This window comes from Sturnus vulgaris, chromosome 3 (assembly GCF_052056855.1).
Source record: "Sturnus vulgaris isolate bStuVul1 chromosome 3, bStuVul1.hap1, whole genome shotgun sequence".
Classification (NCBI taxonomy): Eukaryota; Metazoa; Chordata; class Aves; order Passeriformes; family Sturnidae; genus Sturnus; species Sturnus vulgaris.
The window spans coordinates 14,203,648-14,347,826 of record NC_142245.1 but is presented as its reverse complement, the minus strand read 5'-3'; the positions used below and the strand labels follow the sequence as shown (position 1 = coordinate 14,347,826).

General features: G+C 39.9%; 1 long non-coding RNA gene across 1 annotated transcript; it reads right to left on the bottom strand.

Moving 5' to 3' along the window:
• Window positions 1-45,007: 45,007 nt before the first annotated feature.
• LOC148224186 (uncharacterized) lies at window positions 45,008-143,931 on the bottom strand. The gene is made up of 6 exons (XR_015802152.1): window positions 143,807-143,931; window positions 60,986-61,071; window positions 60,036-60,090; window positions 54,010-54,117; window positions 52,125-52,200; window positions 45,008-52,035 (listed from the first exon to the last, which is right to left on the bottom strand). It is a non-coding gene; the product is annotated as an uncharacterized LOC148224186 (long non-coding RNA).
• Window positions 143,932-144,179: the final 248 nt, after the last annotated feature.

Sequence of the window (144,179 nt, the reverse complement as noted above, 5' to 3'; positions counted from 1 at the left end):
GGTGCTGGAGACAGTGGTGTCATGATATTAGAGAGCTCTGGAAGAGTTATTTTACCACAGTTCTCTAAACAGACAGAGCCTGCAGGATAAGATCAAGAGGCTGCAAGTCTATTCAAATGCCAAGCAAGCAGGTCCTTTTTATGAACTGGGAAATTATTAACATGCTTAATACATGCAGCTGACAAATATATTATTGTTTCCTTTACAGTGGCATCTAGAGAGGCCTTTGGCTGAGATAAGGACTCCCAGCTGTGCTAAACATTATGTAGGCACAGAGCAAAAGACAGGCTCCATTCAGAGGAGCCTGCATTGTACAAAGACACTGTGCAACTGTGGCTCGGTTCTGCCTGTCAGCAACACTGCAGTTTAAAGCCTGGATTTCTAATCTGCATCTTGGAACAACAACTTAAGGATTCCATGTAAAAACACTGGTTTGCCAACCTGATGCTCTATTATACCCACCAGACCCCTAATAAATGATTTGGATTAGTTAAATGCATGGAAAGTGTAAAATCTGTGTATTTCTTTATCACAGTATTAAATACTGTAACGCTAACTCAGGTGCTAGTTAGCCTATTCCACTTTACACAACTCTGTGTCAGTCTTCTATAATAAACTACGTGATGACTCATAAACATCTCAAACATTTCCCCAGGTGCTCAGTATTTTATTACATGGATGCCAATTATGTTTGAGCAGCAGACTGCACAGGCCTGAACAGTCATCTATTATATGAATGCTTCCATTGATTCCTTTACTACAGAGGGTTATGGTTTCATATATCATACTGAATAGGATTTTTTTCCATAGGCATTGGGGGTAAACTGTTGGTGAAAGTGCTTTCACAGGTTACAGGCACCACCACTGTGCTCGACCTTACTCAAAGATTTCTCAGGCTTGGAATAATACATCTTCCCCTCGCCCCAGCCCTCATCACCCTTTCCTTTCAAAGCAAGCTCTGCCATGAGGAAAAAAATAACCGATTTTACAGATATAAAGTGATAGTCATTGTGCTCAACACAATTTTACAGGATTGACTTAAAGAAAGGAGCTTAATAATAACAGCATGAACAGCAGGTTGTCCTCTAAAAATACCCAGTTCATGGGGCACTCAGTAATGAAAAGCATCCAGCTCATGCAGATGTATACAATACAGGGCCTTGAGGTACCGAACACACTGAAATCAGATAATGGTCTGGCTATTATAGTGCTCTGGTTTTAATGAGAAAATATTCAGAACTGCCTTCTTCACCAACAAGAACATTTCTGTTACATGTTAGTGCCACATGGTCAAGGTAACACAAAAATATTCAGACACCTATTCTTGAAACACTGACATTTATCACTCACAAAAAACACATGCCTGTTTTTAACAACTCAACAACTGTTGACTGCTTCCCTGGAAGAAGTAGGAATCCCCGCTGGAGCATCGAGCACCAGGCAGGAACTAAGCCCCATGAGGTAAGAGTGAGAACAGAGCACACACAGTCACAGCATTGCCACCATTAAAAACCCTGCAGATACCTCCAAGACATTATAGAAAGGCCCAGCACATCTTCTGAACCATGCCAAGCCAAGGGAGAGGTTTCTCTTCCTGGTCTGGATACTGAGTGAGTGACCAAAGTATTCCTTCCTCCTCCTCCTTTGAGCTGGGTCTCTAGCTGTCACTGTCACCTCAACATCTTTCTAAGATATATTACCAATGCTAAAATGGGTTCATGGACTACTCTTTTTAGGTCTTCAACCTGGCACAATGGATTGCTGCCTGAAATGTGCAGCAATTTTGGCTCCAGTAAAGTAAAGCTTTCCTGTCAAACAGATTAGAAGGTTAGACCTACCCATATTGCCCCTCCAAAGTGAGCTGCTAGGGAGAAAGAGCAGCATAAATACCACAAAGTTACTGGCAAATGGGGTCAGGAATTCGAAGACCATGAAGGCCCTTTTCCTCCTCTTATGGGGGGATAGTGGTGGTCAGTTCAGACTGGGCTAAATGAAAGTCAGAGAAAAGCACAAGATGGCAGATGGGAACTTCATTTTATATCTGGGAGACAGAAACAAAATTGATGCTTTATTAGCATGCATTTGTAGCCTGCAAGCCTGATGAAAGGCATACAATAAAAAAAATGTAATCACTGTACTGATCTGTCTGACTTCACTAGAATGACATGGTTTGTTTTAAAATGCCATTTTAAAGTGCAAAAAAACCCTTTTTTCCATAGGTCGCTTTGAATGAACTGAGGCTTTGGGGGTGAAGTCCACTACTAAATAATAATTATCATGTGTTGTCCAGTGTCTCCTGCACATCCATGCAGATTCTCTCTGTATTGCTGACACAATATCCAAAGTTCTTGGAACTATCACTCATCTATATGCCATAGCCACCTTCCTGCTGGTTTTTTAGGGTCTTAGTCTTCTTCCACAAAAAATTCCCAAATAATCTTGTGTCCACCCAGCTTCCTTTTCCATTTCGTAAAATCTACTTTTTTACCCTTCCTCCCCAGTCCCGCAGAGAACCAGTCTCAAGCACTAACAGGTGCTTCCCTGCTGTCTCTTTACAGTTTATCGCTTCATCTCCTGTAGCTGTCCTGCCACAAATTATTTTCTGTCTGCCTTTTCCATCTTTGCTTTATTCTGTCTCAGTCCATTGTACCATTAACTCTATTGACACTAGGATTTTTTTTTGTTTTTTGTTTTGTTTTGGTTTGGTTTGGTTTTGGTTTGGTTTGGTTTGGTTTGGTTTTTTGTATTTTTTTTCTTCTAGAAATACCTTTGAGCTTGGCTGGTGTCTGCAAGCCCAGCACTCACAGCAGAGAAAAATGTTCTGCCACTAGAGAGAGGCCACTATTGTTTAGCTTTGTCATGGCTTGTTTGGTCCATGCAAGTGGTAAAAACAACATATGGCCACTGTGCCTTTTTAGCATTTTGAAAGTAATACACAGAGGGCAAAAACTCATGAGATGGTTTTCATGAGAGATCATGAAAACTCAGGTTTTGTTGGTCATAAAGGCACTCCTAGAGGCCCCCCTGAGCCAAGGTTCTGCCTGTCACGTTCTCCCCTGCTCTGAGTTATGTGGCAGTCAGTTTTACTGAAAGACCCTGCACAGCCATCTGCAAATACTTTATAAGGCCATAAAAACCCATATTGGAAATTGCCAGATATACTTTACTCAGCTTCTTTCTTCCACCTGGTCAAGGCCAGACTCAGTTCTACATCCTCCAGACACAACAGAGATGGCTCTGACTGAAAGACACACGGAGGCCAGCAGTCCCACAGCACTACAGCAGAGCTGCAAAAGGGCTGGAAACAGGGAGAGCTGCCCAAAGCAGCACTTCAACAAATGAAGAGGTTGAAGATGCATCTCCTCACCACATCTCCACCACACATGGAAAACAAAGCATAGGACTGCAACAGTTAAAAGGAGAATCATTTGGGTGAGAGGTATGAAGTAAATGCTTCCCTAAGAGTCCAATTCTATGCATGTTTCTGCTATAGCATTAATACCAAGACCAAGCAAATCACTTAAAATTGATTGTTTGCTAAGGAGTCACTGAGATCTACAAAGTACCTGAATATCATTGTCTGCAGTGATTAAGTGTGTAAAGAATTGAGGAAAATATACTTAAACCTGTGTGTCCATTTCGTAAATAGTAATCTGAAAATCGTTGAATCTAATTGGCAGAAATGCTGAGTACCCACAGATCCAATAGACAACAACAAAACCATTATCTCACTGTTATAAACAGATTATGTTTCATATTGGTTGAAGGAACAACCAACAGCTGGTGGGCTCTTCTTGCCTTCAACCTTCTATCTGAATTGCCAGTCTGTAAAACAGAAACTTTGTTATGACTTTACCCCCCAGGTTAATTTGAAGATAAAATTGGCATCTATAAGGCATTCAGACTGCACTGTGGAGCATCATTCAAAAAGCTATCCATGGGATTATTAATAGTTTTTCCATGACTGGACATGTCCTCATAAATAAGTAATCAAACACTGTTCACCTTTTCTACCAGAACAGAAAGACGTCCTACAGGAGTTGTGATTAAAGGCTTGATGGGGGTTAGGTTTCTTTTTGTTTGCTCCTTCTTACCTATAGAATTTTTCCTATGAGTTGCTGGGAAATGTTGACTGCTGGTACTTATAGGTACTTGAGTGTACTTGGGGTTGGCTGGGCCCAGGTAGAAGGAGGGCAGGGAGGCAGGGGCTCTCTGAGAGGGTCTCGCTCTGCGGCTTCAGAAGGAGACGCTCAAAGCCACTGTGGCTTGGGGAAAGGAATTCACCATAACCTGTCCCAGAGTTGTTTCTTCTTGTTGTTCTTGTTCTTCTTCTTGTTCTTTTCTTGTTGTTGTTGTTGTTGTTGTTGTTGTTGTTGTTGTTGTTGTTGTTGTTCTTCTTCTTCTTCTTCTTCTTCTTCTTCTTCTTCTTCTTCTTCTTCTTCTTCTTCTTCTTTTTCTTCTTCTTGGTAAGCCTCTGCTCGTGAGAGCAGCCACTGGCCCAGGACCTTATTAACACCTACCTCAGTAAAAGAGGGACCTATCACCATCTGCTCGTGTTCCCGGGAATCCCGAGCCCCCTGTCCCTGCTCAGAGCCAGGCAGTGCTGCCCCAGCCCCCCCGCTGCTGCTCCCCTCTGGGTTTCTCTGCGCTGCAGCCCCACACCCCCTGCCCTGCTGGGACATCCACCACTTCCAACTACTGCCATGGAATTTCTGATACATCTCTTCCACCAGCCCGGGATCTTTTGCTCATTCCTGGTGCTCCAGCTCAGTACTCTTCAAAGTCCTGCAAGGGCACCAAAATTGACTGCCCCAAATCAACTGCACCAAAAGTTCAGGGCTTTGTGAAGCAAGGCCTCTCCTCCATCCTTCCCTGTCTCAGCCAAAAAAGATGTCACAGAGTCCCTAGTTTTATTTATTATTAATTCCATAGTTGTTGTTTTTGTTTGCCTTGTTATACATACTAATAAAAAACTGTTATTCCTATCCTCATATCTTTGCCTAAAAGCCCCTTAAATTCAAAATTATAATAATTTGGGGGGGAGAGAATTTACATTCTCCAATCCAAGGAAGGGTCCTGCCTTCTCTAGCAAGCATCTGTCTTTCAAACCAAGACAAGGCTGAATCATAATTCATACATACAAGAGAACCATATTGCAGCAGCCAGGGCAGCTTCTCCTTCACAGAAAATGGAGAAATTTGGATAAAACTGGGGGGGGGGGAATCACTTACAGGAAAACCAGATGTTTTAAACTGCAGCTGCAGACTTGCTCTAACTTGGGCCTCCTTCTTTCTACTTTCTATATATCTATATATAGATATATAGATGCCCACAGGGAAGCTGCTGGTAGCTTAGCTTGTTCTGAAGATATAGTGAAACGTGCAGAAAGTGTAGCAATTTTCTTGCCCTGTAATAGGTTGTGCTAACTAGTCCTTTTGTATCAGGAATTCTTTTAGGGTAGCATATAGTGTTGCTGTAAGATATAAAAAATATTTTCTTCCATGTCTTTAAAAATCTGCAAAAGTATTTATTCTGCAAGAGCATAGGGTGGGTGTGGAGGGAAGTTATCATGTGGCCAAATGTTCTAGGCAACATGGCTCACTGCTTATGAGTGAGGAAACTTCTGTCAAGCTTCTGTAATTTAATCAGACTTTGACAATGTGAGAATACTAATTTATGTTTTACAAATCCAGTAAAATGGCAAAGGGAGCAGAGAAAACAAAAATGAGCAACTCATCATGTCATGGAATGCAGTGTTACTGTGGGTGACTTGGTCATGCAGCTGAGCATATAATTTATAGGGGGTACAGGACTAGACTTTCTGAAATTCTCAACTGCAAAACATTGAATAAATCCAGGTGCTTCCTGAAAACTAAACTGTAGTAAAATGTTGGATGCAGAGAACGGGGAGTTTGAGGTATTTTTTCCAAGTATGGCTTACAAACCAGCACAAGTCCACACACGGCTTTTGAAAGCCAGCAACTCAACTTTTCTGTGACTAAAAATGCATCAAGAATGTTCTTCAGACATTAAAAGCCCATGAGCTCTCTCCCACTGCTTGTGAGTCAAATAAGCTGGCACAAAAAGGCAGGAGATGAACATCTGTAATTAGGACCTGACTTTCAATAAGAGGAATCCCAGGTGCATGGAAATAGCACTGTGTGATCCAGCCACTTTCATCAGTGCAGGTGCCTGGATGTGGGCACAGTCGGCACGCTGGCTCACACTGTGTACCTGGGTGGGATGTGCCATGGCAATTACACAGCAATCCCACACACACTCCGCAGAGTACTGTCATTCTGCTGACAACAATAGTAAAGTTATTGTTCGTTAACATAAAGAGACATTAGTGCTGATCTCAGTCCCTTGAGAGGAAGAGTACAACAAGGCAGAGTTCCTCAGCTACTGCTATCAGGAATGACCCCACTGGACGTGTCTAAAGAAAACAGAGTTGATGGGACAGACGTATTTTCACAGAATCACAGAATAAGCTGAGTTGGAAGGGATTCAGAGGGATCATCAAGTCTGACTACACAACACCACCCCCAAGAGTCACACCAAGTGGCTGAGAATATTGTCCTAACCCTTCTTGAATTCTGTCAGGCTTGGTGCTGTGACCACTGTCCTGGGGAGCCTGTTCCAGTGACCAACCACCCTCTTTTCCTAATCTGCAACCTAAATCTCCAGTGACACAACTTCAGGCCATTCCCTCAGGTCCTGTCACTGTCACCAGAGAGAAGAGATCAGCACCTGCTCCTCTGCTTTCCCTCACAGGAAGTTGTAACTGCAGTGAGGTCTCCCTTCAGTCTCCTCCAGGGTGGACAGACCAAGTGCCCTCAGCTGCTCCTCACATGGCTTCCCCTCAAGGCCCTTCACCATCCTCATTGCCTTCCTTTGGACACTCCCTAACAGTTTCGTATCTTTTTTTATATTACAGTGCCCAAAACTGCCCCCAGCACTCCAGGTGAGGCTGCCTCAGCTCAGAGCAGAGCAGGACAATCCCCTCCCTTACCTGGCTGGCCATGCTGTGCCTGATGCTCCCCCAGGACACAGGTGGCCCTCTTGGCTGCCAGGGCACTGCTGACTCATGTTCAACTTGCCATCGACCAGGATCCCCAGGTCCCTTTCCATGGCACTGCTTTCCAGCCTCTCATTCCCCAGTCTGTACATCCAGGGCTGCCCCATCCCAGGTGCAGAATCTGGCACTACACCTTGCTGAACTTCCTGTGGTTGGTGATTGCCCAGTCCTCTCGTTTGCTGAGGTCTCTCTGCAGGGCCTCCCTGCCTTTGATGCAGTTTTAAACATATTTTCAACCACTCAACAAGAGCTTACATTTTTCTTTAAGAGTCAACCACCAAACCTGGATGGTACAGTTCTCAAGACCAAGGTCTTTGGAAGAGAAAAGATCAAAAGGAGCTGCTCCTATTTCAGGTTTTTTAGGAATAATTTCTACCCATCCTTCCCAATCCGTACGTTTTATCTACTTACATACTGACTACAGACAGAAGGAATCTGCAAAGAGCAGATTGAAATTAGATGCCAAACCCAATAGGAAGGCACCACATGCATCTGGGGAAGGATGTGTATAGTAGAATATGCTTAAAGAAGAATGCTATAACATGTGAATTACATAAAGGACTAATATCTGCCTCTGAAGATTAATAAACTCATAGTCTGTGAATGACCTCTACTCTCTCAGCAGTAGCTACAATATATTCTTGCCTCTCAGCTGACATGCTCCTTTTTGGAGTGTCAGTCTTCCTGCACATGCTGATTTTCCATCCTCCTAACTAGTTCTGATGGCTTGTCCCTCCTTCTACAACTCACGGTTTGTTATTTTGAAGACCCTTGCTGTGAAGGGTCCTTGGCTAGGAAGAACACCATTGCTAAAATGACATTTTGCTTTTTAGTATCCTCACCTATAAAACAGAGACAGTTCAGCTCCGTGCTCTGTGGTTCTGTTTGCTGGGGTTAAAAAGGCACCTAGAGCATCCAAGATAGCAGATAGGTGCTGTGAATTAATATTTTTAGGTTTCAGTTTATATATATCTACACTCATTCCCTTTGCCACACAAAACTGTTTTGAAGAGAAACTGTTCTTTCCACGGGAGCAGTTTTCACTATCCACCACCTATTTCCTCCTACAGAGAAGCTGGTGAAGCTGGTGGAAGCAGACAAAATCACAGGTATCTTCCCGATAAAACATCAAGAACAAGGAGTCAAGAACAGTTCCCAAGAACCCACAGTTCAAAATGTATATGTATAAAATTTTCTAAACACTAAAAAGTGACTTTTTTTTTAAACAGAAGAGACAGGTCTCTTAGTTGGAGAAGATATTCACAGTGTATAGTTCAACTTCTGTTTCAAAAATGAGAAGCAACATAAACACATTTTTTTGCTGTTCAAAATCTGTCATAGACCCCACAGAAAACAAATCTTCGCAGTATCCAAGATCCAAACCTGGAAGAAGCCTTCATTCTCCATTAGTCAGAGAGATTGAATGTGGCAGTTTGTGCCTCACCTTTCAAACTCAGCTATTTATCTGTGCTGGCAAAAATAAAGAAGCTTGAATGCTGTCTCCTGCATCGAATAACCCTCTACACCTAACAGTATTACCATGACAAAAAAGAGTACTTATGATTCCTCCTACACAGGAGTAGAGGAAGAAAAACTTGTAAATTGGCAGTGACATCATCTGCTAGAAAGTGATTCACACTTCATGAAACAGCAGGGAAAATGAAATTTACTCCCAACCACCACAAAGCTCTTTCACTGAATCAATGTGTGGCAGAAATGATAGCAGGAGACATAAATCCTTTCTCTATTTTCAAAAGACAAGGATTGTGTAATGAGCTAGAGTGCATAGAGCAAAATTACCATATACTGTCACTGAAATATATTTCCCCTGTGGTTTTGCCAAAAAAAGGTATGAAGCCAGGATAGAAAATAAAGCAGGTGATGTTGGAGGCAGAAAGTGGATTAATACGCATCACCAGCGATATGTGACTGGCTTACAAAACAGTGCCTTGCATGACTGACAGCACTAGAAGATGAGCTGTTTAATATTCTCTCTGAAGTTGCCCTCTCCTCAGAACACAGCCACACCTGAATACACTGCAACCTCCACATCCCCTGCTCTGCTGACAACGTGCTGAGGGAAACAGAGAAAATTTTAACACGTGGAAGATAACGTTTCCCCACATCTCTCTGAACCCTGCTAGACCCTGGCAAAAAGGGAAATGAAATAATTGCCTAGTTTTCCTACAGAATTCCTCAGATGTAGCTGCAACTGCTACTTATGTTATAGCGGTGCCCATGGTGAGCAGATATTTGCACACAAACATGAAGGATCTTGCCTTGCCACAGAGCGTGGTTGATTGAGTTACATGACTTCCAGGCAGGTATCATTTTCTGTCCATGGGTCAAAGCTTTGCAATCTTCTAATAAATTAGGCATGAGCACCATGCAACAAGAGAGAACTCTAAAAAGTTGCCATTTATGAAGATAAAGTTGCCTCCACTCTTGCAAATCTACCTTCAGCAAAAACTACCACATGCTGAAAAGAGAAATATTTATCAAGCTCTGCAAGGAGACAAGTCTGAAACTCCATTTCTGTGTTGAAGAGAAGGAAACAAAAGATTAAAATAGCTTTAAATGAAGTAACCTACATTTTTCCTTTTAGCTCCCAATGCTCTGGTCCAACATGACAGAAGGACCCCAAACACAGAACATGAGACACTGCTTTGGGCCCAACCTCAGCAATCAAGTTCTGAAGGCTACCATACAGAGACAACCACAATTACAGCAATCTATTAACCCGGACATTAGCCAAAAAGTTTCCAGAACTTTGAGAACGAACCTGGTCACTGATTCAAGTAAGCAAGACCTTGAATACAGTTTTGCCAAACAACCACATGAACTTTATTGTTTCATGCAATTTTTATGGAAAAACCCAGCTGTACTGACAGCTTTTGTCATGATTCAGTGTCCTTTTTGGAGCACTATGTTGACAAGCTGGAAACAGGCCACAAGCACAAGAAGAAAATAAATGAAATGTACCTTCCTGCTTCCATCCACTTTTGGAAAAGCCACTTGCATGGTGGAAAGCGGTATGTCAGCCCACACCTGCTACAAGTTTCTTTCTTCTATTTTTTTAATCAACTACCAATGTTTATAATGTAAGGCTTATATAAATAATTGGTTCCATATAAACTCCTACACAATTATAGTCCTCCACAGAAAAAGTAATTCAAAGCACTACATAAAACACACATTTGTGTAAATGATATCTAGGAAATACAGAAATAATTCTGAGCTTATGATTTTAAACCAAGCTGTGCCTCTCTTGATGCTGGAAATAGAAAAGGAGTCATGTGAGCATGACTCTTCTCCTGGACTGGTCAGTCCTTGCAGGAAGGGTTCTCTGTTCATGCAACACCTTTCTGGGATATAAACTTCTTCTGTGGGATATAAACTTCCACTTGTTCAAGGAGCACTACCCAGCATCGAACTGATGCATTGTACTTCTGCAGGCTTTACTATGTTTAGACTCAGGCAAGAATCCCTTTATTTCAATAACAGCTTTATTCAGAGCAAAAGCTTATGTTTGTTTACATAGTTTTAGAAGTTACTGTAATAGATATTCTCTGCTATTTCATAACATTTTTTCAATAGTATTAAAAAAAAACCTAATAAATAATTATGAAAGAGTCCCATAATCTTCATTTTACTATTATGCAGCTGTAGAAGTGGAGTCTCATGGATCAATAAATGGATAAAAGGAGAGACAAACCAATTACTGCCTCTTTTGAAAAACAGCTTCTCCTTCCACCTACCTTTCCCTCCTCTCTGAGAGTGAAGTGGAAGTACTTGGTCTGTGTCACACTGCTGCTTGCCTTTAGTGACCCAGCAGAGGAAGGATCACCAGTGGCATTGGCGTCATTTTTACTGATGCTATCAAAATGCAGTAAACCACTAACCCTAGCTTTAGTTAACAGTCAGATTTTTGGGGTTTTTTCTTTTTTTTTTTTTTTTAATACCTTTTGCACCTCAGTATCAAAACCCACAGAAACCAAAACCCGTGCTAGAGTACTTAAGTGCAAGTACAGCAAGATAGTTCCAATGAAGTAATATTTTCCTATGGCTTGGAAAACACAATATGCCTATCAATCTAATATTTGCCACTGGTGAATCCTTAAATCTAAACTTCAATGTCAAGGTCAGCTTTTTTTGGATATGTCAGGCCCTACAAGGAAATAACATAGCTGGAAACAGAGGAATGTTTATCTAGAGATTCAAGTGGATGGCAAGTCATCCTTTAAACAAAGGGTTTATTTCAGGATTCTGGCTGAGGTCAAATTGTCACTAACAGAGATTTTATATCAATAATAATAAAGTAAAAATTAAAAACAAAAAAAACCCACAAGCAAACGAAAAACCAAACCAAACCAAACAAACAAAAAAAAAAACAACAAAACCAACCAACCAAACAAACAAAAAAACCTAAACAAACAAAAAAAAGCCAAACAGGCTGATCCTTCAAAGAATGGTTTAACAAACCTGAACAGCTTTCTTCTTTGCTGGTTGACCACCATGATGTAACATGGTCTGACCCTCCTGACCAAAAGGTCTCAGGGAACTGGGGGAGACCCACAAGACAGGATGTCCAAGGAAAGGACAATTTTCACAGCTGTAACATTTCTCTTATCCACTTGGCACAGAGTTGCAGCTTAACACATAGGCAAAGCCATTGCAGGTGCACAGAATATTTACATTGTCTCCCAAATAAGATGGATAAAATTAACTTGTCACAACGTGACTACCTTAATTTTTGACTAAAGGGTGGCTTTAACATCTATAGGATATTATGCTGGAAAAGAAGATATAAGTGTACATTATTTTCCTCTAAGGAGCAAAATATTTCACTGAGTCCATTCCAAATTTGAAGAAACTACAGCTCCTTCGAGCATGTGTACTTTTAATTGTTTATTTCCTTATACTTTGTGGGAGTGACATATTAAGAAGATAACAGCTGACATCACTGGTTATCAAAACACCACTCTAGGAGAAGCTCTCTTTTAAAAGCAGCCGTACCAATCAGCCTAGGGTGACACTTACAAGCAGACTGATCAAAAGAAAAATGTACAAAATCCAGTGCAGCAGATATCAAAGCAAAAAAAAAATAAAAAAAAAAAATACTACTTTTGCAAGAAGGAGGATTTACATTACTTCCCAGCACTCTCCCTGGCAACAGACACACCTGGAGACTCACATCAATAACACGTCCCAAACAAGGAGGAAACATCTTGGCCCATATAACATTTTCCTCTGACAGTGATAATACATCATTTTATATGCTATGGCGAACGTTCCTGCAGCACTTATGTTGCAGGGAGCAAAGGTAAGACAATTCACCTCTTTCAAAAATTTTCAAGCACAAGAGGCAAACTAGTTCCAAGACAAACGAATGTAAACAAATTGGAAAATCCCAACATGCAGTTTTGCCAAAAAATCTAAAAAGAGTATTTTTTAATTCTTCTGGAAAAAAGATACAAAATATTTCAGTATCCCTTTCTTCAGCTTCTTATTCATATTAAAAAAATGAGTGGGCAGATTCAGTATGTTCTTTGACAGTTTATTCTGTTCCCAATCTGCACACAGTTCCTGTCCATCTTTCAGAAAGATGGATGAGGCAAGAAAGAAAAAGAAAACAAAAAGAAAAATCCTCCAGATTTGCAAACATCTCCTTCCTATTTCAGCATTTGTTAAGACCTATTAACCAATTCCCTTTCCTAGTGATTAAAAACCCCTCTTATCTGCTAAAGATGCACTTCCACTACCAGTGTCATCCTTCCATCATGAGGGTAGGACCTTCCCTGGACTGGCAATGGCAGGGATCATGCCTCTGGAAAGGATCATCTAACTCAGCAGCAGAACAGATGGCTCCAGCCTCTGCTCTCTGAAGCTGCTGCACAATTATGATCTCCTTTTAGCATAATTACTTTGATAAGCTACATATTCATCTTTGGGAGGATTATCACTAATGATTTCTTAATCCTTCTGTTTCTTATTTCAAAACATGCGTTGCCATCCCATGTATTTACTCATTTTCTGATATTTCAAATGGCTTCTCCAAAGTTACTGTACGGTAGAAACCATAACAGGATTTCTCTACAAAATAGATGCTTTTTATATGCACAAATGACTAGTCAATGTAAAATATGCATTAATACATGACTTTAAAACACTAAGGAAGGCTTACAGGTTTTATAGGAACCAGTAAACATGGCTATGCAATGCTGGTATCTTTTTTTATGGGTCTTTTTACAGACACTCAAAAACCCCCATCCCTAAAACTCACACCAAAACAAACTCCACACACATATTCATATATATTTGTTCTTTGCCTTGTAAAAGGTCTTCCCCTATCCTATCTCTCCTTGCTCCTGAACAGTAGCCAGTAAAATATAGTTTCTTTACTGATTTGCAGGAGCTATTTTTCCCAGCTGGGTTCTTAAGCTGTGCACTGCACCCTGTAAAAAATATTTAGTCTGATTTACAAAATCTATTTCTCTCCTTGGGCCTTTAAGCTGCTGTTGCAAAAGTGATAAAGGTGTTCTCATTCAGACTTTTATTGTTCCTGGGCCCCTTGCCACCTGTTTTTATTTTATCCCTCTTCCACTTTCTCCCCAGCTGTTTTGCTCAGGCACCACACTTGTCCGTCAGAGCTGATTCTGAGTAACAGAATCAAACAAGCTCATTTCTGCTCAAAAGTGCAAATTGTTGCAACTGTGAGTGAAAGTGTTGTCCTAGAGACTAAAATCCTTGTTCAATCAAACTCAAGTTGTTTAAATATAATTCAATTTTGCTTTATGTACTAGCCAAACTTCTCTTCTGAAGCCATCATTGCTCTTTTGATGGTCTGATCTTTGAGTTGTCCCCTTGTCACTGGTCCCACTGCATCTCTGGCCTGGTGAGCAGGGCAAACATGCCAGCACCCCAGCAGAGCCCTCCAGCTCCTAAGGAAAGAAATGCAAGCAGTTTCTTTGTTTCAGTCACAGGCTGATTCACTGAGAAGTGAAAAAACAAAAAGAAAAAAGATGCCCAAACATTTTCACAAGGAGCCTTAGATGAAAAAGATTATAACTGCCTGTAAAATCCACAGGCTCCAAGAAGCATCCTTGCCCCAACTGAATGCATTTTGAATTTGTGCATGTGATGTTAATTATGCCTGTGGGTGTGTCCATAAAATTAATCTGTATTGCCAAGTATGTAATGCAAAAGCAGAAATAGAGATTAAAAAGGTTAAAAAATCGAAAACTAATACTAGAAAATTAGCTGTTTGACCACTTGTTTCAACTAAAAGTTTACTCAAAGTACACTCCATTTTTTGTCTGATAGACCTCCACTGTAACCTCAGATAAGATAATAAATGTGACTTGATATAAGGATCTTTTTTCTTAATGTCTGTCCTCATTAATCTATTCTACTTCAAAGGAATGAAGTAGTTCATACAGAGTTCAAATTAATATGGTTTGATTTTGCAAAAAGTATCCTTTTTTTGAGTGTTGCCACTTACTTCATCACTGCAGCGTGAATTAAACATGAATTCATGATAAAATCATCAAAATGCAAAACAAAGTGACGGTAGAGGGATCAAAGGCACCTTCTTAGTTGCCAGAGAAATCAAAACAGCAAATGAATTTGAAGTACACAGTGCTCGCACAATCTCCTAGGACAAGTGCACATGAAGTGTGCGAAAAAACTCTTCATCCTTGTGTTCCAGCAACAGAACTGAAATGAACACAGGATTAATTCATTACTATTATTATTATTATTATTATTATTATTATTATTATTATTATTATTATTACACTCAGATGGGGTAACAGTCATCAGATTAGCCAGTAGCACTTCTGAAAGAAGCTGTGGCAGGTCACTAAGAGTTTCTCACCGTCACTGTGCAAGTCAAGTGGGCACAAGAAATTCACATCCAAGTTTTTTAGTGTGCTCTTAATCAGAAACACACTAATTGCATCAGTTTTGAGAGTACAAAAGAAACTACATTAAAGAGTTCAGGTTCACAGGCTGAGCATTCAAAATGAGTATGAAATGCAGCTTTCCAGGCTAAGCATTCAGAAGGATCACTGCACAAAAAATATGTGGTGTAGGACTGAATTTTTCTCGAGGTCTCACTTTCCTCATGCTGCTCTCTGCTGTCTTCAGCTAGGGCACAGAGGCTCTGGAGATGTCGCTTGTAATATTATTTTATCAAATATGGAAGCTGTCCAGTCTGCTTACTCATTTCACAAAGACAACAGACAAAATAGCATATGGTAATGATTTGCAGTCACAGCTGCCCTTGCTGGGATTTGAAAGGGGAAAGACTCTGTATCCATTACTGCCTCCCTGAAAAGCTAATCCTCTGGGGTATAGGAATTGCCTCTTTTGTTCGTTATTATAATTCTCTGATTAATAATGATAGCGTTGATTTAAATATGGGCAAGAGAAGCAGCAAAGCACTATCAGATCAGCACTGAATAGGAGGCAACTGGAGATGTAGTGCTGCTCTGGGGGGGACCCAAGTCCCATTCCCTGCCATGAGCCACATGTCCCACCACCAGAGCCACTCTGCAGGTTTTATTAAGGTAGCTGCTGAGGTCGCTGGTGAGGGCAGAAAGAGGGGCATGTCCCCCTGTTCCCTCCTGTAGGCAGCCTTGGGGCTTGATTTCTCACCCAGGTGCAGCCCCCATATCCCTGGAAAACCCCTTCCCAATATTATGGTACAAGGCTGATGGACCCAGAGTACTTCAAGCAACAAGGAGAAAGTTAAAGACTTTGCATGCCCTGCTATCCCATAATTATCTATCATGGGTACATGATACTATAAATGGTTCAACCATGAATGTTATTTATTTAAATGCATGAAGGAAGAATGACATGCTAATGCTTTTCATATAATGTTTCAAGGAAGAGAAGAACCTAAGGCAAGCATTTCTAAAGTTCACCTTAATGTGAGAAGACTGTGTAATACCCTTGAAGGATTAAACAGTCCTGGCCTTGGCATATTCATCATTCTGCTCTTGTCACAGCACTTGATTGAATGTTTTTTCGGGAGGGAGAGATTAAATTGAACCAGAACTAATTGAAGGTATATTTAATAAAAGCATCATCATTGTAATGAGTATACAACTGCTATACTAATGCTGAATAATGTTTTAACTACTGAACAAGTCCATATTGTTTCACCTAATAGGATTCACTGATTATCAAATAATTAATTCTACCCTAATTTTGCAACACCATGTGAAAATGTGAAACCCTCTCATAAATTAATTAATTCTCAAGTCAATAAAAGAGACAAGTGTCTGGGACTTACAACTGCTTCTTCTGAAATCAATCAAGGTATTATCACTTACTTGAGTCATACAGGATTGGTTTTGGTTCCTCGAGCACTTAGTGTAGTTATTACATTGTAATCATGTGTAATACAAGTCTGGCAGACATGGGTGAACACTGAGCAGCCAAAGCTGCTCTGAACCTTTTACTTGTCTTCAATTACACTGATGTCCCTTTTCACAGCTTCAAACCTTTACTTGCATTCTTACCTTTTTTCCCACCCTGCTACCTGCTCTCTATGTAATGTCCTGCACATCTGGTCAGGACATTGAATTTGAAGATGATATTACTTCCTAATTTCCAGTTCAGTTTCACAAGCTATTGGCACACTGGTTGTGAACACTGCTCACAGAGTCAGGAAAGCAAATAGCATAACAGATCAGCTCTTAAAAATCAAGTATTCTTGAAAACAACAACAACCAAACAAACAAGCCCACAAACAAACAAAGGAAATGAATAAATAAATAATCTACAGCCACAAGTCACAGTAAACATTCTTGTTCCTGGAAATAAATTTCTTTTGTGCAGTCTGTGCTTGAATTACCATATACTAGATGTAATTTTAATTTCCTGTTCATTCTTTTTACTGCAAGGAATAGCAACATCTATTGGCCCCTACCATGCAGACCTGGCAAGTACAACCACAAAGATTTCTCCAGTCTTTCCAAAACCAACCCAAGTAACAAATGAGAAAAATCGGAAAGGAGCATCAATCTTTAAATGGGAGGGGGTAAAAACTTTTAGCTCTTTCACTTAGGCAAAGACATTCTCTGATTACCCTTGTTCTTGAGCATATGGAAAGGAACTGGCACCAGTCTTGACCTCAGCATTTATGATCAATAATTGGCCTTCTTCCATCACCTCATCACCCATCTATATATAAACTCTGGTTCTATATGCCATTTATGCTTATAGCTTTTAAACTGTTTAGTCAAATACCTTTGTAAGATACTTGCCAGTATTTACTTACTTTATAGTGTCTTAGATTGCAATGCAAGATGTAACCAGAAGTACTTATTCTATCACCATCTGTTTAAACCAGGTGGAGCAGTGTTCCTTATCTCTTCCATGACCCATCCCTCATAACTCCAGGGGGGATATCTTCTGTTAATGTCCCTTTGAGTCCCACTACATAAAATTACATCATCCCATTGTGAAATACCCACCCAGGGGGAGGAGCCAAACATTTCCTACCTAGGTAAAATCTGAGATTTGGAACATCATAGCAGCCTTTTTTCCACTGGATTCCCAGAGGAAGACCAGACTCATCTTCATCACCACTGAGCCTTCAGGGGAAAGCTGCACACTTCACCAGGGTCATTGCTTCAACTGAACCACATTTGTCATCCAGGAGGATGCAGCCAATTGGACTGCTACCAACACCCTGACTGACAGGGTGTCAGGTTGTATTCTGACTCTACCAGCTGGTTTTGGTTTTTTATATTAGTATATTTTTATTTTAATTTTCCTAGAAAAGAACTGTTATTCCTGTTCCCATATCTTTGCCCTAGAGCCTCTGATTTCAAAATTATAATAATTTGGAAGGAGGGGGTTTACATTTTCCATTTCAAGAGAGGCTCCTGCCTTCCTTAGCAGACACGTGTCTTTGAAACCAAGACATACAGGAAGCAAATACTCAGCAGGTTTCAAAAGTGATATGAAAATACTATTTCAAGGGCCAACCAAGAGTTTTATCATGACAAAGGGTGTTGCCAAATGATGCTACTATCATTTAGTTTCCCTAATCATGTAAACCAAAGAAGTTTTAAATCAAGCATTTCAACAAGCACTGGAATTCCTCATGTAATCCCACAATTCCTGTAAAAACTCATTTTAGGATCCCCAGCATTTAAAAAATTAATATAGGAAAGTATTTGGTGGTGCTCTTTATTTCTCCCTCCACAGCTTTTAAAGGAAATTCCAGAAAACCTTCAAGTTGTCTTGGAAATATTATGGATATCAGACCAACTTTAGAATCCTGCAAATTGCCCTCCTTCTGCCCTTCAACTAGTAAAAAGCCATTCAGCTCCTTCTACAAGGCTGACTTGCCTTAATTAAAGTAGGGAGCAGAAACCTGAGAAGTTAAATCTTGCTAAAAATGCCGGAGCCAAGGGAATGCAGCAATCAGAGCTACATGAACTAGACAACAGCTTCAACATCATGTATGAACACTGTAGAAACAATACAAGTACTTGTAAACTATAAAAAAAACCAAAAACAACCAACCAAAAGCACCAAGCCCCAGAAAAGTCTGCTATGAACAAGTCAAACCTTATTCAAGCGAATCGTAAAAGAAAAGTAAGGGAAGAGATATTTCCCAGAAGATGTAGAAAAACTACTCATATTTCTGGATGTCTCTCTCCTTCTCGTAGCTTGACACCTCTTTTTCATTTCTAACATCACATCAGTCATAAATCAAAAACAGAAAAGCAGCATAATAGGTGGCAAAAAAACATCTAGAAGGTGAAATAACACCAAAGGAGTGGAGCTGGCTATGGCAAATAGCTGTTAAATTGGCAAAAGGAAGTGAAAATGGAAATAGTCAACTCCTGCCTGGTCCAGAGAGCAGACAGAGAATAAGGGCACATCCAGCCTCTTTGACTGTCCTGTTCTGTACTGACACTACAACAAAGGAGGAGGAAAAGGCACTGGATGAATTGTTTCCCTTTTTTCTTTTAAACAAGAAACACTGTAAATTCACCTGATTCCTCCCTATTATACTGGCCATAGAAATTTTGAAACATCTGCAAGGTCGACTAAATACCTAGAGAAGAGGGAAATGAAAAAATCATCATGGGTTTCTTGCTGGGGTCCCAAAAGGGATTGCAATTGTCGTGGGTTTTACAGGCATTTGCCCAAGACAAATGTCACCTAAAACATTTATAATCCAAATACCTGGAACATAAAGATTGCTGTACCCACCTTAAAATGGGGTAATTCAGTAGTTATCTAGAGTCTCAGCAGCAGAGCAGGAGTGGAACAGAGATGCCTGTCCCCATTAAACCACCCTTCCTCACAAAATCATTCTTAATTCCATTATTTCCCGTTTTTTCTTCTGCTCCCTCCATACTCTTAATTGTACTAATAAATAGTAGGAGATAAGTGTATTAATTTACAGTATAATTAATTAAATGTTTAAATGTATCTGCAAAGAAATTGTCCTACAAGGCAAATGCTTATAATTATCCTGTAGAAGTGAGTGGCTCATGCTACCTAACAGAATTTTTATCTTCTGACCCAACCGCTTTCATAAACGGCTGTTTAATTCCCTCTCAGCCCATGAGATACAGAGCAGGGGTTTACAATGGCTAACGAACATAATATATGGAGCCCGATTCTGTACAGGAGGAGCAAAGTGAAATATCTAATACACAGGTCAGGGACATGTGAAATGGAGCCCAGACTCTTCATCATTGTGTCCATAATTCAGTTTAATCCCTACAGAGTCACTCTGAAGGCCTCTGGAAATCACAACCATAAAGTATTTATTGTAATACAGAGGCACCAAAAAGGTCAGAGGTGTGTGTTTGGTTTAGCAGCCTTCATAATTAATACTGGGGTTTTTTTTTGATAACTCGCCTATAACTTTGTTTGTTGAGGAAAAATGAGTTGTTGCATTTCCTATAACAGTTGTGTACAAATTAATTGAAGCCCTCTCTCTTTCACCTTTTCTTTCACGTCTCTTAACTTGCACACGTGCACACACACACGCTCGCTCTCCCTAAAGTATGCAGAAGGTTGGAATTATTTTGGGCAGAGAACAAGTTCCCCTTTTTGAGTTAAACCACACACGTGGGGCTTCCTCTTAACGATGCCTGGTAAGTGAGGTCCTATACAAAGTCAGGAGCCACCCCCTGTACTTTAATGAATTGCACAGGAAGAAGTCTACCTGTGCTTAAAGAGAGCAACATTCACTCCATATCAATTAGGTTACATACATTGGGCAGTATATCATGCCCATGCTGATATAAATTATAAAAGCATCATTAATTCCACAATATTCACAGCTATAATGGATAATAAAGTGTAAATAATTAAGGTAGGGAAGTAGCTTCGTTTTATTTTAATTAACAAACCACTGGAATCATGCTGATTTACATGAAATAGTTCTCAACTAACTCTTTCCTGAAAAAGAGAAAAAATATCTTTGCAAATGTTAAGAGTTTAGAACACTTCAGACCAGAGCTGATGAATTCTCATGCCAAAATTTGCATATTAAGAAGCAAAAGCAAGGACTGTATCTTTAGTGTGACGATGTGAAGGCACAAGCAAATGGATTTGAGGGCATCCTTTTGATTCATTAGCAACTAATGTATGGAACAGCCTCCATGAGACCTAAGGCACAGAACATTTTACCTCCATGATTGAAGTTTGGCAAAGGTTAAACAAGAAAGAGATTTATAATCTCTGCCATATAAATTTAGTGACAGATGTTTCTCTCACGCCACTAAAATATAAAGAAAACCTCTGGATTGTTTATTCTAAGTGAAAGAAAATAAGACAACCTTCCACATGCAGTTTGTCAATTTCAAAGGATAAAATTTCTTTTCTCTCTGTCATATGTGTCCTGCTGAATTACCCTTCAGAGAAATAGCATCTCACCAAATATTTTTCCCAAAAACATATTGTAAATTAAAATCACATGAGGGTTGGTAGAACAAATTATCTTACTTTGTTAGTTTATCCATCATACTGGTTCTATTTTGAAAACTAATTACTAGAGCAAATTATGATTCAATACCTAGATTTTCAATGTATGCAGCAATTAATTTTTCCTCTCTCACAAAAAATATTTTTCTGTAATGTAATGTTTACACTGGTTTGTGACCATTGCAAATAATCAAGGTAAAAATACCCTACTAGTGAAGCAATCTGGAAAACATGATTTAGGACTCTATGGATTGTTTAGATTGTTTCTGTAGAGAAAAAAATTCTTTTTTTCCTTTTAAATATACTTCAAAAAGATTACTTCTATTACTTCTTATTTATAATTGTCCTTCAGTAAAAAGGAAAGCAGCATCTGAAATACCACTATAAGGCAAAATGGAAAATTTAGGAAAGAGAAAACAATGCAAACGCTATTATGAAAATTCTTTCATGAAAAATACTTAGCAATCCTGTAGGAAAAAAATATTTCACTTATCCAGCAAAAGAAGAGTTAAGATAATGGAGAACAATTCTGTAAAATTTGGTGAGTTTTTTACATTTTTAGTAAAGTTAAAAACATTCACTTAGCAGAAATCAATAGAAACACAGATATATACAATCATGTGTAATAAAGCTGCAGCATTGATTGCATTAATAACTGCAGACATCTGAAGACTTCTGTATAAAAAGTGCTCCTTCTCAGTTTTGTATAGAACATGTGTTCTATATAGATAATTTGTGTTATCCACCTTCCTTCATTTCACAGATGAAAGTTAAATATTTTTTCATACCTTTGGTTAAGTTCCACCATTAAAAAATAATGAGTGAAAATACATTTATCACCTAGACCACAAAGTTTTGTTAATTTCATTTTTCTTTTGAACTTTTATGAATTTCTACACATTAAGCTAAATTATACTTGTAAATGAATTAAGGATATGATTATCAGTAAGATATAACAATACTTTGGGTACAGTATATCATTATCCTATTTCTGTGTATGCAGAAATGAAGATACAGACCTGCATATGTTCCTATCTGCAGTTGCATGCACATTCCAAAGCAACCAATGGAACCTCTTGTACATGTCGATTCAAACTTGTTTAGATAATCACTAAAACTTAGGGATCAGATATTTTGTGCTACTTCTCCAGTTTACCCAGGATGGATTTGATGACTCTAACACTAGAGTGAAACTTCTCTTTCTCCTTACCATTTTCTCCCTTTTACTCGGCATCTCAGCTCTGGATAAGTTATTTCTATATTTACAGAGAGATGTATCACTGAACACAAACTTTAGGTGTGGAAAATGTTATGGCTTTCAATTATTTTTTTTCTTTTAAAAAATATTTGTTCATTTAAACCAAAACCAGTTCTCTTTTCTGGGTCATCTTCAAATTGCACTGTATTTGATTTATTTTTCTTTGAGGTGTGACTCCTAGTCTAACTTTTCCTTTATATTTTCAAAGTTCATGCCTGTGTGACTCCAATCTAAATCAATATCTAAACCCTATGGAATTAAGTGCTTTTGCAAATGTAACCTTTGTGACAGAGTATCTGCGTATGCTCCGAAGTAGATTCTGCAAAAATAAAACGATCTTTGCAAAATCTGCAGTGGGATCCTTCTCACTTCCATTTAGTCACTTAACTGGCACCACGGCTTTCTGTGCATGGTCTAGATCATCTTGAGTCACAGATGTCACAGAGAGCAAGGTGGTAATTGAGGCACTGCCATTCCAGCTAGCAGAGAACAGCCATGCTCTTATCCAAGAACTCATGGAATCCTCATGGCTTGGGCGCAGGAGGCATCTCACAGGAGAAAACAGCTGCATGGGTTCCTTCCTGCTAATGCACACAGCCCAGAGATGTTCCTGTCACCTGCTTTTACAGACACATACATGGCTTTCATATTGGCTGATTGATGTCTCTCACCTCATGTTCCCAAAAATAAAACACAGTCAAAACCACCCTGTGTAGAGCATGTCAAGTCTATATGTTTTCTTGGATAGAAGGAGGTGAAATGATCTCTTAAATTGAAAGATGTAATTGGTACTAAAAGCCTTACTCGCCATGAGTCTCTACCCTACTCATAATGATCCTTACTGAAGCAATGGGTAGCTAGAGATAGAGCAGGGATCTAATATCGAGTATTGGCAAATTAATTCCTTAGAGAGGCACTTGTTACTCTTCAAAAGAATTCATTTCCAAAAAGAAGCCTGTGAAAGTGAGGTCAGCACCCTTTCTGATCCACCTATTGGAGGAAGACATTTAGGAGCAGCCTGTGTTTCACTGTAGCAAGCTGAGTGCCAGACACGACAGCAGCCTTTCCAGAAGGACAGGCACTTCCATCCAAAAAGCGCGAGAGACAACTGCGCTCTGCCCACACAGAGCCCGTGGCAGCACCTCGCCTGCTCCCCCTGGAAAGTGGCTCTTTCCCTGCCAGTGGCCCCATCCCTGCCCCCACAGTCCGATGGAAAAGGAGCACCTGATGCTCAAGCCTAGACAGTCTGTCACCTTTTCTGACCTCCAGATGGATGACTCTCCTCCTTCTCTAGCCTGGAAGACAAGGAAAACATTTATAAGATCTGCCTGTGACTTTAGGGACACTGCTTGCAAAAGCACACCAGCCAAGGCCTGAGCGTGGTCACGTCCTGTGGCAGCCCTAAACGGGGAAAAAGTGGGAACCTGACTCATGGCTTCCCGAAAAGAGTGAACTTTTTCTCCTGACAGCCAGCTCCCACATTCAGCTGGCAGGAAGGCAAGACAACCTTTCGTTATCACTTCTTCCAGCAAGGCAACAAGAAGGAAAAAGCTATTTCCTTCTCCCAGGAGGTCCATTGCCATCCTTTAATGGGGAGTAACAGGAGAGAAGGAGAACTCAATACATCCTGTGATCTGATTTTCTTTCCTCTCTCACAAAGAAAAGTGCAGATCATCACTGGCAAATAAACGGTTACAGCAAATGAAACAAAAACCAAACAAAACACTGTCTTGTTTTCTTAATTACATTTTAGATTTCACTGCTGCTTGGGCTTCCAAAAGAGCAGCCAGGTTCCTCTGGGGCGCAAAGAAGATCCAAGCCTGCTTCAGACCAGGTCTGGCAGCCACCTTTAACCCAACATGGCAACAGTTGTTTTCAGATGTACAAATGAGTTTAATAAGTGTCCCAGCAAGAGTCTGAAATCATGGTTGACTTGTCACACCTCCAGCCCCCCAGGCTCCATTCAGTTATTGATCTGTTTATTGCTTCCGCTGAGCAAACACTGTCAATCCACCTCTGTCAGAATCCAGCCTGCAGCATGCAGCGGGCACTGTTATTACTATTTAAGTGATAAATGAGACATGCATTTCATTCAGCATGTTTGTGAAGCAGAAAATATTTATTTTTCTAAAAGCACAAATACGTAGGAAAGCCAGCAAGTTGCTTCCTTTTTCATTTCTTGCTGCAAGCAGTAATCATATTTACTGAGCTCCAGGTGGAATTGCCCATATGAAACAAAATGTTGCTATTAAACTTTGGTGTTTTGGCTGAGCATCTTTGGGATAAATATTACAGAACTTTAAAAAAAAATAAAAATAAAAACAAAAAAGAAGGAAAGTAAGGACTCATTCCAAGACTCACTAAAGTCTGTGAGTGTCTTACTATGGACTTCAGTGAATAGTCTTTATACAAAAGCTCAGAAAAATGCAACTATTCAGCCCAGTTTTGGAGTTCATGAGTTGCTTGACAGTTCCCTCCTCACACATAGGAGAATTGCAGATTATATTCCTCTCCCTTGTGCATGGAGAGGGGGAGGCTTGCTCCTGCCTGGGGATGCCAGGTGATCCTACCCTTCCTGGGAGAAGACATTTCAGGCTTCAGAAGAGCTGGCATGCTGTCTGCATGGCTCATCCTGTAATTCTTCTCAAAACCTTTATGGTGAACACCTCAGTCCTCCAGGACCCAAAGCAGTGGGTCCCTGGCTGGTACACGTAGGCACACACAGGGTGCACACCTCAGTGAGACATCCACATGCCCAAAGCTGAATGCAGTATGAGCCTAGATGAAGCCACCTCGTTATGAGAGATGCACAGGGGGAGTGTATTTATTGTTTTTTCTCCAGTAGCCCAGCCCAGATCCTGCACATTCAGTGCCGGTTTGTGACCTTATTAGAGGTTTTTAAAAGCATTTGGTTATTTCATCTGTCTTGAAGCAGATGGAAGAGGAGACAAAGCTTGCTGGCATCCAAGGAAAGTTCTGTCTCATGATTACAGTCACAGCACATTTACATTCAACTTGTACTTTCTTGCTCCAAATCATTCTGAAAAATTTGGAGAGGATCCAGACCAACAGCAAAACCCCTTAGTAGCTTTTCCATTTTCCAAAGTGGATAAAGATGAAAGAGCCTGTGTTTCTTCCTGATTGTAACTTTCTTCCTTGTTCACTAAAGACTCTCTGCCCACTGAAAAAGGAATAATTTTCCAGGTTAATAATGTAAAAAAGCCTGCTTCCATTTGCATCCACTGCTCTCCTAAAACAACACCACCTGTACCCTGCAGTTTTTTTCTTTCTTGAGGACACAAGAGAACATTAAAGCCCTCGTGTCAACCAGGACTACATCCTGCAACAAGACAAGAGCTTGTGATTCTGCCCAGTTCCAGGCCTGATGTGCTGGAGAGAACGGGCTCAGAGCTGGGCTCTGGAGCAGGAGAATTTCTCCAGAGGAGGAAGAGAAGTTGGGATCTGACCTTTCTTGAAAGCCACAGTGCTTTCAAAAGCCACCTTCACACACTGAGGAACAGCTTATTGCTGGTTATTAGCCAGGCTCACCAAGGTCAAATATACTTGATCAGGGATTTAGAAATTCTGCTAGTTGCACCAGCTGGACAATTTATTCCATACCTGTTCATTCACTCTTAAATCATGACTGACTGGTGCTTCCCTCACATTTTATGCTGAAACTGTATAACAGGCTCTGTTTCTCCATCCCCTGGATACTCTTCCTGTTCCTGATAAAACATGATAAACAGACTCTTACCTAACCTTGAGTTGACAAGGCCTTTAAAGCTTCCAATATATCATTCTCCCTCGGACTGAAAATGTGGGGAGTCCTCACCTGCTTAAGCAAACAATCTAAAAACAAACTCAATCTGCAAATGTGTCTTCCACTTAAAATTTATTTACTACAATTATTGACAAGTCTGTTACACAATACATAAGTTATCTTGCTACATAAATGCAGAAACTATGAAGATTTAATGTTAAACATTATTAATATTCAATATACCCTGGATATATCTTACTTAACAGAAAATCAGATTTAGCATGGCACTATTCAATTTTTTTTTCCCTTTGAGGAGTCCTAGCCTAGTTTGGTTTTTTGGTTTTTTTTAAATACAAGATAGAAATCCCAAAGTCTTCTGCTTCAAATCGTGAGAGAATAGAACAAGAAAGGCTACACTGCATCTGCCCTCCAGCACCTCCATTACCTCCAGCAATCCTTTACAGGGAGGAAAAAGCAGATGGGGAAACTGCCTGGAGACAGTTCCAGCACAAGGGAAGGAGCCTCTCAGATGGAGATGGAAGGAAGTGGCTATTGGCTGGGAGAAGCTGTGATGAGTAAAAACTATGAGAGTGGGAAAGTCAATAAGATTTGAGAAACAAAACGAACATATCAATTTGGGAATGATTACCTTCAGGGATGGACAGGAGCAAGTGAGAATAAAGGCTGGATCCAGTCTTTGCACTTTCAAGGTTCATTTCCTGTACTCTGAATACGTTGGTCTACAGATCTGCTAAAATATGTTTCTGTCCTAAAATGTTCCAGACATACTGAAGCAAAGCAGCACTATGCACTGCAGTAACAAGGATATCTCTTTCTCACACACAGAATTCACTGCAAGGGATTTCACACAGCACACTCTAAAATTATATTTGTCATCTGTGATCTATTAAGCCTGCTATCTACAGCAAGCTAATGAGATTTTCTGAAAAGTTACCAGTTACCAGCTACAACCAGAACTACTATGGTCAGACAGGATTACACCCTAAGTTGCATTCACATGTATAGCACATGCTATTTTGATTAGAAAGCACAACAGGAACCATTTGTTGAAACATTGTGGTACCATGCCCAGATTATATCAGTTTCTAAGACAGAATCAGGGAAGGAATTATGCCATTCCCACAGACGTAAAAGGAAAACAATTAAGAAAAAAATAAGATTTGTTTCAGAAAGTTTGCAATATGGAGGACAAGAAAATCCCCTGGTTTGTGAACGAACTGGAATAGGTGTCAGTCAGTGGCCATAACAAGATCCAAATTAGACTTGAAAACGGGGATTTGCATCAGGGAAAGTAAAAAACGGAGAAATAGAGAAGGAAAGCCATAGACTCCCTACCAGCATCTGAAAGCAAGATGTGCATCTAATGAGGCTGGAGAAAATGGCCTTTTATCTGCCAAGTGCATGGGCACAGCAGCAAGAAACCTCTGAAGCAAACTCCCTTTAATTTTCCTGTGCTCCAAGGAAGGCTTGTTTCTCCACAGCTATGTGTCCGTGTGTGATGCACAGGGACAACATAGTAAGTCCAAGGCAAAATGCCAGCTAAAGCCAGGACCTGGATGTCTAGAAACAAAAATTGCTGCAGAGGGAGGCATACACCATGAGCAGGTTTGCCTGTGGAGCAGGCATGGGGCTCTACAGGAAGGGGATGCTAACATAGACCAAGCCCAGCACTCTCTTCTGAGACCACACATCCTTCTGTCACTACCACCACCAGACAGAGGGACAACACTCAGACACAGGAGTCACCAAGCCCAGGTACTGAGCAACACTTAATCCTATTTTCAGAGCAGGAACACCAACCCATGAAATTTTTCATTTTTTCTTCAATTCCTCTAAATTGCTTCATTCTTATAGTCTGAGGAGTTGGCAGTGCAGGAACCTGGCCACCAGGTTAAAATAGATATTTGAGTGACCTTTTCCCTCTTAGTAGAAAATAACTACTTCTGAGCTTGTTTTGGGTCCACTTATCAAAGATGTAGATTGCATCTGTTCTGCATAGCAAGCTCAGTTATCAATATTTCAGATGCATCTCTGTGGGGTATCAAGTAATACTTTGATCCTAAAGTAATTTAAAAATTTACTGTTCAATTTTATTCTTCCATTATGAATGATGTTATCTTTTAATTATGCATCTACCCAGTTCCAGCACCTTCTCATTTCCATTTGCAAAAAAAATAATTAAAAATTAAAATGTCTTCTCTTGGGTGTGGAAACCCCTCCCCCCAGTAGTCCACTGTCAGTCTTTGCCTGGAAACTTCCACACCTTTGCTCAAATGCAACCTTTCTGTGTCACTTCTTCTTGATTTACATTGAGAAATTTGTTTTTTATCCGTCTGTGCAGTATGAGCTTCTGAAATGTTTTATGTCCCTGTAAGGATGAAGCAGAAGTTGGTCTTCCCTGGTTTACATTTGGGGGAAAGGCAGCAAGAAATCTTTACCTTTCCAGCACATGGCATATAAAAAGCATGAGAAGATTTGCAGCCTGCTCCATACTGCTTAATTTTTCCTGTATTTCCACTTCTTTGCAAGGATGGACAGGGAAGCAGCGAGCTCTGACATAGCAGATGAATACAGTCTGGAACAGACTGAGGATTGGTCTATTGCCTCTGGAGGAAATAGATGGTCACAGGCCAGCCTGGCGTCTGCTGATGCCTCCCAGGAGATGAATATTGTTGAGGAAAGAGCACAGATCTTCAACAAATTTATGACTCAGTTCATCCACTTCTACTATTCATCAGGATATTGTAATAACTTAACTTATGTGTTACCATGTTCCTAGAAGTAGCACTTCCTTTTTTTGCCCAATCTGCAGTGCTATTTCAATAGTATTTTTCTTGGTATTTAGGCAATCTCAGCTAACACAGCTACTGTTATTAAAAATACCATCAAACCATGAAGCAGTTATGTAACAATAAGATATAACTTCCAATCTTGCAATGCAGCTTCACCCTCTAGCATCCATGGATCACAGGCATCCTAGAGCAGCCCAGATCATTTTACTCTGATAATTGTGGGCACAAAGGGCCTACACACAGAATATGTTTACTATGAATTTAAGCTACATCGAGAAATTCTGTGGATTTCAGTAAACATTTTCTTATGTCTACACTTTGAAGAGTCAGACCAAACTCTCACTGCTTCTGGCAGGAAGGGGCAGTTGAGAGGAAGGCTCCACATTGGAATTCCTTCATCTCATAAAAATATTCTACTGGAAACCTATAGGTTTTCCAAAGGAATAGGAAAGGAAGATCACAAGAAACGATTTATGAAAAGGGCAGAAAAGGACCTACAGAAAATACTGGTGGATGCCCACTACGAGCTGAACAGGCAACTTCATTGGCATCATCAAGTCCCCGTGTTCCTCTGGTATGAAAGATGGGAGCTTTCTACTTTTAGGATATTTTATTATGTTATTATTATATTTTTATTTTTAGTATATTTTATTAATATTTACCTAGATATTAATCTAAGAACAGCCACACAGATTGGAATCCCAACTTTTAAGCATTTTTTTATTCAAGATATTTTCCATGGGATCAGTAGTAGAAATTGCCACCTGAAATATGTTTACCCAATTTCAAAATCTCATTTCTGTTCGGGATCTGATCTTCACTCAACATACACCAAAAGAAAAAATGGGCTAATTTGACCATAAACACGTACCAGTTCAAATGGTTCTACATTCAATTTTGTAATACTCCTCATTGTCTTGGGGTGACTGTATGATGCCTATATCCCCAAATCGTCTGTTCTGTTGGTGTTGAATATTAAATTCTGCAACTTTAAGACTGGTTCCAGGAGTGAAAGGGCAGGGGGAGGAAAGAAGAAGTGCAGAGTTTGTTATCAGAGACTGCACTGGCTCCCCCGCATTCCTGCTCTCGAACTGTGTTGTCTGCAGTGGACAGGGAGAGAGAGCTCTCCTTTGCTCTTGGTTAGTTTTTTTGGCTAGCTGAGGCAGAGAAGCCCCCTGGATTGTTTTTTTTCCCCTTTTTTTCTGTTTTCCTGGAACTGTTTGAACCTGCTTTGGACTGAAAACCCAGAAGAGCACCGGGAGCTCACACCTGTGGCCCACCAGGCCTGGCCTGGGCTGCGGCATCCCCAGCACCAGAGGGACTGAGAGCAGACTGAGTGAGCCGGGCAGCCCATGGAAAGAACTCTTCTAAATCTGCCATCTCCTCAGAACAGCGAGAGGTTGTGCTGTTTGATATTGTTCATTGTTGCGCTGGGAGGTGTGTTGCCTTTTGAATAAACAGTTTTCTTTTTTTTCCACTTCTCTCCAATTTTTTTCCCTTTTTCCCGAGGGACCTCATTCAGAGGTTTCCTCCCAAATTTGCCCTAAACCAGGACACTCATGCACAACAACAGCTTTCTTGTAACCTCTGTCCCCAGGGGCTGGAATGTCTCAGAATATCTAAAAGAAGAAAAGATTTTCAGAAACAGCAATATTCAAAGGTGTGCAAAAATATTTACTATTTTATCTCTGTTTTTATGTATTTTTCTTGTTCCCCTAAACAAGCAGAAAATTTAAGCTACAGTTAAATAATTCATGAAATTGCAAAATAATAATTGTTATTATTATTAAATTTATTTTTATAAAAGTATAAAATTCTAGGACTGTAGAATCAGGCCCATTGTATAAACTTATATTAATAGCATATTACGGTTATAGTCATTATGATCATCAAACCCAGAAGAAGAAACTGCCCATGGAAAAACTGGGGTGTGTTGAAAAATCAACACAGTACAGCTCACAAGTGCATTTATAGGAGTACTGAAAAGAATATTGGTAGATTTCATCTGGATTTTAATTTGCACTTAAATTCATCTGAGAAGCCATTATAGCCATAAAGGGTAGTAAAGCAGGCTAATAATACTATTCAAAAATAAAAACTGAAAGCATTTTTAATAGCTGAGCTCTGGCTTGGCATTGAAATACCTTGGTGTGATGCATCAACAAAAAGCCTAACACTGCAGAAAATGAAGAGAGTAATAAGTATTATTCTGTTCCCTGACTTTTTCTAAGGTGGTTGCTTAAAATACATTAAAAAAATCACTGAATACCTAAGGAAGCAGTTCAGATTTGATGTTTGAAAACTCTCTTATTTCTTTTGGCTGGTACATATGAAATAAATTAGTGGGAAAGAAACTTACTAGACGATTTAAAAAACTGACTTTCAATGGTTACAGCACTGGAACCTGACTGAAGTCTCATTTTGAGCCATGATAAAATCGTCACCATCTTGGATAGGAAGTAGAGCTGATCAAAACTATTTCACAGAAAGGAAGTTCATCAAAAATCACAGGTTTGGAGAAAATGAAAGTGTGACTTGGGAGATATTGAACTGGTCATGTATTTGCTTGCAATTCAAATAGTTTAGAAAAAAAGAGAAAGGGATTTTAGAAAAGCATAAATGGGTTTTCATCTTTAAGAAGACAAAATGTTTCATGATTGTGCGTAAAAGGAATATTTCAACATATTATTTTAAAGCAGTCCTAGTTGTGGGACTATCTACAGTTTTAAAATATATAAAACTGGACTTAAAGAGGGAAAAAAAAATATTTTGTTTGAGTATATGCAAATATCAGTCTAAAACAAAAATAATATTTTCAGGTCTACCCAAATTATTTTAAATTATTTTAGTTTACAGCTGAGTCATAATGTCCATGTTCTTTGTGCTGTCAGATATTTTGGGGGGACATTTTTAAGAATACTTTTTTGTATTTATACTTTAAAAAAAGCTTCCTAATGATGGAACAGATTTCTTTCCTGTGGCATTATGCATTATATAAATGCCATAGAATGCACAAAATAACATTGAAAATAGGTATCACTGATGAATAGTACCTGAACATTAAAACCAGAAAAATTGATAATCAATACAAATGTCAAATTACCTCTTTGAAGGTTTAGTATTTCAGACAGAATGCTTGCTTTTATTTTGATCTTGATCAGTTAACAACATAGCACATATCCACTCAGAGAGACATAGCTGATTTTTTAGCTCTTAGCTTTTGCTCCCTAAGAGGTGAAAACACAAAGTTTGATACACACCCACTTGCCCAAAAGCAAATAATTTAACAAGGACCTAAGTTCATTTCTTCTAAATTTTCTGCCAGTTGACTACACGCTCTTTGTTCATAAATATCTGTGACTTCTCTTACCTTAAAATTTTTTAGAATCTACATAAGAAAAACACCCATTTCACCCAAGGCTTTAGAGCTTTTACACACAAAGCCTCTAAGTTAATGCATCTTTGTCAGCACACAAACATTCCCTGGGGTACATGAGGCAGTGACTCATACGTCAGGCTTCCTTGACAAATATCACTTCCTGTAGTGCCTTTCCCTATTCTGGAAATTTTAAAAGGAGCAGAGTTGTGCCATGCTCCAAAACCTAAAAGGTATAGAAAAAAATATTTCAAAGCAAAAAAATATATTTTTAAGATCACAACTTAAAACTCCATGAGAGTTTTGATTCACCAAATTATTCTTCTACCACTAGGAATCAGCTCAGCACCTCACCTGACAATAAGGACATAGAAAGAAAAAATAACAACTTTAAGTTTAAATTGAAAAACCGTCATTTTATGCTACACCTGACCATCAGGAATTCATCAAAGAACCAAGCAGCTCCAGCCAAGACAACTGGTTTTTGTTGCAATAAAAATAAAAAAAGGAAATAGCTTGAGAGGGAAGGTGAAAACTTTTAATCTGTCCTCGAGAGTCTCAGCTTTTGGCAAAGAAAATTAGTTTAGACTTGGGGAAACCTCCCCTGAGAAAACCAAACTGTTATCTGTGATGCTTTCAAGTCCCCAAAGACCTTGAAATTTTTATCTTCACAATAGGCTGCCCCATGCATCTTTGAAAACATTAACTGTTTATTCAAGGCATGAAATAAAGGAAAAGATGCATTATATCAAAGCTTTAGGCTTGAGAAAAGCTAGAGGAAAATGACACAGAGGGTTAGGCAAGTCAGGGGAAAAGATGTTATCAACATAAAGCAAGATTGGAAAGGAGCTCACAAAATAAACAACTCTTTTCAGTTAAGAAATTTGGAAAACATTTGCTATGTTGTGTACTCCAACATGTATGAGGAAGATGCTGTGTGTTGCCTGATGGTGCCAAGGACACTGAAGAAAATGCAAGTCTTTGGTGAAGGTTCTCCCCAAAGGTTGGTCTCTCTAATGACCAAACCTTATAGTAAAAATTACTAAATTTTTACTACATTTTAGACAAAGATGTACATTGAAGACAGTCTAGGGAAAAGCAGCGAAGTGAAGCTTGTTGCAAACTCTGGGCAGAGAGCAAGAAGCTCTGCTTTCCCTTTCAGGGAGTTTTGGCCTTTGCCTCAAAGCAGAGGCTTTAAGCAACAGCTGGAGTTTTATGCAGTGTGTGATGTGAACTACCATGGTTTCAAAGTAGGAGATCCCCATTGAGATTTTGAACAGGAAAAGGGAGAACTTCCTGAATTCCAGTCACTGCAGTGCTTCAGACAACTCGAGGAACGGGTTTCCAGCCTGTCCTTAGTCTACCATTACCAAGTTTACTGTGAAATATTTCCTATATATATATACACCACTGTAACTGGTAATTTTCTTCTGATGAAAACATTTCTTTTCTAGCATTTGTACTTTTACAACACTTTATACTTGCAAAAAAAAATTCTGATGGAGTTTTTTGCTCATCCCATAACACCGATGAAAGCTCTTTCCCTCTGTGACCCTCAGAGACTTTGAGTTTCTACACTCAGCTCTGATTCCTATCTTGCTTTTTCCTTTAATCCTACCTGGAGTCACTCAAAATGGTGCAGTGTTTACAATAATGTGCTTAAGCTTTTCAAGTCCATCTGATGAAATATTATTAATAATTCATACTAATATAATAAATCATTTATGTTTCTGCAGAAGAATTTATCACACTGTCTTGCCTGAAACTCTTCTCTTTTGAGGTCCTATTTGTCATACACAAATACCATTGGCAGAACTCAATCAGAAAACATGTTTCTGCCAGCCAGACCTTAGGAGGTAGGAGTGCTCCCTGATGACAGGATTGCTTTTGTAGGGTAAATTCTGCATGACTGCAAAACTTCTTGAGTGATACTTCTTAAAGTAAAAAACCTCAATGAAGATTGAAAGCTCGGTACCAGAAATGCATGGGAATAAAATTGTCTTCTAACTATGGAGGGAAGGGCACATGCAAGGGATTGTAACTGAGCATCAATAGCAATTTGAAAATTATACTCTTTTGAAAACATTGCAATTAGTTATAGAGAAGATTTCATTACTTCCTGTAAGTACTCAGGATGGACCCCATCCTTTTCAATGTCTTAGATGGAGAAGTGGTTTATTACTGAAGAACTTTTTAACCATTATTAGAATCAAATCATCTAGACCACCTCTTCAAGTACATTATATTCATTGTGTAAAACCCCTTTTTGTCAGACACCTTTGCGTCTTTACACAAGACCCAAGCAACTCCAGGCCTTACCTGCCTTTCACATGGAGTTGGGGCTCTCTGCATATGACAGCAAGACAATCAAGGATTTTGTTTAGGTTTTCCTATTAAACATAGTCCATAGAAAATGGGGTTCATGGTTAAGTAAGGGGTTTTCTCCTTTCCACCTTCTTAATATTTTTAATCAGTCCCCGGTTCTGCCGTAATGGTGACTGCTTAACCTTGACCTGCGTGCTCTTGTGAGCTCAATATAGATTCCCATTAAGTCAACAGCAGCTGCTTCACTGGCAGCAGCATTTGAGCCAATTACTTGAACTGTGAAAGGGGACAGAAAACTCCCGTGGCTGTTCAACTAAAACAGAAATACCAAAATTCTTCCACCAATCCTCCTCAGCTGAATGGGATTCAACAAAGCAAGACCTCAGTTCAAGTCACTGTTAACTTTAAGCTGATAGCCAGAACTCAGTTGTTATTGTTACTACGCTGCAAAGACCTTGATTGCTTCAAAAGAGTGTTTGTTATTTCACCTCAACTTTTGTAAACTCATATTCTTCAGTTTCCATTTGCCCCTGAGGCCTTGCTTTCCTATTGTGGGAAAAATCAATCATTGTCTGTGTTTTGCCAGGACACAGTGGCAATTTCCCTCCAGTAAATTCATAGTAAATTGAGTATTCCTGCCTTCCCTACAGAAGTGATTGCTAAACGTATGGGGAAAGTCCACTGGAATCTCCAGACTCAGTATTTTAAGGTTGAAGGTCTTTCTTGGTTATGGTCTGAACTAACATCTGAAGAAATATTTCTTTACTTTGTTCTCATACTAAGTAACCTTGTCTGACTCTTTGGTCCCACATCTTCCCTGTGAGTGCCTCCTTTCATTTAGCAGCGTGCTCACAGGAACTCAACTAACTCCACAAAAAGAGCTGAGCCCTGGAAGACAGTTCTGGCAGGTAAGAGAAATGAAGGACTGAAAATTTCAGCAAATCTCCAGGAGGTGCAATAACAATGCTCAGCACATTGTCATCCTTCCTGTCATTCCTAGGCCAGTAATAGAAATCAATTTCTATATGAAAGTAGCAGAACCTGGAGCTAGAATATTGCTGCAGGTGTTGGATATCCTTTTATCTGAAAGCCTTCTCATGCCAATTCTTAAAAATCACTGGAGTTCTCAGCTCTGCACATAAGGTATGACTTCTTTTTGTGCACAATATGAGAATTCAATTACGGTGGGACCTATTCAAAGAATAGAACTTGAAAGCTTCAGCATAAATTCAAGTGGTGTTCAAGATGGATAATACACTTCAGTTGGTAACATCTGCATATCCAAAATATTGCACTACCCAGCAGAGCAATCAAGCCCTCTCCACAAACTCAGCAAGGCAGCTCTCCAGTCTGCTGGCTAAAAGGTCAGATGTTAAACTGGTTTCACAATACTACAGGAAAGCTTAGAATCTAACAGAAGAAAATAAGCCCTTTGCAGACTGTGACAGGGGTTGGTTAGATTTGTACGTGATTTAAAAAGCAGTGACAACAGCTTTAGGGTAATAAAATACAGTAAACACTTTTGCTGTCTATTACACTATTGACAAGTAAAATTATACCAAGTCCATTATCTCAATTTATGGAATAAGCAAAAGTATGTTTGCATTTTAGCTAGTCCCTTAGCTTGGAAACAAAAATGGAAAGTGATGATTGTGATGGATTTTTTATTGCATATTTATTTCAATGAACTGAGAAATATAAGAAAACTACCATTTCTGGCTGATGCACAATCTTGTTTCCCCCTACCTCTAATGTAAAAATGAGAAAGCTGAAGCACCTAAATGCCTTAAGAACATATATTGAAATCCCAGAAGTACTTTGGCCATTCTGCACTGCTGCAGAGGTGAGCATCGAATTGCCTTTTGACTTTAAGCCAATTAAACCAACCATACATGAAGAATGAAGTTCCAGCAACATAATGTGGTCCATTTTAAACAGCTATAAAAACAGAACAGAGACCCTGAAACAGACTTAGCTACATCCTTGTGTGTATATCACAACAGCAGCTGAAATTCACTTTGTTCTGTCCTGTGAACATGTAAAACAAAATTAAGGGTAATTTAACCCCATCCCAAGAGTACTAAACCAAGCCCCAAACAAATCATAGCTCAATTTGTGTTTTCCAAACCTCATGTTTCAATGGGCCGTCTGTTTATGCGTCCACAGATACCACAGCATCTTAAATATCTTAAATATCACCTCCAAGACAGCAGATTAATGCCATCCTGTTGCCTCTCTTGAGGCAGGGAGACCCAGCTCGAGAAGGACACAATGACTCAATTACAGGTCGTTCAGGCCAATCACTCACAGACACCAATATGGTAGATGGCGAAATGGCCTTTATTTCCTCTTCACGCGCTCTTATATGACTACGGTCTGCTGACATCATCACTAATCTCTTATTGGCTAACTCGACTGGAGGGGCGGGGCCCTATCTTCCCGTACATCGCAACGATCTTCCGACCAAAGTTTCCTGTCTAACCACATTTCCCCCCGCCTCCATGGTTAAACAGAACTATAGAACGTGTTAGAGCAATACAAACATTAACTCTTAATCGTGTTAGTTACAAAAATACAAAAACAAAGGCTGTAGCAAATACGTTGCAATATTTCAAACAAGTGGTTAACAAAATTCTTAAAACTACTTAAGGTAACTGTTTCTGTTCTAACAGCATAATATCAATTTTGCTGAAGTGAGCCTTAACAAATTGTACTAGTTTGTTGAGAATACAAGGGCCAAAAAGCAATGCAAGCAAAATCATTATAATTGGTCCTGCTAAAGTGGATATTATAGTGGCAGCCAAGGAAAATGGTCGAAAAGTGATTCAAACCAGCTTTGTTTAGCCTCTCTGTCTCTCTTTCGTTGCCCAGAGTTCTGTCATTGACTCTATAATTATACCTGAATGATTGGCATAGAAACAGCACTGTTCCTTCAGGGCAGCACATAAACCCCCTTGGTGCATAAGTAAAAGGTCTAGTCCGCATCTATTTTGCAATACCACTTCAGAAAGCGAAGAGAGGGACTCTTCTAAGAAGGAAATGGACTTTTCAATTCTTTGTAGGTCCTCGTCGATGGTCATTTGGAGCTGCGTTAGGCCTTGTCCTTGGGATACTGGGGCTGATACGCCTGTTGCGGTGCCTGTTGCCCCCAAGCCAAGGAGTATCACAAGCGTGACGCCTGTTAGTAGTTCTCTCTTTTGTTGTTGGGCGTTTCCTTCCAGGTAACAACCTACCTCGTCATCTGTGTGGTATAGGACTTTAGGGAAAATAACAACCTGAATGCAAAAGTTGTTACTGACATTAAAGTCTTTGACTGATATGCAAGGGCTGACACCTGTCACCTATTGCAGGCCCACACTCCTGAAGCCGAGGGAACAATCCAGGAGTGTGTTGTATTAATGGCAGTAAAAGTTTTGCAAATATGTCTGTTCTGTTGAATTAATCGCTGACTGCCGATACAAATTCCTTGGCCAGTAATTAAAGATAAAGTAACCCCTTTCTGGGGGGTATTCCATCGGCATTGAGTCAGGTTGGAATCCTCAGAATAGGTAAACGGGATATCCAGGGCTACACCCTCATAAAACAGAGGATTGGTGTCATAACAAAGCAACAAGAGTTAGCAAGATTGGCTCAGATGTGTTCAGTGGCTGAAAGACAGCATCTAACATGCGGTAAAATAAATCACAGGGGGCTGCCTCATGTGTATTGTGGGGGTATGTCAAGTTGGTAAACTAAAGGCTTTGCAAGATAGGCTTGGGAGAAACGTTAGCAGGGTCTATTGCTTGGGGGTTAGATGCAACTTCTTCTAATTTCGTCTGGCCCAAAATTTTGTTGGGTCCAATGGCGGTGTATGATTTCGGGAGGACCCTGATAATTTGGACAACTGTACTCCAATCTGTGCCCCAACTATGGATAAATACCGACCACATTCTGCCTAAAGACCAACTCCTATCTTGTGGCCGCAGGACTATTACTTCTAGATGGGTACAGGTTCCACCCGCCTTTACCATACCATCTACATCAAAAGTGGGTGTCTTACAGTTGCCTGGCCAATATTTTACTTCCAAAAATTCATCCTTTTTGACTGGTTTCCATCTATTGCTAATTACAATGGTCTCGCAACCCCAGTATCCACAAAACCAATATCCTGGATAGGTACAATAACTTTTTCCTGGGTTTGAACTGGGGCACCAATAAGCTCCCCAATGTACGTGTTGACCAATGCCTTGTGGGCAAAATATGTCTTTAAGGTTGGCAACAAAGCTGGGGCATTGGCTACAATCTTTTTTGCTATCATTCTACCATCTGTAGGATTGCGGAAAATCCACGTATATGGCCGATAGGGATGGTACTCTGAGTTTGCCTGCCCTGGAGGAAGCAATAGCATGAACAGGAAAGTACAAAGACACAAGCATTGTTTAGGGTTTACCATCGCCGGCTTCTCAGGCACCATGGGAGTGCTTCTCATCTTGTTTTCACTTTTCATTATTGGAATGTAGAGATGGTAAGGAGAGTCACAACTCCAGACCTGTTAAGAGAAACTCAGAATTTTCATTAGTTTTGTTACGCAACATCGGTTTTATTGATTTTAGTGGACACCATTTGATGTTACTATCTTTTTTTACTGCTGCGTAACCCCGGCCTGCCAGAACTAATTTCCACCCTGATTCCCACTCTCCCAGTTCATTTTTGATACTAACTGGCGGGCCTTCTTCTAGTGCCTGAGTGGCCCAGTGCCTTTTAATGGGACAATGTGTTGCATCTCCCCTGGGAAATTGGTTTAACGCCAACAGAGTGGTGGCTAGCAGGCGTGGTTGCTCCTTTGGGGGAATGTTTTTGGTGAGTCCTTCTGCCTGGGCTAGAGTCTCCAGTTTAGATTTCAGGGTCTGGTTTGCTCTTTCGACGATGGCTTTCCCGGTGCTGTTGTATGGAATGCCGTGTGTCAGAGAGATGTTCCACTTGGTAGCAAAATATTGAACTGACTTGGAAGTAAAGTTTGGTCCATTGTCTGTCTTAATTTGTTTCAGGATGCCAAGCCATGCCATGGCTGTTAACCAATGCTGAACAGTTGCCTTAGAATTTATCTTTGCATGTTGGGTTACTACAATCATGCCACTCTACGTGTCCACTGTTACTGCAAGCCAGGCTCTGGACTTTAATATTTGACAGAGAGTAAAGTTTGTTTGCCAGATTTCTGAGGCCTTAAGGCCTCTAGGATTAACTCCACCGGACCACAAGGGTGCTTTCTGGCAATGAGGGTAAGTGGTGACTATATGTCTGGTGTCTGTGATTGGAATGCTGCACCTTTTTGCAAGTGCCTTGGCTCAAATGTGGAGTGATTCATGTAACTGTTGTGCATCTTGTAGAGTCCGAAGTCCTTTTGCTGCAGCGCCTGCTTTGTCATTGCCAATCTGGAAAAATCCTTTGACAGGATTATGACTATTGATATGGATGACCGATATGGTACCTTGCCATGAAGAGAGTGCTTCTTCGATCATAATGGCTGCAGAAGATGTCAAAACACCTGGTCTGGACATTGCTTGGCACAGCTTCGCAGCGAACATAGTCTGTCACAATGTTAAGGTGCTCAGATTGAAACAGTCCACACGCTAATACTATAGCAGATGCTTCCAACAGTTGGACTGACAGTGACTTGTCAGTCATCTTGACGCACTGCCACTGTTCTCCTGTCTGCCACACCACGGCTGCGGTAGAGGTAGTTGAAGATGCATCTGTAAAGACAGTCTGTCCCTGCAAAGAGCGGTCCATGACTTTCTGTGGAAGGTCGAGGTCTACCATTGCCAACAGCTGAGTCCACGGTGGTTTTGTGGCATAGCATAGCTCTCCTGCAAATCCTAAGAGGGCCAGAGCCAGATGCTCTGAGATTGTCACAGATGAGGCTGAAATCTGTTTACGAAAGGGTAAGTATATCTTGGCGGGCTCGAAGCCCAAGTGATTCAAGACGAGCTTCCTGCCTTTCATAACAAGATTTCCAAGGCATTCAGCTCCCGGGGTGAAAGCACGTGATGCTTTCCCAAGGACCACCCATTGTATTGGTTTAGCCATGTCAGGAGGCCCTTGCGCCAATGCCCCTACTCCCCCCTCTTTGGTAAAATGCACGTACAAGTCCAACGGTAAACTTGGGTTCCATCTGGAGAGGACACCAGTAGACATTTGATGTTCTATAAGGTCAAGTGAACGTGCAACTTCTTCGGTGAGAGCCTTTTGCTCCCATGGGTGTTTCCCTTTGAGGAGCTCATACAAGGGGGACATGGTTTCTGGTGGGATTAGGACAACATTGCACAGCCATTGCAAGGATCCTACTAATTGTTGCGCATCATGGAGTGTTTTGATATCACGACGGACTTTTACTACTGGAGGTGACACATAAGAGTTAGCAACTTTTACACCCAAAAATGTAACTGAGGTTCCTTTCTTAATTTTTGCATCCGCTATTTCAAAGTCACTGGTTTTCTTTGATATTGATATCTGATATTGACCTTTGATATTGTTGACACGAGATGGTCTACTTGATCTGGTGTTGGTGCGGCAACAAGGATATCGTCCATGTATTGTACTAAGGTGGCATTTGGGTTCACGGATCGGATTGGCCCTAGTGCTTGGGCCACAGTGACTTGGAAAATGGTGGGAGAATTGACCATTCCCTGGGGAAGAACTTTCCATTGAAACCGTAGGCTTGGTCGCTGGCTGTTGGGGAACACCACGGAAAAGGCGAATTGCTCTTTATCTTGTTCGTGCAGAGGTTGGTTTTCTGGGATCATGGAATTAGCAGGTAACACTGTCTGCATATGACCCAGCGGTTGAATTTTCTTATTTACGGCATGCAAGTCACGGAGGAGACGAAAGCCTTCGCTGCCACGTTTTGGTATGACAAAGACTGGTGTGTTCCATGGGCTGGTGGATGGTTCAATATGTCCCTTTTTTTTTAGTTCTCACTCAAGCAACTGAAGAAGACCTGACATTCGAGGCTCAGGGATGGGCCACTGCTCGACCCACACTGGCTCAGACGACTTCCAGGTCAATTTGATTGGGGATGGTGGGTACACCGCAGTGGCCCTTAGGGTAAATTTGTCACCCTGCATCTTAACTGAGATAGAGCATCTCGCCCTAGTAAAGGTGGGACATTTGATAAGACATAAACATAAAGGTCAACAGTCTTTTCAGACCCTTTTTCTGAGTACAGGTTATTGCTATTAATTCTAGACCCTTTCTGGTGACTGACACTCCTCCAACTCCTCCTACAGTTGGAGCTTCCTCTAACTTCCAACTTGGAGGCCAATACGTTTGTGGGATGACGGTTACGTCAGCGCCTGTGTCTATTAAGAAGGGCACGCTGATAGTGATGCCGTCTGGTTGTGGACGGTGCAAGGAGTTTTTCCAGGGGCCTATCGTGGAATTGTAAATGTACTGTCGGCAGATTCCCCATACTACTGGGGGTTTGTTGCATTCCACTGCCAGGGCCACCCAAGGGCTTCGTTCCCCACGTTGTCTTGTTGCATCATGGGCATGGTTGATTCTTGCAGGGGCATTGGCTGGGCCATAAAGTTGGTTACTTCTAGGGGGGGCAACAGGTTCGGGAGCTGTTCACCCCATTTGGGGTGCGCATAGGTGGGCCGCCGGATATCCCAACCAGGACGGGGCCGCATGCGGCCCGTCTGCCCCCTCCCTTGCCCGTTTCCCTGCTTCTTTGATCTGCATTCTCGGACAATGTGTCCTTTCTTGCCACAAGCCCAACATGGCCCTCTGGGACGACTTTGAGATGGAGAAGCAGATGGCACTGGGTCGTTTATGTTAGGACGCTTTTGCACAGCCATAACATTGGCAATAGCAGTGCAGACTACAGCTTGGATTGGGGTTAAGTGTTCTTCCCTTGTAACATGTTTAATCATCGCTGCAATGCTGGAACCAGGTGGCAAAGAATGCAGGATTTCTTTGGTGGCGAGATTGCACTGTTGGCACAAGCACTCAGTAACAACTGGGCCCTTGGCCTCTGCTGGCAAGTTTGAGGAATCTACTGCTGCCTGGAGGCGGTCCACAAACTGAGTGAAGCTTTCGCTTTCACTTTGCTTTATGGGAGACCATGGGGCTGGTTTAGCAACCATTCTGCATACCGTACAAATGGCTTCCCTGGCTGCACGGGTGGTAGCAGCAACTTCTGGGGCTCTTAAATTTTGAGCTTGCGCCTGAGGGGTAATCATTGTCAGGTCTGTGCCCATCAGTTGTTGCCAGCTGGATCCCTGTAAAGGGTGGTTTTCTCCTGCAACCTGGGCCAGTGTCTTCACACAATTATCCTCCCATTCCTGTTTAAAAACTATCATCCCTGCCCCATCAAAAGTCATCCTGCATGTTTGTTTAATATCAAAGGGAAGCATATCATCATTCCCAAAACCGCTATCAATTAAGATGGAAACCATGGCAAAGTTAATTCCTTTGTTGGCGATTGCTTTGACAATTGCCTGTACATCTTTTGGATTTATGGGAGAGTAAGTTTTTGTCCGTTCACTTCCCGAACCGGGAATGCTAACACTGCAGGTGGAACCCAATCGGCACACTCAATTTGAATCTTTTTCCAGTCTGTGAGAGGTATATCTTTTTCTTGACCTTTCTCAGCCGCGTGCAAAGGGGCTTGGCTTTTGATAGCACTAAGGCTTGCCCTCACGTCTTCATCCTCCAAATCCGAGTCTGAGTCAACCGCAGCCCAGCCGGGCGACCAATCGTCCCAGATGTGATCTGAGTCAGAGGTGGAAGTCGACTGGTGGGACGATTCCAGACTACGGTATCTTTTTGTTGGGCTCCGCCCTCTCCCTCTCCTTTTCCTGTAGGCAGGTTTCTCCCTCCCCTTTTTGTCCCCCCACCTCCCGGCTGGGGAGGTTCTTTCCTTATATGGGAATGTTTTGGGGCGTACTCCCTGATTGGACCTTATGTCTTTGGGGGTGCCCTCCTCCCCCTTTCTTTCCTGCTCGCGTGAGTCTGCGGCTGGCCAAGACTCTACGCCCCGCCCTTCTTCATTCCGACTGGCACCGTTTTGTGGAGCATAGGGTGGGGGTCTGCCTAAAGCCTCCCCAGGGTGTAGTCTGTCAGCAGAGTTCCCAGTCTTACTAACAATCTCGTTGTTTAGCCACTGCCCCTGTTCCGTGGGTAAATCGTGGGCAGGACTGGGGGACCGCGAAGAAAAAGGGGGCTGCTCTTTATCTTTGTGTGGTGAGTCAGAAAGCTCAACGGAACAACCATCAGACATGGTCTGTGTGGTCGCTCCGATTCCCAACTTAGGAGTGACATGTAGGCAATTCTGAGCCTCCTTCCAGGTTTTTGTTCTTGCAGCGCCTTTTGCAGTGCCTGCATCACCCTCCCCCATGATTTGAGCCTTTTGCCAGAGCCTGAGCACATAACATCGTCAGCGAGTGCCTTGGTGCATTTTTCCCAGCACTCCAGGTGGAGAATCTCCACCGGGCGATCAATGGCACCTATCTGTAACAGCCGCGTAACTCAAAGTCTTTAGACTTGTAGTCAATGCCCCACTGCTTATGCAGTTGTATCACTACCTTGACGAGGGCTTCCATCTCATCGGTATGGGAGCGTCCTCCGTCTCACCGCTCCGGCCATCCTTCACTCGTCCAGCGAGACTCCCGATCTCCCGGCCGCACTTTCCCGTGTGTCGGGGGGGGCGGTTCCCGGGTTTCGGCACCACTTGTTGCCTCTCTTGAGGCAGGGCGATCCGGCTCGAGAAGGACACGACGACTCACTTACAGGTCGTTCAGGCCAATCACTCACAGACACCAATATGGTAGATGGCGAAATGGCCTTTATTTCCTCTTATATGACTACGGTCTGCTGACATCATCACTAATCTCCTATTGGCTAACTCGACTGGAGGGGCGGGGCCCTACCTTCCCGTACACCGCGACGATCTTCCGACCGAACTTTCCTGTCTAACCACGCCATCCAGCCTTTTCTTTCTAGTGGTATTTCTAGTACTTTTTATCTTGGAATTATTGAAACACTACCCTTTATTTAGTAAATTAAATTACAGTTTGAAAGTCACAACTTCTGGTCAGCTGAAAATGGGAATGCTTTTCCCTCCTAGTACTTCTATCTCTCTCCCTCCCCAGAGTATTTTGACTCAAATGGAACAGTTTACACTGATTTGCTTTGTAATTTATTTGAGGTCAATAACATTTTTTTTCAAATGCCCATAATTTAAAAAAATAATTACTTTCTTTTTAACATGAAATTTTCATTTTATTTGAATTTTTTAATCTTTGTGTTTGTTCTCCCTCTTTTCTTTTGGACAGTTTGTGTGTGTCTATGTGGCACAAAAATGACAACTAAACTCAGCTTAATTTGCAGATAGCTTCATATAATCTAAAAGCTATACATAATTTACCAGAAAAAAACCACAAACTTTATGAAGCTTTTCCAATAGCCTTTTAATTACAACAGAGCAAAGCACAGGAGAGGTGAGAAAATTGAAACATGATTATTTTATAAACAAAACAAAAAGTGCTCAAGTTCCAACAAGGAGTTTTCACTCATTTTTCAATTCATTTGGATTCTCTCGTCTTTGAAAGGGTTGCCACCCCAAACTCAGTAAACATTTCTTCTCAGGAAAATTACCTTTATGCCAGGACACATAATTTGCCTAGCAACAGCAGGTCATGTGTATTATTTACCAATCTCTTGGCAGCCTAAGTGGGATGTCTCCAGTTTAAAGCAATTTTCGGAATTCATATAATTTAAAGGTATAGCTCCTGAGCAGACACACTTTTTGGACAGTGGCAGTAGACCATACATTACCAATTCACACATAAACACAATATGAAATTTGGGGTGGAGTGATGGTCTTACCGACCTGCTGTAGGGGTGGATGCTGGATGAAATATTTGTTGTAAGTATCTTTACTCTCTCCTGTTTGACAAAGGCCACTGGTCTTTCGGCAGGGCACTGGAGTGTAAGAGGATGTTTGGGAAGCATGGCATGCCATGGTCAAGGGAAATGTGTCATTAAGCAACATATTAATTATAAATTTCCTCTGAGAGGCACAGACTTGCATAGCAGATTATGTTCTTCACAGAAAGCACAGCACAACCAGAAGAAAAGGCTGTTCCTTACAAAATTCCTATTGGATAGACTTATCAAATTCAGGTGTTTTCTCTTCATGAGAATATTTCTGACCAGCAATTAAATTTAAACTGAATAAACCACTTACACCTTGGCAGCTGCCAGTTAACACCATAAGAGGTCACATTAAAGAACCTACATAGCTTTAAGACAGGATTTATTACAACAAAAGACTCAGATTAATTGTTGATACTATTGTTGATATTATTATATAGCATTTTACTGACACAGTTTTGTGATGCTTTCATTTACCTCAATAATAGATGTCTCCATATATTTACTTGGAGAAATATATGCTATCTATGTGGATTCCCAGCATGCTTGCCTATTTCTCAGCTCTGATTGACTGGTGTGCCCTTCCCAAAGGTGCCAAACTGATTTGGGAATTAAGGAGTTCAAGCAACAAGTGGTTAAATGATATCTCAGACTGACCTGTGGGGCTAATCAAGCCCATTTTATAGAAGGGTACTGGCATCCCTGGGCACAGCTGGCTGCTTAGTAGAGGGGTTTGGTTCTGCAAATTAGGCCCTGTATATAGCTCAATACCTTGCAATTAGCAAATGATAGATCAGCTTGGTTTTTTTGTCTGAAAAGCTGATCAAGTGACATTCACAAAAATAAACAAGCATTTGTCCCTAGAGAGCATGTCCTGGAATATATTTCTATGTGTTGCCAAAGAGAAAAGGAGATTGAAAGTGAGGACGATTTGTTTGCCATTATTCATCATAAATTCCAGAAAAGATAAGAGTTTAAAAATAAATAAAAAAGCTAATGATTTGATGACTTAGTTGTGGGTGCAATAACAGAAAGTGCAATCACTTGAAAAAGCAGCCCATCTTGGTACTTTGAGATATTTCAAGCAGGAAACAGAAAAATATCAACTTCATGGCAAGTATGGCCCGGCAATATACTTTACTTGCCCAGGTTTCCTGTGGCTTTATGGCTTTAGAATATATGTAGTACTGGATGCAGGGGTACTTACAGTCATGCACACACATACACAGCAGCCCTAGAGGAAGGTATTCCCTGGCTCTGGCACAACAGCAGAATTATGAGGAGTTGAAATTTCAGTTCCTTGCTTTTAAGGGATATTAGGAAGCTCCTTGGGCCCTGTGGCACTGCTGCAGGCAGATGGTGAGCAGGTAGACAGGAAGGATAGGGAATCTTGAACCTAGTCTCTGTGCCAAATGACTGACTAGGTGAAGGACCAGCTGATTTTATGACAAAAAGTTAGCAGAGATATCAGCAAACTGGCACTTGCATGTCTTAACTTAAAGCTTAGTTAATGTATGCATTGATGCCAATCATAAGGACACACAAAATCACAGGATCAGATAAGTTGGAAAAGATCTCTGAGATCAAGTCCAACCTATGACCAAACACCACCTTGTCAACCAGACCATGGCACTGAGTGCAATGCCCAGTGTTTCCTTAAACACCTCCAGGGATGGTGACTCCACCACCTCCCTGGGCAGCCCATTCCAATGCCCAGTCACTCTTTCTGTGAACAATTGCTTCCAAATGTCCAACCTCAACCTACCCTGGTGCAGCTTAAGATGTGTGCTCTTGTCCTGTCACTGGATGCCTGGGAGAAGAGCTAACACCAGGTGGCTCAGTTTCCCCACCCAAAAACTATTCTAGGATTTAACAGCAGGGTCTTCCCTTTCTACATGAAGGTTTCTTTTAGTGACATACAGATTTAACCTGCAGCTGTGTCATCCACTGTGACACAATTCTCAGAAGAACAGTCATCCCTTGTGTCTCTCACAGCTCAGCAAACAGCTGGACTTGCACATCAGTTCTTGCAAGCAATATTCTGTGGAGCACTTAAGTGCATTTGCATACAGAGTGCATATATAATTACACATGGGCCATATTCCTGATCATATTATTCTTCAAAGATTGTTTTGTTTCTGTAAATTGGAGATAAACTTGGAGTTTTTAAACTTTTTAATTTTGTTACTGTAAAGAGTATGTCAGCACCACATTTCCATAATCACTGCTGTTACGAAACATAAGAACACTACCACAAGAATTTCTCTACAATGTTTTAATCATAAATTGGTGCCTCAAACTACCTAACCGAGGGATACCAGTACGAGTAATAACTATAAGTACATGACATACCAGAATACCTCCTCTCCAGTTAAGATAGCACTGAATATGGGATCAAACACTCAAATAAAGGAAATATGTGTTCCTCTTAAATGTAATTTAATGTTATGTCATTGTTCTGGGGAAGCACAAGATATAAATTTAGTCATCAGCATCTGGGAGGAAGGCTGAGGGGATACCCTCAAATGTTCAAAATAGGATGCAAGCTCAGAGTGAAATACCATCAAATATAGTTCTGTAAAGAAACCAGCTCCTGATGGTTTTCTGGTGAGATTGTTGAGAGCTAATACAAGAGAGCTGATTGTGAATGATTCAAAAGAATTCAAAGTTGTAAAGAACATTGCACAGATGATAGAAAAACCTCTAAACCACAGAAAGCTGTGGTTGCAAATCCATGGAAAAACATGCCTCTTCAGCCCACATGTGAGAATACCCAACACAGTAGCTGATCACTAGTGAAAATGTTGCAAATCATATACAAATTAGTATGAATACTTATAAAATGTTTTAATTAAAATTATCAAGCCATTAGATTATGTGCCAAAAAAAAATCAAAAGATACAACAACCATGAAGCAGAAACAGTGTAGCAGAACAAAAACTCAGCTGGAACCTCCATCAGCAGCCAAGGAAAAAACACATCATGTGAGCATCCAACAGCCTTAATTCAATGACATTCAGAAAGTCTGAATATCCCAGAGGGTGCATGTTGCTTGAAAATGGAATTCATTAATGTTCAAGCTGAAAAATCAATACAAGAAACCCACTGAACTAAAAACATAAGCCATGAGTCAAATGATCATTATTATACAGTAACTATTTTCATATTTTTGCTTTCTTTTGTCAAATCCAAATAAGCCATCTTAGGGCAAACAGCTTTTGTTCTCGGGGAGTTCAATATTATATTACATATAATAAGCCATAAAGCAGATCAAAACCCACCTTGCACCCTGATGCTGCAATGTGCTAAACTCTTCCTCCCAGTCAGGTGGAATGGAGAAAACTCACTTCTTGTACAGCATGACCCTCCCTGCTCTGGCTGACAGTTTGGCACCATACTTCCCTTCCAGAGGAAGGGCATTACATTTGCTTGTAGTATTAATGCAACCCCACACAGTCATAAGCCAAGCCAAGAGAAAAACTACGCAATGGGTTACAATTACTGCTGCACAAAATAACCCCATAAAACAATGGTTGAATAGAAGCTGTTCAGGCAAAAGAATAATTTTCTTGCATGTTCCCATGTATTTTGGCAGTAGAAAATCTCTAGCATTGGCACTATATGTTTAATGCCAATCCTTTCACTTAAAAAACTATACTTACCCTCCAACTCAGATGAAAACAGAATCTAAATACAGTATTTGCTCATAAGATTACAACAGCTGCCTCTTTTCAAGCATGCTACAACACATGATTGCCACAGAGGGCACGTTAGAATGCTAGTGAGACCTTAATTCAGCAATTTTATATGTCAAGTTTCCAGCTTAGACAGAATTATAATTCAAAACTTGAAAAACATTATAAATCATATCAAGTCATGCAAAAATAAAAATGTTTATTGAGACAACTACCAAACTATCAAATAGCCTCTAATGTAGTGTATTAGGCAAAACAGCATTGCTCCATCCTGCTAACAGCAACCAGAAGAAACACTCCCTTCATGGTGAATACAGGGTGTGCAGCATCAACCCACTGTTTTTTCACAGATGCTGTAACTTCTCAGCACCTCCAACACAGCCTTGGCTCTGTGTTACAATCTGGGAGAAATGCCTAAATGTTCTCTTCTGTTACTGTAAACAGAAGGATTTCCCGATGCATTCAGCTTGATGGGCAGTCTGTTTGCAAATGTGTCCTGCCTAAATTATAGACACAGGAACCACAATTAATCAGCATCTATAGTTCTCATTAAAAAGTAACTACTCTTCAAGGTAGAAATAAATTTGCAGACAGCTACCTACTGCACTTCTCTTACATTTTATTTCAGAGGCAAAAAATAGGGCACCATTATTAAAGAGTCTCCATATAGAAAAGATCCTTAGAATGAAAAACAGTAACAGAAATGGAAATGTAGGAATGTCCAGAATTGCAGTTTCATTTCATTTCCTCTCCAACTGCTACAGATAACCTGCTATTGTGGTTTGTTTGTTTTCTTTATATCTCAGATCAAATACACTTCCAGATTCATAAACAGAATTCACACATCATTTAAGGCTAAATCTTCAATAAGCCTGACTCTGTAACAAATCTCAACATCTTTAGCTTCCTTCTTCCTCCGGGTTCTGTTAAGCTTTTCATTTTGCAATTATTGTCCTTTAGATTGTGTTCCAGCCTAAGCATTTTATTTGCCATTTTATTATCTCACTCCTTTTGCCATGACCATAAACACTGGAATCCTGGCTCATAAGCCCAAAGGCTTTCAAGAGACTGGACAAGTGATATCTGACAGCAAAGTTCACTTTCCTCCCTAGCAGCTAATATGTTTTAGCCCTAAACCCTAAGGGGCTACAGCTACAGACTATTGATTTATAACATGCATCCTCTGTGGATTTTCAACATCACATGGAAATTCTGAAATTATGTCTCAACGTCTGAACAGATCTGTATAATACAAACGCAAAGTAAGCACTAATGACTCCAAAGCATTATTTTTTTCTTGTTCCCGGTAATACTTGGCATGTATGTGTGAGTTTTAAGTAGATCCACGTGATGAGCTATTAAAATTGCTTGCACCTCTCAGTTGACTGGAGAGGAGCCTTTTTTGTTTCCTTACTCGTGTATTGCCTCAAAAGAGACCTACATAGACTTTTAGAGTGTTCAAAGACTGGTGCCATTAAACTTAGAGATCATAACAAAACTTTTTGCCATTATCAAATTTATTAATGAAAACACCTCTGATTCATTGGTATTTTCCTGGGCTTTAAATAAGATCGTCTCCCATCTCTTTGCATCTAAATTGCACATAAGACCTCAGAGGGAGTAATTTGTGTCAGATCCCCCTAAGGCCAGCAACAGAGACAGGAATAGTACCCAGGCTCCTGGGCTTTGGGACAGTGAGCCAGTGGACCTCACAGATTTTAAACGCAAATGGGCATCCATAACACCTCATAGAGCTGTTATGTTTTCCACGGAGAAGTAAAGATGGAATAGCATGTTAACAGAACAGGATTTTTGGCGTTGTAAGTCCAGAACAAATGAATGTTTTGCTACAACCTAGCATCACTGTCATTTAGTAAAATGTTAACATGTATCAGAATATTTGCTTCATTACCATTGATTTTATTTCCTTTCACTCCTAACTTAATTTTGATGGCTGCTTCATAATAGCTAGATAAGGAAAGATATCTCTGTTTATCATGCAAACCTTTATGTGGCTTTTCGCTCCATTGGTATGAAATAAAACCCAGGGTGTGAGTGCTATGGAAAAACTGGGAAAATGTGTTTATTTCCCCTAGGAAAATATGTCAGCAGAAAAGTGAACACATATTTATAATATGCACACATATTAGAAAGCATTAATATGGCTTGCAATTCTGGAGCTGTTTAAAATCTGCCTTTGTTGTTCATGAACTACTTGCACCTGAATCTATCTGAATATTTTTCTTATTTTTCTCTCTTTCCTAATGACAACAATAAAACTAGATGTATGAAGGAAATCTATTTTTATAAAAAAATTAAAAGGCTGTCCATTGCATTTCCATACAATTTAAAAGGAAATTGCTCTATGAAAAATAAATGATGCGATTGTTTCCTGAATTTGAATATCCTGCATGGGTCATGAGTAAGATAGAACAGTTGCCCACATATTCCACTGCTACAGCAGACTTGGATTCTATAAGCATGAAGGGAGAAAGAAAACTTGCTGGTTTTGGTAGACACAATCCACTCAGCAAGCTTGGGAGTCACAGGGTACAGGTCAAGGAGCATTTAAATATCAGCCCAGGCACCACCTTCCCTGCAGTTGGAGCATCTCAGTCAGTCCAGACTTGAGCTAAAGACAGAGAATTACATCAGGCCCAGTGCCACAGCAAGGTAAATCATCAGGCATGAGCCAAGCCATGAGTTGATAAAAGTCAAGGTGGCTGCAGATCTGTGGAGAATTAATTTCACAGAAATCTTTCCATTCCTGATGGTCGCACACTCAGTCACAACTGCAACTGAGTCTGCTCCCAGGCATCCCTCATTCTGGGCTTGCAGGCACCTAGAGATAGATAGATTAGATAGTTAGATATAGGTAGCACCTCCACTACTGTTAACCTTACAAAAATTCCCAGAACTAACTGCAATTACCTTTTTGTGGAAGCTGACCCTTGGTGTATAGTGTCAATATATACTGATATTGCCCACTGATGTTGATTCAGATTTCCTGCAGTATTTTCCAGGCATAGAAAAAAAGGCATTAATTAGACATTATCATCACATATGATGAATAACAGAGGATGGCAGAATCTTGCTCGGACAGAAAAAACCAAGTACAAAAACACACAGGTTTTTTTTTATGCTCACAACAGTCCTAATGTTACAAGAGACCTTTGACACAGTAGCTGTGCATTTCTACAAGGCAGATTCACTATTATTAATACTGTGTCTTCTGAACTTATTAACTTTTTTCTGAACTTTTTTTTCTGTACTTACAAACTTTTTTAAAGCACCTCAACATTTTCTCAATTAACAATGCTCTAAAATGTGTTTGCAACTAAGTGCACCTTCATGAGTTATTTTTAAGGCAGCATTTATGTGAACATCAAAACAATCCCCGGTGCTGTCAGCACTGGTTTTCTCCAAACTGATGACTAAGATGTTTTGTGTGCTGAAGAAATTTGCAACCAGTGCAGTTCAAAGACATAAGGCCCTCTCTGCTTTCCTTGCAGGAAGGAAGAACCTTCTAATTGATCTTAATGGGACTGGAATTTAGTCCACAGAGAGACACCAAGCAAGGCTTTTTAGCACTATTAGTGACAGCATCTACCTCTATATTTCCTATGAAAAGAAAGGCTATGCAATACCTATGAGACATCAGGGAAAAAAGCTGTTAATATGTGAGCTTTCATTCTCTACTGGAATATTGTCTGTAATCAGAAAGTCAAACCCAGTAGCATATGCTAACTGGAATTGAATGCCGTGGTACATATTGAAGGCATTTAACATTAGATGTCAAAATAAGCATGCATGCCTTAAAGTTCCTATTACAAATACATTCACTCAAAATCAGATGCTGGAATATAAATGAAAAGTGTGCCTTGAATGTATTTAATGTCAGAAAGGATAAACTGAAATGGGAAAATGCTGTTTCTTTTCCCGCATCCAAGCTATGTTTATCTTATCACCAGATTGGGGATAAAAGTGATGCAATATTAAATCAAAAACAAAAGAGTACACAGATACGGCATTGATAGTCTAATCACAACCCACAAAGGCAAAGGCTGAGCTCAGATTAAGCACCTACCATTTATTTGTCAGAGCTTTACCCCACTAATTATTTACAGAATTTGTTCTAACCCACAGGCATGATATGTCTCTCTGGATATCACATTTACCCCAAAACCAGTTTATAAAGCCTATCAAAGCACATGTCTCTTTCATGTCTGACTTCTCACAAATTGCATTTGTTTTAGGATTAAAGGAGGGAATTATTCCATCTTGGGATAAAAGGGTTTATTTGACACTTGTCTTTGCTCACCGTAATGCTCCACAACATTTAGGCAGTAATGAGTTGCATTTATACAGTCTGCTCAACACCTATTAAGCTGCAATTGAGTCAATTTTAACTCAAGTTGTGGAATACACAACAGCAGCATTCAACGTACAGCATATCAGCATCTGCTCCCTAAACTGCAAAATTAACAACTTATTCCCTGTGACAGATTTGAGTGAACACCACAAAAACCCATTTTGGGGGTCTTACAGATTACAGAAACACAGCTCAGCTGTAAGAGAATAAAGGACAACCATAGAAGCAGAGAGAGAGATGTCTTGTCTAGAAAGGTACAAATGGACAAGGTATCAGTCTGCTTCATAGAATCACATAATAGTTTGGTTTGGAAGAAACCTCTGAAGAGCACCTAGCCCACCCCCCAGAAATGCTCCCCTAACTTCCACAATTAGAATAAAGACACAGCCAGGGGTTGGGGGCATGTGGGGAGGGGGGAGGTTCACATTAAATAATAGGTCTTACAGGAGGATAGAGGCAAAGTGTAAGAAACTCCTGCAGCTGTGGGTAATTCATCATTCAGTGGAGTTCCATCTTGGTGAGATGCCTTGAAAAGCTGACCTGGAACAGCAACTAGACAGAGCAAAAGGAATAAAATAGGTATTTATTGAAAGGATACACCTTGGGCAGTGCAAGAGCCTGGCTGGGGCTACACCCAAATCAAATCCAAGATGGAACCAAGTCACAAGTTTTATGCTTTTATAAGTTTTGGTTCATCCACACATGGGGGTCAATTGTCCAACCACAGCCTCAGGCCATGAAGTCTCAACCCCCTGGCTTGCCCCTTTCCCTTTGCCTTTGTTTATATTTTTTGGTTGATGGGAGTCCTTGATTCTCTAGCTGGGAAGACATTGTTTTGTCTAACTACCCTGTGAAGAGAACTTTTCAACATGTAACATGAAGTTTCAGAGTTACACACTGAGCAGCAGTGAGTCTGAAAAATATAAAAGCTAAAACGCAAGGCATCATTTCCCCACTTTAGAGGGTTGACAAAGCCTTTACCTTGTCAAGTCTCTATTCTAAACATCCACTAATAATAGGTATTTGATAAGTATCTAACAATAGTAAATAATAACAGATAAATATCTAACAGTAAATAAATATCTAACAATGGATAAGTATCTAATAACAGTACATATCTAACAGTACATATCTAATAATAGATAAGTATCTAACAGTACAGAGCTAGCAATAACAACAATAATAATAAGTAATAATGAACACTAATAGATATCTAACAGTAGTGTCTCATACAATCAGATATTATGCAAAGAAAAATAATGATTATCATGAACAGTTCTTTAGGCACAGAAGAGGAATCATGTAAACCATGTATTCATCTGTATCAGTCTGTTTTTACAGTTGTTTCAGGAGCAGAAACTTTTTTAACTCTGGAGTAGTAAAACCAGGATCCTTTGCCAGCAACTCTGACTGTGGTGAGGGTGTTCAGCAGAACTTGGAATGGTCCTCTCCATTTGGCTTGTAGAGGATCACTGTCCCACCACTTCACATAGAGCCAGTCTCCAGGCTGGAAGGGATATGCAGGTGTGTCCAGTCCTATAGGTCTGAATAGCACAACTAAATCTGGAGCTTCTGCAAAGTGGAACCTAATGCCATTAGATATCTATGTAAATCAACTTTCCCCTTCATGTGAATTTAAGCTGGAATATGTGGAATTTTATATGGTCTGCCCCACAGTATTTTACAGGGACTGATGTTATCCCTCCATCTTGGTTGTATGTGGATTCAAGCTTTAGGCAAGGCCTGAACCCATGTCATGGATGTTTCCTGATAAATTATACTAATTTGTATTTTGAGAGTCCCATTCATATGTTCAACATTACCCTTCTCTTGGGATCTATAAGATGTATGCAGATGCCAAGTAATCCCCAAAATCCGGCTAACCTCTTTAACTACTGTTGCCACAAAGTGTGGTCGGTCCCCTATCTGATGACACCCTCAAGGGAACCCCAAGCCTTGGAATTATATGACTGAGAAAAACTTTTACCACTTCTTTGGCTGTGTTAGTGTGACTGGGGTAAACCTCTGGCCATCCACTGAAGGTGTCAACTAATACCAGTATGTACCAATATCCCTCTTTGCATGCTAACTCTGCAAAATCTATTTGCCAGTAATCTCCAGGAAGATCTTCTGCCTTTGTTACTCCTAACACAATTCCCTTCCTTGTGTTGGGGTTGTTTTTACAGCAGATTTCATACTTGCTCACTATTGCTTGTACAATATCAGTCATTCCTTTTCCTATTACTACCTTTTTTTACACGTTTCAGAAGATTTTCAACTCTGAAATGTGTGTTTTCATGTTCTCTCTGAGCTAGGTTCCAAAGGATCAGGGATGAGACTACAACCTGATTTGCTGGTGTAATAGCCCATCCACTTTATGTGATCTCAGCTTTAAGAAACTTAATTAGTTTGTGGTCTGCTTGGTCATATTTTGGGGTGAATCCTGACAAATCAATCTCTTTTTGTGGAATTACTGTGAGAACACCTTTTTCTGCAACTCCTCTTGCTTCTTTATCAGCAAAATGATTTCCCAGTTCTGGAGTGGTTTTCACTTTTGGGTGAATTCTACAATGCATGATAGCTACCTCTGTGGGTTTTTTAATACTCTCTTAGAGGGTATTTGTTCAGCATGTTTGATTTGATTACCTTGAGCATTCAGAAGTCCTCTCTCCTTCCAGATGGCTCCTCGGGCGTGGCCAACACTAAATGCACATTTAGAATCAGTCCATATATTTACCTTCTTTTCTTCACTCAGGTCTAGGGCTCTTATCAGTGCAATCAGTTCAGCTTTCTATGACGACACATCTTCTGGCAGGGCCTTTGCCTCAATCACCTTATCCTGTGTGGTTACTACATAACCTGTCATCCTTTTGCCATTTTTCATGAAGCTGCTTCTATCTGTAAAAAGCTTCCAGCTTGGATTTTCCAGGGGCACATCTTTCAGATCTGGTTGGCTGAAATAGACCTCTTTGATTGTCTGTAGACAGTCATGCTCAGGCTCATTGTCAATTAAGATGGAGGGCAGAAATGTGGCTGGGTTAACAACACAAGTTGTTTTCAAGGTGACATCGTCCTGCTTTAAGAACAGTGATTGGTATTTAAGCATCTGGTTACCAGACAACCAATGTCCCCCCTTTTTGTTCAAGAACAGCTGTTACTGCATGGGGTACACACACTACAACGTGTCACCCAAGGGTGAGTTTTCGGCCTTCCTGGATCAAGATGGTAGTGGCTGCCACAGCCTTCAGGCACCCTGGCCAACCTTGGGCAACATTATCTAGCTGTTCAGAAAAGTAGGTCACAGCCCCCCATTGGTTTCCCAGGCACTGTGCTAGCAACCCAAAAACCACGTTCAGTCTCTCATATGTAAAAAGTTCAAAAGGTTTAGTTAAGTCTGGCAGTCCCAGTGCTGGAGATGATATCAGTGGGTGTTTCACCTGTTTAAAAGGTGCTCTAGTGTGTTCAGTCCATGTAATAATTCCTTTTTTGGCTGCTTTTAATGCTCCATATAGGGGTTTTACCAGCATAATTTGCTATCCATAAATGGCACCAACCAACCATTCCCAGGAAAGCTTGCATCTCTCTCACAGTATGGAGCTCTGGGAGTCGACAAATGGCTTCTTCCTGTTCTTTGCTGAGCTGTTGGTGTCCATGAAAGATTTCAAGCCCCAAACAAACTACTGCTTCTTTAGCAATCTGTGCTTTGTCTTTAGAAACTCAGTACTCACTCAGTCCTAAGAAATTTAATAAACTTGTAGTAAATTTTAGGCAGTCATTTCTAGTTCTGGCTGCAATCAGGATGTCATCCACATATTGAAGAATAACTCCTTCTAGCTCCTGTCTTTTCCAGTCCTCTAATTCCTTTGCTAGTTGTTTTCTGAATATTGTTGTATTATTCTTGAAACCTTGGGCTAAAACTGTCCAAGTAAGTTGAATTTTCCTCCCTGTCTCAGGATTTTCCCACTCAAAAGCAAAAAGCTCTTGCTGTTTTTCTGTACAGGAATGCAGAAAAAGGTATCCTTCAGGTCTACAACAGTAAACCACCCTAATTTTCCTGTCAGTGTGGTCAAAAGGGTGTAGGGATTGTCTACTATTAGGTATATGTCCACTGTAATTTTGTTAATTGCTCTTAAATCCTGCACTAATTGGTAACTCTTACCATCTGCTTTCTTGACAGCTAAAATGGGGGTGTTGAATTTGGACTCATATTGCACTGATACACCATGTTGTAGGAATTTTTCAATTATAGATGCCAATCCCTTATGGTTGTCTAATTTTAAAGAGTACTGGTTTTGCCTTACCAATGTGCTCCTGGTCTGAGTGCAATACTCACTGGTTCTGTCTGTTTGGATCTTCCTGGGATATCACTGGCCCGCACTATTGGATTGACCGCATTTTCAACTTCAATGGGGATTTCACTTTTATCCTGTATAAAAAGTGCAGTAACTTGGGCAAATTTAGATTCAGGAATTACAGCTCTTATACCCTTCCCCTTTTTAAATTTGATTTCTGCTTCTAATTTTTCTAACAAATCCCTCCCCAGCAATGGTTATGGGGAGTTAGGCATATAGAGGAATTGATGAGTTATCCAGTGTTTCCCCAGTTAGAATTTTAAAGGTTGGAAGGCCACATTTCGCTTACCCCAGTCACCCCATCATGTACAGTATCATGACTCAGTTTCCCTTCTACTTCCATACACAGAATATGCTGCTTCAATATCTACTGAAAAGTCACTGTCATCTTTCCCCAGCTTAGCTATAACCGAAGGCTCTGCTGGGTTCAGCCTTCAGTCCCCATCACTCGGAACTTGATCCACTTGAAGTTTGTACTGCTGTGTACAAACAGTTGGGGAGTTGGGGAACTGAAGATTTTTCTTTCAGAGCTGGACAGTCCTTCTTCCAATGTCCCTATTTCTTACAGTAAGCACATTGACCCTTCTCTGTAGGGCAAGTTTTCTTAGATGACTTTTCCTGAGTTGCCTTCTTACTAGGTTGGGATTTAACTTTTTCAGTTAGGCTCCTGTCTCGAAACATCTTCCAGGTTAGTTCTAGCAATTTATCTATGTCTTGAGCTCCCTCTATCTTTTGCAGCTTTCTTCTTATATCATCTGAAGCCTGACCCATAAGCAACAGAACTAGATGGGCTTTACCATAATTTGACTCAGGATCTAAATCTATATATTTGATTGCAGCTTCTCTTATTCTGTTAAAAAAATCAGTAGGTGATTCATCATAATTTTGCTTTACTGCGTAATTCTTTTACCAATTTCTAGCTTTAGGGACACCATGTTTTAACCCATATACCACAAGGCTTTGATATCGTTTTAACTTCACCATATGTTCTGGTATATTTGGATCTCACCCCGGGTTTTCAAGGGGGAATATCTGTGTGACTGCCTTGAAGCAGCCCATGAACTATGCTGGCTTCCACTGATGTTGTGATAGTTTTATTGACCATTTATCTCTCAGTGGGATCAAGTAATGTGTCTAACACAGAGCTCAAATCAGCCCAACCAGGGTTTTGTGAGTTAATTGCTCTTTCTACTGATGTGGCCACTTTATCTGGGTTCTCTTTATATTTCCCCACTGCAGTTTTCCACTGCTCTAACTCGATAAGGGCATATGGAACCTTTACATATTTCGGCCCCTGGTTGCCAACTGCTTGTCATAACGGGGCTTGTAGAACTCATTCTTTTTCTTTTTGATTGTTTGATCTAATACCTTTCAATATTGGGCTCCATTCTTTGATGGTCTTTTTAGCTATCTTCCCCCTCCCTCACTTGCTCAAAGCAGCAATTATCTCATCAATTTCCTCCTCCTCCTCGGAGCCACTCAAGCAAGAGCTGTCTGACTCTGCTGCAGCATATAATCTACTTCAACTAGTCCTGATCCTAGAAAGCGTTAAGCAAGACTTACACCGTATTGGAAGCCAGTCTGTGTCCCTGCTAGCTTTAATGGCATCATCTCCTGAGGCAGCTCCCTGGCGTTCAGGGCTGCTATGGAGACTCACAGGCCTATGAGTGGAAGAATCACCACTATCCTCATGGGAGGGCCCACACGTGGCTGTCCCTATCCCCTGCCCCTTTCCCTGGCAAAGATGACAGCGGTGACAGCGGTGACAACAGCAGGGGTTGGAGGTGGCGGTGTCCATGCCTGCCAAGGCCTGCCTTTCTCCTCCTTCACTGGCTGGGACCTTGCTAGGGGCATGCTCCCTGTTATAAGTACATATTATATTACTGGTTTTTCGTAAATATTAAAATGAATGCTATATGTGTAATGTTGGAAAACTTTGCCGAATTAATATAGTTTCTTTTAGTTCTGCTATTAACAAAACTTAGAAATAGTAGTGTGATAAATATATTTTTTCTTGGAATGTAACATGGTGATGTAAAAAGCTTTTGTTCATGTAACCAACTCAGAGAATGGTAAAAAGATAACCAGAAAATTCTTCACATTCTTGGATTATCCTACCTGAATGAAGACAGGGGTGACAAACACCAGAACTCCAGGGAAGGAATTTATTGATCTCCATTATCAGGGAGTGCGCCAACAAGGAGTCACAAGGAAAAAGAAAAAAAAAGTTGATTTAAAGTTTGGGGGGGCTGTGATTTTAAATAATGCATGAAGGTCTATGAATATGCAACAGGTTGATGCATTTAGAGAAGTGTTTTCTGAGTTAGGGTATGTTCCTTTTTGTTTGCTGCTGGGCTTTGTTGACATGCTAAGATCATAAAAAGCCCAGCATATTCTAATTCATCGAGGTATCTGTCTTCATGTATACAGGAAATCCAACTTGATATTAATTTCTTATCAAAACTACCAAATTTTGGCCACACCTCATTGCTATTAAGTTCGTAAGTCAAACTTCTGAGAGTTTAAGTTTGGATTTAAAAACAATTACTTCCCACCAGTTAGGTTCCCCTAGTTTTTCAGTACTAACCCTAAGGGAGAATCTCTGGGAATATTATCCTTACAGCACTCACAGGAGAATATACACCCTATATCTTAACAGTTATAAGTAAGAGAACCCGTAGAAATTAAAAGAACCGGGGGGGAGAGAGAGAGAGAGCATGCAAGAGACGCGATCTGAATCCCCACCTTGCAGAGTCATAGAGCAGGAACTAACCCAACTGTGCCACTGCTGGCCTCAGGCCAACAGCACTGCAATCTAAGCCCGGTTTTCAGAGACCACCCTCTCCTACTACCAGTGGGGAGATGGAGAGCACCAGCAACTCCGCCTGGACCTCTAAACAAAATTTCAAGAGATCTCTAAACACCTAACTCACTTGCTAAAGCTGAATAGCACTTTTATCCAATTACTCATGCATCTCTGTACAAGTCCTGAGAGTTCTTGGGCTCTGATACCTTCTGGACTGCAGCTTGGCCACCCTGCAGGTGTGGGGGGAAGGAGCTGGATTTACCTCCAGTCCAGGGGTTTTCCAGATGCCTTAACGTCCCATCTGAATCGCCTGAACTGACGCCTGGAAAGGCTGACCTGGAACAGAGACTAGACAGAGCAAAAGGAATAAAATAGGTATTTATTGAAAGGATACACCTTGGGCAGTGCAAGAACCTGGCCGTAGCTACACCCAAATTGAATTCAAGATGGATCATGGTCACGAGTTTTACACCTTTATAAGTTTTGGTTCATCCACATGTTGGGGTCAATTGTCCAACCACAGTTGGACAGCTTCACAGCTTCAGGCCACGAAGTCTCAACACCTCGGCTTGGCCCTTTCCCTCTGCCTTTGTTTATGCTTTTTGGGTGATGGATGTCCTTGATTTTCTAGCTGGGAAAGGATTGTTTTGTCTAACTACCCTTCAAAGAGAACTTACCAACACCTAACATGAAGTTTCAGAGTTACACACCAAGCAACAGAGTCTGAAAAATATAAAAGCCAAAACCCAAGGCATCAGGTGCAACTAACAATATCTGCCTTCCCCCACTTTTTACCTCCCCTGTCCCCTGCCAGTAGTATTCATGCTGGAAACAATTTCACAGAATCACAGAATACACTGAGCTGGAAGGGAGCCACAAAAATCATTGAGGGCAACTCCTGGTCCTGCACAGGACTATCCTCAAGAGGCACACCATGTGCCTGAGAGCATCATCCAAACACCTCTTGAACTCTGTCAGGCTTGGTGCTTTGACCACTGCCCTGAGGAGTCTGTTCCAGTGCCCAGTCACTCTCTGGGTGAAGAACCTTTTCCTAATCTCCAAAACTTCAGGCCATTCCCTTGGGTCCTGTCACTGGTCACCAGAGAGAAGAGATCAGTGTCTGCACCTCTGCTTTCCTTCACAGGAAGCTGTAACTGCAACCTCCTCTTCTCCAGATCGAACAGATCAAGTGACCTCAACTGCTCCTCACAGGATTTCCCCTCAAGGCCCTTCAGCATCTTCACTGCCTTCTTTTGGACACTTTCATGTTTCCTACACACCCTTGCATATTCCTGAACCTGAGTTTTGCTCTGAATTGAGGCAAATGCACGTATCACTTTTAACCTCATAGGACTCAATGATCCTTGTATGTCCCTTCTGACTCAAAATATTCTGTAATTTTGTGATTCTGATCTTATCTCTGTAAAACACGATTCTCTGTTTGTCATATGTGCATGGATGTCACATGCTCTTAGTGTTTCCAAAGGACACATAGCCAGAAAAAAGCCCAACAGGAAGATATTAAGTGGGTAAGATAGTTTGTCTCCAGTTGGCCTTCAGTAGGAATCAGATGCCATTGCAATATTAGGCCTCTCTCATCTCTAAAATGAAGCTACTTTGGGTTTTACCACCAAGGGGTGTCACTACATGCAAAAGGCAGTATTTTTGAAATAAGGATCTTTTTGTTGTTTGACAGGAATCTTTGCAAGGAACACAGCATAAAGACAAAGCTTTGGCTGCCATGATGTCAATAAACAGTGAAAAGGATGTATTACAAAAACAGCAATGGGATTTGGAGTCTTTAATACTTTAAGCTATGCATAGAAATGTGAAGCTGTGATGAGAAATTATGAAAACATAATTAATCTTATGAAAAATAAAAATTAGGGCAACAATGTGCACATTCATTTCCATATCGGCTGCAGTGAATAAGCATTTACTTTGGGATATTCCTGTTTATTTCTACACAATCTTTTCTACAAATGATTCTTGGATTTCAAGAGATAGAACTATTTGTGTAAAAGACTGAATGGATAGTCAGGCCCAGAAAGCAGTGGTGAGTGGAGTTTAATCCAGCTGGTGGCCAGTCATTAGTGGGGTTCCTTGGGGTTTAGTGTTTAATATTTTTATTAATTACCTGGATGAGGGAATCAAGTGCACTTTCAGTAAGTTTGCAGACAACACTGAGTTGGGTGAGAGTGTTGATCTGCTGGAGAATAGAAGGTTTTCACAGAAAGGATTTTCAAGCATTGAATTGGGCTGACCAGGGAAATGGCAGAGTCACCATCCCTGGAGATATTTAAAAGATGTGTAAGATGTGTTTCTAACCTAGGTGATTCTTTGACTTCTAATTTTATAAATCCATTCTGGTTTTGGGTAAAATATTTTGATTTATCATTTCTTTTCACTGGATGAGTAAATACATAGGTGCGGAATTATTCACTCTCAGGTAATTTTCTTTGCAGTTATTGAAGAGCTACTGCCAAAAGCCTCTGCCTCTCAGCTTTTGTGACCAAGACCAGATCCAATGCCTAGCAAAGGCAATGGAAAGATTCTCACTGTTTTCAGTGGTTACCATTGGCTACTGTTTTTTGGTTTGTGCTTCAATCCCTCCTTTAGAGAATATAAATCTCATTCATAATCCATAAACTGGAGAATGAAATTCCCCAGAATTTCAAATCAGCTCTTACACATATGATATAGCTTTGGAAATATGTTTCCTCTCCTTGTGAATCATTCTGCTAGACTGCCAGAGACAGGAACACTTATTGTTCCTGTGTTGCAAACGGGAAGCAAGTAGCTACCCCGTGAGTTAACCTCGTGCTCTAGGTGGCTGGAAACCAACTTTCCCCCCTTCACAAGAAAACAGCAAAGGAGGTGTGGAAGAGATACTTAAAAGATGCAAAAGTAAATAGTTAAGATACCAAATAATAGAAAAATAGGATGAATTGTAAAAGATGGAGAGGCATTAAAGGAAAAACGTCAGCCAGGGATGACCAAGGTAAGTGACACCTTGTGGGAACGCTCCAGAATTGACAGTATGTTGAAAATTGCATACATAATCACCATATTTTTCCAAAAAGATAGTACCAGCTTCAATTCTTGAACATCAGGTATCCCTAAAAGACATCTTAACACACAGTGGGATGCTCCTTTTCTTTTAAAAATAGCTATGCCCTGAAACTAGCTTGAGGAGAAATCCAAAATATCACATGATTCATCATTTCTTCTACATCCTCATGCCTCTCTTACCACTCCCATCTCATGTTAAAAATGAAGGGCAAATCTCCAAAACCTGGCATCTCAGTCTGTATATGGGTTATCATTTCAGCAGTCGAGAGCATATGGACCATCTGTACAAAATAAAAAGATGTCCCCAATATTTAACAACTTATCTGATCTGCACAGAACCAGCATTTACATAATTTTTGTCCTTAGAGCATAATTTAGTGAAGTCTTGGGCACCTATGCTTGTCACAAAGTATTGCAAGTCAGTAAATCAACTGCAAATAATAAAATATTCTCAGTGAAGAAAACATCTCAATATTGAGCAGTTGCCAGAAGCCGTGATTTCATTTGCAAAGGTACTCCACACTAACTTGGCACCTGGCAGCCCCAGTTTTGTGAGAAGATGCTGTTAGGATATGTTTGGTAAATCACAACTTTCAGGCATAACTACCTGGAGATAACCTTAGTGCCATGACCAGTGTCCATGAGCTTTCCCCTCTCACAAAAGGGGAAACAACTTCTTCAGATCAGCCTAAAAGCAGGTTTATTACAGGGAGATTTAAAAGCAGTGTACCAGGTTGGGAGTTCAACTGGAACATCAGCAATATATTGCCAGAGACTCTCAGGTTCCCTTGCAATACAAATGGAGTTCCAAAGGGGTCTCTTTGGGATGCTGCTTCACTAGTTCTTCAGTTACAGAAGAAAGGATTCACATATATTAATATTCCCACCTCTCATCTTTTATTTCTTCCACAAATTCAGATTATACCATTGCATCAGAGTCTGCTGCCTGTGAACATTCAGATCAAGCAGCATGAGCTTCCCATTCCCATTTGGACACTCTATTTTTACTCCCCCAACAATGAAACTGGGGCAAGAAAGTTTTCTGCCCTAAACCCAGTTTATTTACTAAATCATGACAAAAATGCTGTCAGCATCTCAGCTACCATTCCCAGTTTCTTCTCTGCACTCCACAGCAAGTAACCATGACACACAGACATATCAGAAGATGTTTTGGAAACAGGGCATTGAAGTGTAGGACTTGATGCCATCAGTTTATCATGGCACTCTGACTGGATCAACCAGCAGATACTCAAACTGATCACTGCAGCTGCAGACAAGCTAAAATTAGCTCTGGACACTGGGTCATAAAGTGTAATTTGGAAGTTTATGTCTCATCTCTAAAGCCACAGACACAGTATCTGGCTTCTGGAGATTCAACGGAGTAATTAATTATATATCACACAAAATAGAAGCCAAGAAGAGCAAAATTAAAAGCAAACACTAAGAAAAGGTCTCTTTTTTAGATCTCACATAATAAATTATAAGTTTGCAATAGTTAGTTCTTGGGGCAATACTACCATAAGCATAAGTCGGTTACAAGAGTAATGACCCCCCAAAATATTAAATTACTGTGGCCTTAAAATCTTTGTAATTATTAGCAGCTAGCTGCATTACTTTTGTATCTTTAAAATAGAGTTCTTGCACATTTTGAAGGAAAGAATGGCTAATTGTGATTTTCCTAAACCAGGCAAAAAAAAAAAGCGTATTAATCTCTTAGATAGATACATGCTAATTAAGGTTTTCTGTAAGCCAACAGACGGGCAAATAAAAATTTATACAACTTAGTTTCACTTAGCCATCTCAAAGAATACATATTTTAAGAAGCTGGTCTTTTCAAATTAGAGTTTAAATTTTCTCAGGTTTTCTGTTCCGCTGAATCATTTCTTAGGAAGTTTCCCATGGAATTGAAACCATTTACATCTATGTCTGGTGTCATTAATCTGACCCCTGCTTTTGTCTCAGCTGACCACAGACTCTGAGCAATAAATAGCCTTTGCTATTTAGAGACTACCTCTTGTTTCAAACCTTCCAAAGGATCCATATTTCAGCAGGAGTCAGCATGTAATATAAAGCTCCTCTTTAGTTCAAAGTAGTCAATAAAACATTATTGTTTGTCTGTTTATGAGACTTTGCTTCCTCTTTCTCTCGCTGTGAAGGTTTCCAGAATGCAAAGGTTCAGTTTCTCTGTTAAGAAAATTCTAATAACCATTTTAATAATAATAGAAACCTGATAAAAGCCTGTATTTTGCCAGAAAGATGCACAGCCTCAGAAATTGCTAGAAAGATGCGCAGCTCTTTCTGGCAATTTCACTAGAACAGCTCTCAAAACTATTAAATATCACATTTCTGTGGCCAGATAAGAAACATCTCTAATCACAGAATCACAGAATGGCCTGGACTGGAAGGGACCTTATAGGTCATCTGGTTCCAAACCCCCATTAGGTCTAAAAATGTGTTAGCAGAGAGTCCCATGGGAGCAGCAGGCCAGAGGGGCCAAGCTTTCAGCAGGGACACAACTGAGGACCCAGACACAATCACAGGAGTCAGCTGCAATTCCAGACTGGAAACAAATCCCCATTTTCAAAGTCTCAAGTCAACACAGCCTATGATGAAAAAGAAAAAAAACCTCAAGAATTGCTCTGTAGTAATAGCAATGCAATCCAGAAGACAAGGGCACTGGTGATATTCTTAACTCAGTGGTGGTAAGGCCTCCCCTGGAGCTCATGCAGTTTCAGAAGGTAAGATCTTCATGCCCTAAATCAGTGTGTCTGGTTTTAAGTGGTTGCATAAGAAATACATATATTTAAATATTATATATATATATTTAAATAACTCTCCCATGGCTGCACAGTTGTGGCTGAATCTTAATAAAAAGTTCCCTTATATAATCTACGACTATGTTTGTTTGTTACCTAAGGAAAAATGCTCTGCAGCAATATGGAATAAAAGCCACACCCTGCAAATTCAAAATAATTTCCTTAAAATTAGTAATTTATAGGTAGGAATTAAAACAAAACAAATAAACAAAAAGCTACCAAAAAAACACAAAACAAAACAAAACCTTATATCACAGGCTACATCTGGATTTTTCACATATTGAAATGTAAATTTATCTTTTTTTTTTATTTTATATCCCAAGATGCTATTTTCTAGGATAGAAGACATCATCAAGCTTTATTCTTGTTAATACTGTCAGATCTTATCTCAAATTCACTGTGCTGTTAAGATCAATATTTCTTTGCTAAGCACATCTCTAATAATGCAGTTGAACTGATGTAGAATCTTTGAAGTGTGTCACCCCCTTCACCCTCTCCAAAAGCAAAGCCAGGAGCACGGCAAGATATTTACATTTATTGCCACATTTTCTGAGTGACATTTTATCCCTCTGAAGATTTATCTTCATTTCTTTTAATTAAAATTGATTGTTGTAATTTACTCAATGCATTATTATCACCGCTGCCATCCTTCTGTCACTATTTCTACAAGCCCTTTGAAATCTATCTGACCCATGATACATCTGAATTTTTCCACAGGTCAGTGTGTAGGCGTTTATAACAGATGTTTAACTCAGCAAATGGTTGAACATTGTAACTGCATCACATCAAAAGGGTAAAACTGCAGTTTTACATCTGGTGAAAACACAGGAAGGACTGGAGTAAACCCTGCTCCCATGCAAGACAAGGAGAAACATCTCTCCCACTGCACAGACTGAGAAAAGGGTTTGGTTTGCTGTGAATAACAATAACAGGCATGCCTGGAAATTCAATGCTTGCTCTTGGTCCCAAAATGGAACAGGACACCCACTCTGCAAGATGATTTACACATCATAAAATCATGGCCCCTGATCCAAAAGACCTCTCATGGTAACTGTAGAAACAGACTGCAAATAAATCTGCCAAACGGATGGCAGTGACCAGAGCGTGGGATGACATATAAATCCATCCTGCTGTGGAATACCGTGGGTAATCCTTCACCAGAAGTGTGCAAACAGGCACTTCACCTGCAGACGTGCTGCGAGGACAAATCACAGCAGCCCCTGGCCGCTCCTGACAGGAGGATGTGACACATCTGCCAGCCACCTCCCAGGCCACCACCCTGCCTGGAACAGAGTTGGGCGAACACAAAAGAGCACTCCAGGCAGACTTGCACCAGTGAAATGTTGCAGGAACAGAAGGCAGCGAGTACAAATACATTTTAGTTTGCCTGTCCATCCCATCTGTGGGTGAATTATACACTAGGGCACCTCGCTCCTGGTGGTTTTTAATATTTCACGATTTGAACACACTCACTCTTCTTTCCCTCACTTTCCACGTGTGTTTTCATCAAAAATTCAGTCTTCACCAGGAAACAAACAGAGGAAACGTTGACCTTTTAGTCAAAGAAATATACAGCCTAAAGAAGAAATGTGCTCTAGCCACAGACACATTGAAGACCAGGACCTTTCATTACTGAAATCTCATTGGGTTCCTTTCCTGGAAAAACAACTATTTTCCTCTTGGTTTTGGGTCCTTGCTCTTTGACTTTTTGGATGTTTATGCCATATATTTCCACAAGAAATTGCAATGTTCTTAATACCTGTTTTCTGGCATGTTCATGTGCCTACACAGTGGCATACATTAATACAAATGAGTTTACACTGTACTTCAGTTAATAGGATTTAAATCTGACCGTGCAAAAATCCGCACTGCAAAACTAATATGAAATTCTTTAGTTATGCAGTTCTCCTACTTTCTTAGTGTTTATAGCTCTGTATCCTCAATATCTTTCTGGATTTGTATAGGAGGAGGGCATAATTAAACTTTAACAGCTATTTGCTTATTAATTTCACCAAACAGTCCTGTACAAGAGTTGTTGTGTATTGCCTTCCTGCTCTAATGTTGCCTGATGCAAAGAGAAAAGCTATAGAACGCTCAGGGTCAGGCTTTCAACTGGACCTCAAGACAAATAAGGACACCCTCCTCTCCTCCTCCTTCTCTCACAAGCGAGCAGCAGAGACCTTGTATACCTTGCACCCAACCACATTCCACTTTATGCAGTTTGAAGAAAATTTCTCCCTGACCACTCCTGTGGTCACCTAAAAGTTTTTCTATCCAGGTGAACTAAGTGCTGGTTTTACTGTTATCACCCCAAACACAGCAGTAGTTTATTCCTACTGAACTTCTACACCTGAAGGCAAGTTTGGATCGACGCAGAGATGCCACTGAGCTCTTAAACAGGCCTCTACCCACAATAAAAATTGCTACAGTAATCACTGTCACCCCTGGTGACACTTAAAAAATCAGAACAATAAGTGGCAAGGCCAAGCACGTCACCAACTGTATCCCTCTGCTGGCCCAGGATTGTTCTCAGCATTTCTTCCATGCAGCTTGACAAGAATTGTTAAAAATGTCCAAAGCAATTAAGCTTTCAGCATCTTCCTTTGGGAGACAATTTCAGGTTGTAACAGATTTCACTGTCTCGATGAGTTCCCTGATACCCAATCTAAACTTTGCTTAATAATTTCCTCTCATTATTTCCTCCTTCAAACCGTTCCCTTTCATCCAGCGCTACAGCCTCTGGGTATAAAAAAGCATTATCTACTATTCTTTCTTAATTTAACTGCCACATTTCCCACATAATTTTTGCTCCTCTTGGTGACACAGGAGAACAAAGAATAAATTTGGCTTAATTTTAAATCCCCATGCCACCCTTTCTGGAAGCACATTAGCGTATTGTACCAGGACAATTTGCACTATTGTTATGTGCTTGTTTTGTTAGTTTGAGAGCCTGAACTCAGCAATTTACCTAGACACTTATAAAGAAATTACTTCAAGTGACACAAGTATTTACTGCCAAATACTTTTATAAAACAGAATTAATCTGATCTTTGTGCACTATATTGAAAATTTCAACTTTTTGCAAAGACTATAGAAATTAGACTGGAGAGGAAGGTAGAGACATAGAGTTGCAGAGAAATAGCAGAGTTGAAGGTAACTCTAACTTTCATACTCATCAGATTTGTCTTGCACACATTATATACTTTCATTCAACATTTACATAATGTGTATAAATACATAACACAAGAGATAATAATAGTTTTCGTCATATTGAATATAACAAACATATAGCTATAAAGTCTTGCTAAAGTTTTTTGTATTTGATGGAATGCCTCTATAATGTACAAAATGTTCATTTATTTCCTGGTCCCCCCCAGATCAGAAAAACTGAAACAGCAGAGGAGGGCATTTACATTCTGAAGTCAACAGGCAGGTGAAGTTGAGCTACATCCCTAGAAAAGAAGCTCTTGAGTGTGTCCTTGATGACAGAAGAAAGCCCATTAGTGTATCTTGAAAGTGCCTGGTAGAAGACCTGATGGTTTCAGCTTAGTGAGCTATCATTCATTAGCCATTTGATAGCAGATGTGAGTTCAAGCTCCCCAAATCAGATAAAAATCACGACTGTGAGTTTAGTACATAATCAATATATGTAGATAACAAACAGACATATGATCTCAAGGATCATGTTTGTGACTATAATGACACAAGATCTTGCAAAAAGCAACAAGGAATGATTCTCAGTTTCGGAAAAAGCAGGGGGCCTTCCTTAGTGTCAGTGTAATAGCAGCATTTTGCCAGGGCAAAGCAGAGATAAGAGCAAAGAACACTCTCGTGTCACAGTACTGTCCATCACCACCAGTTTAAGAAATACTTTTACCCAATCAGGGCAGCTTTCACCACAGTCACAGTCCCAGGTAAGTGATCACCAAATTTTTTGTCTAAAAGATAGCAAGTGCCATAATACATTTGGCTATTCTGCATTATTACAAGAGCCTAGACAATCTCTATATTCTTTCTTCCCACTCAGAGCACGTAAGTGTGAGCAGTGGCAATCAGAGGAAAACAGACAATTTCAAGTTCAGAAAGCGGCCTAATTAAGAATTTTAAGTCCCCATAATAAAGATATCACTCTTTTTGCCCATGTCCACCAGATCCATTAAAGTTGGCAGGAGGCATTTTGTGACATTGAGAATATCACACATGACCTCTCAGGTGTCGTGCTGAAGCAGTGCAGCTTGTGCTATCACATGCACACATTCTGCTCTGGGAGAAGTGTATTCATGTTCTCCTTTCTCCACAAGGAGTAATAAATGAGCCTTCACTGCACAAGGGCATATGGCCACCCATAAAATCACTGTCCCCTTCCTTATAGCAGAGAGAACATGATATTTGCTATAAAAATGAAAAGGTGTAGTTTTTAATTAATTTGGCAGTTCATGGTCTCTGCAGTTGCCTGGGATTGCCTTGGCCACAGCTGGCTTCAGCAGATCTTAGCAGCTGTTGAGTGATAATTCCCTAGTCAGTTTTATCTTAAATTCTGCAGATCTAATATGTGGTACAGGTCTGACCATGTCTGCTAGTCCCTGCATAAAAACAATAGCCCTTTATGTTAGTTCACACTGAGAGTGCAGCTTCCAAACTTGAGCAAGAAACCAAGGAAAAGGGAGAAAATTATGATGAGAAACATATTAAAAAAAATCCAGACTCGAGGCTGAAGAGGCAAAAAACTTCTAATAGCTGCTGGTGAAGACCTCGAGGGGGCACAAGTCTTCTTACAGCCCCTCTTCTGCTCTGCTTGGTGTAAGCTGAGGCTGCCAACATAGGATCCACAGGTGGGAGACACACAGAGCATGGCACAAGAGAAAAGGCACAGAGGGAAATGAGGTCCTTGTGTGACAGCTTTGACGGTGTTATTAATGAGGTTCTTTGTTGTTCATTTGATAAACTGGAGACTGTTAGAACTCTTGTTGATGGTTCTGTGCAGGGCCAGGAGTTGGACTCAATGCTCCTTAGGTCCCTTCCAACTCGACATACCCTGATTCTGTGATTAATCATACTATGGATAAATTGTTTGTTCCATATACATGTGATGTATTCCCTTTTTAAGGTTCTTCCTGGTATGGGTTTATATTATCTATCTATCTATCTATCTATCTATCTATCTATCTATCTATCTATCTATCTCTTTTTATCATACAATCATAGAATGTCTCAAATTGAAAGGGACCCATATGGATCACTTCAGGAGTACCTGAAATTAAGCTATGTCACGAAAAGCATTGTCCAGAAACTCTTTGAACTCTGACAGGCTGGTGTCACAACCACTTCTGTGGGGAGCTTATTCCAGTGACTGATCAACCTGTCAGTGAAGAACCTAATTTTCAATCTGAATTTACCATGATGTGGCTTCATTCTATTTTATTTTCTCACATTCTATTAGTGGTCACCAGAGAAAGGTTAAACCCGTTATTTCGCTTTGTTTTACCCTGTGGAAAAACTCAACCATCTCATAAACACTTTGTTTCTCATGCTTATCAAATACTGTGTAAAGTTTTCTTTACAATGAAAGCAAGACCTGCACAGGAAACTGATCACCAAATCTGCCCTCCTAGGTCATCCTACTGCAAGTCTTTTAGTGCATCCTGTTCCTAGTAATTAAATAATTATATTGCATGTGTATAGACCCATAACAACTACCATTTAATGAGCACGGAAAGAGCTGGAATTAAACATGCAGTTTTTCACAAATGAACAATCTAGGGAAGATTAAACTTCACTACAGTGAGGTGTGTCTCCTTGTTAGAGCTGCAGTATCTCAGAAAAGCTTCTTGGCAAGCAAAGTCACTCCCCTTGAATGCAGCATGATCTTAATCACAGCTAATGGGTAAATTAAAAATGTCAAATTTAGAGCAGCAAGCTAAATGAATGCACTGGAAAAAAAGAGGAATAAGAAAGAACAGCAGGAACTAAAAAATGTGTTTCCTAATTATATTGGAGATTTTCCTGCTCTCTGAGTTCTTTAATCTTCCTGAATCAACCTGCATGAGTCTTGTTCAGCAGACAGGACTCTGAAAGACAAAAATCGAGTTGGCTTCCAGCTGCCTAAGGGTGCGCAGGCAAGAAAGGGCACTGAGAAGCTGGGAGTGCCTCCTAACCGCACCATCAGTGAGCAATTTGCCTTCGTGAAATGTTATCAACTTAAAGAAAATCTGAGCCTAGCAGTTAGGACATAGAAAGAGGTCAGGATATGCTATTCTTTCCCTGTGGAAAAGAGGGAGGCCTTCCTTAAGTTTTTTTTTCAGAAATGGAGAGTAAAGTAACATAAATAAGAGGGATGTCCCAGATCCTCAGAACTGTTTGCAAACTAATCCTGAATTCATCTGCACATCAGGGCTAGGCTTGCCCCGGGCTAAATTTCAGTGAAGACTTGCAGAATAGGGATGGTTGCTGCAGGGAGTTTGTGTCACTCAGGCTGGCCAGGACCAGATCACCTGGAGCAACCCCGTCCAAAACATTAACTTCCAAATAAGAGTAGATCACTAAGGATGTTCTCCAGCTGAAATTGGAAACTCTCCAAGGATAGAGATCTCTCTGGGTAATCTCTTCTGGTGTTTCATCGTGAAATGTAGTTACCTCCATCTAAAATAAGAATTTCCATTGTTTCAACTTGTGATGCCTTAGTTTTTGTACAGCACCCCGAGGAGATATCTGTCTGCCTTCCCTCAAATCTTCTTTAGCAATTCCTCATTTTTAATGCCTCCCCCGACCATCTTCTGCTTTCCTTTACATGTTACTTTGCTTCATCTACAACTGTCTCATACTGAAGGCACCATTACCTCAAAATCATTCTTGGCTCAAATAAGATGAAAACACGAGTTAAAGCAAATAGCCATTTATAAAACGCAAACCAGACAAAGGTTTAAAGAGGTACAGGTATGTAATTAAAACCTGGAGACTACTTGAAGGCAGTGTGTAAATGGAGCCAGGTTTATGTTATCTCATAGAGATGTAGATACCCCATAATGTCAGATCAGAGGAGCTGTCCTACATTTGTGCAGGATTTTCATGGGAAATCATCTGATATGATGGCAACACCTTCAGCTCTAGAGCCCATATCCAGCTGTGGGCATTATTTAGTTTTAGAAGTCTCCCCTCCTTTCTCCCCCTGCTTTTCACCACATTTCCAAGCAGTGCCAACAATCCTGGCACGTGCCAGGACTGCCTCCCACACCTTTGGGTGCTTTTACACAATCATTAATCTGCCTTAATACAGATGAGGCTCACTGCTGTCTCGAGTACCCTGCCAAGCTATTTGCAAACTGCCAGCCTATTCTGAGTGAAATGCACTTCTCTAAAGCAGATTTATTTACATGTTTCCATCCCTCTCATCCAGTGTAACAGGAATTGTATAGTGAGGCAGGGAGGGAATTAATTTTCATATACAATGGAAGATGACAGCATAAGCTGGATAAGAATCTGTTTCAAGCACACAAGACTTGACTTAATACACAGAAGCTGTTGAAAGTAAAGAATCAAACCCTTAAATACCATTGTCTTCTTGAACTCAGAGGAAAAGTGCTTATCAAACGAGGGAACAAGATTCATAAACACCTCTGTCTATTTTTTTAAGTGGGGTGGGGAAATTGAGTAATTTTAATACAGTCTCCTTAAATAATTTGTAGAGCTACTCAAGTAATAAAAATAATTTCTACAACAGTTACATGTCATGAATAAGTGCTTTAAGGTTGTTTTTCCAAAACCATTTCTATTGCAGAATTTGCAATATCTGCACACTCACACCCTTACAGTTTTGTTTCTCCAGCCTCAAAGGAATTGACCAGCCAGCCATGTTTGGAGCCCAGCACTCCAATAGCAGGAGGAAATAGCACTCAGGGACAAGAGCACTGTCAGCTGAGCTGATGCCAAATCTGACAATTTTAAAATGCCCATCCTGTAAGGGAGATGCTTTAAACAATGGCAGACAAACAGCCCTCAATGGATTATTCACATTTTGAAGGCTTTGTGTCAGGGAAGGCCCTGTGCTCTGTGTGGCTGAACTGCAAACAGGCATAAGGAATTCAACTCCCCTTATCCTATTTTCTACTTGTCACAGTGTGGCTGCCTGTAAGAGTGGAACACAAACAGTTGCACTCCATGCACACAGACACTGTATTAAATGCCAAGACAATTGGAATTTACTGGTACTGGACTGCTCTTTAAGCTCCTTGTATAACTCAGCTGTGATTCTTTTCACAAGAGACTTGTAAGATTATGGCTTGTTCTACCTTTCCTATTTTTATTTAAAAGCTGGTGTGGATGTTTTCAAGCAAAAGGAGGGAGTAGAGGGATAAGTAAAAGAAAACCCCCTGTCTTTTCAGAAAAAAAATCACATCAATTTGCAAGCAGTAAATTACACCACTGGCTACATTATGAATATTCCCACATGAAAAAAGCAAAAGGAAAGGCAGGAAAGCCTGAGAAGAAAGCAGCATTAAGTCAACTAAATTCCTTCCAGCCCCTAGGTTGCATCATCCAAAATTAACCTGCATCCTTTTACATAATAATTTGCAAAATGAAATTAAACAATAAAATCAAAAATAATACCAGAACACTCTATGCAGACAGCTGTAAGAATCTACACAAACTAAAGAACAGGTGTGTCTGAAGTTCCATCCCAAGTTCTAACAACTAACACATCCCCAAGTGTTCATTTTGAAGATTTTCCTTGGATTAGATAGCCTTCATGATTTTTCAGAAATTGGAAATCCTAGTTCCTGCAAAATCAAAAACTACATTGAAAGAGAAGCACGGAAATTATGTTACAAAATAAACCTGCCACCTACACTGAACTAAGCACAATCTGAGCAGTGTGACACATTCATAATGACAAATTATCATCACAGAAATTATCTTCTTTTAATGTCTCTTTCCAAATTCAAAACATAAAACATTTGAACCTTTCTGGCAAATCTAAGGTCAATTTTAATGAACATGGGTGTTTTTGTTAGTGGTCAGACTCAAGATGAAATATGGGTATTAAAGTAAGATTTCTTTGATTTTTAAAAATAAAAACTATTGTTCATAATATTTACCAAATGCAAAAAGTAATTGTGCATCCCATGGAATTTGAACTAAATATGCCTTGCGATTCCTACCACTGAATACCTTCCAATATTGAGAGGGAACTGCATATCCATAAATACTTAATATCACTTTTTAAAATATCAGATCATTATTTTATAATAACGGCTACTAAGTTATCCCACAGAAAAGAGCAGTCATTCACTTATATGGGCCCCGACTGGGTTCTAAAGAAGTCTGCAGAATAATTGATAATTTGAGGGGTTTTTAGCCTTTTCTTAGGCTAGATTTGCAGCACTCAGCAGCTCTGTTCTGAGTAACTGACTGAAACAATTGGATTATCGGACTTTTGCAGTGCTACTCTTGGAGATTCAAGGGCAATTCTGGAGAACTTTTGAGAAACTAGGAAAAGACAAGCATATCTAACAAGAATGTCTGCAACTGTGAATGACAAGCTGGGGGCGGGGAGGGAGAGGAATATTCATGCTTTATACCAGAAAGCTCGTTTTAAGAAGAGATAGGTAAAAATCTTTAGCCTTTTATCACGCTTTTTAAAAAAAACAAAAGATTTTGCTAGCCTGCATTTAACTAAACAGCCTCCAATTCCAAAATCCTGCTTTCAAAAATATATTATATAACTCTTAGTCATTGAATTTTCAACTTGACACTTTCAGGGGAAAAAAAAAACAACAAGAAATATTTTCATATATGAACTAAAAGTGCATTATCTAATTGCATTTGTGCATCATGCATCAACTCTCCAGATAAGATAGGTGTGCAATGAATATTTAATCAGTTGAGTCATTCACCCTCTGAAGTTCATAATTTGATATATTTCATCAACATACTTAGTTGAAATTTTTTTTTAGTATTTTTGTTCTAAAGATTGAATACTGAAAGGAAAACCCTGAGAACTTCTTTAAAATACAGATTATCTGTACAAATGTAAGTTCTGAAGAATCTAATACTTTCCTGACAATTATATCCTGAAGTCTTATGAATTCCTATGGATTTCTCTATTAATTAGTTTTCTGAAGGAAGATATTTTAAAAAAAAAATTTAAAAATCAAAAGATTGTCGTTCTACTAAACTGTAATAAAAAGGTTTTCTTCTTCAGGTATATTAGAGCCAGTAAAAGTTTACTGTTTCCTGATATACATTCATCTCATGCAAAAAAATTTCCAAAAAATTAGAAAATCCATTAATATTTTCAGCGATGTAGTACCTTTAAGACACTCACTTTGCAGCAAGTAACTCAAAGTACTACAAAAATGATTTCTAGCAGCACAAGAAAATTCACAGACTTTAAGAATATGTATTTTGGATAGTAGAGATACTATCTGGCTTTTAAGAATGATGTTTGCACTGGTAAGAATCATAGAATGGTCTGGGTTGGGAGAGATCTAAAGATGACCTAGTGCTAACTTTCCTTACATGGACAGGGACACCTTCCACTAGGCTGGGTTGCTTCCCAGAGCCTTGAAGACTTCTGGAAATGGGACATCCACGGCTACTCTGGGCAACCTGTGCCAGTGCTTGTCCGCCCTCATCGTAAATAAGTTTTTCCTGATATCCAAACTAAACCTACTTTTTGTCAGTTTGGATCCATTCTCCTTGTCCTGTCATTCCAGGTCCTTGTACGAAGTCCCTGTCCAGCTTTCTTGTAGGCTCCCTTCAGGTACTGGAAGGCCATGATTAGGTGACCCCAAAACCTTCTCCTTTCCAGGCTGAACAAGCCCAACTGTCTCAGCCTTTCCTCATAGGAGAAGTGCTCCCTCCCTCTGATCAACTGGGTGACCTCCTCTGGACCTGTTCCAACATGTCCATGTCCTTCTTGTGCTGGGAGCCCGGAGCTGGATGCAGCCCTGCAGGTGGGGTCTCAGCAGAGCAGGGCAGAGGAGCAGAATCCCCTCGCTCCCCTGCTGCCCTCAGTGCTCCTGATGGAGTCAGAACATGTTTGGCTCTCTGGGCTGCCAGCACACATGGCCAGCTTGTGTCCAGCTTCTGACCCACCAGCACCAAGTCCTTCTCTCACACAGATGACAAAAGAATAGGTGTTTGTTTCTTAGCAGCCGTGCGTAACACAAGACCTACTAAACTCCGAAAGGAGCGTTTCTGGAGAATTACACATTCACAAACCTGCTCGTGCTGAGGAACCACATTGCAGGGCGTCTGTTAACACAGGATCACATGACGTGTTTTCAGCAGGAGCTATTTTTGTGTGTCTCCAAAGGGATCAAAACCAGCACACAGAACAAACTGTTGATGGCAACCTTGGCCGGCATTGTGGTACCACTTCAGATGGAGGAGTGCATGTCAGAACATGTCATTATTCCATGGCTGCTACAATGTGCATGGCATTTCATAGGAGAGGTCTGGCAATCCAAGGAGCCCTTCAGCAATGCACTTGCCAGGAGTCAAACTCAGAGGAGAAACCCTTGAACAACAGCTCATGAGTCACATGCTGCTCACGAGTTTGAACGATGTTCTCCCAATCAAAAGATCAAGGTCATTTACTTACTAAACATATGGTCTACCAAAAAAGGCACTCTCTTCCCAACTGCAATTGTGCAAACAGAAGGAATTGCTATCATCAGAGTGCAGCATCTAAACCATTTAGGAATGCCTTTATAGCAACCCTTTCTCCAGCACAGACTACACACTGAAGCAGTACTTCACAGCTCCGCTGTTCAGCAGGCAAAATGATTCCTCCCTTAGTTAAAGGGAAAAACAAATGGAGAAGAAAAAGGACAGAGGAAGCCAACCATGAACTTTTTGAAGTGCTGCTGAATATCAAGTTCTCAGTGAAAGATTAATTGGAAGAAGACCGATTTTAGAAATATATTCATATATTTAAAGGACACAATATTCATGGCAAATTATCCCTTTTTGCCAGGCTGTCATTATATTACAATCTGATTTCAGTACATCTTTCAGACCAAAATTCCTCTCTTTGCTTCAACACACATGTTTTTACTACATTAACCATGAGAAATGCTAAAGAAAGAAATTCACTCACATTTTTTGAATCAGCATTCAGATCTGGACAACCCTGTCTGAAATCTACTTAGAGATTAATTCAGTTGGAAGTGGCAGTCCATGTGTTATGCTCTTTCTCTTGGACATCTCACTGAAGAAGTGCAAGTTAGAAAGACTTTACCAGCTAAATCAGTTAGAGGGGTCCTGCACATGGTGTAAAAATTAAGAGGATCCACAGGTTCTAGCTTCAGCTCAAGCACACACTGTTCCATTGCTGACGTTTCCAAGTTACTTGTCTCATTCCCAAGTTGTCTTTGTGGACATAAGGTGGTTTCTCAAGCTGACAACAGATCCTTTTAGAGTGGAGATGAGTCTCCACTCTGCTTCACAGAACTCCTGCAGGCAGGAATCTTTAAATGCATGTACTGTTAATCCTCCACATTAGGACTAATTTTATCAAAGGCATCAGGAGATATTTATGACTTCAGATTTTCATTTGGCACCTTGTCCATTAAAGAAATTTTTAAGAAGAAAGATAAATGACTGAAGAAGGAAAAGGAGCTGGGGGGTATGGAATAGTATCTGGACAGAATGAAGGACATTCAGATCCAAACAAAGGAAAGAAATTTTAAAAAATATAAATAAGCACCACAAAGTGCTAAAATTGTTGTCTGTTCAGGTGGATAGTTTTAAATCTTTCTGCTTTTGACTGGTTTCAGAATTTAGTTTCTAAAACTTTTTTTATTTTCAAAAAGAAAGAACAGCTAAATAATTGTTATTAGGGTTAACTAATGGTAAATCACTATGTTTAACACAGTAAAATTGAAGTACCTAGGCTATAACCCCCCTCCCTTTTTTTTCTTTCTGTTTTTAAGGAAATGCAGCTTCCTAAGCCATCTCTGCTGATTCCTTGCTTGCTGTTGTTAGAAATGAAAGCAGTGACCTGCTGTGAATTCAGCTGCTCTCAGACTTTCCAGCCCTCTTCTGCTGGTTAATGCTGTGCGTTCTCAGCAGAGCAGGTCTGAATGCCAAGCGTGGGGACTCACTGGCATTCATTTACAAGGAGCTTTTCTCATCCAGAAAATGGTGCAACTGCTCCTGACACTGGGATAACTCCGAACACCTGTAGCGACAACCACAGGGTGGAACATCAGCTCAGGATGAGAAGCGACAACACTGAAAAGAAATTCCCTGACTGCAAATCCCAGGGCACTCCCATACCGCACAGCCTGGACACGGCACAAACTGCACCTTGCCAAATGGCAGGGAAAGAGTTGGAGAAGCAGGAGTGGGATGTGCTGAGCCTGTATCCATCCGCTGCAACACCAGCACGAGGAAGGGAAAAGTCCCTTCTCCTTCTGTAAAACGTGGCCTCCTCCACCACAACTGTCAGGAAGTGTGGTCACAGCTCTCTGTGTCTACTGGAGCAGGTAATGGAAAACAAAGCTGTGCTTCCCAAGAGAATGTCTTGTCACCAGGCTTTGTGATCTCTTTCTTTATTGGTCTCACCTTTTGAATTTAAGAAAATGTATCTTCCAAAATTTGTGTATTTTTAAAAAGAAAAAGGGAAATTGGTAAAAAACCTAATATATACATATTCTACTATTCTAGATCAGCATCTTGCAGACTTGAACAGAGCCTTACCCTTTTGATCCCTGTCAGACTTTCAATTCCAATTCTGTCAAACTCAGTCTTCAGAAAAGATGAACAGAGTTTTAAAGCTTGACTGAGAGTTTTAAAGCTCTGCAAACAGTCCCGTTTCCTCCTATAGAGTTCATCCCTTTGCAGAGTAGCTCTGTGAGCTCAGGTTGGACAATTTACCAAGTTTAATATACCTGCTATTTTCTTTAACTTTATTGTGTATCTAGCAAAAGCAGCGCAGCGCCAAGACCTCAAGGGCTTTCTAACCTTTCTAATTTACAGAAACAAATCTAGTGATCCTTAGAGTGGAGAATGCTGGAATGAGGAAGAGCTTCTTCCAGGCATGCTCAGCATCACCATGGATTATTGTACACGCCTGAGACATTCAGACAGGGTCATCGCCTTCATCTGTTCTTTTATCACCAAGTCAGTACCAAGGTGACAAGCACAACAACTCACTTCAAAAGGAGGCATAGCCATGGAAGAAGAAAACAGGGCTGAAAATCAGAATCCAGTAAGTCTTTAGAAACCATGGAAGCAAGTATAATCCTGTCAAGATTCTGCTTAACACATTTCCTGCTTTACAGAGCAGGGTTTTATGTTTTGTCCTCAACTGTTTCCAAATACATTTAGTAGTGTCATAGAGTTCAGCTTTGTCAAAGTAGCTTTATTGTGCTAAAACACCAAAGTGGTGGGGAAAAGGAGGCAAAGGGTGGGGAAAAGAAATGTATCCTGCCTTGGTCAGTGTATCAGGTGTAGCTGCTGACAGACCTAAGAGCATATCCAGTGCACCCTGCATACCTGTCCAGCATCCTGGCTGCCAGACTTAAATTGATGTTAGTCACAGTAGTATGAAATAACCAAACAGGTGAGCCCCATAACCCTTGCAATAGTCTCCAGCCCATGGGGAGGGAGAGGCTTCCTAAACCTAAAAGCTGAGCCCTTCCAAGTTCATTGCCTTAGTGTCAGTAACAGTCCCAGCACCTCTGTGTTGTGGTCCAGCTGCTGATGGGAGTCAATACTAAGAGCAGAACTATTACGTTATGGTCAAGTGAAAATTTAGAAATTGTACAAAATGTCTCCAGGAAAAGTCATAACAAAACCTCATTTTTTGTCTTTGAGTCCATAGAGAGTTCATGGGCTGTGTTATGACAACATAATAATTTAGAGTTATCATACAAAACTGGACTTATAATTATCTAAATAGACCTTCAGTTGCAGACAGGAAATATTTCTTTAAATGTTTATATATGTATAGGTGCCCCACAAATCTAGACATCATTGGATTTAAGCCCCCCCGCACATCTAACTGTACTTAAGTCTCGCTGTTATAGCATTACCACCAGCTGCAAAACCCAATTCAGCACCACAATAAATACACGGAAGGTCAGCACATTCAGCCCTGGGCTCTGAAGGAGACTTGATGAAAGTCCATTTAGCAATATCCACACCACAGTGCAATCACAAAGCAGGCACCCTGCTACAGCCCTATTTGTGCTGTATACTGTAGGCACGTCTCCTGGAACATGAGCAACAGAAACCTGGCTTATTAAAGATCCAGAGGATCTTAAAACTTGCATATACACTAGGATTTCCACAGAATGCAAAGGATGTGATATATGTTACAATAAATAATCCCTTTTCCATGATGTGTTGCTACAGTTAAGTTTCTTCTTTAATGCTGAAGGGCAATAAATAATCTCTCTGTTCTGGCAGCTCCGTGTGCTAACAAGGAAATAACACAGGAATGGTGCCGAGAAGCTGAGTGATTTCAGTAGTGATTCAGTCAGACGAGGACTATAATGAAATAATTTTCACTCCCGGTTGCCTTCTGTGACTATTTGAGACTGCAATTTCAAAAGGTTACAGGCTTGCACTTGGCACTGGATCCTCACATCAGACCAGGTCCCCAGGCTGTGTGAGCCCTGTGCTCCCTGGAGGGAGAAGAGTGCAAAGGAATGGCCACCCTTGCAGACCAAACTGCAGAGGAGCTGCACAGCTGGTGAGTGGCTGTGTCCTGTCGTGGTGCCCTTCACTGCAGGACCATGAGTTGGTCATCAGGGATCTCCCCAACTCACCCAGAGCCTGTCCTGTTCCACCATTTCTCCAGTGAGCATTTGAGTCAGAGCAGTGCTTTAAACCTGCAAGATCTGTCTGATCCTGTGAGGTTTTGTGGATGATACAAGAGGGCAGACTGAGTTCTGGTTCGTTTGTTTTGGTGTCTTTTGTTCTTAGAACTCCCTCTAAGATCTCTGAAAACTAATGCACCTGAAAACAAATTTTGCATTCCTTTTCTAATGGCATTTTTTACAGAAGGTTTGTGAACTGGAAAATTATGCATTTGTGTTTGCTTATCATCAAATAAAGAGGAAGCTAATTTTGTTGTCCTCTCCAGAAGGCAATCTGATGAATACCTAACTAGTTCTGACTTGTCTTCCTTCTTATATTTTTTGTATTAAAATTTTATGAATCGAAGAGCACTAGGTTCCTATTTGCTTATCTCCTTGATGTACATACTGAATCCTGAAGGCATTTTGCCCACTTACACTAAATTATCTAGGGTTTATTGTGTATTTTTTTTTTGTGATCATGCAGCTCTGCTTTAGATCTAGCTTATATTACAATTCTTACTAGTGTGCATTTACTTCCTTCCTGTTAGCACACATTTTTTGTTTCAGAAACACATGGTATTTAAGAAGTTTTCTGTCTGTGCAGTGGCAATTGAGAGAATGTGCCACTTGTTTGAAGGTAATTTCTTAATTACAGTTTTCAAAATATTGAGAAAATATTAAAAACACTATTTATTGTGTGTATCTCAAGCCCCTCTACAAGAAAGGAAGTGAAGCTTTTTCAGGCAATCTTTGCACACACACCCCACTTGTGTGATGCAGATTCAAGCAGGATGATATCACCATTGAGGGAACTACTTAGTTAACAGTGTCCACATATTCTGCAGTTTCCAATGATAATTCAATACATATAACCCCTGTCCTATATCCCAATTTTCATTTCAGTCTTTTTCCCCTCTTCTGTTTAAATTTTTAAGCTTAAGGCTGGGAACCAACCTTTTGGAGAGCAGTTCTAGGGAGAAGGATTGGGGGTCTTGGGAGGCAACAAGGTCTCTGTGAGCCAGCAGTGCCCTGGGGGACATAAAGGCCAATGATTAGAGGATGATTAAAAGATGATGAGGAGATAGAAGCACCTCAGTTCTGAGGAAAGGCTGAGGGAGCTGGGCCTGTTCAGCCGGGAGAAGAGACACTGAGAGGGAACCTCATCAATGTCTGTCACTGTCTGCAGGGAGGGGTCAGAGCATGGACCAGGCTCTGCCCTGCAGTGCTGGGCAATGGGACAAGAGGACACAGGCAGGAACTGAGGCTCAGGAAGTTCAACCTGAACATGAGGAACAAGTTCCTTACTGTACAGGTGGCAGGCACTGGAATAAATTGCCCAGAGAAGGTATGAAGTCTCCCTCACTGGGGATGGTCAAGAACTGTCTGGACACACTCCTGTGCCATGTGTGCTCTGCAATGACCCTGCTTGAGCAGGGAGGTTTGACCAGGTGACCCACTGTGGTCCATTCCAACCTGACCTATTCTGTGATTTTGTAATTTTTCCTAAATATTATTTCTCTCTTTTAATGGGAATATTTTTCTGTTTTCTCTATTCATACACCATGCTGTAGAAGCTTTCATCATCTCACCTCGCTCCCTGACAGGGAGAAGGAAATTTACCAATGGAAAGGGTTTTATGTGATAGACTTATTTTAAAAGCTCTTGTAAACAAACCTGTGACAGATAACTACCAACTAAGTGTGATGTTTTACTACACTGAGCAGCACCTATTTAAGATTGCTTTCAAATGATGAAAATGTAACATATAAACAAATTCTCAGAGTTCAATAGGCAAGAGGCAACTTGAATGGGAGTGGGAAAGTGCAATTAATCATCATCCATATGGTCTCCAAGCACATTTTGGCTCTGTGTTGGGATGCTGAGTAAGCACAACAGAAATGCTTAGTCCTTCTTCTGTAGTGACCCCCTCAAAGACCCTAACACCCCACAGAGGTGTTTTAATTTTATTTTGTTTCTCAGCATCCAAAAGTATTATGTATTAAGAGGGTAGGTTCAGACAAGATGTAAGGGAGAAATTTTGTTACAAAGAACCGCCTGGTTCATCTGGTGCTGAACCACCATAACAATTTGGTCAGACAGGTGCTGGATGTATAATCCCTGGGAACATCAGGGTCAGGTCTGTGGGACTCTGAGCAACCTGGTCTGGTTGAAGGTGTCCCTGCTCACTGAAGAGAAGTTGGACTAGGTGGGATTTAAAGGTCCCTACCAACACAAATTATTCTATAACTCCATAAAAGGTAGCGTCCCCATGAAGAATCTCACTGATAAGGAAATTTTGACACAGACTGCTTAAGTGGAAAGTATACACTGCAAATTTTTAATAGCGGCTTGCTGTCCCAAAAATGACAATACAGCATAAACAGAGGCTGATGAAAATACAGAGAAAATAATCCAGTATCTGGCAGGGGGAAAAACGCAGAATCCTAGCCCTTAATAATTTTTCAGCTGTGTAGAAAGTCATGACATCTAACAGGCTATTCATTTTGCCTTTGGAAAAATGAGGCAATAATATTTTATTCTAAACCTTTAGAATATCCCAGTCACCACAGAGCTAGGATACAATGTGAGTTGTCTGCCCTGTTTCATTAAGGTTTCTTGAAAAGTACCAGAAAATCATGCAGGTGGTTCCAGCACGAGGGGAAAGAGTAATCTTGCAAATTAGGTTAAGCTGCTAAGGGGACTTTTCAAAGACCATGTTTTCCAAAACCAAGAACAGTCTTTGCAGTGAGCCAAGAAAAGGAGGTTGGAAAAATTCTGCATGGATGCACAAGGAGGTCCCAATAAAAACATAAAAAAGTAGTACACAATACGTGGAAGCAGGGTCTGAGCTTCCCAGGACCAGAGGGACATGAGCATACTGGAGAGAGACCAGCACAGGGCCACAAAGATGATTAAGGAACTGGAGGATCAACTCTGGCACAGGCTGCCCAGCGAGGCTGTGAGAGTTTCCATGCTCAGAGATACTCAAAGCTGAACAACTTCCCAATCAACTTGTTCTAGTCAGCTGCTTTGAGACTAGATGATCTCGAGAGGTTCCTTTCTCCCTCAGACACCCCCTTGTTTCTGGGATCCCACTACAAGATCACTGTATTCATTTACTTGAGGCATATGCAGTATTTAGACAGTTTTACTCGTTATGGGTCATGTTATCACTTTCACAGAGGCAGAAATTATTGAAAACAAAGGGTGGCAGCTGAGCAGAGCCCAAGGGCACTGCACTACCCTTCACCATTATAAAATGGAGACCTCAAGCCTGCTCAGATTTCAGTTTAAATTGTTCCGAAAGAGTACTATTAAAACAAAAATAGACTCCTCGGTGGACAATTCTCTTCACTTGTCCAGTTCTCATGATCTTTTCAGAAATTAATAGCCTTCATTTTAACCTTGACTGCACAAGAGAATTGCTCTCTTTAAAGCTGAACCACTGGAAGTACAAACAGTCCACAGCATCCAGTGCAGCCTTGCCAAATTGCTTGCAGCTTTGTTCCGTGTCTGCACCAGCTCCACTCTGAGCCACAGTGACCCAAGTGGGCATGGCAGGCTGGGAATGCACCTGGGAACAGCACAGTCTCTGAGGCTAGTAAAGATCAATAGTGCCCTGAAAGACAGCCAAATGAGTAAAAGCAATTTATCAGGAACAATAGAACTTCAATTCATACTGACCGTTACCCAGCCTGCTGAAACACCGTCCATCCTATTACAAGTTCCTAAACTCTTAAAGTATAAAAGTGAGACAATCCTTTAGGAAGCTTCACAATAGATTAATACATCAAATAATGGGTGAACATTTAACCCATCAGCTGTCAGATTTCCAGACACGTATCCTGAAGCAACACCACACAAAGGAAGCTTGTTGCTTCAGTGATTTACTTCTGTCAGGTGGAAAAGAGCAAACAGATGTAAATGCACAGCTCCTGACGCTATAGGAACAAATTGATATGTAAGATTTACAGCCACTCTTTCAGGCAGAGTGATGAAGCCAGTGCACCTGGCTCCCAGTGCCAGGCATCCTTCTTAATTTATTCAAAATAATCAAATTTTGTACAAAATGTGTAAAACATCTTCACATGCACACAAGTAATTACCAATCATGTCTTAAATCATCTGGAGCTCTCTAATCATGGCAGGGTCGGTCTTTCTTTTATTTCTGAAGGCCCATAATGAGACCTTCAGAAAGGTCAGAGCCAAAAGGCTCTGAGAGCTCCAAAATAACAATTCCTCTGTTCATTTAAGTGACAGGGTTTTTTTCCCTTTTCAGTAGTACATCAGGCATGTGTTTCCACAGTATTGGTTCAGTAGGAAACAACATCCATTTTTCACGTTGTCTCATTAGTCTGACTACTTTCTTCTGGCTTAGAATGAGAATTCTGCAGCGCTGGAAATTATTACATACTTGGGACAAAGTGATAATAGTGCTAACTGTTAGTAGAAACTTTCTGTAGGTGCTTTGTTACCATATTGACTATCCAGTACATGGGTAAATGTTTCAATGCTATTGTATTTATTAATATATTTGTTCACGGAAGTATGGGGGCATTAAAAATAAATAAAATGCTAAGAAATATGAGGGAAAATATATTTGTGCTTCATAATTTCACCAGTGCTGTAAAGCAGAGTTCTTTAAATTATTTATCTGACTCCATCTTATTCATATACTTGAACATACTTCAGCACTGCTGGGAAACAGTTGCCTACCTTAGCAGTGCTCACGAATTCTGAGTCCTTGCTAAGCTGACACCCCTTGGGAGTGGCACTGGAAGATATTTCACAGGTTTGAAATGCACGTCTCAGCCTGTGCATCTCCCCAGCCACCTCATCCAGAGCCCTGAATTCATGTTCTCACATTGTAATCTATCAAAGCTTCCATATGGATATTTAACTGAGACAAAAGGTTTACACAGACTAAATCAAGTGTTTAATCAAATGAGTGCTTGCTTATTTTACTCTGTCCTTGTCTTTTCCTGCCTAGGACTTTAAAGGAAACAAAACCACAACTGTCCAAATATCAAGGACTAAAGTAGATTTAGGGGGAGGAAAATCTGAAATTCCATGCAGGACTACTCATCACCATGGTTCTGTGCTCATTTCACTCAGAAACACAGATTTTGACAGAACCAGGTCTCCAGGCTTCTCTTTCTCAGGTCAACCTATGCCATGCAAAGAGTGCAACTAGGGAGTAGAAATTCATGCTTTTGTGACAAGATGCTTAAATATTTATGGCCTCGGTTCCTTAAAGAAACTGCATCTCACCCACCTGCAGATGCAGCAGGATCTCTGCAAACTGATGCAGAGAGCCCTCACCACCACATATGTGAGCAGAGAGGTTTCCAGGGAAGGGAAAGAAGATGCTGTCTCAGGTCTCTCTGCAGATCAGTAATTTTTCTTGTTCAATATGCGTTCATGCTCTCTAGAGTGCATCTCCCATTACCATTTTAAATAAAAAAATACCCAGGCCATCTCAGTAAAACCGCCTCCTCCTAAAAGCAATCCCCCACCAATGCAGCAAGACTGCACCACCATCTGTGGTGGTTTGCTGCCTGTCATGTGATGTATAGGGAGATTCTTGAGTTCTGAAGAATTCATCTGCCACAGATGCACAAAAAAACTTTCCAGAAGACATAAGGCAACAGAAAACAATGCTTCAAATGCAAATCTTTTGGGGGAATCTGCTGATAACATTTAGTTTCCAATTGAGTTTGCGTCTGGTACAAATTCAGACCAAAAGCCACAAGAGCACATGTAGGATTAGCATTCTGCACTAACTTTTTCATTTCTTCTCAATCTTGACTTAAAAACTAGGACCCTGCCTATTTTTCAGTATAATCTAAGCAGCTTCTGACCTTGCAGAAGCCAAATCCCACAAGCATGTCTCTGGTCTCACACAGCTTCCACACCTTTCTTAACACACACTGCCTTTCACCTCTAGATATCCTTATTTAAATTTGTGTTGTGAGTCACTTCCTGAGCTCAGACTTCCACGGCATCTCTTTGCCAGAAATGAAATTTTACAAGCTAGATACCTGAAAATTACACCTGTGTCCTGCAAAAGATTTATTTTTCTAGAGCATAAGTGTTGCTGATGTGAGACAGTCATGTAGATGCTACTCCCTTTCTCAGTTTCAATGCCGATTCCTAAGAAACAGGATATTCTTGGCTACAAAATAGTTATCTGTTAGTGAAAGCCTTGTCTGAGTGGATGATTCTCAAGGCTTGACAGCCTACTGATTCAGTGCAACATGAAGTCTCAGTGGAGTCTATAGCATGGCACAGGACCGCTCTGCAATCAAAATTGCCTTTACAAAGCAAAATGGAAGTAACAAATTGATACAGCTGCATATAGATTTGTCTCCTAATCTGTCACAGATTTAAAAATAAAAGGGGATTGTATTCTCTTTTACTGTCAACACTTCAGGTACACAATAACACTGCTGTTAGAAATGTATTGTATTTAATGGCCCTTATTCTCTCTCCTGTGTTGCAGTGAACTCCCTTGCTATTACCTACGCATGCAGACTCCTGAGCGCTGATCCAGTCCTCCAGGCAATGCTTCCAGACCAAATAAACCCAAGCAGTAATACCTCCTCCATAAAGCCTCCTTCCTGAGAGAGCATCTTTTGAATCAACTCTTGATTTAATATTTACATATTTTACACAGCAAAAACCCCAATATCCAGGGGTGCCAAATCCTTGCAGGTCCCACCAGAACTGCAGTGGCTTAGAACATGCCAGGAGAAAAACATCAACTCCCAAAGCTACTGTTATCAAAGACTCCTGCACATCTCCTGCTGCAATGGGGGAATGCCTAATGTGCATTCCATTTGATCTGATGAACAGTTGCTCACATGAGAAAAGATACAGGTCTCCTAGGAATTCCTGATCCCACAGGGCAGACGTGCCAGAACAAGTCCAGAGTGTTGTCACACCCCAGTGCCAGAGGAGCAGCTCCTCTGCCATTGCCGTGGGGTTGAAGCAGAGGGAGGCTGAGCAGAGCGACCTAGCTCTGCTTCACTCAGCAACTCCCTTCTCAGTGCTCAGGATAAACCCAGAGGAAGCTCAGGGACCAATATGGTCCTCTGAACAAACCCTGATGCAGCAGCTTGGCTGATTCAGAAGTTGCTAAGAGCCTTGGAACACCTCTCGCCTTTCCAGCAAATAATGACAAACCGAGCCTTTCCTCCCACAGAACTCTCGTCACTGTGATGCAGTTTCCTAAAGCTCTGCTGCACAGCCACAGTGGTTTAAGTATTTCATAAGCTACCCTGTAAGATATCTCCCAGTCTTTTCAAGACAAATAAAATTACTACTCCAGTGACACCTCCAGAAATTTTGGTGCAAAGAGATACCTTTGTAGGTCATTGCTATTTAAGATTTCACAAGCAGTAGGCGAATTTTTTCTGTATAAAAGTCTTCCCTTTATAGAGAGTCCTAAGTTGTCCCAGTGGCAGCTGGAAGCATTCATCTCTTCTGGATTTCAGGTTGATGGAGAAGATAACAGCATTCTCCCGTATCCCTATTATATGGCAGCCTGAACACACAGTTCTGAAAAGTACAGACTTATTGTATTCAGCTGTGAATTCCCATTCCATATTTCCATCTTGCTGCCTTTGTGCACAGAAGAAAATGTGCAGGCCAAGTCTGTGTGTTAGACAATCCACTGGCCTTGGGTACAATTTTCAAACAGGCACAGGAAGTTCTGTATATCATACTGTATAAATCGCACACTGGCAGAGGAGAGAAACTCTAGACTGCCTCCTTAGTGAGACACAATCTAAACCAGTCTTCTCTCTGAATGGGCATGGGCTAAACACACCAGTAGATGTGTGGAACAAGACAGGAGTTGGCCTGGAATAAACCTTGAGAAGCTACAGCACAAAATGAATCACAGATTGCTCAAGCTTAGGAAAAACCTAGATAAAGGTAATAATAATGACTGAAAGGAAGTGGAAGCAGATAAGGACAGACACAGAAGGCTGAAGTGTTTAACACCATCTATGCTTCTACCCTTGAAGAAAATACTTAGCACAATCAGCTTGAGGAACAGGAAAGATACACAGGCAAGTGTAGGGATAGAGCAGAGTATTTAAATAAACCAGATTAATTCAAATCAGTAGGGCCTGATGAAACTCAGCCTGGAGTGCTTAAGGAACTTGCTAGAACAACCTCCAAACCATTATTAATTGTCTTCAAGAACTCACTGAGAATAGTGAGGTCCCAGAGGCCTGAGGAAAGACAAATAAAAGTGAACAGCTTTAAAAAGTGGAAAACAGGAATCTGGGGATTTGTAGACATGGTAGCATAACACTGACACCTGGAAAGATACCGGGATAAATTATTAATAATCAGTTTTTAATCCTCTCAAGCATAATAAGCCAAAAAGAAACAGACAACTTAGATTTGTCAACAGCAAATCATATCAGACCAACCTCATTAACTTCTCTTATGGGATAACTGGCTTGTGGAGCATGTAAAAGCTATAGATATGATGGATTTTGACTTTTGTGAGGCTTTTGAGACAGTGTGGCATGGCAGTCTCTGCTGTCGAGGAGGGAAACAGCATTATTAGTTTAGTCCATAAACAGCAAGTGTCTTTCTGAGAGGTACTAAGAGGAGCATCGTAAGTACAAGAAGGTACTCGTTGTTATTCCCCTTGTCTCAGTACAGAAACAGTCTAACTGAAGCACTCTTCTCCACCACAAGTTAGAAAAAGACATTAAAAAGCCTGTAAAGATGCCATGGAAGGGCTAAAAAACAATATGATATTTAAATCAAGACTTATTAATGTAAATTAACTGATTGAGAAGAACTTTCATTTCCTTTGCTATAAAAAGTCATTAGAGCAAGTTACAGGTGAGGACGTTGTGGGGTATCTGCGACAGAAGAGTTTTAAATGGGCTTTAAAGAAATACCTGCCAATAAGGATTCAGGGAAAGACAGATGTGCCACTAAGTCCCTAAATTTCTGTGTGGTGAAACGACAAATCCCCAAGAAATTTGTCCTTGTACAGGCTCTGCACTCACCTGGCATACAGGACCCTTTCTTCTCCAAAAACCAGGCATTTTGTTTTCTGGGACTAGGAGCTCAGGGCCTCCCCAACAAAACCAGTAGAGGAAAGGAGAGTAGCAGATTTTCTGGAACGAAACTCTATTTCTGTTCTTAACAGAACACACTCATTTTTCTGTGTTTTACACGTGGAACTCAGTGCAACACAAACTTCAGTGCTTTTCCCAGGCTAAATGACTTTCAGTTCTTGAGAAAGCAACCAAAACTTATACAATTTTGAAGGAAAACAACCAAATGTCATGTTTGCATCACTTCAGATGAGAATAGGATTTTTGCTCCAAAAAACTCTTGCTATCCCTTACTGACTTTGGTCTCCTAGTCACAGAAAAAAAGATGTCCATATTTGGGAGCCAAAAGGGTACCCTGAGGAGTACAAAAGGGTATGTACCAAAAGGGTACATCTGTGGAGTCCTTCCCAAAGAGATGCTTGCAGGCCAAAAGCTTTCATTCTCCGTTTACTTAAATGGTTCAATAAATTACAAGGCTTCTTCCTACAAATTTTGCCTTAGTCATGTCCTTTGACAATTTTACCACTAGTATCAAACCTGAATTGTTAAGATATGCTAAATTACTGTGGCCTCCACAGTTTCTCATGTCCAAAGGATGCCAAATGAAATCTATTCCACACATTTAACTACACTGTTGTGCCTCGAGGGAACAATCTGGCCCTGCAGGCCTTTGTTTTAGTAACGTCCTTGTCATTAACCACTTTCACTACTGGCATTATCATTTTAGATGTGCAATTTTAATCTTACCAAAGATCTTAGAAAAGCAGTCTCATGATCTTCATCCACTATAATTTACTCTCTTTAGAAGACATAGGCATGTTCTTACCTTTCATAGGGTGAGATGAACTTAGACAAACATTTCTCCACTCATTTTCTTAGCCTACTCCAAAAATCCAATCATTTTTAAACGATTTCTTTGCCAATCAAGTTTCTTATGGGCAAGACCTATGAAATACTTTCTTCATAGGCTTTGAACATCTTTCTTATGCTGCTGTGTCCTCTAAAACTGCTGCAACACAGCATTAGTGGTAATTGTTACCATTATGTCTGGGCAATCAACTGCTTATGATTCTCTGGCTGGAAACTGATGCTGTTTTCATCGGGGGTACCAGTTAACAATGATATTTTATTAGAGATTAGGTCGACAGATTGGCAGCTCACTCTGCTGCTGTTATGCAAGACCAACCTTCTCAATTAAAGCTCGAGCTACATCTAGCAGATTTGCCTCATGTCTGCCATTTGTGGCTACCATTAAAATATCCTTTCTCTTGTTTTGTGTTGTTATTCACGCATAGATTATAAAGTAAATTCTGCCTTGGAGATAAAATCACATACGAGCAGCTAAAGACATAATTTAGTCTCTTATTTTCAATCTGCCCCAAACCGGATTGTTTACTTGATTGACACTTTGCGAATTTTATTAATTACACAGTAGTTCCTCAGTGCTATTTTCTGAGCTGCAAACTACATTTTTTATTATTTTCTTTACTTTTGTATTTTTCCCTGTTGCAGAGTATTATTGTTATCTGTGTTTTCTGCTACTGATCTGTTTCCTTTTCAACATCATTTTTGATATGTAGCCAACAGCAATGAACAAGCACTTTGGTTAATTTTTGAGTAGAAGTCTACAGCTGGTGTAAATTAGTGTTACTTCATTATTAATCAGAAAAGTTTCACTGCGGAGATATTTGACATTACCTGACTCAATATAAGTACTTGAATTTTCAGTATCTGGAAAGCCCATCACTTGTATTTAGCATGATGCAATCCTTTGTTCCTACCACCCTGTTCTTTATAATCAAAGCTAAATCCACAAGCAACAGATCTAACGTTGAACCCTGTTTATCCTTAATTCAGATCAATACAAGTAGATCAGAGCTACTTTGTGTCATTTTATCTCATTTTCTGAGCAATATAGAAAGAGCTGGAACAAAGGTAGTTTTCTAGTCTGTATCTCTTTCCATCCCAACCTCTCCTTCCCTGAGAGGAAACCAGCTGACCTCTGGGAAAGTCACTTGAAATCCACAACATAAAGCAACAAAAAAGGATAAAAACAACCCACGAGACTTTTCACTGCATACCCATGTGCCACTAGCACGGTACTCAAAATTTTGTCTTTGTAAGCTTCCTGAAAGAAACAAAAGAAAATTATGGGGGGTTTGTCGCCTGGCCTAAGAGGGTAGTTCAGCAGTGATGCTGTAACATGATTACAAGTGACCATTTGGTTGAGTACTTGTTTAGATAAACTTAATTGCAGCTGCAGGTAAACACTGGGAATGCTGCTTTATCAGAAAAACCTGCATTTAGCATCTCAAGGAAAAGTAAACTTTCACAACACTGAGACGCGAATCCTGCAGAAATCAGGAACACAGAGAAAGATATAAAATGGAGGTTCTGAAAGTCTTTTTTTCCCCTTTGGAGCAGTATTGCACCTCGAGACAAGCAGATTTGACTCTGACCCTGCAGTAAGTCTTTTCACCTCTCACTGCCTTGACTCCTCCTATAAGATGGGGAAAACATGATGATATGCTTTGCTTTAAAAACATCTGTAAGAATAAATTACTATAATCATTTATCTTACATAAAAGTACTCCGGCTTGCCAGTTTGCATGATGGAAATTATTTTCAGAGCTCCTTATTAGTCAGAGTAAACAAAAATCCTCTCACCTGGTGTGGTATACACATAGCTGGACTGTGTCAGGACTGTCACTCTCTCAACAATCTAGGAAGAGCCACTTCTTCAGGATTTTTATGAACTAATAATTTGGCCTGCACAGCTTGTTTGCAGAGCTGGAGGGAATCAGTGATATCACAAGGACTCTCAGTATGCATTTTATCAGCCAGCTCTGTGAATGGAGATTACAGTCAGGTCAGGAGGGCAGAGGGCTGCACTGGCACCTCTGCCACCACCTGGCTGCTGCTCCAGACAGCCAAGCAGAAGTCTCTTCACCTGGCATGCACTCAGCTAGGCACTCAGAGGATGACAGGTATGCAAAACTAACCCCAAAGCGTTCCTTTACACAGAACATAAGGAACAAATCTCCAGATCAAGCTGATCTGGTTTCAAAAATAAGTAGACACTAAGGAAATCAATCTGCACCAAAACTTAATTCCTGCATGGCTGATGTGGCCTTGCACCATTTCCAGAATGGTGCACCAAGGACAGAAGTGCAGACTAACAAATATACATTCGCCTCTTGTAAATTTTTAAGCAGACCCAGCTTCTGTTTGCACAGAACTGTGTCCATGACCCACTTCAGCTGAAGTTTTCAACATGCAAACCCCTGGCAACATTTCTAAATAGTACCCATCATCCAAGAACCAAGTTCAAGCCAACAACCATCAATACTCTTACTCCCACCACTGGTAATGGCAAAACTGTGACTCCCAATACACACAGAGATGCCTTTGGATGCAGGCAGCGTTCTGTATACCCATTAGAGCAGGACAGATGTCAGCACCCACAGAACAGTAGCATCAATACCTGCACAGCTGAAAATAGCTTCAGTAGCACTCGCCCACTGTGGAAATGCTGCCTTTGAATTCACAGCCAAAGACGGAGAGCATTTATGAGGATACAAAGTCATGCCACAGGCCACTCTGCTCCTTGAGGAGCCTCACATCCCCAGATATAAATCTGCACTAGACCCACAATCAGCAATAACACAGTCCTGCTTTCCATTTCAGAGCTTCTTGGTTTTCCATGGCTGGCCTGTGCTAGTACAGGGACATAATTATCCCTGATTTACTTTGCAGAGCTTTTTTTTTTTTTTTTATTCCTAAGTTAAATCAGGTAAGAACCCAAAAGTTCATTTTTAAAATGCAAGAACGGTTTTCAAAAACAACTCAACTTTCTCTGTAAATAGGCAGGTCAGAGTAGGGATAAAGAGTTTAGTGGCATGGATTAGTAAGTTAAATGGGGCATTCAGGCCACTTAGGCCTGCTTACAAGCCACCACTATCAGCTGTGTTGGACTGTACAGCATTATGCAGATAAAGCAAAGCAACTGATGAACTGATGATTTGATCATAATAAACAAAAGAGTCCTAATTGACATTGACATCAACACATTGAGAATTCTGCTAAACTTTTCATTTTGTCTTGCAGAGTTGAGAGGTTTCAATTACGTGTTGCCAAGGGAAAAATACCTCCTACAGGAAGGGAAATTAAAAGGGATAGTCAAACATGGATGCAATACAAAACCAGGCTGAGACAGTTTTTACCACAGGAGTTTTTAACACAGGCTTATCCTTTTTAAAGGACTGTCAACAGGATTCCCATGGAACTGAAAAAACTTTCAAATATTTATATCCTTCTTACTTTAATGGAAATGCTGAGTCAACTAAATGAGATAATCATCATTGAAGCTACACATCGTAGTGAAAGAGATACAAGAGATATCTCATAAAACACAGTTTCCTCTCAGTTTGTTGAGGTCAGGCAACTGCTTACAAGAAAACAATTCTCATGAAGGAAGCTTCTGGTAGCCCACAACTTGAAACACCATGATTGTGGCCAGAAGGAAGATGGGGTTGGTGGCGAGGGTGCCATAGCAGGTTATGGGCAGGGTGGCATTATCACCTTACTTGGAGGAATGTGGTAAACCACACACCCATTTCCACACTCTTCTAAAGCACAGACAGATCCTCATATAGACCCTTCTACCAAATGTCTTCCCCTGCTGAAATCAGATCAATGAACAGTCTTTTGCAAGTCCAATTTTCTGCTTTACAAAACCAGTTTTTCTGGTCGTTAATTTGTCCTTTTCTGACCCAACAGAGCTGGCAGCTCTGACACTGTGCTTGGCATCAACTGTAGACAGAGCAGCTGTACCAAGCACAATGTAAATAGCTCCTAACAAGAAAAACAAGGTTGATGACTCATCTCTGATTGCATTTTAATAGAGAAACTCAAGAGTTTTAGATTCAGCTTCTAGCAAAGCCAACACCTGTCCACAACCAGCACAGCACAGCCATAACCCACAGAGCCTGTGCACACAGCTGCAGTGGCCTCTGTTTTTGTGAGTTTTTACATTCCTCCACCAAAAAACATATTCTGAGCTTCTGAAAGTAAATGTAGTAAGTAGAGATTTAGCTTGCTGCTCTCAGAAATACCCAAAGCATTGTATGCTCCCATACTAGTGTATCCACATGTAGGATCCCATAAGTATAGGATATCTAAGCACTAAGCTTCACAGGATATTGGAGGGATCTGCTCTCAAAGTGCCCTTCTCTCCTAACAAGGTGGGAACTCAACATTCATGGAGGCTAAAATGATGCTTGAAAATGCTGTCAGTGAGGGCTCCAAAAATACAGCAGTGTCCCTCTCCCTTCAACAGATGCCAAGCTGTGAATAGCAAGAGAAAAGATGCCACAGATGTCAACTGTGGTGGACCTGTTACCCTGTTACAAAGAAAATTAATTACAACTACCAATTTACTTCTCTCAGCAAGTCCATTTTAAACAATAAAAATAAATAAATTAATTAAAAATATAAGAAAGGACTGACTTACTTCTATCGAATTCTCCTCGACCCGATTGGTCTATTCTGCTCTCCATGGGTTTTGGATCATGGCATTCCATAATACTCACATTAGATTTTATATCTTATGGGGAAAATAAACAGGTGAGATTTATATATCTTATATTGTTTCCATTCCTTTATATTCTTTTTGGCATTACACTCATTGTTTTTTACTAGATTATATGGCTATACTATGTATGTCTAAAATATGAGAAGCTCCTTACCCCTATGTACAAACTAGGATATAATAATTTAAAATTTACTCCTTCTAGGAGTTAGATAATATAATCATCTCATTAAAGCATTCTTGTGCAATGACCGTATTCAGGAGTAATAATGTTTATGTGTCAACAAAAGACATGATCAAGGCAAAAATTACCAGGGAGCCTTAATGACCTTAAATGGTTTTTGGGGTTTCTTTCTGAAGTATCAGTCTTATTTTAGGAAAGGGATATTTTAGGTCTTATTTCTATATGTATAACCATTGCATGTTTAAATTAGGAAAAAGAATCACTTTTAAAGTATGCTCCTTCTATATAGTAAACAGCAGGGGAAAAAAAAGGAGAAATAGCTTAATTGATCCATTACTTAATTCAGCCCTATGCCATAGTCATTCTTCTTTTGGAAGCAATTACAGTGTGTGTACCCAAGTTTATGGATTGCTCAGCATTCCCCAAAATGGTGAGCCATGCACCATATGTATCTTGTTTCAGAAACAGAATGGCTTTCTCTGTTCCCAGTGAGGCAAAGAAACAAAATGAAATGTTGACACACAAATGTTTTCCCTTGAAATCTATTTTACATTCATTACTTTAGGCATAAGTATATATACAATACCTAGCAAAGGATTTGTCACAACCTGTAATCTCTTGCTGTATTATCAAGGGGTTATCTTAATAAAAATAAGCTTTTAATGTGCATATTTCAATGGCAGCACACTAAATGAGACACAAATATATTGCTATCAATGCACATTAAACTCCTAATACTAAACTCCAGGTTCTGAGGACACATGTATTTTCTCACCAGTAGTTTAAAAAATAAAGATCATGCTAAGTAACCCATTCCTAAACAATGAAGGAAAATAAGGGCTCAGTGTAAGTCCTTGCAGAATTTAAAAGTTGTTAGTTCTTAATGCTGTTATCAAAAACAATGCAGACTCAACAGGTGGAGAAATCTAAGCAATTCTTTCAATCAGATGAAAAGCTACCATTTACAGCCTGGCTACACTGGGCTACAGCAATGCCACCCATAATTTAACTACACTAAGCTGTGCTATTTTTTCTATCAAGATGTTCATCATCTTGAGTGTGGATAAAAGAGTTTTAGAGAAATCTAGTATTACATTATCTAATTCCTTTTGAAATTCCATTGGAGAGTAACAACAGGTTCCTTAGGTCTACCTTGCTGAAAACAAGAAACCTTATTTTCATGCTCAACTATTTATTAAGAATAAGTTACCTGAGTAGAACTTGTCAAATAAAACCCACCTGATATTAAAGCATCGAGCTGGCAATTGAAATCATGTTTCTACGTCAAGCACATAGCGCTTGAGTATCAAAGACATTGTCTCTATAATCAGCTCATTTAATTACATGTGTATATTTCATACATGCTTTGTACACAGTGCTGCTGATGAAATGTAATAACATATCATATTTAGACTTGTCACCCATCTTTGTGCAGTTCAGATATCTGGACACATGTCTAATCTTCTCAAGTGTATAATGTTTCATTAGAGTCCTGCTGTAGGTCCAAGGCAAAGATGCAGATATGGCAGACTGGTGTAAGTTCTATATCTACTGCACAGAGACCTAAAAGGGGAGAGATATAGCATTTGAGCCCCTTTTTTTCTGGCAACCTTCTGCCACCACCCATGATGTCAGGTTGAGGAAAAAAATCAACAGAAAAAAATCAAGATCCTGGACAAATACATTCTGCTTCACAGTTCTGGCATCACTCAATGCCATGTTGTTCTTGGAAAGACAGTTCTCTCTGGCAGGGAGAACAGCACATTCCTGTTTTCTGTCTATGTCCAACTCATCCAGGCTGAGAGCAGCCTACAATACAGCACAAAATACATGGAACTATACCCCCAAGAACAGCTCTCAGCCTGCACCTAAGCAATACTTCTGAAAAAACGCAACAGGAAGAGTGGGCAAGTCTACATTAAAAAGCAGCCTTGTACCCTAGTTTGACTGACAGAGCAGACAAACCCCAAGGATATTCTCTGCATAAGCCAAATGAAACAGAAAGAAGCAATGGGAAAGGTCAGTGCAGTGGCACGTGTAATACACACGTGTCCTAAATGAGTAATCTATGCTCCAAAAGACTGCATTGCAGCTCCTTGCATGCACAGAGAAAGTCATGGGTGGAACTCAGCCCCATACTGAGCATTTTGGGGATTTTGGGGAAATAGTGCCTCTCCAAACTGCAGAACAACTACTTGCAGCAAACACAGATGATGATCTATATATATATTAGTGGTTATCTGCTGCTATAGGGCATAACAGGCTCACTAATTATGGAGCCATAAATTGACTTTTTCAGTGGTAAGTTGCAGTAGTATTTAAGAATTAATAATTAATTATTAATTACTAATTACTAATTTTATTAGCTATAATGTAATTGGGCTCACGAATATTTAATTCCCCACAAATATTTCACCATCTTTTTTCTCTTTTCTAATCTCAGCACTCCTAAGTGATTATGTGTCTTTTGATAGCTAAAAATGTTCTTCTGGTTTGAAACATTCATCTCTCAAATAGACATAGACTCATCCTGTTATTTTCCTTTTGTGCAAAGCAATGCAGAAACAAGTACACATTTTCACTTCAGTGGAAGCTTCTAACCCCTCTGTGAATTTTTCTAAGACATTACACATCTCAACACCTAAAATGTAGGGCATCCAAAACCAGTGGCCCCTTTGAAATGTGTAGCTCATTATTTCATCTGAACCGTCTGGCTTTCCAGTGCTCAAACTCCTCCCAGGTCAGTACCTGCTGTCTGCACCTCTGGCAGCATTACAGCTCTGAGCAAAGGCACAGCTGTGCACAAAAAGATTCCAATACCTTCTCATATAACCAAGGCTACCAATGCTGCAGGAGATTTTTATGCAGTGGTTATCCAGCAGGAAGATCCCAAGATGTAGTGGAGAGCCTTCCACATAAACATTCCTAACTGGAACTCCTGGAGCTCTGCTATCAGCCAACAAAGGTGACACTCCCCTTGCTGGCTGACTGTGCTGATTGGTCCTGCCCACCAGGCACCAAAGAACAGACACAACCTCAAAGAAAATCAGACTCAGAAGAGGGAACGTGCAACAGACAAAATTCTCACCCACCTCCCTTTCCATTTCTCTGTTACACATAATAGGTAGCTGGAATTAGAGGTATATAAACTGCCTGGACACTTATGGAGACCTCTTCCCATTACTCCCACGTCACCCAACTCCACTGTCAGCTTTCTGCTTCTGTGCAGCAAATGCTTCCACACCTTCTGCTTCTGCACTCTCTGCATCAGAGAAGGTTTCTTCCATCCTATCTTCACAGGCCAGGCCCTGGGATTGTGCTGCTGTGCCTTTTGTTATGCTAACATAAACAGCAATCAGGTGCAAGAGTCAGACCCTTTCTTTCAGAACTTTTGAATATACTTTTGGCTTGCAGATTTATTTTTCATCCAGTCAGCTTTCTTAATTGTACAGGAACAAGTTTAATATAGATTCACTAATACAGTAACTGTCTAAAATGATGGCACAGCTTGTGCCTAACTGGAATATATCATCCAGGTATACAGCTCTGGCTTAGTATCTTCTTGGGGAGTAAGCACTCTTACACAAATTAAAATAGTAAAAGAAATCCTTTGCTACACTAAAAATGTGAAAATACTGCCCAAGGATAATGAAAACCAAGCAGGGTTTTTAAAAAGGGCTTTGCAGACAGTAATAAAAAATGCATATGCATATAACAGTGAACACTTCTGACTTGCATCAATCTTGAAACCATGCAATAGAAGCATGGCTTCTAACTCGCGAGGGCTACACAGACATTAACTCTGTCTGATTTATTACCCCATAAATAAACTGGCACCAAAGAGGATGCTGAGACTAACGTGCCCTAACACAGCAGGAGACTGCCTGTACCAGACTTTGCCCAAACCAGAGTAGACAAGGATGGCAGAGAGAAGGCTACAGGAATTTCTGATTAAATCCCCTGAGTGAGGTTCCTTCTTGGCTCTGGAATGCACACTGCAAATCAGCACAATAATGATATGGTAGCAATGTGTTCCTACTACAGTTTTGCAAAGATTTGTTCTGTAATGCACATGAAATAGTGGTAATAGTAACCATGAGAACAGCCAAGAAAAAGCCAAGTAAAACAAAAAGTAGTTAACAATCTCTACTTCAATAATCTCAGGGCTTTTACTAGAACTTGACTAAGACACTACACATTTTATTAATCCAAAATAATTTACTTCCTATGTTTTCATGGGCTTCACAGAATTTCCATGGTGGTGGTAAATATGTCCAAGAAGGAGATTCAAGATCAGTCCCTCAATTTAATATGCCCTTTCTTAGGTTGAATATGGCAACTTTGAAATGACAACGTTCTTTACGATCAAACTATAGTGCATTAGTAAATGCAAGAGGTCAATTATCACATCTGTTCAAGTTAGAAGCAAATCCAAAATAAAACTGATACATACAAGTTTAGACTCCAGAAACTGCCCTCTTGATATTGAGATTGGTTTGCATTGATATTGCTCATGATATGAACATTACTGTTTAAAGTTATAGAAACTGCCATGACTCTAAGTCCATGTTTTTAAATTTTCATTTTGAAAATTCATGAGACATTTCTACATATCGTTTCTTGTTCTCTGCCTTTCCTATCCACTGTATCCTTCTCCCATTTCTGTCTTTATTTACCTCCTACATTCAATGTATTTCTAGTAAAAGATTTTAAAATTCAGTATTTGTGTTTCCATAAAATGAAGGGGAAGGTAAAGAACATAAAAATTATCCAACAGATCTTGAGTATTTTTCTTCATTCATTCTCTCTCCTTCCTTAATAGGAAAGCTGCTGCTAGAAACTCTTTCCATTCTCATACACTAACCACTACTAATCACACCAATTCAGCCTGTGAAAATGTTTTGCAAGTTTACCTGTTGACCTTTGTCTCTCAATTCTTTTGTGATGAGCAAGGAAACACAGTTTCCTGATCTAAAAGTGCTGATATGCAAATAATAGAAAGAAAGGAAAGGTGCAGAAGATGCTTTCTAACCCTGTCGTGTCTGAGCCAACACTTTTGCTTTTGCAGTAGGCACCTTCTCTTTCTTCTCTCCATCACTTACTTCTAGCTGGGATTTATCATCTCTGCTACTGTCAGGGGTTTGTGGATGCCACCTCTTCATGCAAATTCTTACAAATTACTCTTAAGAATGACCTGTGAATTTGCAAAATAATGAAGGCAGAATGCCTGTGGTTGCAAACATCTACAAAGCTGTGAAAGCTGGGAGAGAGGTGAGAAATTCCCGCTAATCTAAAACTCCCAAAAGCCTGCCCAGGGCAGCCCTGCTGTGCAGAGTGCTCTTGCTTCTAGGACTATTTAGTTTCTTCTTGAAACCCCTGAGGGCCAGGCTTGTAGGTCAGCCAGCAATATGGGTCTGCCACCCAGCCACAGACCCCGATGGACTCCGAACACAGAGAATCCTCCTGAAAGAATCAGATTGTGGAATGAGGGGCTACACATCTGCTACTAAATGAAAGGCATCCAAAGAAGCTTCCTGGTAGAAGAACACAACTACCACGACCATGACATTGTCATAAAGGTCACTGGCATGGTTTTTGGCCCATTTCAATTAACATTACTTCCAAATTTTATCAGGTATGACTGGAGACTTAGCATGAGGCTAAGACTAGTCCCAGTATTGGTTTGGACATGGTTACACCACTACATAGGACAAGAGAATATGTTTGGAGAAGTGTCAGCTTTCAAACTGGTTTTTCTAGAGGTAGCTTTGTGCCATTTTTGATGCAGATGATGGTGTCCAGAAGTAATGATGTTGGAGTAAAATACAGAACCAAACAGCAATGTTGTTTTGGAGAACTCAGGCAGAATGTTTGCTGTATGAATAAATATATTTGAATGCTTGTATATCACCTCTCATCATTTTGTTTCCTTTCTAGTGCAAGGAGACATTAATTACATTACTGGCACATATTGATATATTAACAAAACATTAACTTTATCTCTCTGGTTTACAGATAGATCTAAGTACATTGATTCACACCCAGGCATCCCTATGTGTGTAAAACTCACCTTCCACATACAACAAGTGAAATTTCTTACTTTCGACCATTAATTAAATAAACAGATTTGAGATGAGGGAGAATTATGAAATCAGCCTTACATGATTTGTATGGCATCTATTTTCCCTATTATGACTAAAAACAGCAGAATCTTTGTAGCAAATCATCTGGAACTTGTGTCAAAATAATGATGTCCATGCCAACACAGATGACGCAATTACAGTAAAAAGCAAGTGAAATGTCATGTCGTATATCCATTATGTTTAAAAATAAGGGAGTATTGCAAAACTTGATATGTCAGACTTCAGATTTCAAGGGGATCACCACTACTATAGGAGAAATTCAAGAATTTCCTGCACATCTCCCTTTTCTCACTGTATCTTGTATTACTTCAGTACTGTTACCAACATACATTGAGATACTAAATTTTTAAGACTATTTTGTGTCATTTGTGATGGAATCAAGCTACACATAAGCCAAAATAGTCCATGGTGTTCCTTTACACCACAGTCTTCAGACTTCATCAGTACACAGCCATAGATGACCCTTCTCTGGGTTTATATCAATGACCTTAGCATATGGCTCAAGACTGCAACAGCCACATCTTCACCTCCATCTTAAAGGTCAAGAATGTTATTTCTGAATGTTTGAAAAGTCAGTGTTATACAATGGTGAATGTGGGGAAGGTATAACTGTACCTGCAGGTGGCAATACCTGCCAGGATGCATCAGTCAATCGGGAAATCAGCTGAGCAGTGGTTCTCCCCTAAATTTATTTCCAGAGGTTGATACGAATGCAGTATGAGCAGATAACCATGATAAATCTATCTAGAGATAACTATGATAAATCGGTCTACTCATAAAGATTAATTGGCTCTATTTGCTCCTTCGGCTATTGTTATTTAAAGAATCAACAACCTAATTTTCAGTAATATTTTGCAGAAAAGAATATGATTTAGACTACTAAGAGTGTTCACCCATGTCCCTCAAGAAAAATGCCAAAGATAAAATTACAAATGCATAGGTAATTTATTTGTGCAGTGTGCGTATCAAAACAAAATATGTTTCTCTGCATATTCTGACCATAGCTGAACAGTAATATTTTAAGACTAATTTTAATATCAACATTAAATATGTTTTCATAACTGAAGTTGTCAGGATCGTAGTTCAATGTATTTTCTTTGCACAAAACAGGCAAATTGGAGTGAAATGGTAAAGCTAAAGGCTACATTTGCCTGGGGAATTAATGAACAGCCTACATGGAATATGCACATTTCATTCCTTTTTGCTAAAATAATGGTGAATATGGACATTTTCCATGCTTAAAAAATTAATAGTCCTTTAAGGAACAGCTGCAGGCACACAGTTTAAGAGAGCTGAAATAATCAACATGTTCATAAAGCAAGAGACCCTCTAGGCCCATGACAGCGTGGCACATAGGTGACAAAACACCCAGCCAGGATTTGCCTAGACAGAGGGAGATGTTCTTTACACCTGACAGACAGCATGAATACAAGATCCATAACCTCAGTTCTCATTGAGTGGTTCCAGGTAGGAAATGAGAAAATCACTGAAGTATCCACTGCATTTGTTGTTTCATTAATCACCATTCACCCAGCCAGTTTGAATTGGGACAGATAATATCTCAAAAAGATGAGTTAGGAAAATGTATTCCTGTGCTTCTTAGCAAAACTTGGGGGCTCAGGGTGGATTTAAGTTATACTTGGAATATCTGCATTCCCCTTTGCATTTTTTTAATAAGTGAACAAACAAACCAACACAAATCAACAAAACAACTAATCAAACAACAAGAAAAAACAAAAAAAAACCAAAACAAACCCACGAAATTATATATAAAGGTAGAGAGGATCATACAACTGCAGTTGCAAATGATTGCAAGGTGAGACTTGTGATCCCACTAAAACAGGACAGCTAACCAGAATGAACTAAAGTAAATGCAATGCCTGCAGGTTAACTTTTTTCACCTTGATTGGAAATTATGTTCCTTTTGGCTTTCCATGGAATTGATGATCCCACTGGCTCTCCCAGGTACAAGAAGTGTCTCAATTTCTTCCAGTAGACAACTTTGCTCCGAGGTAGAATTGGAGTCAGACTCCTGTCTAATCAGAAATAGTGAGGCAGGAAAGAAGTAATCTAGACTAAAACTTTTGCCAGTTTATTTTGTGTGATAGATAATGCATTTCTAAAGACTCCCATGGGAACTCATGTGAAAGAGGTTTAGCAGGCTATCAGCACAATTCGAAGCTCATACTATATCTCATTAATCATCAGCTTACATTAAAAAGGCCACCTGTCCTTGCCTGTTTGTTCCCTGTGAGAAAAAACGTTCCTCTATAATGCAGTTGTTCAATTAATCCATATATTTATTATAAGATTTTGCACATTAACATCCACTCATTCTGGTCCCAGTAAATCTACAACTTTTCATGTCAGGGTTTATGCCTGTTTTCAGGTGGGGGGGAAATGAACTGAATAAAACAATGAAAACAGATTAGTTCACTGCTCAACCTCTCATCACTTAATGAAATTTTTTTTTTTAATGCCTGAAAATTTCAGATAAGGGTCTTCCAGTTCTACATCCCAGATGGTGAGATGCCATGAATTTCCCAGACAAACTTATGCTAATGGAATTCCCAGCTCAGCTTTGTACACTGAGGCAACCTGGATAAGCTTCTGAGTTTTCAGGTATTTTCCCCAGGACAAATCCAGTCTCAGCTACATGGCACAGGCCAACCAGGCACACAGTTTCAAACACTGATCTGAACTTCTTCAAACATTAAAAGGAGGAAGGCCTTTGATCTCAGATCTGTGCCCTTCTGCCCTATCTCCTGCCTGCCCAACAAAGTGCTACAGACCTGAGCACCTCTGGGAAGGTACCTTTACAGTGAAAGCAATCTAAAATGATGAAAAATCTAAACCCAATAGGAAAATACAGGTGTGCTGCTCCACATCACTCTCCAGCCACCACATCAGCAAGGGGAGCTCATCCTGATAGCCCCAAATAGTCCCTGTTACTTAAGACTTGATTACTTACTGCAACGATTTCTGGATTACTTGATTTACATTACAGGATAGAGAGATAAAGCAAGCAGTGGAACCATGATGCAGATTAAAGGTTAAAACAACAAGAGATGGATTAAGAACACATGCAAAGAAAGGGATCAAAAGATGCTTTGTCTGTGTGATCATCTGGAACAGATCCTGCAGCTTCCATCAGCCAATTATGGGTTTTATTTTGGTTTGATTTAACAGCTATTTGAGAAGCTTGTATGAGCAGTTTTAGATATTGTGGCTTTCAATAATTTTATCAGACAGAAGACTAGAGATGGAGGCTAATTATTTTGTTTGTTTAAGAGCTGGCTTTGTTATTGCTTTTTGTTTTGGTTGCACAAGTGTATTATCAAAACAATTTTACAGGATGGGAAGTGGTAATAGCAAATATTATTGCTCATGTAAATATCTGTAACATACACAAAGGAGAGTTATTTCCTTTACTGTGGCAGCACTAATTGTTCACCAGTTAGAAGGGAGCTCTGAAGTTTTCTGCCATTATGTTATGTTAATAAATGTGTATTCACCATAACTTGCCAACAAAACTTTTTCATGGCTACCATATCAGGCACTGCAAAGATGGGGAAGAATGAGTATTAAACACATAATACAGGAAAAATAACAAAATACTCTTACAGAAATATGATCCTACCTATGGAAGAGATGTTTTTTATTTATACTTCAGCACTTTTTTTCATTCTATAAAGAAAAGATCTTCAGCAAGTGATTAAGCTAAGAATGAATTATAATCTTTATAATACAATTCCAAACTCAGTCCTCAAAGACCTCGGATAGTTTATCCTCCCCAGTAGAAGCATTACCTACATAAGAAAGATTGATTCTTCATATTAAATCAGGGGAGAAGGGCTGGGGATATTTTGTTGTGGTGGTTTTTTAGCGGTTTTGTTTCATTTCAGGTTGGGTTATTTTGAGATTAAGGAACCAAATAAAAATGCTATGCTATAAAAATATTATCCCCTGACTTGGATTTTCTTGAAATCAGCAGCTGTGCTTTCCCTTCTCCCATGGTAATGACTACATCAGGATCTGGTTCTACATGTAAATAGTTTTAAATTTAAACTTAACTGACCAAACTCTCAATAATAATAATTTTTAAAAATCATCAACCCTAAAAATTCTTAGCCCTTATTTGGATTTCTTTTTCAGATAAAAAATCCATATAAACCTTGGGCTTTTAATGTTTTGCCCCAAATCATTGACAAGGTGATATAACAAAAGCATCTGTATTCAATTCATCCTTTTCCATTATGAATGGAACTACTTTAAATCCTATTTCAGAGGTGGAATTTCACCCCTAGATATAACTACCTCAAATAGCAAATCACATAATGAGACATCTAAATGTTGTCCCTAGATGGGGTTGAAGCAATTATTTGGTCCTCATCCTGCCTTTCATTTTACACATATCCCCAGATCCTGTTGATCTGTAGAACTAAGGACAATGTTTAGCAGGTTTATTTTCTTTACTTGAAAAAGAGAAAAGTAGACAGTGGGATTGGCAAAATAGGGTGAAAAATAAATTAGAGAAGCCCTACTAACTCTGTGGTGGGCAAAGGATGCTCCAGGTGCTCTGACAATGGTGGCATTTGGCCAAAGAGATCCTGACACCACTATAGGAGTCCTTCAAAAGCATTTCTAGCCACAGAAAAGGCATTTTCCTGGACTAACAGCTGGGTAATGAGCATAAATCTGGATGTATGTCAACACAAGAGTATAAAAAGAGTGAAAAAAGGCACAAAGGGAATAACACATGGAAATGTACTGTCCACCACCATTAAAAACTGGAAGTGAGGGCATGTTCATAATTTCTGCAGACAGCTGTCAAGGCCAGAGGTGTTGCAGATGTTTATAGCAGCCCAGGGCCTACTTCACTCTCCTGAAGATGAACAGGGAGCTGCTTTTATTCAGATCAAAATACTCATGCTGCAAAAGGTATGACAGGGCAAATACTGACCTTGTGTAAAAAAGCAAGGCTTCTAAAAGGCACTGTACAGCTGCTAAGGATTTGGTCTTGTGAGTGAATGCTTTTCTCTCATGGCACTCTCCAGATTTATTGCTTGACAGTGACAAAGGATCAATCTTTAATAAAAAATATAAGTCCTAAAATGAGTTTAAATTAATACTATACTGTCATTTCTCATATATTGCTTCTGTGACAACCAAAAATACAGAGGGTCTGGAACACAAGCAGCAGTGTTCAGCAATACTCATTTGCACTCACATTTCTATTCATTTAAGCAGTTTCACCATTATTTCTGCAAAAGAACTTACAGGATTTGAGGGAACCATCAAATGTATATTCCTAGTGTTCAGTATTAAACCAAATCCCCCAACAAGGCCCTGCCTTGCTGCAATGCTGCTGGGGTCTGAAAAACTCTGTTGGAGGATCAGGTGAATCCTTCACAGAAACATCAAAACTGTGCATTCCCAATCCTCTGTCAGAGGGTATGCACTACACAACCCCTTGGAGGTCAAACAGATTTTTGGATAACAAAGCTCCCAGTGAACCAAGGGTGAGTGAAAGAGGGTGTACTCTGCTTTTCTTGCTTTTTCCAGAAAAAGCTGCATATATGGGGGAAGAAAGAAATGGACAAGTGATGTCTGTGCTGTTAGAAAGGAGCTGTACACATTATCAGCAGCATTTTTTCACACGTCTTAAGGCTTTCTAGACACTCCAAAATCCAACAATTATGGCAGAAAAATATTTCTTTTTTTTAAGAGGTTCCTCAGGTTTATTTTTTATGAGACTGATTTTAAAATAGTCAATTTTACTTTAGCATAGATGCTGGCATGGTGAGGACCAATAATGGACTCATTTACAGCCAGGTTAGGATACAGCTTTGCACTGTCCTAGGAGGGGGTGACAGGGCTCACTTCTGATACTTTCACCAGGTCAAACCTTGGTTTGCCACTGGCAGCAAGAGGAGCAGAACAGTTCCCCTTTGTTTGGATGCCCATGTCTCAAAGCCTGTGCCGAAAACCTTTGATTTGCTATTAATTCTTTCCTAAGTCTGAATCATTGTCCAAGCAATAGGAATTATTAATAAACAGTTTTAATTATAAAATATTTTCTTTTTCCTTCATTTAAGCTGCAGTTCTTAAGCCCAGCTGGATAAACTGTGAAAAGAGCTCTCAAAATATTTTCCAAAATGATAAACACCAGCCTATGACTATCACCAAATATTTTAAAAGCTCTGACAATCTCACATCCAGGCAGTTTACCAGGGAAAGCAAAAGTCACCACAGAAGCAATGCAACACAGACAATCCATTCAATGTTTCCCAAGGGCAGGCAAGTGTTCAGACATCCTCAGGACAGCAGGGCTCCATCAGGGATTTGGAAAGACAAATGGCATCCCTCTGAACATCCTCTTCTTCTTCCTCCCTCCCCCAGCTTAATATGCTGAGTGTGATGCCATAGGGTATGGAACGTCCTTTTGGACATTTAGCTGTCCCAGCTGTGTCCCCTCCCAGCTCCTCATGCACTCCAGTGGTCGATGGTGGGGTGGGATGAGGAGCAGAAAAGGCCTCAGCTGCGTGTTAGCCCTGCTCAGGAATAACCACAACACCCCTGAATTACCACACTGCTGCCAGCAGAGATCTAAACCACATGTTTATGTGAAGAACTACTATGAAGAAAATTAACTTTATCCCAGCCAAAACCAGCACACAAGTGAATTTTATACATTAGAGCTCAGCTCTAAGCCCATAAAGTCATATAAATTTGTTTCTCTCTAGGGCAGGAGAGCCATGTGTTGAAGTAAATGGAAAAGATGTGATATAGAAAGTCAGTCACATATATCTGAGTGCCAGTGTTAGAGATCCTGCCAGAAGGACTGAAAATACAAAAAATAATTCAATTCTGATCCAAAATAATAAATTTGCTTTATTGCAATAAAATTTTAAAATAATTTTGCCCTTTCTTTTCGTTGACTGAAGAATATATATATCACTCTTAAGAGTCAGAAGGAAAGAACCTTTCTTTTCTAAGAGCATTTTCCATTTTATTTTCTAGGTTTTTTTGATTTATAAAAGAAAAATTTTGCATGTGGTTCCTCTAGTATCTTTATTTCATTGCTTTCAGTACACACCCATGTCAACAATCTGGGCTGTGTAGCAGAGAAGCTGAGGCAGCAATTTATATTTTGTTCTGTCATTCCTTCTGCAGAAACTTTAATGTCCAAAAGAAAGACTGGCATAATGAATAGGTGCCTTAATGGGCCAAACCATTAAAACGAAATAAATTAGTTCACCTCTCAGCCTGCCCATCATGTGTATGCACAGGCCCATACATACAGAGGTAGGGTGTAGGAAAAACAAGTCTTCCATCATTAAAAGTAGGGGAACCTAAAGGAGAAGAAAAAAATTATCTCCTTTTCCACTCTTTTACAACTTTAAGTTATTCTCTCTCTGTGAGTATTACATATCCTGATTTTCACAAACGTCATCTCCAGCAGTTCCTAAGCAGTACTGCTCCTTTTGGCTAAAGGAATCTTTGCTTAAAGAGTCACTTTAGAAATCATAGCATTCACACTCCAACCCATTATTCAATAAAGCTGTAATCATGTTGCCTTAACTGTATTTGTCCCACATTGGATAATCTTTTAACTTTTCCACTTGAACAGCCCCTGCACTGTGCTGTTGCAAAATCAAGGGTAATACCATTCTTCCTAAGCATGATTGTCTTCATTTTCAGTTTCCCCAATTATTAAAATAACATAAATAATAATTTTGCAAATCATAATTTTCTTTTCTTTACCACTACCCCCTTAAGACCTACACCAACAAATGATTTTATTAAAATACAATTAGCTTCTCTATTTGTTTCCTTCCTTTGAAGCAGAGTGAAATGTCTGGGAATAACACACTACTGTGCTAATGTTTGGATCTGTATTTTGGAATACCGATAAACCAGTGTGAACCAAAAGTGACTTTTTGGATTTTTAATGAACTTTTAAAAGCCTTGTTTTGGGAAGAAAAAAAACTACAACTCCTGCAAGACCCTTTTCTGTACACAAAACACAAATATTTTGCTCAACTAAAGTCTATGATACTGTAATAAAAAAAAAAACCATGCACTAAAATGTTAAGAGTACACTAAGATGAAAATTTTGAGGAGCAGAGAATACATTCGTTTCCCACATGCACAGACATACACAAGTATTCAGAGCCATCAGATCTTGGCCAAGTGTTTACCCCAGAGTCAGTTTCATCTGAACTTAGGGTCATTTTTGTCCTTCACTTTGACCCTTCCCAAAAATCACCACTCAGCCAAGGCTGGTGTGAAATATTAATGACAAAAATGGAAAATGTTCTCAGTGTTTTCCACTAAGACACTAACACACAAACACTGATCACTTATGTGAAAGCCAGGGGCACGTTATTTTACACTGAGACACTTCAGGATGATATTTGTGCTCTTGGGCAAGGCACAGATTGCTAAATGCTGTATTATATTTTTCCACTCCACATAATGCCATCATATTTCTTCTTCTGCATCCATACAGCTGGCACAAATTTTTCAGCCAGGTAACAGATAAGGCAAAAGAAGGAGAAGAAAGAGTGGCAGCTCAAGCAATAGGACTCCCAGTCAGTAGTGACACAGTAGTGAGTTATGTTCTGAAAACAACGTTGACAACAAAAATTATTTTAAGCCAAAGAAGAATCACAGAATCATAGAATGGTCTGGCTTAGAAGGGATCTTAAAGATGACCTAGTGCTACCTTTTCTGACATGGACAGGGACAACTTCCACTAGACAAGACTGCTCAGAGCTCTATCCAACTTGGCCTTGAACACTTCTAGAGATGGAGCATCCACAGCTTCTCTGGGCAACCTGTTCCAGCACCTCAAAACTCTGAAAGAAAGAATTTCTTCTTAAAATCCAATCTAAACATAATGTCTTTCAGTTTGAAAGACACCTGTCACCACTACATGTCCTTGTAAACAGTCTTTCTCCATCCTTACTGTAGGCTCCCTTCAGGTACTGGAAGGCCATGATTAGGTGACCCCAAAACCTTCTCCTTTCCAGGCTGAGCAAGCCCAACTGTCTCAGCCTTTCCTCGTAGGAGAAGTGCTCCCTCCCCCTGATAACTTGGTGACCTCCTCTGGACTCACTCCAACAGGTCCATGTCCTTCCTGTGCTGGGTGGATGCAGCCCTGCAGGTGGGGCCTCAGTAGAGTGGGGCAGAGGGGCAGAATCCCCTCTCTCACCTGCTGCTCACACTCCTTCTGATGCAGCTCAGGATGCCTAGATTAACTAATCAGGATATAATGAATATTACCTTGTATGGAACCCAAATATAAGCATACTAAAAGAGCATAACCAATAGCAATACGTAAGAACTTTGCAAGTGTTGGCCCCAACAAACGTGTAAAGCACATGTGCAGCCTGACTCTGAAAGGGGCAAAGACAAGCAATTACCTGCAGAACTATATAGTGATGGTATAAATTCAGTAGATGGTGGGTTTTTAAGTTGAAAATTTGTCAGTCTTTTAAATAATCTCTCCTAAAAATATATAGAGATACAGAAACATGTATATTCACCTACAACACCTAGGAAAGCCAGGAATGTCAGAAACGTGCGTTTCTTGCTGGCTCCAGCCATCCTGTTTATTTTTAATGTCATGCTGTGTGTTTCACATGACAGGCTTTGAAATTCAGTAAGGTTTTCTGAGATCAAATTACCAGAACTGTAGGGGAAGAGCAGCCATTTAGAAGAGCTCATGGTACAAACCACTGCCTGAAGCTGTTCTCCTGAGAACGGTGCTAATCTCAAACGTGCAAATAAAAATCAGTAGGAAACAACATAGCAACCTTCTCCCCATCAACTGGAAATAAATGGCACAATTCTTTATTCTTCACACTCCAGTTAATTGAGATATGGCTATAAAATAGTCAGTTACAAAATATTGTGGACATATTAAACCCTTACACTATCTTTACACATGGATGCATGTTGTCCACTGATGGATCAAGTACTCTCTATAACTTAAGACATGATGGGGCAAAAACAGCAGCATTCAAAACTCCTCCTCAATGGCTTAAAGAACAAAAAAAAGGGGTTGAAATGTTTGAAAAGACCCAACAAAATCCTGAACATGAAACATCTGAGACAGCAGACTTGAATCGTCTCCTGGGCATGGGTGCCTGGGATGCCCTCGCTCCTCCTGCTTGCTCCCGTTCCCTCTGTTGCAGAGAAGAGGAGTGGGAGTCTGCAGCCTCTCCAGAGTGACTGGAGGGACTGCCCAGGAGATCCCACTGTGACCCACTTCTGCCAAGAGTAGCTGTGACTGCTTGAATTGCTTATTGTGACTGTAATGAGACTGGAAGTTCTCCCACACCCAACCAAACAGGTACATCTAGAGCTCAGCGAACCCCAGCACAGTAAATAACAACCTATTCCCATAATTTCTATGTCCAGAAAAATACTGGCACTAGCTGTACAGACAACATGCTTAAATTCCACTTGAGAACCATTCACAGGATGATCTGAAATGAACTGCTGACCCCAAGTCTAGTGCTGGGGAGACACAAAATGCTACCTTCTCATGAACAATTTTGCCTCATCAGGGAAATGAGGATGGGGATGACTCTAGAGCTCCCAGAAGGGATCACTGGAGAACAGAGCTGCAGGACAGAGCATTTGGTGCTGCCACTGCCTGTACTCTTTTTCTGCACATAAGCCAAAGACTCCCAGCTGCAAGCTCAAAAAACCAGGACTGAAATACTTGTTAACAAGAAAACAGGCCAGCAGCAGAACGGCTCTGCTGGTACCCAGAGAGCTCTGTTACCTCACGCAACACCCCCAGCATCAGCAGCAGAGTTTTCTCTGAGGTGAACAAAAATGACAGTCTAAATGCAGCAATGCACATTATAGTTTGCCAGCTAAATAATTTTTTTCTGAAAATTTTCTGTTGAAAATCCTGCCAGGAAAATTAACCAAATTCCCATGTTGAAACATCACTTTCCTCTTGAAGGTCAAATACTCTGCTCTGTTTATGGTAGGGAATTCTTGAGCAAAAATCTGACCTTCCTGTACTGGATGGATCACCAGCTGTGTTCCATGTGATCTCTTCAAGTCTCTCATTATTTCATTCGCAGGTAATCAATAATACATAATCTTTGTGTACAGACATGTGTACATGTCAGTGGAGATGAACAAAAGAGGAAGTCTCCCAAAAATAGATGATCATTTCTATTTTCTAAATTAGAAAATTTCTTAATTTCAGAAAATAAATATTTCAGTGCATCACAGAGGCTACCATTAGATTGAGTACTCATACTTCCTTCCAACATAAGTCAAATATTGAGTATTCTTTTCCAATGCAATTTCTTCAAGAAAAGTTTCTTTAATATCACACTGGTTTCCCCGGCTATCTGTGAATTCCTCAGGTCAAGCATTTAGCATCCAGCTTATCCCCACCTGCTGTCTACAAGGGCAGCTTTGCTGTACTACAGGAGAATGGGACTCTGGCATTAAACTCATGGTCTGCAAAAAGATAAAACTCCTAAGGGCAACCTAGAAAGAAGAACTTGAAGAGATTTAAACAAATCAGTGGTTTTTAATGAACACTTGCCTTGCAGACACAATCGTCTTTAGAGCAAGTAGCACCAGAAGCAATTATCACACCCCCAGAGATCACAGGTTTTGCAGATGAGCTAAGAAAAATTGTGTAAATTTTTTTTTTCCTCTCCTGCCTTCACAGGCTACTCTGAAAAATGCACTAAGCAGGGAAAGTGCCAATCAGTACCATTGACACAAGGAGCTCTTGGAGGGCTGCCCAAGTATCCATGCACTGGCATAGCTCTGTGGCAACTTGAGCTCTCCTGTGCCTGTGCTGTGTCAGAGGATGCATTCAGGGATGCATTCACCCTTCAGGGACCAAGCCTTCCTTGTCAGGTGTTTATCTGGCTCCAGAAACCCAGACCAGAAAGACCGAGATTAATCTTTTCTAGCACACTGCTCTTTCTAACACCAGTTTAAGGGAAATATTTACCTGATAGACACACAGTGGGAAACTGTGGGAATTGAATTTAAACCAAGCCTTAGCTACAAATTCCTTGCTGCTATTTTAAAGAGGGTACCAGCACAAAAGTCTTCATTCATATTAGATTAAATGTCTTCATCTCTCCATTATACAAAAAATGTAGAACTACCTGCTAGTTAAAAGAGAAAGAAACCTGGAGCAAAATATCAGTGATCAGCTCCCACTCATTTCCAGAGGACTTGCAATGTTTTACTCAAACCAATCCTATAGTTTTCCTTCCATTTTGCACTTCAGGAGGCTACAGTCTAGATCAAGTTGAAGCACATGTGACAGAGCCAATTTATATGCCAAGATTTCTGTTTGCTGTGTTATGGTGGTATTGACCTTTAATTGTCATTTGCACAAAGGCCAGACCTTCATGCTTGCCAAAATCGAATTTATCTCTAAAATTTAATATGCAGAATTGTGCTGACTGGAACTCAGCTGAATAAGTACGTAAGTCCAGCTCACAGTCATCCAAGCTATTTTAACATTATCTTGAAGTGATTAAGTGTGCAAATCTGTGATCACAATAATTATGGTTTTGGGTAAATCAGATTCAAATTAAAGAAGGCTGGAGAGCAGTCTCAGCCTCTCAATTTCTTAAAACAGATGTTTTACTTTATTGGCAAACCACCACATTTTAAAAAAATCTAATCATCACACAAGAGCTGGCAAACAAAAGGTAAGGTACACATTGCTCCTGACATATGAAATGCATTTTCTTGCCCTCTAATACTTCCAGGGTTTGTTATTTTTCTCCTTCAAACTGAAGAAGCAGATAGTGTTATTTAGACACAAGTCTGCTCAAGAACCTGCTAAACACTGAGAAGTAGCTTCATGACCAATAAAAGTAATGAAGACCAAATTCTTACTAATTTGTGTCTCCTATGACTTTCCCTTGTGGAGATTTTCTGATGTTTAATAAGGACTGAATTCTCACAGGAATCTTCTTTCAGTGAAGGCAGTAGTAGTCTCTCCTATTTCCATCTGCTCATTCTTATAAAACTTCTAGAAATGCAGATTTCCACATGAGAGACTGCGTTCTCCTTCTCTCCACCTTTCAGCTGAATGTCAAAGGTAATCAGAAAGAGACATTCTCATGTTTAATGACCTCCACCCTTATCAGTAGATTGATTTGAGTTGCAATGAAACCATGGGAGCGCCTGAATTTTGAATTCCGCAGCTTGGAAACCACATTTTAACAAGTCTGATGAGATTGCTGGTTGATCTTCATTTCTGAGCACCATTTCCTAATTTTTGAGCATCTACCTGACAGAATGAAAGAAAATAAAATACTATTTGCCAGCATTACCACCATCTTTCCACTCCAAAAGATTCAAAGTCTAACTGCAAAAAACCCTAGCATAAAACACAAAAGTGAATGCATTTCAAACCAGTGTTAGGATTGAGGTAGAGGAAAAGAAATTAATGAATGAGAAAGAAGCATAAGGGGAGAAATAAGAGGGTTGCTAGGTTTATTATTGTTTTCTTTTGCCCGAATACACAAACACTAAACAAGATAAACGAAGACTTAAATCACAGAAAAGTTTTTCCCTAGGCACATATTTACAGCAGCACACTTACTGACATGCTTGGTTCAAAGGATTTTGTGTTTTACAGATAAACTCCATCTCTTATGGGCAAAAATAATTTTAAGACTGAAATCATGCACACAATACAGTCACTGGTGGTTATCTACACATTAAAACAGACTCCACAAAAGGAAAGGTTTAAAATCCATTTTCTTCCTTGAAATTCTTTATTCTGAGATCCACTTCCCCCAGACCCAGCTCAGTGAAGCTGTTGGCCTCTAGGCAGAAAACGACAGCACTCTCTTTTCCTCTCTTTTCTTTTTTCATAGTTCTCTGCCTTACTCAAGGTAATTTATAATGCCATTAGCTATTGCATAAGGAGATGTGAACCCCCAGTTTTAGAAAGGAAATGAAGGAGGTGCAGGTTTTCAGCTGCTTAAGCAGAATTTGACCAAGAGAAAAATGCTGCAATAACTGAGGGAAAAATTGCTTCCAAAAGTGACTTATGTATTGGAGGTATGTTAGTGGCATTACAGTACAAAAGGAGGTGTTCTTCAAAGTAAGCTGCTCTGGAAGATACTTTTGGCTGTATTTACCTCTAATAGGCAAATACAAATGCAAGTATGTGTGGATGTGTCAACCACACAGGGCAACTAAATACCACACAGACACTCACTCCTAGGACAATATGCAAAATCACACACAGTTTTGCTACTCTTGTAATAGATTTGACATGACTTACATGATATACAAAATACATTTTTTTTATTAAAAGATCCCTCACTGGATCTATGCCAGTGTTTATTCAAAAATCGGAAGAAAGGAATTCACTACAATCAAAACAAAATATAAATAAAGAATTCTCAAAGAGAATGAAATGTTTGTTGAATTCAACCAAAGCAGGAAATATAAGTAACTAATTTCTAATATTACAATACTGCTAGCACTAAATGTTTTTGTTGTTTTCTCCTAAATCAGTAGTGGTTCATTAATGTTATACCTTAATTTGTACCTTAAAATAAAAAGCAGTACTGCTTATTATTAAAAATATCTTCATATATTAGAATATAGACTGGAAGTAATTCTTTCCTTTTTTACTGCATCCTTACCTAATGGCTCAATAGTTGGTACAGTATTGAATAGACAAAGTTGCATAATAGATCTTGTCTATTGTCAATATAATCTTTGCATAATAGACCTGTCCAGGTACTGGTTTTAGCCCTTTGCAGTCCAGAATTTGCAAAGCAGGTAATCTGAGCCAAGCCACACCCCAAATCCATCAGGCAGAAAACATACTTGGAGCACACTGAATCACTGAGTACAACCAAACCCACAGAAATTACAGCCTCTATCAATCACAGATGTGATCAGAGAAAGCTGCTTTGCATTGCTCATCCAGTGACTATCACACAAACACCCTCAGAAGCAGAGACTCAAAGCCCAGGTGTCTCCTACTCAACCTGCATGCCTTAATCCTAGACATGCTTCTGATTCCTTTATTCCCCTGGGATTTCTTTGTTGGGTATTTGTCAATCTGATGTCCAACTTCAATAGGAATTTCGATGGATGATCTCCAGGGAAATACAAAGGGGTGGTTGTCCTGGTTTAGGGAGTTACCCCAAGACAGTGGTGAAAACAATTTCACAACAGCAGGTAAGGAATAGGTGTTTTTAAACCCCACCTTCCTGTTCTGTCCCCTGCTCCTCTCAGTCTCACAGCCATCACTGACTTCCCATTCAATTAAAAGAACGAACCTCTTATCTCTCTCAGATGCCTGTGGTGGCTGCAACATCCCAATTTTACATTACACATAACCAAAGGCAGCAAATACGTCTCTTAGTCCCAGAAAAATATCAGGACTCTCTTTCAGAAACAAAGCTCTCTAGTATTTCCATTCATTAATTTCCAAACTTCTGTCTCAGCATGCCAGAGGTCATGGATTTCACCCTCTAAGCTAACATCTCAAAGCCTGTAAGATCCAGTTCAAATTCCCTCCACATCATTCAAAAGTAGGATCTCTGCATATTTTTCATTGACTAAAAATCAGGTGTGTTAGTGACCTACCTACACATATGGTTGAATTAATTTCTCTCCTGTAGCTTACTTCTGTTATCCAAAACACACATGTCTACTCAGCTGGAGCCACTATGCTCATCCTTGCCAAAAAATCTGGTTGTCTTTGCCATTCTTCCTTTGGTTTTCCCCAGATAAAATATTCGTCTATGTAAACCTAAAGCCCTCTATACCATCAGAAATGTATTACACCTCAGGTGTTGAACATGAGCCAAACAGCAGCAGGAGGAAACAGTTTCTCCAAAGGAGGTACTGAATACACACACACAAAAAGCTGTCAGAACCCTACTGTTACACTCATTCCAAAATATACATATCTATACATATATATCTTAGAGATTTTCTATAGCTGTACTTGGCATCACTCAGGGTTCCAAAAATGTCTTCCTTTGTAGGTGGTAGGATGCATTTTTTTTTAGTCCTCCTTTAGTCCACCAAAATGACTTAATATACCCATCCTGTTGCTTCTTCTATTTGCTCAGCAGTTTCCAAAGCAATAAGGTCTGTGCAATTCATTTCCTTTTCCTTTTTGGACAGGAAGATCTATCCCAGGGCATTAAATCTGTGGTAAAGCTGAACTTTTCCAGCTCAAATCAGGATTCTGCTGAGGGGTCTCCATTCACTGGATGATATCTCCACGTTTTCTTAATTATCTTACAAAGAACTTGTTCTCTTGTTAAACATCTGATGTAATTTTAACCCAATGATGGATATTATTGTATTTTGATTCCTGGTTTTAGTACAAGTTGAGTCGTTTTGTCTTCCCCACATATTCAACATATGTGTTCAGTACATAGAAATTCAGTTCTATAAATCTGTTTTAGTCTTTTAATCCTCCAGCACCTCTGACTTTTTTTTTAGTGCTAGAACACAATTGTGGCAATATATTAAACCATGTATGAGCATCTAACTTAAAATAAACAGCCACCTGTTTGCTTTTAGATCAATAACCTATTCATCTTCTGTTGCTACCCATAGCTGCTCAGGGGAAAAAAAATCACACAATGAATGTCACCTTTTTGTTCTTTTTGTGTACATCATAAAGGTGATGACAAACTCTCTGTCCAGCTGTGTTTCTTGCACATTTTCCCATATGCTCAGGTCACTGGGAAATCTCTTCAGCTGGTGTCAGGTGCCACAGCAGAACCCATTTTTTGGAGCATGGCTTCCCACTTCAGCTGTGCTGTTGCCAAGGGACTTTTCTCCCTCATGCATGTCTGTAATTGCTAATTGGTTTTGCTTTTAGCATTCACATCTTCTAGGGTTTTGCCTGCAAATTCAAGGACTAAAACTTCCTAAACAACAGTCGAGAGATTCAGATAACTGCCCAAGTCAGGGGATGGATAATATGCAAAATATTATGAAAACCCTTAGAAGATTATAAGCATTGAGGACACTGAAACCTATGTGCAAATTAGAGATTTTACAATACAATATCCTGACATTCTTCACAAGATTAATACAGAAAGTGGAGATACTACTTTTGCTGATCCACAAGAAACATAACCTGGAACAATCCAACCATGGCTCATCTTTTCATCCATCATGAAGTGGATGTATTTCTCCTTCTAAAATATTTCCAATATGCCTCCCATCAGAAGGAAGATATCACTCCCAAATGCTTCCATTTTCATTTTCGTCAGCTCACTTAATATTCCCTGCAGCTGGAATATATTGTCCTTTTCTTTCAGGAAACACTACAGAGTGGCAGGAGAAGCCTGTTCAAGCTGTCTTACTCATTGTACTCTACCAGATACCAACACCTTTATTATCTTTTTGAACTGTATGAAACAAGATAAAAGAATATTTTTCTCTTAGCATTTTCACACCTTTGCACTTTATTTCATATATCTATGGATTTGCTGGAAAAGCGAAGGCCAGCTGATAAATATTTCTAAATTGTTCTGTTATCAGTAAAAATAGGTGTTTTTTTATCTGTCGCTTCCATCTTTAGGAGTTGACTGTTTCCAGCAGGGATTTGGGTCTGAGCATTGTCTTAACTACTTATGGTAACAAATCCTTCTACTGCTAGGTCTTTGTTTCCATAGCAACTGTCCAATAATTTCCCAGATAACATTTATGTGATAAACAAGCCTAGAAATCATTGTTGACTCGCATTAGAAGAAATCCTATACATTTTGTGCTGCAGCAGTTGCACTGTGCAGCTCTGAGGTTTCGTATTTCACATTAGGAGGTACTCAATCTTCTCCAAGAAGTAATAGGATTAAGCAATTTCCCCAAGCATCACAGAATATTCAACACAACTCATTTTAATGTGATCAGGATAAAGGCAACATCCTCTGCATCTGTCACCACACTACGCATTCACAATTAATTAAGAAATGCATCTGCAAGCAGTACCTCATTTGAAAGGGCTCCTTGAAGGAATGAAAACTAAGGAAAGAGCAGTCAAGCACACAGACAATTCCTAGAACTTAGAAAATTTCCTTAGAAAATAAATAAGGATATTAAAAGTAACCAAAAATTCTGAGCCATACCACAGTTTTTTACTCATCTTTTGGGTTACTGTTTGCTATTGTTTTTGAACCAAGTGCACACAATCATATTGGGTGTCTGAAACATTTGCCCCAGTGGAAAAGTGGCACTGGCAACACAACACGGGACAGGGAGAACTAGACAGAAATATGAATTCCCCTCACTTGCCATCCTCAAAAAATAGCATTTCAGTGGAGCTAGACAGCACCAGGCTAGAGTTGTGCAGAACAGAGCTGCCTGGCAGGTTGGGAAATATGTACCCCAACAAAAAAGTAAAATGAATGTCCAGAGCATTTTGAAGAAAATCAATGTGACTTTATCATCTGGCAAAGGAGCATGGAAACATCAAAGTCCTAAGATATCCATCACAGTCGAATTCATCACACCATCACTAGACAACACAAAATAGCAGCCCCTCATAACCACTGCTGACTCCAGGGAAAAGCTGATTTTCCATTTTGTTTTGTTAGCACACTTTGCCAAAACCTGTTTGGCTATATTTTCCTGTTTCACCTTCTCAACGTGGAATCCAACCCACTTGGGGCACAATACTCTTGGCCTCTGCAAAAAATGAATACTTACTGAGTTCATTCAGAAGAGCTCCCCTCCAGTTCCCTTCAGCTTCTAGACTGTGAAACTCAAACCATAAAACACTTGCACAAAATGAGTCAAGTCTCTGCATTTGCATTAACAACCTATGTATTCTAAAACGTTTAACAAGCAAGAGCTCAGATTAAATTATCATTGTGTTCCCTTGAACTTTCAAATGTGTGCACCTTTTTAAGAAAAATATGCATTTTAATATGAAAATCTCGATTATAATCCTTAGTGTTTGCAATTACAGTTGCATTAATTATTTTTTAGGAATCCATAACAGCAAACAGATTTCTCAAGAGGTTGGCTGAGGTTTGCTCAGACCAATTTATTGCTTGTAGCAAAACTCAAACATAAACAAATAATTGTCCTTTGAATTGCTGAACTAGAATCACAATGCATAACTTAAGGTTGTGTGAGATCACAGAACTGGAATCAACATGGACCAAAGCCAGTGAGCAAAAAATAGTAAGTTTTGCACAGTTTTGATCAGAGCCGCCTTGGAACAGTATCTTAATAAAAATAAAATAATTTCAAAAATCACAGCATTTGGAAGTACGTACAATGCACATTAATAATCTGATTTTTCTCTGAATTAAATAAAAACATAGTAATATACTCTGTTTTCCAATTGCCTAGTTACATACCTTAGCACTAATAAAATTCAAAAGGAAAAATGCTTAAAGAAACCAAACATTTCCATTTTGAAGCATACTTTTTATTTAATATAAATAATATCCTTGCTTATGCAAATTATTAATTTATGTAAATGACTTAGCAGTTTATTGGCTTTATCTTATCTTAAAATCTGTGTCAAAATCAGAAGAAAGTTTGATTTCCAACAACGGAATGTCATTTGTTAGATGGATTAAATATCTTTAGCAGTTTCCATTTTGTAGTGAAATGATATATGATTACAACAGAGAACAGAAAAATGTAGGTATAGAAGTTCTATGTATAAAAGATTCCAATACCATTAATTCACACAACAATTGATTTGTGAGTAAATGGTTGAATTATTTCACTTCTTTAAGCTATCATTTCTCTTAGCCTGATGAGTCTGTTTTCTTCTCATATCCCTCTGAAGGCAATCCAGTGGATTCAGCTTTTTCCTTTTGATCGGAAAATATGTTAATCAAATTCAGTTGCTGGAGCCTCTGGTGTTGCCTAACTCTGGGGCTTTCGCTAAATGCAGATCCCCAAGTTTGAAGGTCCTGCCCCCCCAGTGCCCCCCATTGCTTCCAATATGGTTTTTAACAGTCCATTGCACCATTCAGTTTTCCCAGAGGCTGGTGCATGATAAGGAATAGGATGCACCCACTCCACATCATGCCAATCACTCCTGCAGCAGCCCAAACCCCTTCACAAGCTTCCAGTGTCACTTTTTCAGCTGGGGTGTAACAGATCCTCTGTATTCCAAACTCCAGAACCCCAGGGGTTGCCCTATCCAGGTACCTTTTTCCAGAGACTCCAGGAAGGACCACTCTCCTCAGAAGCAGAGCAGATTTTTTTTCATCCTGTCCTGTCCTGAGTGGCCCAAGGGCTACTGCATGAGCAGTCTTTGATTTGTTCAAAAGCTTGGTGTTGTTCTGGGCCCCACCTGGAATCACTCTTCTTCCGTGTCACAAGATAGAGAGGGTTTGGAGTCTGGCTGTCCTCTGGGATACACATCCTCCAAAAGCCCAGAGCGAGTAGGAAAGCTGTGTTTCCTTCTTTCTGGTTGCTATTTTGTTGACCAAGTCCATTGGAATCTGATGACATCCATCTTGCCCACCACCTCCAGCAATGATACAAGATGGTATGGAATAACCTCTAAAACATACCCACGGCCACGCTCCCTCCACCACTGCAAAAATTAACTCTTCCCTGGCTGGAACACGGACAACAGACAAATCCCTCTGCAGTACAAGAAGGGAAAGCACTCCATAACCAAGTGGTTTGCCTTGGATTGTCAAGCAGTGTCAGGTAACAGCTGTGTTTTGAAAGAAATCCCTCTGAGGCATTCCTTGTAGCCAATCTCCAGCCTGACATAGGTTCCACGTAGGAGGGTGAAGTTTCACCTACTGTCATCCATCCTCTGCTCCTGTCACTAGACAACGAGCCATCATCTCACTCCACTTCTGTTCACTTGTTCCTAACTGGGAGATATGTTCTTTGTATTGTCATGAGCATTATGTGATGTTACAATCCTGAAATATTTCCATTTCTGAGCTCCTGTTTTAAGCATTATTCGTGCATTTGAGTTCACGGGCTTAAAACAACTAGACCATTTTACTTGCACAGTACAACAGTACAAAATGTGGGAGACAGAAAGATTTATTCCTAAATTAACTTGCAGTAAATGTAACAGAAGCTCAAAAAAGGGAAAAATCCCTCAAGATTTCATATTTTTCACTTATTTTGGTTTATTTCAGAGATCATATAATTAAAAGACACTGAAATCTCCCCCCAGTACACAGCTTGATTGAACAGAATATTGGTTTTTCTAATCAATTTTGATCACAGGACACAGAGGGAGAGAAAAATAGCATGGTCCTAGACAGAGAATTTTGGCATTATATCCACATGCTATGCAAACTAGATTGTTCAGACTTTAAATATACGCTTCTATTGTAGATTAGAAAGCTCTAGGAACGGTGAGGTCTAACCGGAAGAGGCTGGAAGTAAAGGTGGGAAAGTGAGTGAGCCAAGATCCAGTTACCTTACACAACGAGCATCCACAGTGACATTTTCAGATGCCTTTACATGCCTGGGTAACTTCTAATTTCCAAACCTATCGAGTTACACAGAATTTTACCCAACTGTTTGAGTCATCTTGGCCCATCTCTGAGGAAAGATATTTGCCTCTGCTCAGAGTCTAAAACAGTATCATTTTAAGACTACAAAGTACCAACAACTGCTACTCATCTCCTCAGCTTGACTTGTCAAAGCACATCACAAACATCCTCTGCTCCATATCCTGGTTTTCTAAACACTGAGTCAAGTTCAGAGTAGAGAACCTTATTTATCAAATGTATACTCTATAAAAATAACTAGTTTTATTTCACCTGAGCTAGCATATCATGTCTTTCAGACTCACACATTTCTTCAGGAGCATGAGAGACTGGCTGTCAGCCTTCTCCAACACTCATGCTTAAATGACTAAGCAGAAAACACCTTTTACACAAAATAATCCTGAAAATAGCAAGCTGGGTTTTTACAGTTTTTGAGTTTTCTCAATACTCTCAGGTTCTCTCAACAGACATTTGTATTTGCAGCATTAAATAATTCCAATATGCATGAAAAGAATATACAGAAGAGGTAGAGGCAATTTCTGAAACCCACATAATTACCGAATTAAATTGAATATAATTGAAGTGGCTGCAATTATTTAGCTACACATAATAATGAGATCTTAAAGGATGTCTGTATACTCTGCTTAAATAAAATATAAGTACTGGAAGGTGGGTGTCCTCAGCTATGCTGATGCAGCTCCTTGAGGTTTTTTTTTTAGAGGCAATGACTAGCATTTTTTCTTATTAGAAAATTGAAAATCTGGATCTGAAATAAATAAATTTTTTAAAAAGCTTTTTTTTAATGCTACTATAAAGAATACAAATCAGAGCTGCACATCACATTCTCACGAAGTTTCACCAGGAGCTAGAGACCTGTGTGCCCTTTGAGCATTTAAAAATGTCACCCTGTAGCACAGAGAGATATGTAGAAATTCTTCACTATTTCTGATTAAAATGCATCCTCACAGCCTGTCTGCTCACTGAATCTGATTAGTTATTATGTGTGATGCCTTGATTGTGATGAAAGGCAACCAACTGGGAAACAGCAAAGAAAGGTTAACACAACAGTGCCTTCAGGATCTCTGGTAGTAGCACTCCATAGTTTAAAAGGCTGTCATAAAAAATGTATCCAGTAAACATATTTATTTCATTTTGTATTGGCTTCTTCAGAGCACCTCACAATGAGGACTCAGTCTATTGGCTGTGCTGCAGGGAGCTAAAGGAAGGTGCTGTGGTACCAGTGATGTTTTCTGTCCCCTCATAAAAAGTCACTTGTAGTCACTGCAGATGTCTTGTATTTACCTTCTGTAATCCAGTTACAGAAGGAAAAAAGGCCACTCTGTGGCAAGCCATGGCCTGATGACGAGGAGATTTATCAGTGATAACTGATAAATGTTAGAAAAGGGGCACAATCCAGACAAGATCATGATGAACTCAAGCAGGCTGTAAATACCAGGCACGTTTTTACTAAAGGACTGAAAGTCCTTTGAGTTGCATTTCCATCCCAGGGTATTCCAATTCAGCAGAGCTTCTTAAGCAATGCTCTATTCATAGCAGAAAAATGGCAAATTAATAGTGACTTACTGGAAGGTTTTTTCTAGTTTTCTTTTCTAGCCCACAAAAGTTCTGAGGTACCATATTTGAAAGTCGCCTTATTTTGCATTTTCAAAGTGTACACCGATGTTTGGAAGCTTCTGCACTGCATGAGTGCAGATTTTACCAGATTTTACTGGGGCTTCAGTATTGGGGAAGACAATCATCCCAGCAAACAGGAATGATAAACCATTCCAATAACCTTTTAAATGGTTATCAAAAAGGCACAAAAACTAGGATGATAAGGATGAAGGACCAATTTCCACTGCTGGAGGGAAAAAAATAAAGCCAGCTGAATAATGAAAAAAAATATTCACAAAGCAAGTTGTAGTTCAAGAGTCAAAAAATATTTTTCTCTTATTAATGTAATAATAATATTCACTGGTCATTGTTGACAAGCTCTGGGGTGATTATTCAGAACTTTAACTTGTTTTTCATGTTATTTACTCTCAGCTATTTATCTTTTATTTTTTTTTTAACATGTTTATCACTGGATCAGCAGACAGAGTTGAGGCCATTTAATAGCCCATAGCAATACAAAAGTTCAGTAGAGATGCTTGGGGTGAGATTTTTTAGGAGCCTCATTCCTGTGATGCTCCTGGCATCAAAGTCTCAGGCCATTCCTTCATTTATCTCAAAAAATAGTGTATCTGGAGTACAGAAATAAAATCTAATTTTTAAGAAATCACTCAGTAAGTGATCCCAAAACTAGAGACACCATACCAAAGAAAGTTTACAATAAATATTTCATTCCAGCTGTTTATGGTTTTGCTCTGTTAAGCTTCTGTGTAGCACACATAATTCTTCAGTTTTCACATTCAATTTAATTTATCTATTAAATTCCTCAACAATTTTAAAAGCAACTGAAATGACTGTCATTCAATGTAATATGATCTGGATTTCATTTCTGATTGGAATCTCCAGTTTCCTATGGTAGCATATCCAGAGAGCTTACTTTGAGTCTTTGGATAAATGAGACATTTTTCTTAAAATAATAATACTAGTACTAACACTAATAATAATAATAATAAATTAAGTCTGTATGGACTCAGGGGAAAGTGGCTAAAAAATATCAACTCTTAAGAATCCAGAAACAAATTGTAACTAGGTGTTTCAGCTGAGTGACTTCCCTGTGTGATACCCAGGGTCTGACAAATAAATATTTAGTGGTGGTAGTTATATCAAGTGACAAGCAGAAAGAACCCCAAGTCCAGAGGAATCACAGCTTTTCTGAGACAGCAAATGCACAGCACTGCACAATATCTAACTCCCTACATGACATTTACTGGTATTTGTGGGGCAGCACCAAATCTGCTTTTTCTGTAGATTTCAGAGGAATTCTGGATTTTCTTCCCTTTTTATTTCTCCCTGACTCTTCTCACTGACAGCCAGCTTTGAGATTTAGTGCCCACTTACTTATTATCTCAAAAAGAGACACAGCTCCAAATCACTGGGATCTGCCTGCCACTAGCATTGCTGAAAAATATAGAGAAAGAAAACAAACGTCTAAAAATAGCTTGTAGCAGTACTAAGGTTTATTATGTACAAAATAAAATAAATTTTTTAAAACCCAAGATTTTACTTTATAAGCCTTCTGTGCTGTTCTTTCAGAATAGCCTACAGTAAAACTTCTCCCTTTTTGAAGGAAAGCCAAGTAAACAACCATTATTTCTATGCCTAAAGAGCCACTGCTTAGCCAAACAATGGATTTCCATGGAACACATATGCAAACCTATGGGAACAGCCGGGTCTTTTGCTAGTGAACTTCTCTATTAAGCTGCCTGCTTACAGTGCTGCTTGTTGTCTTTGCCTGGTAGCTCATTTTCTAAGAAGCTCACAAGATTTTGCAGAGATCTGTCTTGACTGCTCAGGTTTAGCTCAAATATGCACTGCTTGCATGATTATTTCATTCTTTTCTTACATGCAAGCTCTCTGGAAATTGCCTTTTGTGTTGCAGGGTTTGTCCAGTATCAAATCCTGGGGCATACCCCTGTTTAAACGATGCCACACTTTATTAGCTTTCATTTAACATCTGCTTGTGCTGCAGACAGATTTTTAAAAAGCCCACATTATGTAATTAGCTCTGATTTTATTGATTGCTGGCTGATATGTGTTGCTAACAGCAAATTTGAGAAGCCTGGTGCAGGAAAGCCTGCAAATATTGCACAGGAAATTTAGAAAGTGACTGCCACCCATAGACTAAAAACAGCATAACACAATAGGTGTCTGTCAGCAGCCACAGGACCAAGAATAAGAACCTACATCAGAAAGGCAAGACGAGCTTCTTCCCCACGCTTTGATTCTTGCTGCCACTTACAAATGGCACCACGTGGAAACTGAATGGAGACAGGAAACTAAAAATCCATCTCATGCAACCCTCCCTCTCCTTAGCTGGCACTAATGTCTCACCACACTACAGCCTTTAGCTCTCGCTGTCAGAGCATGCAAACAGGGTTAATCAACTGTGGGGAACAAGAAGGTTATTTAATCCAAAATTTCCAGATGCTTCTGCTGTGAGCTTGAGAAATTTATGTTGTAAAGATAAAAGCGGGAAGAAGAGATAAGAAGGTACTCCCTAGATTTGATTAGACACTGGAGGTTCTCTAAGCTTTAAAATTTCATATAAAAGTGTTACTGTGCCAATGATACAAACTATTTTGGAGAGAGATCCCATTTCAGTCTTTATTTCAGAACAATTATGAATGTTGCATCACAGTAGGAGAAATTAAGGAAGGGTGGTCTTAGTAGAAATATGCTGTCTAAAGGCAGGTGGAAAACCTGTATAAAGCAAAGAAACACCATTTTCTCTTTGCTTTAAGTCAAAACATTTAGCAACAATACAGAATTCTAAAAAGATGATTCAGACAGGCGGCTGATGAGGAACAAATAATTACAGTGGCCAAAGAGCACTTTTTACAGAGTTTCATTTTTATGGATTGGTAAAAATCACACCAAGCATCACATGACACACAAAGTAGATTTTAATTCTCTGCATCTGATTCCTTGGGCAGTTCAGTTCTTTTTTCTCTTATTTAGAGATTAGATGATTTGTATCAGAATTCAGATCAGAAGGAGATCTTACATAATACATGGAAGTTAGGATTCAAACATGCCACAGGCTCTACCCTTCCTGGAGTCTATAGAGTATTAATAATTATTAATAATAATAATAGTATGTAAACCAATCTGACTTTTGTGCTTTTGTTGGAAATCCCGTGAAAGGTGACAGCTAGAAAGAGAGAGCTCCTATCAGCCTGGACAACAAGAACCTCATCCCTCACAGACAGCTAATAACTTGTCCAGGATGAGCTGATGATCCCTACACATTGTCCAGTGACAGATGACTCAGAGCACAAAATCATCAGTAACTGGTACAAACACTACAATAAGTTTGGTCACATCGCAGAGAATGTCACACAAACAGCTTTTATAGTGCTTTTTGTCCTGCTTCTGACCGTGTTTAGTACTACATCTCCTGTGCAAGTGCAATCACCATGGGAATTTGATTCCCACACCGTAGGCTCCTCTGAATTTTGATCCACCTGAATAAGCATCTGCCCTATAAAAAGCCATTAGGAGCAAAACCAGAGAAAAACAAACACATTTAAGTCACATTGCAAAGATACATGTTGAAAACTGGAATAATATACTGAATTTAAATACGATGGAATGTTCTCCTGTGAAATTCATGGGTACTTAAGCTTTTGATTTTCTCCCAATCCTTACCAGCAAAGTGCTTATTAAGAGACAAGGCCCAGAAACTCCCACTTGTTAGCAGCAAGTAAAAGAGAACCATGGAAACATAAGCAGACATTTCCATGAAAGAACAAGAATTTTCTTTCAAATTCCCAATAACCACTTCCTTTGGGGATGCTGTTCCCTGACAAGCTGGCCTGGTGAAGACACAGACTCAGGACTAACTCCTCCCCCTAGAGAGTAATTCTGCTGCAGGGTGTAACATCCTCTGTGTGTTCATACGAACAACTCCATCCTATCACGTCCAGTGCTTGTGCCAGTCCAGGGGATTACCAATTCCATGTTTGGCAAGAATGGCTGTCCTACAAATACTACATGGAACTCTTGTAATATATATTTATAATACACTCTAACTTTACCCAAATCCAGCAAGGACATTGCTCTCTTTCCACTGCCTACTTGCTTCCTAGCTGACCAAACTGAATTATAACAACACCAGCGAGGGTGCACATACGAAATTAAGGAGCTTTACCTTGTATTTCAAGAAAGAAAACTTGCCCTAAATGACTGTAAAGAGTTGCAGAATTGTGTAAATGTGGCACTACTTCATCAATTCCTGCAATGTATTTCTCCTGTCACATCAGAAAGCCAACAGTGACATAAGTCCAAACAAATTAAGTGTCAATTGTGTTAGCCTTTTGCCATTGCAGTGAAATCTCCCGAATGTAGATCAGGCCACATAATCCTTGAGGTACTAGTAACTACACTGTATTTTTGGAAATAACTCTCTTTTTATCTTCTGCAATTTCAGTGTCCTTAATCTAACTTGCAGGCAACAAGTAAAAATCAACTGTGCTAGCCAGAAAGTAAGCATTTTATATTCTGTATGGAAATGGGATACATTTAAAAAGTGGAAAGTGGGATTATACACATCTGTTACAGACACAACAATTCACACAAGGATCATTTTCAAACTACTGCATGAGCAAGTCTATCTTCTGCAACAGAAAATGAGTTGAACTTGTAAGTGAACCAAAAGAGAGGTACAAGCTATCAAGATTTTTCTCGGAAACTAGATATTGCTCACATTTGGGTTATTCTAAGCACTCTCCTATTGCAAGATCACGTCTTCAAAACACATTAAACTATAGCTGGCGTGAACCACTTATTCTGTATGCAAAATGTGCTATGTGGTTCACTTCTGCCTGCATAAAACTTCATGTCATAAAGGCAGAAACAGGACACTGCAGAGGATTTGGGGTAGGAGAAGTAGCTCTGACCTGGCAAAGGGGTACATTTGGGAGTACCCTGATCTCTGAGTTGCTGCTGACTGTACTGATGAGGAGTGAGGAGTAGAGACACACACCAACCTAGACATGGAGGGTACCTACAGTAAACTATGCTCCTGAGCAGCTGGCAGCATTATTGTGTCATACTCCCCAACACAGCAACACAGAGCCAACTCCTATTCCGGGAAGTACCATATGGAATGTTTGAGGTCTTATTATTTAAAAATAAATTACATCTGGAAACAAAGATTTTTTTAAAGACACCTACTGAGGCAATCCTGTCTAGTCAAGTCTCCAGTGTGGCTGCTCCTCAGTTTAATCTGTGTGTGCAGAGTATCACAGGAGAAATGAGCTCAGTCTTTAGGCAGACATTGTCCCATGGTCTCAGCAAGCAGAGTACCAACACAATCAGCTAAACAGCAAAAAACAGGTTTCTGAAGTTTTTCTCACCTGCTAAGTTGACAGAGCTGAAGAGCATTTAAACTAAGGGGCTGGAGACAGGACAAAAAAATGAATGAATGACAGGACCAGACTACAAAACAGTTCCTTTTGAGAACCAGCCCACAAATTTCCCATGACAGCTTTTGTGATGCACCAGGTATAAGACAGGCTATATATCAACCCCAGCCTACCTTTACAGGAAGCATTTTGTTTGCATGGTACATTTAGCTAATACTGAATTATAATTGAGCTCATGTGATACCACCTATTATGCAAATACATTCATTATGATTCATGGTATTACAATAGGTAGTAAATGAATTGATAATTACATGACACTTAAAATAAATAGGATAATGCTTTGTAAAATCACAGCTCAGCGTTACTTTTTACAGTGTATTATGTTGTAGCCTCTTCTTATAAGAGACTGCAAGAGGCCTGGCATAGGGAGGCAATGTAGTATCTGCATCAAACTGACTGCAGTGTGCTCTCTTTCTAATAGCAAGGAAGTGCTGCCATGTGTTTTAGATGCAATTAAGATATTTAATTAGAAAGCTGCCTAATTTTGTCATCCAGCTGTTGACCACAGGGAACCACGTAAAATACTTAAGCTGACATGAACTAAATGACTTTTTGCCCCTCTGAGATGGTAACTATGTTCATGCAGGAAGGTCCACATAGCATGGGCATTGTTAAAAACACTATCAGAAAGCAGAATAAAATGAAGCTGTTCCTGGATTTCACACTAAGCTACAGAGGTTAATTACTACCCTATCTATCTAAATGATACAAATTTGGAAACCTAAAATGGAACTGGTGGTGTGGAGGACTTTCTTTTAATCAACGGAAGATGTACAACAGGATGTGAAACCCCACCAAAACAGTGACAAATCATAAAATATGTCTTGGGGGAGAACGATGTGACTTCCTTGCACAAATAGTAGAATCTGGGCCAGTAACATTCTATGAAATTTCTTTGGGGGAACAAAATAAGGAATGCCAAAATAAATGTAGCAAACAAAATTACAGTTGCAGCAGGAGGGCACAGAGACAGTAAAGATTTCAAGAGCACTGAGACACAGAAGCAGTCTCGGCTGCACTGACTGGGCAGACAAATAAAGAACTTCACTTTCTAGTCCACTGAAGTTGATGTTTTTGCAAGTGGAGCCTATACATTGAACTTAAGAACACACCACAGTGAGCCAGCCAAAAGTCCAAGGATCATCATCTCCTCAATGAGTGAACTAGTTTCCCACACCTGTTGCAGCACTTTGGTACCATTTGAAGAATTTTAAATCATCGTGGCTCCCACTGTTAGAAAAGTAAATGTTAAACAGAAACATCTAATTCCTAACTTAACAGGCAGCATCAGAAATACCAGATCAGTTCCTGACTTATCCTGTCACTCAGTGGGAGTAAATTCCAATAACTTTTTTATAACTGAACTTTCCAAGGCCTTTCTCACTAACTCATCTGTCATTTCACAATAACATGCAACTGCCCAGATTTTTACATTAGAAGAAAGCAAACTGTAGGAAGTTTGTGGCCCTCTCCATTTCTGAGGTTAATTGACATACAGGACCTGCAACAAGTGTGAATATTCTGTCAAGCTTTCAGTTCACTTTGCAGCCCTCAGCAATTTTAAATGAGTAGCATGCTCTGGCAGTTTCATAAATTTTCTAATTGGGTTCAGATCCCTCCCCTGAAAATAAGTGTAAGTGAAGCACCTCGCTTCTGGTACTTTATTAAGGATCATCACTGCTGATTTCCCATATGGCCATCTGAAATGGTGGAAGACTGAACTGGCAATCAAAAAGCAATCAGCAGAGGTTAGCACAACATCTGTCTTCCCATCTTTTCTTAGGCAAAGTGTGGTGTCTAAAGAGACACCACCAAGAGAAACTTAGTCCCAGTTAAACATTTTATGGCAAGTCAAAAGAGCAATGTCAGAGCCAATACAAGATGCTTACAGTTTTAAGAAGTAATTTCAAGGGAAAGCACATTTTAAACTAAGTCAAAGATTGCCCTGGGTTTGCTACTCCAGCACCTTGCTGGTATGTCAAAAAGTGACATTGAAACTTGCCCAGAATCTGTCTGAAAATGGAAACAAAATGGTCTATTTGCTAAAAGTAGATGGATGTCAAGCACAGCCAGATTATAAGTAGAAAGGGTAAATTATATTTCAAAACTTCTCCTGTAAGTAATTCAAGACGAGAGAATATGAGTCAGGATATTCTAATACCCATTTCTAACCTAATATCAAGATTCAAGATATGTTTCACTACTGAAATCTTCTCACTTCTCCCAGGAAGTCTGGCCTTCAGACCACAGCAAGGGAGAGCACCAGTGGAGAGCTCTTGCTCCATGCCACCAACCAAGCAAGACTGATGAAAAAAAAAAAATCAAACAACACCCCCCCAAAAAAACCCAACAAACCAAAAACAACAACAACAAAAAAACCCCCCAAACAAACAAAAACCAAACTTCATGATCTCCCTATAAGCTTCTTTTACAGTCTTCTAATAAACAGAATTTTACAGAGGCGTTAAACAAAAATAATTTCGAAATCTCACAAAAGGTCAAGTGTATTTGGTTTTTATAAACACAGATTCAGTAACAGTTGGGAAGTTCATATTGCTAGTTTCTGAATTCCTATGAACATTGTGGCTTTAAAAGCTTCAGTTAACAGGTTAATACTAATGGCTTTCTACTCTCACTATAAGAGATAGGAGGAAGGAAGCAGCAAGCAAATGGAGAAAAGTAAAGGCAAATACTGAGTACAATGTGGATAGGAAGGCAAGGGGGGGAGAAAGGAAAAAGACATAAAAGCATAAAAAGAATGATACAAAAAAGAAAATAATCTAGCTGCAAACAATGATCTATATAGTATCTGCTGAAGTCAGCTTCCCCTATGATCAATATTCCTGTGTTTTAATTCTATATATAATGTACACTTTCCAAATAGAAATCTATCCGAAAAGTAGGGCTGCATCATCCTTGAAAGGAAAAACACTAAAATTAACGTACACTAAGACATTAAAGATTCATGTTGAAAGTCTAAAATGAATGTGAGAGCTTCCCACACCCATTTGGCTTAGGGGGAGGTGAGAAAAGCACCTTGCAAGCTATGAAAGCACATTGGAATCTCCCTAAGGCCCAGGACTTCTCAGGAGCTAGGAAGGTGGGCAGAGGTTGACTTGGTGCAACTGCTTTCAACAAAAGCTAGCTTAAGATCTTAAGTAAAAAGTGTTTCTGCTCTGGTTCACTCCCAAAGCAGACTATGTGGTTTATTTAGAGAGTTGTCTGTGAATTAAAACCTTTGTGGTCCTGACAGCATTCAGATAATACTGTATATGTTAAGCAGATCAGAGATTTCTGTTCTCCATGTAACTTGAGAAAACACCAAAGTAATGTGAAATAATACAAGGTCTAGTAAAAAGTGGTTGGAGAACTTGGAGTAAACATTTGCTGTTCCTTCCAGAAGGGTGTCTAAAAATGAAATTTTATGAGCACAAGGCCTTCTTCCCATTCCTGAACATTTTCACAGAAGCAGCAAAGGTTGGCCCACTGTATTCCCAGACAGGGCCACGAAACAAGGTTTTGTGGCATCCATAGCCTTATGTGTGCTGCTTACAGCTTCCATCGGAGATTTATACTCCAAGCCAAAGAGGTAATTAAGGAACAATTAAATTAAGCTTTATAGGAGGCGATGAAAATGGCAGTAAAGGAGCAAACTACAGCACTGCAAACAACATAACAGCATTTGGAGCACAGTGCAATGAACCTGCTGCCTCCTCTCATGATGCTGCCACTGAGAGGGAATCAGGAAAGACTTGTGCTGGCAGGCATCTCAGGAAGCCCCACGGCCAGATTTGGCCCCCAGACAAGAGTCTTTGTCACTGTGTTGTTTCAGAAAAAGGGAAGCCTAAGCTATTTTCCCAGCTAGGAGCAATTACCAGAGACAATGGCTCATGAGCAGAAATGCCCCACCAAAGTCAGGGAAGTGGAAAGGCCAGATAGACAGTGCTCTTCACAGCCAAGCTGTGTGAAAAGACCCAGAGCCAGGCAGGATTTGGCCATGCTGCTGAGACCAACATTTAAGACGAGAAAAAAACCTAGCTGGCTGAATGCAAAGGACGGCAGAGAGCATGAAGAACAGAAAGGGCAGAGGGATTTACTTCCATGCAAGCCACTAATCAGATTAGGGGAATTTGCAGAAAAAAATTAATTACCCTCACAAGATGTCTGGATAAGGCAGGAGATCCTCTCCTTTCAGACTGAGATAATTAATGGAAGAGAGAGTCACCCTGGAGCACTTATGAGGCTGCTGCAGGAGATGAGTGCAGTGCACAGAGGATGACAGCTGCATCATGCCATTCCTGTGGTCTTTGTTCACTTTCCTTTAAAGTTTTTATTCACTTACCCAAAATCATGAGATAGTTTTACTGCAATAAAGTAACTACAAAGAGGTGAAAGAGTGTAAAATGAATGCATTCTGTAATATTAGTCATTTATCATTTATATGAGGTGTGTAATTGCTGAAAACTGCTAACAGATTGCGGGTCAGTAGGATCAAAATGTGTACTTCCCACACCACTGAAGAGAACAACTCACACATAGTGTTTATCCATGATATCCTCATTTGAAAACCCAGGTCAAGATGCAGCTGATGATGCAGAGGCATCTCCTTAATGTCTTCAGAGAGGTGATGCTGATTTACACCAGCTGCTGCTTCTAGCCCTGTATTTCACAGAATAAAATGCTCCCAACTGAGATTCTGAGTGTTTGTCACTATAGAGAACATTCCCTGAGCCATTTCTTTAACAACTTTCTCTGCAAATGTTGCAAAGGTATAAGTCTCTGCTTAAAACTCCAAGAACGGCATCCTGGACTACAGAGCTGTGCAGAATTTTCTTCCCTCTCCCAGCTGTGAAGCATGTATAAACGTAAACCTCGTCCATAAAAACAAACCAAAGAAAATAGATTAAAAAAAAAAAAAAAAAAAAAAAAACAAAAAAAACAACAAAACGAAAAAAGGATGATCCCTGTCTTCTTCTCTAAATAATTCTTAAGGCTACTATCACTTTAAAGTGTTCTCAAATAGCATCAAGAAAATGTACAATTCCATAATAAATAAGCAACACGTTTTATTGGCAATTAGAGAAAACCTGCAGGAAAAAGGCACATTTTACACACAGTTGTTATATCTTCTTTTAAAGATACAGGCAACACGTTAATGATAAAGCCCTTAAGTACTGAAACCAGCTATGCACATACATGCAGACACAAACTAGAGATGTTTTTTCTCTGCAGGACATTCAGCTGCCACTGGGCAGAAACAGATTTAATAAAGGGAGTGCAAGCAAGTAACACTGATAGGCTGAGTAGAACAATGACACCAGCCTAAAATTCAGAGGTACAATCAGTCCTTACAGACTCCTCTCCTCTGAAAACTGTTGTGGAGGCCAACATTTATTTTTTCTATTACACTGTTATTTTTGTTCATCTCAGCAGATATTAATATTGATACTAACATTACTTGCACAAAAACTGCATTTTAAAAGGCAAATATTGCAAGGACCTAAGTAATGTGATGAGCAGGGGTTTTTTAATTAATCCCCCCGGTTTAATCTCTGTGATCATTCCAAGAGTCCCCTTCACAGCAATTATCTGCTTCACATTAGTGGCCTTGTACTTTATTTAAAAATTGGGACAAATAAGAAAGGCCAAAAATTATACCTGCAATTAATGTTTGGATTAATTTAGAGTGTGAATAACTTCGCACAACCGGCAGAATTCAGTCTTCCCACAATCAAAGCAGGCAGCAAAGCAAGAGAGCACCAGAAAGGTCCCAAAATGTTTCTTCAAGACTCCCCAGCACCATGACATGTAGAAGGAAGAGGTCCCTTCTCAGAGGAACATCTGGATACTTTGGAGATTCAGTCTCCAGCCACCTGTGGCTACACTGAAAACTATTCCAGCTGCAAGGAGGTGCCACTTCCATACTTTTGTTTCCTGCTTCTCTGATAGTTCACCCATTGCCATCTCCTTGACCAAAACACCAGACCATGATCTCCCAGGGTTTGTCTTTGTATCAGTCACTTGACAGAGCCTAACGTAGCAGGACTTTATCCCCAACACCAGGGATAATAATATTGATCATTTCTCCTACTGCCTAGCTGTGGTGTGTTAGAAATATGTGGGCACAGTAGGCAGAGACAGACAAACTGCTCTTTAGTCTTTACAGGGTCTCCATGAACACCAGTAGACTGGGATACAAGGGTCCTGCAGAATACTGATTTCACCAGATGGGAGTGGAACTTCTACAAGATCAATGCACATTGGATATGCATTCAGCTTTGTTGGCGTTTCACTCTCTTTACTGATTTATGCTGCAACATTCCACCTTTACACTCATACTGTCCTATTTACTCCTGAATTTCATTTTTGTCTTATTTAATGACCATCTCAAGCAGTTCCTTTTTGTATTTCTCACCTAATTCATACTTGACCTTTTCCAGATTTCCTTCCTTACAGCAATAAGCACACTTCAAAGTTTAGCAATCAAAGCAAATAAGCTCCCAGGAGATTTTCTGGGTTCCTAAACTTAGTTTCATTTACCCAAACCTACTGAAAGAAGAATCCAATATCCCAGTTTCCCATCTTTCCCAATGGTGTCCTCCATCATAAAATTCAATTGGTCAAAACCCATCAAGTTACTACCTGCATTTGGTATGTAGATTCCCCCCACAGAGGCCCACAGGTGCCCCCTCTCACTCCCTCCAGTTTTGCATCTCTAAGAGGACAGTCAAACCATAGATTAGTATTGACGGGGTTTTCTTGTGCTGTACACTAACACTTCTTTCCCAAATACATTTTATAATTAAGTGTCATGCACATACTGGACAAGTAAGCTATGACACAATAATCATTGAAGCAAAGAAAAGTCAGATATCAAAATGGTTTGGGATGGAAGGGAATTTAAACATCACCTAGTTCCAACCCAGGGATCATCAAATACAGTCTTTCATTTTGCAACATAGCTAAGTCTTGAGACATCCAAAGTACTGGAATTCAGCAGTATGGCGGGAAAACATAGCAGGATCCTACTATTACTTAATTAGACCATATTTTCTTAGCCAAAATTATACCAATGAACGTGAAACATACAGCAAGGGGCAGGGATATCCTGTGGCTTCAGAGTACTATTGACTCGTTTGCAGTAAGTCTCTCACAATTACGAAAAAGATGCAAATAGCTACTGAAATAGCAATCAAAATTAAAAGGCATTTTCTAATCAAAAATCAGGCTCAGAGCATTCATTTTACAGTGTCCTTGAAGGCAGGCAGTCAAACCTAGTGACAGGCTGAACAAGAAAAATCTCTGGCCAAAAAGTGAAGAGCAAGGACTGAAAACTAGAAAAGAAACAAGGTGACTTGAGCATCAATAACACAATCAGGCAGGGCTTCTGAAGAGTTAACAAGTATAAAGTAACAAAAGTAATCAAACTAAGTCCAGATGAGTGCTGCACACCTCAGTGGAGCCCAACAGCTGGTGTTCCTGCCCACAATCAGGTACTGTATAAAATTGTCCTCACATGAATAAGTATGTGCAAAGGCTGTCTCTCACACGGAGAAAACACTGTCTGGGGACTGGGCAATTAACTGTGGTGGGAAGCAAAAAATCTGAAAATACTGCACTTAGAAAATAGAAATACAGAGCCTCACAGGCTTTAAATACTGAATTCCACTCACCTTGCTGTTTGTGAACATCTTTGGGGGTTACTGTGGTCATCAGGTCATGTATAGTTGTCCCTCTGAATGATACCAGATCCTGCATTGCTGCTCTGGGATGATGTCACATTACACTGCAGTCTCAGGAGGGGAAAATTACTGATCTTTGTTTGGGGTCTGATTCTGGCTGCATGATTTGGCACCCCTGGCCACAGAACCAATGGCTATCAAATAGTTTTGAGCAAGAGTCAGGGATGTGACTGGATAATTCTGTCCTTAATTATTTAGGGAGTTCATAAATTGTTCCTCCAAACATATAGGCAGCATGTTAAAGCACAATCTATCTTCTAAAAAAACAGAATTATCAGGGCATGAGCTTCCCTGAACTGGAATCATAACCTAGTACCAAGACACCACATAAATAACTAAGGTAGTTGAAGATTCTCTAATCAAATGCATGTTCCAAACGTTACAAAGTGTTTCCATTTCTAGACCTTCTCACCCCAACACTTTTCCTTCCTTTTTTTTTTTTTTGGCACTACTCTTTGTTTATGGTTCTTGTTGTAGTTATTATTGCTATTTATAATAAAATACTGTGAACAAAAATCTTTTAACACTTGGGCAAGTTGCTACAGTATGTTTTGGGACTTGAAACTACAGGATTGTCTCTTGATCTTAATTCTTCAGGCTCTAAAACCACTTCCACCTGCTGCAGTGAACAGGAGCCCCCAGAGGTATTATAGTAAATCAGCATAAGGGAAGACAGAAATTTTTATTTTTTAATTTTTTTTTAATACCTGCTGCTTCATCCAAGAGACAGGATATATGGGTATCAAATGTTCAGAATAGAGCTCACAAAATATGACTGTTTTGTGTTTCTCAAGACTGTTTATCTTCCACCTTAAATATGTATATCTGCCTTATTAGAGTGAAGTCAGTTGCAAAGTTTTGAAACCAGCAAAAATAATGCCTCAGTATACCACATTCCACACAAATAAGTCTAAAGCAATTGCTTCTAGTAGGCTCCTACACATCTCAGCAACCTTCTCCTTTCCTCTCACTGAGTACTTCACCCAATCAAAGGTTAAGAGGAAAAAGAAAGAAAACATCCTGGCATTTCATGAGTGGGTGGTGAAAGATAAAGGCATCAAAGCTCTCTAGAGGGGTACATGGCTCTCACAGCCAAAACCATATTTAGCAGGATTGCACAAATATTATGAAAAGGAAGGGTGCATCAAAGCAAGCAGTCTTTCACTCCAAACAAGCTCTCTTCCAAAGAAATCCACAAAAGCAGTAAACATTTCCACCCCAGTAGTACAATATCAGCATACTCTTACATACACTAATAGCAACATCTTCATGATTAGAAGTGCTTGGTTGATCTCAGCTAAACTAGATCCACAATTTACAGTAACTCCTGCTTTTGGTAAAAACCTTATCAACTCTGATAGGGTTTGCTAAAAAATTCTGAAGTAGATGACATGAATTTAGCACCTTCAAACTGCAATCAGCATGAATTTGTGCCACATATAGGTGACCACATGTTGTGCCAGGAAAACATTCCTGAAGAACAGTGCTTCAAAGGCATAAGGTTTTTGCACTCTCTTTTTAAAGAAAGAAATTATTATTATTATATATTACCAGGTACAAATGACCCTGAGGATAAGAGGATACCATGGCCTTTCCAGGAACACAGTGATGTCTGGCATGTTTGTACGTGTGAGGAGATGGCTCTGTCCCACTCACCTCTGCAGCTGCATAAGGAGCTGCTTGATACCACTTTGGCCTTTTCACAGATCATCTTAAAAGACACCGCAGGGGAAAAAGCATGAGGAGGAAGGCATGGGAAGAAGAGCTGTTAGGAACTGACTGAAACTCCTTCCCCATTCCTCTGCACAACTCTGAGGAAGGGAGATAGAGACACTGGAAAAAGAGAACTGAAGCTGAGCCTAGGAAGAAGGGCAGGTATGCCAGGAGAGGTGTTTTCCCTTTATTTTTCATCATCCTACTCTATTTTTAATTGGCAACAAATTAAATTAATCTTGCCCAAGTCAAGGTTTTTCCTGTGGCAGTAAAGGATCCCTCAGTCCTTCGCTTGACCCACAAGTTTTTGCATCCTATATTCTCTCCCTGTCCCTTTGAGGAGACACAGGGAGCAGCTGGGAGTGTCTGGCAGCCAACCAAGCACATCTCACCATGAAAACAAAAGGATTGTCCATGATGCCTCAAAAGCCTTACTACCTGTCACATTGGAGCTGGTCCGAAGCTGCAGTCCCAAACTCAACCAGCCTAGAAGTGGGCAGGTCCCTGGATGAGCAATGATAGGATGGATTTGAGCACATATAAAGGATCCCAGCCAATTCATTGAGCCCTAAATACAGATGTGTCAATGGCCAGGGAACTGGGTGGTGATGGGTCTTGGCCAATCATGTGTATACCCACGACTTATGAATGCCCTAGAAAAAGAAGATCTGAACAATAAAACATGCTGTTTGTTGAGGACGCTGGGTAGGTTCTTACTGTCTCTGACTCCACTGACAACCATTAACATAGTAACTAATTAAGAAGCAGATTTATTCCTAAAATTACAATTGATTCATTTCTTCCTCCATAGTATATTTTTTAATACTCTTACACAACTTCAGAGTAGAACTATGGTCATGGTCATCCTTTTTTTGCATTGTGAACTGGTCCAATCAAAAGATTTAAATATGAAGAGGTTGCAGAGATCATTTTTTCAGGCACTAAATACTTTCAGATCATGACTTCGGCTGTGAGACAGATTTTCAAATGCCTAACTACTTTCTTCTCAGGTGAATATTAACCCTCAAACTGAACAGCTGGAATGAAAACCGAGATGCAGCTTTTGCACATTTTATTCGTGTCAATTACAGTAAGTTATCTTGAAAAAATCATAAAAAGAAATACTACATAAAATGAACTCTATAGCTGCAGATATATATTTTTGTATGCAGATATATATTTTTGTATGAACCCTCTGAATGTGCGGTTTCAGATCATATCTAAAGGAGTGCAAAAATTCAGAAACCCTGGATATAAAGGAGCTGTTTCCCAAGAGATTTGGAGTCCGGCTCACACAGAACCTGACCTTTGGGAGAAAACACTTCACAGTTTGAAGCATACCTATTTCAAAGGCAAGAATACAAAGCACTTGGATTCAAAACACACTTAATAACAACAGATCCCTACCAGCTCCTTCTCAGCTCTTCAAACAAAAATTCCATAAAGCTTATCCTCTCTCAAAAGCATGATTCAGCAACAAAACCCTGAGAAGTGGTGGCTGGGTGACAGATTCAAAAAGTGCCACCAACAGAACTGCAAAAACATCCTCAAAAGGGATTATGGGAGCAAATAGTAACTGGAAGACTTTAGAGACCCAGATTTCATCCAGACCTAACCAGGAGGCAGCAGCCCCAAGGACAACAGAGCTCTCAATCAATCTTATTTTCAAGGAAAACAGCATTTGAGGGGGGCTCCAAATTAAAATGGTCAAACTTCAGACAGCTGATGAAATTATGTAAGTTTCTGCCATGATGAAATAATAAACAAAGAAAAGAAAAACAATCTCAAGGTATAATATTTTTTTCCTTCTTGACATGGGGGATCAGGGCAGAATTCCAAGTGCAACTTTCCCAGTGTTATTCCAGATGAGCAGAATTAGCTTCCACTAGCATCCTGTCTTAAATACATATTATGGATATACAGGTTCATGTACTTTCATATTTTACCTATAGAAGATATCTGCCCAGACAAGATGCTTACTATGCTTTTTATTTTCTCTAAAATCTTTCAGTTCAAGAGAATATATTAATCTTGGAGAAGGAATAGCATTTTCATTACATGCAGAACTGGTGGCAGATGAGGGCTTCACACACTTACTTACTGAGTAAAGAGCCTTTGAGAAGGTGTTTTCATGGGCAGCTAAACAAACAACTCTATGAACTACTGGCCCTGCAAACACAGCCCTGCTGATGGTTGTCAAACGTGTAGCACTGCGGTGAATTCAAGATCATCTCAAGCACTGCTTAAAATGTGGAATTTTTAAAAACATGCCTAGAACAAGAAAATAGGATATTAAAAAAAAATACTACTTACTTTATATCTGCTTTCTCAAAATACTGACAGCTGCCAACTGGTTGAATTTCCTGCATGAAATCAACTTTGACTTTGCTGCACTGGGCATACCTCAGAGAAAGAAAGAGATGGGAAAAGCTTTCATTTCATAACCAGGCAGAGGAGGAAAAGCTATATTAGAAAGATGATTAAAATTATCACTGACACTATGTGAATCTATATTATTATTCTTAAAAATTTGTTTTAGTTTTCCTTATTAGAATCAAAGCAATTTCTTACAGTTTAATTCCATTTCAAATCCAAATACCTGTGGAAATTTTTTTATACAATCTTTTTAAATGGATCATGTAACCTACATTTTCTTTTCTTCTATATTCATTCACTCCCTTTTCAC